This window comes from Solea solea, chromosome 17 (assembly GCF_958295425.1).
Source record: "Solea solea chromosome 17, fSolSol10.1, whole genome shotgun sequence".
Classification (NCBI taxonomy): Eukaryota; Metazoa; Chordata; class Actinopteri; order Pleuronectiformes; family Soleidae; genus Solea; species Solea solea.
Window position 1 is genome coordinate 17,903,291 of NC_081150.1, and position 142,496 is coordinate 18,045,786.

The following is a 142,496-nucleotide window of genomic DNA, read 5'->3' on the forward strand; positions in this document are numbered from 1 at the left end:
TTAACTGACATACAAGCAGGAAAGACACCTGTAAATTAACACCTGAACAGGCCTAACGTTAAGTTTCAAAACGTCCCTGATGAATTTAAGGTGGAGTAACATTAACACACGTCGACTCAGCTATTTATTGATTATTAAACAATGTTGCTATCGTCCGAAGTAAGCTAGCAAGCTAACACTCTGCTCCAACAACGGTAACTATGATGCATTAAACTATTAATTTCATGAACTTCATCACATTGACATTACTGTACCTCTATCTTTTTAGTTTTTTGGACATAATTCCAATTTTTTTTTTCCGCCTCTGGGTCACTGTCCGTTCAGATTCAGGCAGCTGGCCTCTTGACCCCGCCCCCATCACAGAGGGCAGGTACAGAGCGATGGCTCGTTGCACCAAGAAAAAAGGCTTCTGCATTATTTAATAGTCTTTGCTATGACTTTATGTTGCTGTGGGCTTATATAATATTTCGAAATAATAGTAATAATGGCACAAAAAAAGTAGTATTTATAATAAAAAAAAAATATATATATTTTTTTCCCTCCGTTTTCGGCACCCCCTGCGGATGACGGCGCCCCTAGCATTTGCCTATACTGCCTATGCCCAGGGCCGGCTCTGCATATCCAACACGTGACATATAAAATAACACTGAGTAAACACGGTGTGTGTCATCTGTTAAAACCATTAAATAAGGAAAGGAAAGGAAAGCAACTTTATTGTCATCATACTGGTATTGTACAATGAGATGTCGAGGTCAGATGGAGGGTTGATCAGAGAGCCGCTGCGACAAGGGACCAACCTGACCGAATGTAACTAACATTCTAACATGTTTTGATGGTGGGAGGAAACTGGAGAGCCCAGGGGAAACCCACGCAGACATGGGGAGAACATGCAAACTCCACACAGAAAGGTCCCAGACCTGGAATTGAACCCAGCACCTTCTTGCTATGAGGCAACAGTGCTAACCACCACTACTAACCACTGCGCCACCATGCCGCCCAGATAAAGCAGTAAATAGTCCTTTAAAACAGAGGTAACGGTGGAGTGTGAGTGTCACTTTGATGCTCGTTAGCTTCTCTCTGACATCTGGCTCTGCTCCACCTGTGTTTTACTCTGACTTTGTGCCCGCGCGCCTGCACGAGTGCATGTGTGTGTGCGCGCGTGCGCGCGAGGTAGTTTCTGTAGACTTTAGGACCGCGCGGAAACTTTCTCTCCGGTGCGGCAGAGCCTCTGCGGCTTGTGAAAGAGCGAGCACACCGGTGAGTGAGTGAGTGAGAGAGTGAGAGAAAGAGAGAGGCGGGGGCGCGCGCGAGGCAGCAGCGGAGAGAGCAGACCCGGCGGAGAGAGATAGAGTGTGTGTGTGTGTGAGAGAGAGAGAGAGAGAGAGAGAGAGAGAGTGAGAGAGTGAACTGGAGGAGAGAGAGCGACGACCGTCAGGCTCCGGGTGTCTGAGGGACGGACACCGACACGGTAAATATAAACATTACATTTTTTGGCTCGTGAACAAACACCGACGCTGTTCCCTCATCTCCCCCAAAGTCATTGCTCGCGTGCGCCCGCGCGCACCGGAGCCGAACCGTTGGTTCTGTTTGAGCAGATGATGATTGTGCGCGTGAAGACGGAGCGGTGCGTTGTGAACTTGGAGGGGAGGGAGAGAGAGAGAGAGAGAGAGAGAGAGAGAGAGAGCGAGCGAGAGACTTCACTCTTAAAATCACGGCAACCGGACAAACGGTTTTTAACGAGTGTGTTGTTGAACATTATCCGGTGCTCCGCCTCCTCCCCCACCACCCCCCGGTCCAGCACCGGCAGCAGGTAACGTTAAACCGGAGCTCTCCGTCCACCAGATGTAGACGGAGACACATCAGCGCGCGGAACACTCGCGTCCGCGGAGAGCGAGCAAGTGAGCGAGCGGGCGGGCGCGCGCCTGGTGGGGTGAACGGGTACATTCGGTCCGTAACGCGCCCCGCGTGTGTGTGTGTGTTTTTTCTTTACCTGACCCACTAAGTCTTATCGTCTCTACACACATGAACACGTGTCTCTCACTAAACACACACACACACCGGGATTAGACACCGTTGTTTCTCTCACACACAGATACACACACACACACACACATCCACACTGTGACTGTGTCCGGTGAAAGGCCGCGTGAGGTCGCTCCCATTGCTGTCACATATAAAGCTTTAGCTTTGTCAATGTAGCGGAAGTCAGCACGGCACTTCCGGTTTTGCCTGTAGAAATAAAAGCACCACCGACAAAACTCAATGATTCCACACAATCGGGTCATTTATTTTGTGTTTAAAACACCAATAACGATCTAATATGTTATATTCCACTATAGAGAAGAAATATAATTACATATTTAAACACACTTGCCTGCACATTTTAAGAAATCCATTATGAATACATTGATATAAGTTTATTCCAAACATGTTTTTGATTATCAGCCGTCACCAGAGGCCCTTAAATCTCCAGTCTGGCTTGACACACACATTTTCTACTCTGATTGACTACAACTTTGTTACATGTTCACACCATTAAGTTATCTGTTATTATGGGTTTTACTGTCTCGTCCTGTAGCTCGTAGCCTTTGTTGTGAGACTTGCAAGACTTAATTTGTTTTAGTTAGCACAACTTTTGTTAAGTTGTTTTCTTCTTTTTTGTGTATCAAGTAATACACAGACTTAAGTACTTAATCATAGGGAAGTAAGAGGCTGCAACCAGTTGTTTCATCATTAAAACATTTGCTTTTGTTTGTATTCTTTAACATTCTGTTAATTGTTCAGAATATTAAGATGGAAAAAAAAGGGAAATATGATCACAATTACTGAGTTATAAGCAAACATCCAAGAATCTGTGCTGGAGGGTTTTGCAATGTTCTTTCCATAAAATCACTTAAAGCATTTGTGAGTGAGATGAAATTGTGTGTTCTGTTTTTTGACTTATTGCTTAATCAATTAAATACTTGAGCTTTATTTGGTGTGTTAGTGTCAGACAGTTTGGTTCAGTCATGTTCATGAGTGTAAAGGTGGCTCTTCTGTTTTGTCCTTTGAGGTGCAAATAGTGAATTTATGTTTTTGTGATTACACCGGACTACTAATTCTGCCTTTGATTGATTGATTGATTCATTCATTCATTCATTCATTCGTTCATCCATCCATCCATCCATCCATTCATTCATTCATTCATACAACTAATGCATGCTTTTTTTCATTACGTTCTTACCTGTGTTTAATTCTAGTTTCTAGAGTTCTTTTAAATGTGAATGATAGCAGTACCAGCATGTTCTATATGACATTATCTCTGCTTCCTAACTTAAAAATCTTTAAATAAAAAGTATTTGGCCAAAACTAACAGAGGAAACCAAAATGTGTTGGACATATGACCTCAGATGACCCTAGAATCTTTTAGGCTTTTATGTCTGTGAACATTAAGTCATTGAAAAGGTGTTCAAACATGGTCATTACATGTTACATACATTGTGCAACTAACTGCCTTCCTGGGAAGGATGCCTTTCTCTGTTTGGTTCAGATTAGGTCAGATTACACATCCCTGTAACAGAGAAAACACTTAACTGCTCCCTACAGGACATTCATATGTTACACATACATCAACAAAGAAAGGAAATAAACTTAAAAAAATAGTATATTTTTTACACTTTTATTGTGAAGTTAATTTTCCTGTGTTACCGCTGTCTGACTTTCTGTACCTTGACACACCTTCTAAAAAGCTTTTCCTCTGCGCAACCGTTTCTCCTCCCAGCAGAGCAGGCCTCTCTCTGCCCAGGCCTTTAACTGTGTTCTCATTAAACCACCGCTGACATGAACACTGGAACAATTGAAATCAGACAGTATAGATTTGCTATAGGTGTGTGTGTGTGTGTGTTTTGTCTCTGTGTGGTGTGTGTTTTATCTCTGCGTCTGTGTGTGTGTGACCTACATATGCAGAACTTGGAGGAGTTTTGTTGGCCTTGAGCCTGGAGCTTGTGCAGGGAGCCCCGGGGTCGTTGGGGTGGATACTGTACACCCTGCACCCATTTCTGCACAGCTTCCACCCCCTGACTTTTCCTCTGGTATCCCCGCTAGCCGCCTGCCTGCTGTCTGTCCGTCCGTCCGTCTTTACAGGAGGTGATGTAAGGCCACGGCACGAGGAGTGACATAGCGTACGATGCATCTTGAGCAAAGCCAGACTCATTGGCTGCAGCTGTAATGTGCTTTAGATTCACAGCAGTGCTGAGATCCAGTTTTCTTTCAGGCAATTGTGAATATTATATTTAAGCCCCTTCTTTTTTTTTCTTGCCCCCAGATTGTGATCAGTGTCTGACACCAGGCCAAACAAATCACAGCTGATTGAAGGCTACATTCACGTCACTGGGCTGAAGGGACTCGGGTCCAAATTGTCTAAGGGGCTGTGTTTACACAAGTCGGATTGCCAATTCTGATTTTCAAATCAGATGTGTGTCACTTTAATGTGCTGTATTAGGCTACATTTTAAACTGCATGGTGCAAGTGACCTACTTCCAATTTTTTTCTCCCATGGGGCACAGATCACATGACCGTTAGAAGGTGTGAGCAGGAAAAGAAAGCACAGATTTGAATTAAATATGTGCATTTTGCCCTCAAAGTGGACAGATCAGATGTCCCCCTGTCAATGTGACAGGTGGTCAAATGACGTAGACACTCGTTGGACCAGTTCAATGGAGGACAAGGGCTCAAGCCAGAGGAGTCGTGTCAAGGTTACATGCCTTTTCAAAGGCCCTGGTAGACTTTCAGCCCAAATTTTGCCATGACCTTTCGACATGTCCGAGGGAGCATCGTTCTCTTCTTCTTTGGTAGGAATGCCTCCTATTCCCTGCATTCAGACTTGAACCGCCACCCGATGGTGAAGTGGTATACTACCAGGACCCTGACGTGCGAGTACCAGGGTCCGCAATATGCGATATTTCTGCCTAACAATTTCCGGATCAGTTGCCAAGTCCACCACAGGGTTATTTTAAAAAGATAATGCAAGCTGGTTGAGAAATTTAAGACCTGTAGTGTAAATGCAGCCATAGGGGAGAACCGCGCAGTCCATGTTCAATATGTGCCTGTTTATTTTTTACCAGTATCTCTTATATTTCTTATCCAAACGATGTCATTGTCGGTAGTAAGTAAGTCACCTGCCAAGTTTGAAGCCTATCAAGTGAACTGGTGGACAGATATGTGATTAAAAAGGGAGATAAACAGTTTGGGGTGTAGGTGTAGTGGTCGTAGGGGAGGAAACGGCGCTTTGATGATTAATTTGATTAATTTACCAAGATTTGTAATGAAATCCCTTTTATTTGCAAAAACAAATAGTTTGATTTCAGTTCTGTCAAATCACAGTGTTGATACTTATCCTTACACATTTTTAAGTGGTTATATGTAAATCCTGGCCCTTCTGTAGTGCGTACACAGTGTATACTTGTGTATCACGTCAGCTACACCACTGCTTTCTTTCTTTGCTTGCTCGCCTGAATCTCCTGGCCGTGAGCAGATCTCATTGGATTTGACTGGGCAGTGAGACGTCACGCTGTTTCAGACTCAGTCCCAGTGTGACCAGTCAGTTTCTCCGTGCGTGTGTGTGTGTGTGAGTGAGACATGAACTAACTGCACAGTCAGTGGAGGTTTTCAGTTTCCAGTAGCTGTTGTTAAAACTGCTCTTTAGCTTTCTCCAGTTGTCGCCAAAACCCGACAAAGCAACTGGAGGAAAACAGATTTTTCCAAATACCAAAGTGTTTGTTCTCAGCTTTTCAATTTTTTTTTTTGTTAGACCACAGCTTAAATGTCCTTTGTTCTCACTCGTCATCGTTTTTGTCATTAATTAACGTCCGCAGACGTCTTTGACAGCCGCGTCCCATTTTCTGACTTCACCCTCAATCATGTCGTCGTGTGGTTTTGGATTGTAAGTCCAACAAAAACATGCTATTTTAAAGTCAATGTCAGATTCAATTTTCTTGAATGGATAATTGATTTATTAAAACAAGGGAAAGTTATACTGTAGATCTCATATTTAGCCTTAAACCACACTTTTTTATGGATAAAAACGATACACCATCAACAATTACTTGATTTAATACTGTAAACTTGTATGAGTAGCACGAACGCTCCAGATTTATGGAGGCACAAATGAAAGTGACAACAAGATTTGAATTAAAATGTGAGCTTTATATTTAATTTATGAATATAAATCATATTTTTGGAATGTTTAAAGAGACAAAAAATAGTTTTACCCTCAGCATGAATGCAACCATTCTGTCTAATGAAATGGGCAGTGACTCCATCAATCATAGTGTGACAGCCATGTTGAAAGCTACCCTGATTCCTGCAGATTCCTTTGAGGACACCTGCGTGTGTGTGTTCTTGTATTTGCCACCTCTTTAGGACATTTTTCTGGCACAAACACCGACCTTGTCAGGACCAGTAGTCCTCATGGAGATAAAAAAAAAACAAAAACCTGGTCCCTAATGAGGCAGAACCAAATATTTGAGGAACTGGATAAGTTAAGAATAAGCTAAGATTTTATTTGTGTTTAAGTTATGGTTAGGGTTGAACTGGTTGTGTTTAAGGGATAAGGCTTTGTTTAAAATGTCCACATGAATGGAAGTGTCCTCAACTGTGTGTGTGTACATGTATCCAAAAAAACGTACTAACCTATCTTTGTGAGGACTGTTTGACCTTGGGGGGACATTTTGCCTGGTTCTCACAACTTTAGAGGGCTTCTTCAGTGTTAAAACCCGGTTTTAGGGTTAGGATTAGATGTGTATTTAGGTTGGGATTAGTTGTGCAGTGTCCTAAGAAGAATAGTTGAACAAATCTGTGCATGCTGGATGTCCAAAAAACCTACAAACCTGTTTTTGTGAGGACTGTTTGACCTTGGGGGGACATTTTGCCTGGTCCTCACAACTTTATTTTAGGGTAAAGGTTAGGATTAGACACTTCGTTGTGAAGGTTAAGGTTAGGGTAAGGTCTGTGTGTGTGTTAACCCGGTACAGTACAGTGTGTACATGGGTCCCATCCATCATCTATAGTTCTTAGACACACACACCTGTTCTGCAGCCTTAACTTCGGGTCTGTGTGTGTGTGTGTGTGCGTGTGTGCGTGTGCTTCTCCTTTTACTGTACATGAACTCATCCCACTCTCTCCCCTCTTTTTTTTTCTTTCTCTCTCTCAGCAGAGGAGGAGGAGCGCGCAGGCGAGCAGATTGATTGTCTGAGCGAGTGGCCGTCAGGTTGAATGAAGCTGCTGCACCTGGTGCGTCTGAGGGCCTCTTCCATGTTTTGATTTGTTTCCCCCTTTTTTTCTTTTTAACTTTAAAAAAAACAACAACAAAAGAAACCTCAAGAAAACGTGGTTTCACCAAGGCCGCTGCTCGTCATGCCGTCCAACAGTCCTGCTGCCGCCGAGCCGCCCCAGACGCCAGAGAATGAAACCTCCAACAATGTGGTGAGAGACTGGGATTATTACTTTTTTATTTATTCCAACCATTTATTATTATTTATTCTGCTCATGCCACCATAGAAACACTGCTCAACAATGATGCTGTTATCACGATAACCAGAGGGAAACATTCAAGTGAGTGGATAGAGTAAAAACACGTCATACATACAGTATAGGACAGCGGCTATTCATTGATTACTAAATACAGCCATGTTGATAAGTAATTCATCGGTTTTAAGTGTTTTTTTTTTTTTTATTCAATGAGAATACAATCCACATTGTATTCAAATGTATTTGTTATATGGAGTAAAATATTACTAAAAACACTCACATTTAATAAGCTGAAAAGCAGAGAGCTTGTTTTCATATTGAAATAAATCAGTAGCATACCGTGGGGTTTCAGTCAGGGCCTTCAGTAAAAAAAAAAAAAAACACGCACAAACACAACCACATACAAAACACACTATTATGCACTATATTCACGAGACAGTTGATCTGCAACAACCATAGCGCACACACACACCACTGCGCATCTATAGGCTACTGCATCATTACCACCACATCTTCCGTTATCTCACTCAGCAACCATATGACACAAAAACAAGCTTCCACATAAGCATAGGCGTCAGCCCTACGTGGGGGGAACACGTCCCCGGCACTATTTATGATCAACAGTTTTGTCCTCACCACTTCTAAAAAAGGTTAAATTTAATAAATTTATCATTAACACTCGAACTACCGTAAATGATGTACCTCTTCGGTGTAGGTCTCCTCTTGAAATAATTTCCTTCTTTTCTCCAAACGATCGCCGTAAAAAGTGCACACGAAGGAGATCAGAAACATGATGGATCGGTGGCGTTAATGCAGTGGCCATAGCTTACTTCAAAACCCGCCAAAGGTTCAAACGTCGTTGATGACAACAGCGGGGGCTAGCGCCAGACACAGCGCTGGGCCTGGGGCGTTCTGTCACTATGCATCAAATTTTGATTGGCTGACGACACACAAATTCTGATTGACGACACACGTCAGTCAAAGTTATAACCAACTAGGGAATGGCAGCTTCAACGAAAGGCTAGCAATACTACTAGAGCAGGTCCGTGGAGCTATGATGCGTTTAATGACATATGGAAAATCCAGCTCAGCTTCACAAAATATAACCATATTCTTTCTGGAAATATAATCATAATATACTGAAAAAGTAATTGAATTCAGACACGTTCAGACACAAATTAATTTGATTATAAATAATAAATACATTTTAAAAAAAAATACTTTTTTGATATTGTCAGGGCCAGCAGAGAAGGCCCTGCTGGCCCTGATAGCCCACCACTGAAATAAACCAGAAACACTAATTTTCTTCTTTTTTAAAATAATAATAATACAAAATTTAAATATAAAAAACTTATATTTAAAGTTTTATTCACATTTTAAATCTATAAATAGCTCAAACTTCACATACTACACCCACCTATGACTAACCATAATCACCACTACCACTACTACTACTACTGTCGTGGTTATTATTATTTCTGCTTCTATTATTAAACACACTGAAATCTGATGACTGTTATTTAAGCAGCCGCAGGTATTATTACAGCCACCACTGATTTTTTACTACGGCCAACATCACCACTACTACTCTGACTCCTGAGCTTTTTTTAGCCAATGCAAATATAAAGTTTGGCACTCAGTGTGCGTGTGTGTGTGTGTAATACTTAAACACAGTTATTTATTTATTTATAGTTATTTAGTTACCGACAGGTCTTTCTGCATTACACACACACACACACACACACACCACCATCACATGCAGAAAAGACGAGTGTGGGGTTTGGAGACACACACACAAACTGGCTTTGAAACCTCAGTGAGGACACCTTTTTGGACCTTACAAAGGTATAAATACAAGTATGCATATTCGTAGCGAGGACACTCATATAGACAGACATAGTGCATTCCCTAGCCCCTTACCCTAACCCTTAACCTTCACAAACATATATCCTAACCCTTAACCTAACCCAAACCCAATTCTAACCCTAACCCTGAAAAAAACCTTTAAAGTTTTAGGGCCCAGACAAAATGTCCCCACAAGGTCAAAATGTCCTCAAAAAGATAGGTTTGTAAGTTATTTGGGACACTCATAGACTTAACACATTCCCTAGCCCCTTACCCTCACCCTCACCTTAACCATCAGAACTAAATGACTAACCTTAACCCTAAAACCAAGTCTTAACCCTGAAAAATAAATTTTAAGGTGCAACAGAATACAAGGACAAGCCAAAATGTCCTCACTCCCTATGATTTTTAAGTTCTTTGGTCCTGACAAAGATACCAATACAAAAACTGGGATAAAAATTGTCACCGACAGGATTTAGCATGCATACGTGTCATTATTGTAACTCTTAGACCATTTACGATATCTCGAAAATTCAAAAACTATGGACAGGCCATCTGCGACCCTGCCTTTCACCCTACGAAGTAGGCGATGATAGATGGATACCAGAGAAAGCAGAGAAACAGAGCTTTGCGCCCATATACTTGTCATTACGGTAGAATCTTAGGACTTCTGCGGAACGACCGTCCAATCACAGGCGAGATTCAGCGTCACGCGTTTGTGACATCAGCTTCTCAGTGCCGTAATTCCTAAATGGTTGAATAACTGCCAGACATGGAAAGTGAAAGTTATCTTGGAAAAAAGGGGCAGAAAGAAGCATATTGAACATTTTTTGACAATTCTGCAGCCATAAATATCAAAATAAATCCAGGCGGCCTGAATATCGTGATGGTCATAAGAGGGTTAACTATAACCAGTGAATGTCTAACCCTTACCTTAACCTTAACAACAATTCAAATATTAATCTTAAACTTAATCAGTTCCTCAGAAATGAGGTTCTGCCTCATGAGAACCAGGTTTTGGTCTCCATGAGGACGAATGGTCCTGACAAGGTCAGTGTTTATGCCAGAGAAAATGTCCTAAAGAGGTAACAAATACAAGTATATGCTGCATACACACACACACACACACACAGAGGAGATGAAAAATGGCTCTTTTCATTTGCAGAGCCCACAGCAACCTCCTGTAAGTCTATGAGAGGTTTGAAGTCGACGCTGTAGAGCTGCTGCTTCATAAAGCCTCATCTAACTTTACACTTTCACACGGTGGCAGCGAGCCAACCGGGACAGCGTTTCCCCTTAAAGAGTTTGACTTCTCTGAGAGTTATTCTGTGTTTCTGAGAGAGTGGAGAAAAAAGTCCAGAGAGAGAAATCACTCACAGTGAGTCACAAATGTTTGGGAGGAATCGTCCAAGTCACTGTGGAGGAATCAGGGTGTGGGAGGTTTTGAGTCTGAGTCTAGATGTAATCCATCAACCACGACTGAAGCTACTGTTAAGCTTGCTACAAAAAGAAACATCAGACACAATCCTGGACACATGAGAACAAGCGACGGAGGATCCACAAAAGTATTTCTTATTTATTGTATTGTATCGGCTTTTTATCCACATGGAAGTGGTGTTTTGGGAGCCTTTTAAAAAAAAAAAGCCCTATTTCTGGAAAACAGACGCCTGTGTTTACAGAAAACTCTTTTAAGAACGAGAAGGAAGAAGATTGTATATGGGGAAGTTCTATTTTCTTTGTGGACGACTGAATGAAAATGGCTTCCATTTTCTCTCTGTGTGTCAGGGTCTGTGTGGGTCCAACCACATTTTGGACTGGGTACATTTATCTGTTCACACTGGATTTTTGGGGGAAGTGATACATCTGTTTCAGCCAGTCCAAAAAAAACAAGATTATAAAATTGGGTGTTTTAGAGAGTCTGAAAATGTGTTTATTTAGTGCTTTCAGATGTGGTGTCAGGAGAAGAGACACTGCAAAGTGCTAGTTTCAAGCCATCCAAGTTCACTACGCTCTTTAAATCCATGGAGACCTGTAGTAAGTCTTTGGATTCTGTGTCTGATATCCACTGATTACTACAGTGAAACCCGTTGCATTGGCTTCCCCATCATTCCATCTTCTGTGCACACTTTGAGCTGTCTCATGGCAGGGATCCTCCTCCTCTGCCGCCTCACGGGATTGGTTGATTCCGTAAAAAATGTTCTTTCCTTTGCTCTTCTCAGACTCTTTTGTCGTCCTGGAGTTCAACCGTTCTCCACCATCTTCACTTTTTATGTATACAGTTGATAAAAAGAGTGAGATGAGATGTCTGGCAGTGGGGCTTCCTGCCAAAATGGCGCTGTTTTGATGCCGACTATTGTGACTCGACATGATTTGTGTGACGTCAGCCATCGCAGCTCTACATTCTTCCCAGCCAAGTTACCAAAAAACAACAGACACATCATGTGATCATCAACCAACAGGAAACCCCTAAAACCGACACCTACAACCACTACCTTACGTTGACAACAATGTCCAAAATCAGTAAGGATTTGTTTAGGAACTGATATTTTGGATATTACAGGACATTTCCGAAAGATTGTGACTTATTTAGAGCATATGTGTATCCTCTTTGAGATGGACAATTTGGAAGGTCTTTGTTCAGTCTGAGCATACTCATTTTACTTTTTTGTTTTCCTCGAGCCAACAAGGTCTGCGGTGTCACAGTTAATAAACCCTCCCTCACAAGAGAAGCTTGAAATGCTGAAAAATAAGCTTGTAGATCTATAGAAGTAACACTTGTCCCTGGTGTCATTTATTCCATTTCTCAAACACCCAAAGTTGAGTGACCCCCAACACGTCATAAAACAGCCAAACAAGTTGGGAAACAGCACTTTACATGAGGCGAACTGTTCTGCAAATTGTAAAATGTCAGTCTGTAAATGTTCAAATCGACAATACGATTGTGTGAAATCGATGGTCTGTAGCACAGATTTGGTTAGATGTGGTTCATATGTGCGAAGGCTGAACCTTGGTCTTGAAAGTCTCTTGTTCGTTGCGTCGACAGCTTAATCCGTTGAGGATTGTGTGCAGTAGTAAGCAGCAGCAGCAGCAGCAGACTCAAAGTGAAACAGGGAAACAAAATCAGAAATGGTGGTAGACAGAGAGAAAAGAGGGGAGAAGTGAGGTGTAGAGGGAGAGTGTGTGGGGATGGGGAGGTAAGAAAGAAAGAGGACAAGCTGTCTGCTGCTGACGGAATCCTCCTCTGCCCGCCTGGTTTGCAGTCTGGTTACTTAGCAACTGGAGCAGCTTAAAATAACCTGGCTGGTGATAGAAATAGACCAAAGATAAATGGACAGTGTGTGTGTGAGACATATTCTTTAAAGGACTCGTTGGAGTGGTCTTTGTGGACTCAGTTGTACCATTATTTCGTACACGCGATCACAGCGGCTGTGTGGTTAAGACGTGTCAAGTGTGCTTGTGTGTCAAGTGCGAGGAGTCGAGGCGCTGGCATATGGACAGCACACCCGGGCCGACGGGGCCGTTAGCCGCTCGGGCTGGTTGCTATGCAGATCGTCAGGGAAGTGACATCAGAATGTTTAGTCAGCAGCAGCAGCAGCAGCAGCAGTGGCGGCGGCAGCGGCTGCTGGTGCCCTGTCAGAGACAGTTGCTAAGCAGTTTCTGCACCTCGCTGAGCGACCACTCAGCAACATTAATGCAAACACAAGCCTTAGTTCAGCAGCAGCAGCAGAAGTGACTACAGGAGCACACAGAGTCAATAACACAGCGTGTGCCATTATTATGATTAATGACATGACTGGTTATGCCTTGTGTCGGCTTAAAAATATATCCAGACTCCACAGTCAAAGGGTTTTATGTTCCAAACAGACCAGGAGAAGCCTGTCCGTGCTTTCATCTCGACTATTGTCACAGTCTTTTTCCTGAAAAGGTCTCCACAAAAGACAGCATTAAACAGCTGCAACTCATTCAGAACCCTGCAGCTCCACTTTTAACCAGTTAAAAAAAAAAAAAAAAAAATGAGCACGTTACTCGAGTTTTAAAGTCTTAACACTGGCTCCCAGTCAGTTATTCAATAGACTTTAAAGTTCTGGAATTGTAAACACCTGGGTCAGGCTTTCGCTTCAACTCAGAACAGTACTTTTACTCGGTAGGCCGGATGGCATGACGTCGTACTGGTGCGACATCAACATCGAACACGACACGACAGACAACAATGGAGGACATCCAGCGTATTCCTGCTCGGATAGTGTCAACAAGACGTCGAGCTTTGTGTGGGAAAATACTGCAGTCATTGAAGAAACACCGGTCGCCATGGGTGGAGCCAGTTTAGCTCGGGAAGGGGTGCCAAAGAGTGCAACGGTTGGCTCTGGTCATTTTGGTACTATTCTCAATGAAAAAATACGTACCATACTGTACCAAACTGAACCGTTCCACTTGGTGGAAACATGGCTTTAGTATCGGGAAACCACTGCACATGTGGCGACAGTAGCTCAGTGGTAGAGCGTGTCGTCTTTCAACTTGAAGGTTGTCGGTCTGGTTCCCGGCTCCGCTAGTCCGGCCGCGTGTTGACGTGTTTTAAACGGAATTAACGGGCATTCTGCAGAGAAAAAGAGAGTTGCCCTGAGCGTCATTTGGAGAATCTCATCGCTGACTGGTCGTCGCGTCAGCACGATTTTTCCGCAAATGTTGAAAAAATTTGAAAAAACAGCGTCAGACTTTGCGTTGCGTCCAGTGTGAACACAGCTTTAGACATCTGCAACAGATTACACCAACCACGCCCACTCGCTGCTCCACCTCTCACTCACTCAGGTCTCAGCCCACTTCTTGACATTTTTTGAAAACCAGTTATAGGGCGGAGTTAGCCGCAGAAGAGGGGGTTTAATTACACTTTAACTCGCTCCTCACTCACAGTTTGACCCAACAAACTTTGAACAAACACATTCCCACCGTTAAATTTTCTCTTCACCAGATTTTCATTTTGCATAAATGTCACAGCGAGTGTGAAAAGTCGGCGTTTGCCAAAATTGCAACAATCTGCTGTTACCCCCTGCTCCTGTCTTCACTTAATCCTGTTTTGCAGTTTTTCACTCCATAGCCCAGAGTGTTTCTTCACCAGCTCTGCCTTTGTGGTCGCTCGCTGTTGCTTTAATGCGGCCTCACTGCTGACATCCATTATGACTTCATAGAGTCATTTCATTGGCTCCCTGTTTGATGTGGCCTCTCTCTATAATTGGTCAGAGTGAAGACGGAGCAGACCAGGACAGTCCAGAGGAGGGGACGCCGGCGAGCCCCCGCAGCAAGCGCAGAGTGGGCCGTCCAGGAAGGAAACGCAAACAGCTGCTTCCTGTGAGTACTGTAATTATAGCCTGTCGTTGCTCCTTTATGCCTTCTTAAACCGTAATGGGGCGTATTGATTGATCTCCTCTACCTACGTGAAATTCCACTGTCCGACCTGAGACGACACGTTAAATATGCACACACACACACACACACACACACACACACACTGTAAAACCACTTAGAGAGCACATTTATTTCATTTTTGAAGTGTCACACTTGAGTGTGTGTGGCAGATAATTGCCTCCTCACAGCAGCTCCTCACTTGCTTCTGCTTTTCTGTCTCACACTAAGACAGTTTTATTTTTATCAATACTGTGTCTAAAAAACAAAACAAGGGGAATCCCCCCCCCCAATGTATGTATGCACTGACTGGCTGCAGCACTTAACAGTCAATGCATACATGTGCATGTTGGTTTCATTTCCTCATAATTTTCCGCTTCATCATAATTTTTTTTTCTTTCACTTTTATCAGCACCTCGACATTTTCCGTTCACTTGCCGTGGCCACAAATGAATATGTGATGTAGTTTTGATGATTGTCGCTAAAGTATAAATAAATGCACAGTGGAAACAACAAGACAACATTTACCATGATTCCTACACTGCTACGCGATGTCATTAGCGCTAATCGTTCCATACCAGACTTTCGAAACAGGCTTCTTTCTGATTGTAAAGCAGAACTATGATTTTTACCCTGATTTAACAGCGTCAGATTCATTGTGATGCGTAAATGTCTTGTTGTGGGGGAGATTGGGGGCTGTCTGCACTGCCCCCTACTGTCTGTTAGCAGAAAACCAGCCTTGCAAAGACCCGGAGTCCTCAGAATCAGGAGGTTTGCAAAATCTCTGAGAAACAGGTACTGGCAGTGATATCGCTGTCCCTTCCCTTGAATAGAAATAAGGATTTTCTCTTTGTGGTTCTTATGGTTCCATACTGTGTTACATACTGTGTCTTTAATTCACGGTGGAACAGAAGAGAAGGCATCTTCAGCAGTTCATCCGATTACTGTGGAATACAAATCAAAAGCCTTCAGGGTCAAAAGCATTATTTTAGACGTTCGTCGTGTCAGAGACGGTGAAAAAGAAGCAGAGAAAGAAAACCGTTGGTAGGAAGCGAAGAAGAAGAAGGAGTAACTGAGTGAGGGGCCACACACAAGTAAATATCGGACCAGCTTTTTTGGAATGGCGAGAAGTGAAAAACACAGAAGCATAAAAAGTAGGATAATGGTAGACGATGGATGGGTGGATGTTTACTGTGGTGTAAAAATATCTACTCCGAAACTGTAGGGGGAGCTCCGTAAAGAAAACCATTAAAAAAGCAACCAGACTTTAAGTTAGTACTTTATGTAAAACTTTTATTTAATAAATGCACATTAGCGCAAGGGGCATAAGTGTGCATATGGTTTGGAGAAAGCCAGACTATCCCCACCAATGTTAAAGACAGGTTTTTACGAGCGTCAGTGAATGCATCACAGCCGAAAAAATATCACTGCGAGTCAAAGAGGAGACGAGAGAGAGCGCAGGTGATGTGCTGAGGTGACCCCACCAATGTCATAACCAAACCTACGCCTGTTCATTTGAGCAGGGGTGTCAAACATATGGCCTGCGGACCAGAACAGGCCCACCAGAGGGTCCAATCCGGCCCCAAGGATGTTAAAATGTATACTACACAAACTACTATATATTTCAGTTCCAGATACCTGGGACTAAATATTTTGTGCCTTTGCAGATCCACTGTTATCTGTAAATTGTAAAGCATGTGTAAATGGTAAACTTTAGGAATAATATTTTTGAAATGGCACGTTCTTGTTGTTATTAGGCTGAACTAAAATGAGTTTGACACCCCTGCAATAGAAGTTAGGGTTAAGGTGTCTTCCTTTAAATGTCATCAACCAAATTGTGGTGATAGGAAGTAGAAGACAGGGATTTTCCAGTATGGATCAGGGAGTTAGGAAGCAGTGTGAGATAATGGGAAATTGTTGTCTTATTTGGTTTCACTGTGTGTTTGTGTGTTTACGCTTTATGGTTAAAGCCTCAGTAGCACAAAGCACAGACAACAACAAAAAACTAAAGGGCTAAACAGTAGTACCTTCTTTTATTCAGGCGTTTCATAGGAAGTTTTGAACAGAGCTGGTGAAGCAGATGATGATGTTATCACAAGGTGACCAAAATGAATCAGTCCCTTCCCTTGAATAGAAATCAGGAAAGATTCTCTTCAAGGTTCTTGTCTCATACTGTGTTACATGCTGACGGCAGAACAGGAGAGAAGAGGCATCTTCAGCAGTTCATCAGATTACCGTGGAATACAAATCAAAGCCTTCAGGGTCAAAAGTGGTTTGAGTCAGAAGCATGAAAAAGCTTTACATGACTGTTGGCCTCAACCCACTCACTTGTTTGTAGTTTAGAAGGAGGGGGAGTGAGAAATGAATAAATCAGACCACAGACAAACTCTTTTTAGGGATTTTAAACACGTTTAAACACGTTTTCATAAACAACACACACATGCTTCCTGTTGTGATGCTGCTGTGTCAACAACTCCTCGCTGAAGGTCAAGTGAAGTTGAATGCAGCTGCCTCTGAATTACAAATTTATATCAACAGCGTCCTTGATGAATGAAGAATGAACTGTCTTTAAAATTAAATAATTGCTAAATGGGATGTTAAACTATGTGCTAGTATAATTATTTCAAATTTGTATAAATATTACCATACTTAATTAAATTAAATTAGATTGAGAACCACTGGTTTAGAGCATCGTTATTGGCTTGTTATCTTCTGGAACGTGGTCAACTTGGAGGTGTAGGGCAGCAACTAATCTGTAGATTATTTTCTCCATTTATCACGTACTTGTTTGATCCATAAAATGTAAAATGTTCATCATTGTTTCCCAAACCTAATGACATGAAATAATGACAATCTCAAGTGTCTTGTTTTTATCGAAAAACCATTATAAGTCAGTTTTAAACATTTATTTGTTAAATGGAGCAAAGTACCTAGAAAATATTCACATTTAAGAAGCTGAAAAATCAGAAAACACTCAAACCAATGAATCGATTATCAAAATAGCTGACAATTAATAGTAATAATTGATTAATAATGGAATAATTGTGCAGCCCTACAGAGGTGTTATCACTCCTAGTTATGACTTTCGTTTTAAACAGACACAACACATAAATACTACTTAAAATCAGTGTATAATATAATATATAATATATTACATATATGACATGACATAACAGTGTTAAAAATGTGGTGCGAACTCAGAAGGTCATTCAGTGTTGATCACATGATGAATTATATAAAGTTAGTGGTGCTTAAAATCTGTTTTTACTAAAGTATATTTTTAAGTAAATGTGAGCAGAACCTGCACAGTGTTTTTTTTTTTTCAGGTCAGCTCAAAGTTAGTTTGCTTCTTGTAGTTTGTGCACTAGTACTTTTACAAGATGACCCTGTTACTTAACTGCACTTCCCTTGTGTTTCGCCTGACTGGGGGGTTTGAACTGGCAACCTTCCAATCACCTCTGGGCCTGCAGTGATAATCTGTGCAGTGGTAATGACTCTCTCTGCACTCTCTCTCTGTGCTTCTTCTGTCAGACTGACCTCATGTCTTTGGCATCTCCTCACTTCTCTCTCCATTCATCCTCTTATCACTCATACTGTACGTGTGTTCATGTGTGTGTGTGTGTTCATTTGTGATCATGCTTTGATGTCTGCAGATTCATTACAGGACCTGTTGAAAACAGTTGCAGAAGTTGTTGCTATGGCAGCTGGTAGCTGTTGTAGTAGTAGTAGTAGTAGTATTGGTTGTTTTTATTATTTAACCCTTCTGTGTCCGTCCTGTCATGGCTGACAGGATTTGGCACGCTTACTTCTCATTACTGTAACTCCTAGACCCTAGAAAATTCAAAAACTGGAAGGATTATTATGGATTAAAAGTGACATATGAATAAAGTTTGATTCCCTATTTTTTTGATAGTATGGAAACTGACATAGACATTAGTAGTAGCAGTGCCAGTGGAAATTAGTATATATTTTTTTGCGTGGCAATGATATATCGCTTTTGAGACACAGAGTATCAATATTTTTTTAGCATATTCTGTTATTGTTTAACTAATTATTTACTGATAAACATTAAACATTTTGTGGATTATCATAAAAAAACAAAACATTTTCATTTCAGTCCACTCGACTAGAGTTATTGTGTCAGTATATCGCAATATATTGATTTCGTAAATACTCTATATTGTGATAATATTATATTGTGACATAAATATTGTGATTATTTCGTATCATGGTGTCTCTAGTAATTCCCACCCCTGAGTAGCAATAATATTATCATTAGCAGCAGTAGTAATCTGATACTGTGGCGTTAACAATAGTTAGTAACTATAATAGTATGTAGTATACCAGCAGTAGTAGTAGTTATAGACTTAATAGTATGCATACTAGGTGAGATAAAACATACTGTTAGTGTGAATGATAAGACATGGGATGATATGAACATTTTGTGTTGTGATAATCTTGACTGACTAATTTTTCTACGGTAATGACATAAATCTATTTTTAACGCTTAAAATGTCTCAAAAATGAACTGAAATCTCTTAACATTAAAAAAATATACATGATGTGACTTCCATGACTATATGAAGGAGAATTACCTAAAAAAAAAAAAGTTAGACTCACGGAAAATTGGTGTCACCTCAAACATCAAAACTACCATCACAGCATTTGCTGCTACTGGGTTTTAAAAACATACACCTCACAATATTCCACCCTATGTAAATTTGTGTAGAGTACAGGCCTAGTATTATGAGTATAATATGCAGTATTGTGGCGTGTTTTTGTACATACATGTACTTAAAATACACACACAAACACTGGAGTGTATCCAGGAATAGAGCTATTGTTCTGAGCTGTGAGTGACACTAAATATAGGGAGCAGAGATGTCCTGTTTCCTCCTTTGTCTCCTTCCCTTCACTCCTTCTCTCACTCATTCACCTCCTCTGTCACACACAGTAATAATGATGGTTTTATGGGCAGTTAAGTCGGCTAAATCATCATTTTAAGCCTCACAATTTGTTTTCCATCTCCACTTCACACTCTCTCTCCTTGTGTGATGTTTTTGGCTGCTCTCTAGTTTTCTTTGTCACTCACCCGCTCAACACTGTAACAGAAGATAGATGTCAGCCTCTTCCCCTCTTCCTCTCTCTCTCTCCTTCCCCCCTGTTGCCTTCATTTCTCTCTTTTCTCCTGCTTCTGGCAGCATGTGTGCAGCAGCTGCTGGTGTTTCTGTATGTGTGTGTGTGTGTGCTTGTGGTTTCATGGTATTTTGAAGTACAGTAGGATTATAAAGAGATACTGTATGTTTGAGCGTTTCCCAACATTTACACACTGACTGACTATACTGAAAATAATCATACTTGTGATGTCAACTAGTGAAACTTTTCATGCTCACTTAATGATACACTTTGTCCTATGAAATGGCTAAAATGCTAAATTATCACCATAGTGATTTATGTGTTTCTTGATTTAGATTTTTTTTTCACATATGCGTCTGGTTTCCTCTGGCGTTTCTGTTCAGTGCCAAAACCACAGAAGTCCCAGAGAGACTGTGGAGAAACTGCGGTTGTGTTCTTGGTGTTTGACAGGAATATTTTACGAGGTTGTGGCTGGTGCTTCAAAAAACCCCAAAAAATAAATAAATAAATAAATACTTTTAGGTTTTAATTTGAAATTCTTTTATGTCAAGGGGGTCAAACTAAAATGACCTGTGGACCAATGGGAGTCTAGTCTGGTCAAGATGAAAAAAAATGAATGAAAGAAAAGTGGGGGAAAAAAGTAGCGGGTGGACAATATGAGCTTAAAAATTATAACACAATATATATTTTTCATAATATCACAGTAAAGCTAAACATGGTGATATTTCACAGAATTTCAAATTAAAAGTGTTTTTTTTGTTATGGAATGATGTATACTTCACAAAAAACATTTATATATATATATATATATATATATATACATATACACCGTAATTTGACCGATATTATTATAGTATTGAATCAGCTCAACTAGTTACTACCGCTAGTTCGGCTACTCTGATTTAAATCATGTAAGTGTATGTGTACTAGAATCAAAATCAAGTCATTTATTCAAGAATGTATTATTTTGCATCTACTTACTTACCTACCTACCCACCTACCTACCTAACTTTGTACCTACCTACCTACTTAATTTCCTACCTACCTACCTACCTACCTACCTAACTTTGTACCTAGGTACCTAACTTTGTACCCACGTACTTAACTTCGTACTTACGTTCTGACCTAACTAATTTAGTACCTACGTACTTACCTGTCATTATATATATATATAGTTATATATACAAATTAATCTGTGTCATGTTTGTTTTTTTAATGATGTCATGTTGCTTGCATGTCTGCTTTATGCAAAAAATTAAATTATCAAAAAATTCAATTTGGAATATTTCCAAAATTCCCAAACTAAGGTCCGTTGGAAAGTTTATGGAAATTTACTGGGAATTTCTTCTTAACCCGAGATGTTACATCATTCCATTGTAATGTTGTAGGGTTTATGTTAGATTAGTTTATAAAGTCAGTTAATCCACTGATAGCTGCTTTAACCACCGTCGTATCCATGGTAGCTATCACTAGTTTTAGCTAGAAAAACGGAAATGAGAAACACAAATATTGTGAAAAAGGGGAAAAATGGTATTTAACATTGTCATTTTTGAACATTTAGAACCTTTAATTGTGAACAAAAAGCCTGACGTGCATATTTCTGTATCTCACATGTGCTTCACTGATACTATAAAGCAAAGTACTTTTGCCTCATCTAAAAACACATTATTCCTAATGTGTTTGTTGCGTGTGCTGCCGTGTAAATAACAATAGACTTTTTGACTTGCGGTGTAAAATATCTGTCATGCATGTGATTTCTGCACTAGGTTTGCCTATTTAACTATTGTTTGGTGCACTATTGTTTTATTGTTTGCTACATCCTGTTCCCTGCTCACTCAGCCTTCCCCTGGGTTTCATCAAAACTAAAAAACCTTAAAAAACTTGATTGATTCATTGGATTGTGTCGCCGTGCACGCGGTGAAGTCAGACGTGAAGTTTCCACGTGAGGAAAAACAAAAAAAAGAGCTGGAAGGAGTCAGATACACTAGTTTTATTCACTCAGTCCAACTTTAAAGCTGCATTAAGTGATGTTTTCTAAAAATCAAAACAGTAAAATCATGAATTCAACCCGGCCCCTAAATAAAAATGAAACCAGTGCACCTGCTCTCACTGAAGGAAGTGTGCGACCGGCTCACATAGGGGGCCGACTGTACACTTCCTGTTTAGCTCTAAATGGCGGAGAGGCGAGGAGGCTGAAGAGCGTCGAAGACATAGCAAAACAAAAAAGACTTCCAGATATTTTATTTCCTCTCTCAAGAGTCTGTGGACCAAACTGAATTGGGATTTACATTCGACATGTGGCCAAAAAGATGACTGCGAGTCCAGATTCCTTCTGTTTCTGCTGAATGTGTAAGTAGAGAGTTGTTTGCTTAACAAGTGTAGTTGTAGAAACTGATGTAGTGTATTTAAAGAAAACCAAAAGCTTAATGCAGCTTTAATGTCGTGTTGGGGTTAAGGTGGTAAATGTTGAGGGCATGTGTTCTCGTCGAGGGCACATGAAGGCGTTGCACGTGCACGTGATAGATCCTGGTGCACTTGTTTTTATTTAAAACAGTTTTTCATCTGCGCTAATTCATGCCATGCTTTGTTTTTTTAGAATTCATGCAAGCTAATGTATTTATTTATTTATTAAGTGTTGTGAAGTTATATACTTTTATATACTTTGTACATAGCAAGTTTTTAACGCTGATTTCAACCACTTGACTCAAGTGGTTGAATCTAGACAAGTGCTTTTCATGTGTTTAATTTGAACGTGTCTTTAAACTTTCCCTGTGTTGCATCCTGTGTGTTTTTTGTTGTTTTAAAGCTGTAAATAGAAATGCACTTGTTGTTTTTAACCCGATGTTTTGTCCCAACGTGCAGCAAATGTGTGACACACACGAGCAGCCTCACAGACCACTTATATTTGCATTAAATTAGACTTTTTTTTTATAGTGAAACAAATCATGATCTGCTACTACAGTAATTAAATAAAAAACATACAAATAATACAATAAAAATATACAACGCCAATAAAGTAACACACTAAAACAAAATCAGAAAGCTCAAAACAAACCATTTAACACTGATGCACCACAGTGTACAAGTGTATCCTCAGCTTTGATAAGTCAAGGTTATCGGTAAAGATAAGATAAGATAAGATAAAAGAAAATAAAGCCCTTTATTAATCCCACAAAGGGGTAATTTACAGTGTCAAATATCGTCAATAATTAATCATTAAAACCTTACTGGATCAATGTCAGCAAGTGCTGCAGCTTTATTATATTATATTATATTATATTATATTATATTATATTATATTATATTATATTATATTATACTTTTGTGTAATATAACAACAAATAATGAACACAACATGTTAAATGTCTAATTGTGTCACATCTACACATGAAAATGTAATTGAACTGTATTTACTGAAAGAAAAGCATCACATTTTTATGCTTGAGAAGCTGGAAACATTTGCCTTTTTGCCCTAAAAACGTCTAAAATTATAATTTAATCAACTAAAATAGTTGCTAATTACCTTTCCGTAATTATTAAACTCCCTGCAGCTTCTAAGAGCTCGATAACTCGCATTGACTCCCACATAAATGACCTTATACAGCACACACTGTCACACATTAATGCCATAATATAAATCCTCTGACGTTTTTATGACTAAAAGCCCTTTTATACATATATATATATATACGTAGAAAATAATGTCTTCTGATAAAGTACAGGGTAATTCAAAGTGGGTCCCGAGGCTGTTTTATGGGGCTGGTCATTACAAGTAAGTGGAAGTCGGCATTAGCGTAGCCTCTGAGCCTCCGCTTTCACCTTTGCTCTTTACCTTTTAACGACTTGTCCATAAAAGCTTTTCGCCCTTTTTACCGACACACACATTAAAAAATAAAAAACGCTGCAGGCCTTTGTTAGCATTTGAGTTAATGGTTTTCCTTTAATGTCCACGATACGTCCATCATTTAGAGCAGGGATCAGCAAGTAAATGCCCATTTTTCTTTGTAAGCAATTGAATATTTGGGCCAAAACGTCCTCAGTCACTAACAAGAACCCACACTTAAACTAAACTAAAGACAAATGCGTGCTAGTTAATATTTATTGTGCACCATTTAAACGTTAAGAATTACTGCTTCTTCTTCTTACCACAAGTAATTATTAAAGGGCCCAAACCTGGCTGTCTCCATGACAACAGCAGTGTTTTGTTTGTATTTTTCAAACTAAACACTTAATTTAGGTTAACTGTCATTTCTAGCAACATAATGTTATTTAATTATTTCTGCCCGGCCACATACTGATGCCCGGCGGGCCAGTTTTGGCCCACATGCCACCAATTGCTGACCCCTGATGTAGATGATTTATCATTAACATCGTTAGTGACATTAATATGTCATATGAGAAGCGCATGTATTTGTGTGTGTGTGTGTGTGTAAATAGGAGTTTTTGGGGGTTTTACACACACGCTCTGCTGCACACACACCTGCTCTGTGTCGCACTAACAAGGCCAGACTCACACTTGTGTGTGTGTGTGTGCAGATGCTCTTTGATTGTGTGTGTGTTTAACATGTTTGTAACGTGCTTTAATGGGTCTAGACGAGGGCGAGCGCTAGTGTTCTCAGAACTCGACTGTGTTCCGTCTGTTTCCCAGGAGATGGCGACCTCTGACCCGTGTGCTAACGCCCCGCCAACCCCGCCCGAGGAGCCAGAGGCCTCCCCCTCCCCTCGCAAGAAGCGCGGGCGTCGGAAACTAGAGCACAGCGACAGGAGCAAGGGTACGGCCGTAATGCAAAGTCTTCATATAATATATCATTTATAATTTGACAGAAGTTTGTTAATGATTGCAGGCAGGAATCCGTGTATGTTTGATGTCAGGATTATCTGGAATGATAATATGTATATGTTGCAGCAAAGTGACTTTACGTCCTCATTAAAAACTCTTGTTAAATCTGTACAAATGGACCGTTTCCTGTAACTTCTCTTTTCCTGCAGAAGAGCCAGACGACAGAAACTGTGACTCTCCCAGAGAGGTGAGGAAAGACTCTTCTGTTTTTTAAAGCTATTGCAGTGCGTAACTTTTCTTATTCTGCCTCTGTTTGATGAATGTTACAGGAGCATTTGTGCGTATACAGCAGCAGAGCGCGGTCAGGCGGTGCCTAGAAGCATTTATAGCATCAAACAATCAAGTTTTTATTGAGCAGACAAATTCGCTTCTGAATCTTTCCGTGGGCGATTCTTTGTGCTTTCAGTCAAACTCTAACCTGTTTGCAGTTATCGTGCTTTACTTGCACAAAGTTTCTGTCGCCTGTATCTGCTGCCCAAAGTGCTTTTTAAAAACAGATTTAAAACCAGGAAGTGAGGTGGCCTGCCTTCTGTGTAGCTTCAACTAGTTGCAAAATTCATGCTCTTCGCGAGATCTCCTAATTTTGAGGATACTGGCTGGTTTTCTGCTAACAGACAGTAGGGGGCAGTAGAGGCCCCCAATCTTCCCACAACAAGATATTTAACCATCGCAGTGACTCTGACGCTGTTAAATTAGGGTAAAATCCATACAAAGTTCCGCCTTGATTCTGTAGTGAACTGGGAACAGAGGCTTGGCTAACCCTAATGTCGAGCGTGTTACGATAATCCAGTTGAGTTGTAATAGAAGCATGCATTTTTACAGAAAAATGAACCACTTCCTGTGTGCAGCATGGGCAATGTCACCGAGCAACACTCGATCTAAACACCGCCACACTGAGAAACACAGAGAGAGACGTGTGGAGCTCATAGACTTAATCAGAAAAGTGGTTTAAATGAAAAGAAAGTTACGCACTGCAGCTTTAATTTTACATGAAAGCAATGCAGCCAACACTCAGGTTTTAGAGTGTAGTAAACATCTGTGCGTGTGTGTGTGCAGGTTGAGACTGGGAGGCTGCGGAGGAGGCCAGTACCCAGAGTGACCTTCCAGGCCGGAGACCCGTACTACATCAGCAGGAGACAGAGAGAAGAATGGCTGAGCCGCTGGAAGATGGAGGTGGGAGAGAATCAGGTCTCTGTCTGTGTGAGTTCATTAAACATGGACCAGTTTTTTTTCTTTTTTTCTTTTTTCAACAACAAACCTCAGTCAGAATTAATTAGACCGGTGTGTAAAAGGTGACTCTTACATGACAGATGGTAATTGATCACTGAAATGACTTCCAGGTGTTTGAGTCAGTTCTGTAAATGGCTGCTTTGTACTGTGAAGCATGCACGACATGTGGTGAAGATGAGTGACTGCGATGTGATGTTAAATTTTGCTCCAATAAAATGAGTGAGTGGTCATTAAAATTTATATTTGAACATCATTTGTGCTCTGTAAACAAAAAAAAATAAAGCCAACTTACCCCCAAAATACACTGGTTGCAGAACGGATGCGCTGTGCCATGATCTGCACAGCTCCGCCAATTTACACTGCTTGCATCTCACGTCCGCACGGCTGGACAGCTGGAGACTGGGTTTTGTCGTGGTACTTCTTGCACAGAAACGGGAGCACGCTGGGCTTGCACGGATTTTTTCTGTTATGTATTTAAGTGAAAACATGTCAACACGGAATGTTTTATTCTGAAACGTCAACCAGATGCGGCTCTTCTGCGACGCAACACAAACCGATCCGCAAACCAGTGTATTTTGAGGGGTAAAACTGGGGCGTTTGGGGTGGATCAGTGGTGGGTAGCTGGTCATTGTTCAACCAAAGCTTTGTGGGTTTGATCCCCCACCTCTGTTTGTCTCCATGCTGAGAAAGACACTTCTCCTCTGATAGTTTTGCAGCAGTGAATAAATGGATATAAGCTGTGTGAGTGAATGGATGTGAAATAGTGTGAAAAAGCAGCTTTGAGTCGTCATCAAGATGAGAAAAATTAAATGTTAGACTCTTCACTGAAAACGTTGAGTCAAATCACCACATTTTGATGATTTTTCAAAGTGAAAAGAAGACTATATATACATATATATATATACATATATATACATATATACACTGTGTATTTTGTTTGTATGCAGCGTGCAAGCTTAATTATGCACATGCTACATGTCTTCTCTGTTTTTTGTGTCTTTTTGTGGCAGTGTTGCACCACCTACAGGCTAGGCATATATATGTACATATATATATATATATATATATATATATATATATATATCTACTACAGTGTTTCTGTAAATTATGCCATGTTGCCGAACGTTGCATGTCTGCACGTCTGGTCACTTTTTCATCTTTTTCTTTATGGAGCTCCCCCTACAGTTTCAGAGTACACATTTTCACGACACCACTGTAAACATCCAACAAGCCATCACAATATTCATTACAATGACTCAAAACCTGGTAAATTAGGGTACAAATCCTGACTCGCTCTGCTTTAAACTACTGTTACTTGTATGCTATTGTAAATGTGGCTTGTGCAAAAGTTTTGTCCACCTTATTTATAAGGTATACTCATATTTAGTCGGGTCACACTAAATGGTTTAGTGGTAAGCACCTTTCGCCTTGCAGCGAGAAGACCGGGGTTCGAGCCCCGGTTGGAACAAGGGCCTTTCTGCATGGAGTTTGCATGTTCTCCCCGTGTGTGCGTGGGTTCTCTCCGGGTTTTCCGGCTTCCTCCCACAGTCCAAAAACATGCAATGTGGGGATTTGCTAAATTGGACAATCTAAATTGACCGTAGGAGTGAGTGTGAGAGTGAATGGTTGTTTGTCTCTGTCTGTGTGTGGCCCTGCGATGGACTGGCGAACTGTCCAGGGTGTACCCCGCCTATCGCCCGATGTAGTTTAGATTGGCACAGCACCCCCCGCGACCCTCTGGCAGAGGATAAAGCGGTAGATGATGACTGACTGACTGACTCATATTTAGTCAATAACCTTCTATAATATATAATATATTCTTGTATATTATTCTCATATTCTCGTGTAGTAGCCAGTGGATCAGGAGACAGAGCTGAGATAGATGGAAGAGTGTTTTCTACCAAATATCTTGACAGTCTTGACAGCAGACAATCCTACTTGAACTATTTTTGATTTCATGAAAATGAACTAAAGCCTCTGGAAAAGCTCTGGCCGTTTCCCCCTGACCTCAACTTATAAAATGCTGCGTGTGCACAAAGAAAAATAGCTCAGCTCTTGTAATAAAATGCAGGTAGAAAGTCTTAGATAAACAACAAAAAGAGGTTCAGGTGAACACACAATGATTCCACATAAAAACAGAGCATTAACATTTGACTTTTTTTTTTCTTTTTTTAAAAGAATTTAAATTTACTATGTGCCTTGAACGTTTGACTGCAGCCGTACACACACACGTGCATCATCTCCGCTGTATCGTTTACTGCCCTGACGTCTAACTTAAAGCTGTGCGCGCGTCTCTTCCAAACATTAATAGTCTACATACTCTACATTCACACATAATCTGTTCCATGTGAGTTGGCCGACTGCACTACAGTCAGTTTTTTGTTTTTATAAGATTAAAAAACACAGACAGGATATCTGCAGGCTTTTAAATAGTCCTGAAATGTATTTAACAAAGGTTGCCACCGTTAACGGTTTAATTGCTGTTAATTAAATTTAGTATTATCAATTCACATTTATTCACATCGAGTGTCTCTGAGCTGAGAGGGAGACAGGCGGAGAGAATTTCACACCCTTAAAACAGCTGTTGATCACAGTTTTGCATCTGAAAATTTGGGGATTCATCACTTAGTCGCCAAATAAATGCATTAATGAAGCTGTAGCTGCAGCCTGGTTCATGTGATGAGTCACCATTAACTATTGAACTTCTGCCCATAATGAAAAAATACAAGGACACACATTTGTAACCACAAAACAAATCCAAATATACAACACAAACGCAAACAATCACGCCCAACCCCTCTGAAATGATACATGTGCAAGTAAACTACAGATAAACCTGTCAGTCAATCATTTAAATCTTCATACTGTCACAAGTAGTAGTAAATAATAGTAGTCCATTTTGTTTTAAACCATATTTTAAGGCTTTACCAGGTGGGATTGTTAAACTGTGAGTCACAGAAATTCATATTTAAATACCAAACAATATATTTGAAAATGTGGACATTTCACCCACAGAGTGGGAAGAGAAGTTTCCTTTGCTTTATCTGACATTAGCTTTCACTGTTTTTCACTCCCGACGCTTCACATTCACATCTTTGGGTTCAAACCATAAATACTCAATTTAACTTGTGTGAAAATATTGTTTTAAACATTGTAGCTGAGGTTTGCGCTCACTGTCGGCTTCCTTTCACACTGTTGTTGTTTTTTAATTGTCGTCCTTTGAAGGAGCGCAGTGTTTGTTTATTCTGGGAAGGAGCGACTTCCCCTCTCACACACACACAACTGTGTCGTTTTAATTTCGCTGACATTTATTCAAACACTTGACTCGGTGAAGTGCCATGAGCTGTAATTTAAAGTGGCTGTAATCTGTATTTCTGTAACATTGGTAGTGACAGAGCCACAGATATTTATCACCTCACCTCGGCGGTTCCTCACAGCCAGCGTCCTTTGACTCATTGTTTTGGTTTTATGACCCGAGACTTTTTTTAAATTCTTTATTATGATTTTACATTTGTTTTGCAGCTGAAAAAACAAGTCAAACACAAAAATAAGACAATATTATTTAATATTTTTATGTGGGTAGATTCTTACCAAATTCATCGTTGGGTGATCACCTACCCATGACGGAAAATTCTGATTGATCTGTCAAAAATGGATTTGCCAGAGATAATATGAGATGATACGAGACAATAAGATACAAGATGATACGATACGATAACATATGAGACAATAAAATACGAGCGATAAGATACAAGACCATATGAGACGAGACCATACGAGACGTTACGATTTGAGATGGGATGATACGATATGAGATCATACGAGACAATAAAAGACGATACGATACTTTACGCTACGAGACGTTATAATAGAGAGATAAAACAGAAGTAAGAATGGAAAAAAATGTAGGCAAAACATTAACAGAAATAGAAAAACATATAGGAAAAATGCTTTATACATGGCACTGTCATTTTTTCCAGTGGCTAAAAATTCTTTCAGGAGGTGGTGGAGACCAAACACAGTGATAAAAACAGAGTAAATTTGGGTCTAATACATATTCATAAAATGACTTGAGTTTAATCATGTGTTGATGTCAGATGTCAGCTCCATCCCAAAAGATTCTGTCATCTTCATACACATGTGAAAAACTCGAGAGCTTGTGCCTTTGTGTGTTTGTGTGTGTGTGTGCTGATGCTTTTGTGTGTTGCACAAGTGCGACATGAAATGACAGAGTGACTGAAAAGAGGCCGGATGTGTGTGTGTGTGTGGTCGTGGAAGGGTGAGAGAAAGTCATTGAAGGCAGATTGACAGACGAGTGGGGACTGACTGGCACCGGCATGTGAGAGTAAACTCTGCGGGCCACAGTTTCCTCTTTCTCATGTTTGAATTTGTTCCGCTGCAGTCAGCGCTGGACGTACACACATATATACATATATATGTATACGTGACTAAAGATCACATGCGGACATTAAGAGAGTATAAACAAACATGTGCAGTGTAAACAACAACAACAACAGTTTTTAAATGCATACAAACTCTCACTCGTCAAAACCGGCAGCAGCTTTTCTCCACGACAAATAAACGTATGAATGGTGTCACTTCCTGTCAACACTTTCCTCTGACTTCTCACCTACTGTGAAGACACCAGCGACTTAACTGACAGAAAAGACACTCAAAGGTTACACTTTGTTCTCATAACTTACAGTATATTTCAAGGTTTAGAAAAGGGGGAAAAAAGGAGTACAGAACAATTTAACAAGTGTGGGCAAGAAAGACGACAAATGAATTTTAGTTTTTAACAGTTTTCTGCCTTTCATTTGTTTCTGAAAGTTCTGAGTTCCAGGCCTGTCTTAGTTGTGACTTTTAAAGGAAATTGGTAACTATTTACACTTAAATGACATCTTCACAGAAGGTTAACAGACTCTAGTATATTTTCTCTTGTATCATATTTTATTTTCTAAGTTTGTTTTAATGCGTTGTCTTTATCTGAAAATAGCATGAAATTAAAGAGACATATAGAAATAAAGAATAGAAAGTGAATATTTTATAAAACAGTATATAGTGTTGTATGGTTTATAGAGTATGTTAAGGAGAAGGAAAGGAAGACATTAATTCACGAAAAAGTGGTCTTTATTAGTCATTTAAATTAAATAATTTCAGATTTTAAGAGAGGAAATTATCGTTTAGTGGAACTGCTTACACTTAAATGACGTCCAAAACTAAACAGAAGGCAAATAAATTCTGTTTTATTACATTTTATTTGATACATTTGTTTTAATGTGTCGTCTTTATCTGAAAATAGCATACAATGAATACTTTATTAAAGGTACTTAAGTAAATGAGCTGTAGTTATGAAGAGAGTAACAGAAATAGATAAAGCAGTAGAAGATGAGTGAGTGAGTGTGAAAATAGAAGTGGAAGATTCTATAAAAGAGTATATTTTCTAATAGTATTGTATAGTTTATAGAGTGAAAGAGAGGAAAGCAAAGGAAAGGAAAGAAAAGACGACTGAGAGCTGATGCAGGAAAAGCGGCAAAGATTGAAGAATTTGAATTAGTCATTTAAATTAAGTTATTTCAGAATTTAAGAGAGGAAATGATAGTTTAGTGGAACAACTTACACTTAAACGACACCTGAAACCAGACAGAAGGCTAATAAACACCGGTATAATCTCTCTGGTGTCATATTTTAATGTTTTAATGCATCGTCTTTATCTGAAAATAGCATGAAATGAATACTCGATTAAAGCTACTTAAGCAAATTAACTATAGTTATCAAACAGAAATGGTTCAGAATTGAAAGCACAGAATATTTTAGATAATATAAAATAGGACATAGAGTATTGTATGGTTTATGGAGTAGATGTAAACGAGAGGAAAAGAAAAGAGGGATTGAGAAGTGAGAATAAAATCTGAGACAAAGTGTGAAACACAGTGAGAAAGAGAGCGCGAGGAGAAATAAGTGAAGGAGACAGAGGTTAACCAGTTCCAGGTTTCTGCCTCTCTCTCTGTGTGTGTGTGTGTGTGTGTGTGTGTGTGTGTGTTTTACTCTCTTGAACTGCAGCCAGTTGTTAACAGTCCCGTTCCACTGCATGTCAAAAGCAAACCTGGTAACTCAACTCTACAGACTGGTTTTTCATTTCAGAAGAAAAACATGTGGCGTCGTCTTTTCACGTCAATTTTAGAGTGCGTTTTAGAAAGTGGTGAATAATCGCCCCTCACACGAGAACCCTGCCTTTGCCCTATGTCAGCTGAGATTGGCACAGCACCCCCGCGTGACCCTCATGTGGATGACGATGGTCCCCACTAAAGCGTGTGAATGAGCGTCCACTGAAGACGTTCTGTCCTCCCGAAGCACCACACACACACACCCACCCACACTTTAGTGAAGACCAAAGCCGCTAAACGTCGCTGTTAGCCTGTGTTTGTACAGTCACATGGTGGAGTAGTGGTTAGCAATGTTGCCTTGCAGCAAACAGACCCATGTTCTGTATGGAGTTTGCAAGTTCTCGCTGTATGTGCGTGGGTTTTCCACGGGTACCTCCCACAGCAGAGTTAAATCGGACGCTCTAAATTGACCGTAGGTGTGAATGTGGGAGTGAATGATTGGATTGGCTCCAGTGACCCTCGACCCTCATGAACCCCAAAACTTGGACGCTCTGGTATCTTTCTGTTCTTCTCTACTTCAGCTCCTCATATTTAGGACTTTTAAATCAACTGTTCTAGTTCTGCGTGTTTTGTACATCGAGGTGAAGACACATTTTCTGGACATAGACAACTCAGCTCGGTAGAAACTGGCGCAGAAAAATGTGTGGCTTCAAAATGGCAGGAAAGGAGATTTGCAACTTGGTCTAGTCTCGGATACATCTCCTTTGTCTCCACTAGTAGGGGGAAAAAACTCTAATGAACCCGCAGAATACCACATAATGTCCGGTTTTAGTTTTAGTTTGCAGAGTTATCAAGTTAATGACAGACTAGTGAAGAAATGTAACCTTGGAGCAGCGATAGATATTGGAACACATAGCATTTTTAGTCAGGAGACATTATGTGCAAATGTTTGCTATAAAACACCTGGGTTTTTTGTGTGTGTTTGTTTTGGAAATCTTACGCCCCCTTGTGGCCTGAAAAGAGTAAACGAGTGCAGCCATGAAGCAACATTTTCCACAAAACACGTCCGTCCAAATCCAAACACTCACACTTTATAGACATGATGTCACAATCTGTTTATTTTTCTCTCCCTCTCATGTGACCTGTTCTGGACCTGCGTTCCATAGTAGTGTGTACATCTGTGTGTGTGGACGTGAGGTCATGACCCTAACACATCTTATTGCCGTGTCAACCCCGAAGCTTACCTAACCTTTGACCTCAGTACGTGTACACACCTCTTATACACATTAGCTTGGATTTGTGTGCGTGTGTGTTTCTCTTTAAGACATTTTTCTGGCATAAACGCTGACCTTGTCAGGACCAGTAGTCCTCATAGAGACCAAAACCTGGTCCTAATGAGACAGAAGGCAACTGGATCAGTTTAGATCTATAAGGTTAGGGTGAGGCATTCAATACCAAATGAGTGGAAGTCAATGCAAGAAGAATAGCAGTACAAACCTGTGTGTATGTTTCAGGTATTATTAATGTTGTGGGGACCTACATCTGTTTATGTTGTGGGGACTTGTCTACTTTATGAGGACAAAGACCATGTCCATATAGTTAGTATGAGGTTAGGGTTAGATTATTAATGGATGACTAAATGAATTGTCAGCGATTAAGTGCTTATTTTTCAATAATTTGAAACAGGTTTTCTGATTTTTTCAGCTTCTTAAATGTCAATAATTGCTTTGCTGGTTGATTTGCTCCTTATAACACAGGAAAACTGAATATTTTTTTGGTTTGTGGACAAAAAAAGTCATTTTACGGAGTAAGTGCACCATGTAGTGTAATTTGTCATATTTTATTGTACTGATTACGTTTTATATTTATCATATGTAGTGTGTAGTGTAGTGTAATATGTTGTTTTAGCTCATTGTTATGTACCTTAAAGGGATACTTGAGTAAAAGTACAAGTATGTTATCAGAAAATGACTTTGGTAGAAGATGAAGTCACTTTTTTTTATCACTTAAGAGTATATGACATTTACTGTACTTAAGTGTCTAAAGTCATTTTCTGTTATGAAATGTTCTTAAGCTTCAGAAGTACAAGTATTAAAAAAGTGAGCAGTTAAGATTGATCCATGGTGGATCAGTGGTAGGGTGAGTTGCCTTTCAACTTGAAGGTTGTGGGTTCAATTCCTGGCTGTGCCATTCTATTCTATTGTAGCCCTAGTTAGGTCTAGGGTTAGGTCAGTAGTAGTTAAGGTTAGAGTAAAATCTCCAGGAATTGAATGCAAGTCAATGAAAAGTCCTCTGAAGTCACGGAAACCAGTGTGTGTGTGTGTGTGTGTGTGTGTGTGTGTTAATCACCTTTTAACCCCAGGACTACCAGACATAACTATTATGATCTCATTCACTCACTCATTCTCTCTCTCCCTCTCTCTCTCTCTCGCTCTCTGTGGAAGTTCACTTAAACATATGTTAGGGGAAGAAGTCACTAAATCTTCTTCTTCTTCGCTGTCGGCCAATCAGCAGAGAGAGAGGGAGCAGGAGTGAGGGTAAAGAGGAGGTGAGAGTGTGTGAGTGAAGCTGAGGAGACACAGCGAGGTGAAAGAGTGAGAGACAGAGAGAGAAAATGATGAAGAGAAAGAGAGCCAGGGAGTTGCAGAGTTTTCATGTTTGGGCTGTAAGTGGAATCACTTTTTCTTTTTACCTTTGTGTTTTATTTAAAAACAGGATGTTTTGTGTTTGCTGAGAGGATGAATTAATGTTTATGTTGTCCGCAGAAGGATATTGGTGTTTAATTCCCTTTTTGTAAAGGGATAAACCTGTGATTACACATAACAGAGGTCACTTTTAAGCATTTATTACTTGAAAAAAACCTTCACATGATAAGTTAAGTCACTTGAAACACAACCGTTTAAGTTGTTAAGGTCTGTGAATAAATCTTTCAACAGTTGTGGCATCTTCTTTTATAATAATATGGTTAAAAAAAAACTTGTAATACATTACTTTACTTTATTTGGGCCTTTGTGCCAGAGATATTTGTATTTAACACAAAACAATAGTCAAATTAAATAGAATATGTAGTAACACAAATCAGAGATAATTATGTGTATTGTCTTCCTTCTTTAAGACGCCTTAAATGTTTCCTGTTAGGTCTTGTCGGGTTCACGACCTCAGAGAACTGTGAAGATGTTTTGGAAAACAGTTAAAGCTCCTTCATAAAAGCTAAAAAACAAAAACATGTTTGTTTTAACATGTCACATATTGAAAGTGAACTAAAAGCACATTTAAAAGCATGCAAAAGCAAACACAGATTAATAACAAGTAAATGTTGTATATTGCTGATATGACAGCTTATTCTTCTGTGGTGCCTCCATTTCACTAAATATCGGCTTTTAAAGTGTCGTAAAATGAGAACCTGATTGCGTTAAATAAACAGTGACTGTATCTGTTTCGTTGCTCTGCCTGTGACAGTGATATTATACTAGTAAATGTGATTTATTTAGTAAATGTTGTTATTTTTCCTTTAAATATAAGTCTGAAGGGACAAAAAACCCAAAAGATTTTATTTCTATTGCGTGAACAGGTCATAAAATGTAAATATCAGGACAAACAAGACGCCACTCCAGTGTTTTAATGTTAAAAACTGGGTTTTTGCATTGATATTAACAGCAATGTGTTAGTTTGTTATTTATTTGTGTGAAGGGTCAAGTATTGTCCACTTTTCCACGTGTGTAAACGGTCACAACAAGTAAAGAAAGGACGTGAAATCGTCAGTTAGTTTTACTGCAGAGTTAAAACCCACCTTTGTTTTTGTTTTGTTGTTGTAACTCAGTCTCAGAGTAAGATTGTAGGGTTGTCGGGTTCATCTCCGGGTCAGGGTCAGTCACGCTCATAAAGGAGGCGTGGCTTCTTTAAGAGAATGGCTCATTGGCTAGGTCAGAGGGCGAGGGGTTAGAGGTCAGGCAGGGAGGGGGCAGTGCTGAGAGAGAGAGAGAGAGAGAGAGAGAAAGCTCTTGACCAGGCCATGAGGTACGATAAAGTTCAAAGACGTAACTCACAGCATTACGGCCTCTGTCTGTGTCTGTCCCCTCGTCTTTTATTTGTCCCTCATTGACATCACAACACGAGACAACAGAAGACACATGCAGCCTGTTTTTCTTCTGCTAGCTTGGAATTCTTTCTTTTCTACTTCAATTCACGGCAGCTCAAGTTACCTTACCTTACCTTACAACACGACCAGTATATGACTTTATTTTATGACTTTTCAGTTTCACTTTCAGTCTGGTCTGATAGTTTTGCCTGACAGTACGTGTTTATCTTTATTTTCCTCCTGAAAACCCTGAAGCCAACTCTGGCTCAGATTGAGAGATGTTTTCAGAGAGCTTCTCTCTCTCTCTCTCTCTCTCTCTCTCAGTCACAGAAGTGTGGGCAGATGAATTCAGATCGTGTGTCGGCCGTGTCTTCACCCTCTGAAAGCAGGAAACCTTCCTGATGCACTCCTCACTCAGCTGCACGTTGCCCGGGCAACAAGCACACTTTCATCCTGAGAGGAAGAGGCTCTCAGTATCTCTTAGCAACACAGCACGGGCAGAGTGTCCAGGGTTTTCTTCTTTAACAATAAGAGCAACAAAGTCGGGGTTGAAATGAGTCCAGTGTGTCGCAAACTACTACTACTACAAAAATAAAGAGTTTGAATATAAATGTAATTTAAATACAACTTTAACCCCCGTTTGACCTCCTGAAAAGACATTTATGTTTGAGGTTACAACAATAATCAGGAAAAGTCAGATTTTTTGTTTTATTTAATGTTCAGCAAATTAATAAACACCAGTAAATAATATGTCAAAGTTAGCAGAATCCGCCAATGTATCTTCATAGTTTCTTGGTATGTGACACACACAGTATGTGCAGTGACAACATGGCACTAAATACAACATTTTAGGTTAAAAATTCATAAAAAAAATAGTTAAAACGAATAAAAATAATGTTCTTTACCTGGTTCTAGACGGTGGAAAATTGGCAATTTCATGTTAAATTTAAAGTTGAAGTTTATTTTATTTAATTAATATTCATTAAATGAGAATTCACAGAACCTAAATAAATTAGATTAGCGTTAAGACTGTAAAATGATATTAGTACTACACTGTATACTACACTATAAAACATTTTTTATTTATTAACGTTTCCCAAAGACTGAGGGGTTAAGGTGGATTTTTTTAATTTTGTCAATTTAAGATTTTAAGTGTATAATATGTTTTAAATTTGCTCTTGAAAGTTTGTTGTCTTTAAAAAGCATTTTTTTTTAAAGTTAATATTCATTAAAATGAGAATTCAGTTCCTTGTTAATGAACTGATTCTATACAGTAGACAGTGTTATATATCAGTTGTTCCCAAAGACTGGTTCGGGGACCCACAGATGGGTTGCGGGAGATTTTGTTTGGGTCCCCAAACAAATTTGCAGAATTTTCCAAAACTTTTTAGTAAAGCTTTATGTGTAGATGTTTTAAAATGATGACGTTTTAATTGATTTTATGTAACAAATCTGGGAAATGATTTGTTCATCAATCCAAAATAATATCAGCTGATACAGATTTGGCTGTAAATGAGTCACTACTTTAGCTTTTATCGCAATTTATATTGTGATTTGGGTCACGATAGTTTGTCAGCTTTAAAACTTGGATCCCCAAATATTTTTAGTTATAGTTTTGGAAAAATGTTTTGTATATATTACTGCAAAATCAGCTAATGTTTCTTAATTTTTTATTATTTATTGGCTTGGTTCCTGTGTTTTATGGGTTTTTGCATTCCGTTTTTTGTTGTGTTCTACACTGGTTTTAGTTTACATTGTCTTATATGTTTTATGTATTGTTTATAAAATGTGCCACAGAATACTTTGACCTAATAATTTCACTTACAAAACATGTTCACAAGTCCAAAAAATAAGCATTTCCTTTGTGCATTTTCGTTTATCCATCGATAAAACACTCGGAAAATCAACCAGCAGCAGTATAAACACTGAGGATGCTATAGGCTACATGCTAATGTATGTATTGTGTAGGTGTTGGAAACACTGATACTTTTTAAATGTCGAAACAAAAGAAAAATCCACAGATTTTTCATTCAAACTGACCAGATGTTAAAAAAGCCAGTGTGTGTTTGTGTGTGTGTGTGTGTGTGGTCTGTCCATGATCCGTGTAACAGGCTGATTTGGGTTTTATGAGGTCAGAGTTCAACAGGAGCAGGAAAGAGTGAGTTTTGGGGTCAAACTGAGTTGAGAAGAGTCCCAACCCGACACCCTCGCTTTTACAGTCTCTTCAGTTTAAATTTATGTCGCGTCGTCGTCATCCCTGTGTCCTCGTCCTCTCCTTCTCTGCTGTTTCTTCTCCTCCTCGGCCTGTTTTCACTGCACCTTTTCAGCAGAGGAGAAAAGACTTAGGGATGATGACGATAAAAGAGTGTTTTTAGGTCGTGGAAAACTGCTCTGCAGGAGTCATGGGATTTTTACATCTGGGTCATAGTGAGATTTCTGCCAAGTGAGGTCATGATTATTTTTGATTCTGTCTTTTTGAAGCTGTGGACGAGACTAAGTCTGTCTTAAAACACACTGTGTGATTAATTTCTTGGAACCAAAACAATCCCATTTATACCAGGAAACAAAACTGTTGATATCCATTGAGTTGGATATTGGTCATAAATAGAATAATCTCTCCATTCTTTTCTCGATTAATCCAGTACTTGTTTGAGAAACTGTTAAGAAAATGTTAATCTGTGTTTCCTAAACATTGTTTTGTCCGCAAACCAAGAATATTCACATTTAAGAAGCTGAAAAATCAGAAAGCTAGTTTTCCAAATCCAATCTTATCCAACTTTATTTATAAAGCACTCTAAAAACAACAGCTGAAACAAAAAAACGTGAGACCTAATAGACCCTAACAACAAACAATAAAGCAATAAAATACCGTAAAAAGTATAAAATTAACAAAGTCATACAATAAAACTATGAAAAAAAGATAAAACCAATGTCTCATACTGGGTCGAAGCCAAAGAGTTTTGATAAATTAATTGATTCATTAATTTTTTTACAATTTCACGTTTAAAGCTAAAAGAGAGGCAGCAAAATACAAATGAGGGGGCTGGGGCCACCCCTTATAACTGCCTCCCTCTGATTTATTTAGTTTGTTCATTTATTATTTTTATGGGCAGTAACTAATGTGGAGCAGAACAGACATAACATATTATCTCGCAGGGCCGAATGTGTGTGGCGGGCTGGATGTGGGCCGCGGGCCTCGAGTTTGACACATAAATGCAGACTTACAGTGTGCTTTTTTTATGACATCCAGAGCTGAATTTCAGTGTAATAACCCAGTGAATGTGACACTATTTTGTCTTTCTCCCTCTGCCGTCCATCAAACGTGCTCCACTTTCTCTCTCTCTTCCTTTTCTACTCGTCAGTTTTATGATATAATCCTATTTACTCTCTCTCCGTCTCTGTGAACCCATTGAACTCGCTGCCTCTCCACCGCCCGCCGCACCCTTTTCTCCCCACTCACTTCCTGTTTAGAGGAACAATTAAAGGATTGTTCCCACAGCTCGGGTTGGGGGGGGGGAAACTCAGGCCTTGATCTAAGAACAGCCTCCAAAAAGCTTTAAAAAAACATCAATCACACGACAATCAGTCCTTAAAGTGTTTCGTTAAAACTCAAAGGGAAACGCCGGACACTCCTGTGTCCAGACGATCAGAAACAATGACGTGCAGTGATGTTTGAGGGAAACGGCTGATGATGGAAAAACCATTAAGATTTGACATTTTTAAAAAAACATGGGGCGACAAACGGATGACTTGTCCACTCGCTTTTCCACCTATTTCTTTGTCGTCGTATGCATCATAATCTGGTTTGTGCCTCTGTAGAAATATGGCGGCACAAAATGGCCGCCCCTGTAAAGCGAGGGCGTTACTGGGACAACGAGTGTTTTCTAAATAATTAAAACAACTTTTCAGTTGAATTTTCAGCATCTTCCATGTGAATATTTTCAGTTTTCTTTGGTTTGTTTATATAACAACTAAACTCACTAAAACTGAATTATTTTGGTGTATGGACAATTTAAAAATATCACTATTTTGAAGTTTGAAGGCAACACCAATTACTATTTTTTCAATTTTCTGACAGTTTATGGACCAGAAAACAAAAAAAGACTTATATGTACTTAAATATTATGTACTTATGTATCCTTAAAATAACTTAATAGTTATAAACATAATAGTTTATTAAATAACAAACCTTAAGTCTTCTGTACTGTTTCTCTGACTAAAAACTCATAATATGATGTAAGATAAGATAAAATAAGCTACAATAAGATGTTCTAATAGTTTAATAGTCCTTTAACTGTAAAATGTATGGTTACGACAGCTAAGACAATTAATTAATAATAAACGTATGTCTTTTAATGTACAAGATAGAAAAATCAAAAAAAAAATTACAAAACAACACGTAAAAACGTCAGCTGACCTGTTGACCTTCTCGCGTTTTTTTTCCTTCGCAGGCGGAGCGGCGGGCGTACAGAGAGGCGGAGATCAGCATGATGGACGACCTATCAGAGGCTGACTTTCAGAAAGAGGAGGAGCCGTCAAGCCCGGCGCCACCGCCCTCACAGCAACACACAGACCCTGCCTCCCCGACGGTCGCCGTGACGCCAGAGCCGGTTGCCAGGGGGGAACAGGCCACGCCCCGCGAGATCGAGTACCAGGTATTTTTTATATTAAAATCCAGCTGACTGTTTTATCATAAACTCAAACATGAGCAGAAAGTCTTATTTTCCTGCGTTTGCACCTGAACACAACTCTGTCACTTCCTGTCACCGCTGTCCACTAATAATGTAATAAGTTGTCATTACAGCTTAAAGCAGCTGCTAATTGTGATTCTAAATAGCACAGGACATAACATCCTGTACTAATTTAATGCAAATTTAATCACTGGTAATTGTTCTGGCAGGTACAGTTAGGAGAGAAGCAGCCTGACGTGTAATTTATACGGATTTTATTCCCTTTTTCCTTGAAAACTCTTTGCTGTTTTTCCGTATTTTATCTTTTATGCACTAACATTTTTTTTCAAAGTTGTGTACACATATTACTTCTGGAGGAAGCTGCACTGCTCTTTAACAGCCATTTTGTTTCCTCTGTGTGTGTGTGTGTGTGTGTACGTGTGTTGGTTCAGGATGGGCGGGGCTTTGTCATCGGCGCACTGGTGTTCGGGAAGCTGCGAGGTTTCTCCTGGTGGCCCGGCAGGATCGTGTCCTGGTGGATGAGCGGCCGGAGTCGAGCGGCCGACGGCACCCGCTGGGTCATGTGGTTCGGCGACGGCAAATTCTCCGTGGTGAGTGTGGCGTTTAACATGATTTCATGATGAAATTTCACTCATGTAGTCTTATTTTTTCTCCTTTTATCCTCTTTTTTTCTGAACAGAAACATGAATAAATGAATAGAATCTTCCACTTTAAACCAGTCTAAAGAAAGACAAGTTTTCTTTTGTTGTTTTTCCTCCATGTATTTGTTGTCATATGATGACTGTTTGTCTTGCAGGTGTGTGTGGAGAAGCTGATGCCTCTGAGTTCCTTCTCCTCTGCCTTCCACCAGCCCACCTACAACAAACAGTCCATGTACAGGAAAGCCATCTTCGAGGCTCTGCAGGTCATTAACCCACTTTTCTTTTTTTTTCAGTTCCAGTTACTGTACATATATATATATATATAAGTCTTTATGGATGAAATTAGCGTCTAAACTATCATAAATATACATGTTAAAGCTTTAAATACGATGTTTTTCCTCATTCTTCTCTTACGTAACTTTGGTATTTTGCATAATGTGGAGGTGTTGGAGTAGAATCTGGATATATTAGTCGTATTTTGTGTAGGCAAATGTGTTGTAATTGTGTTTTCCTGAGGTCCAGTTTGTAAGAATTAGTGGAAAGTAGTTCCTTTCACAAGTGTCTCAAGGAACTACGGTGGCCCACGCATACAGGATTAGGCATGCGTACTTTCATTCCCGTAACTCCTAGATATATCGAGAAAATTCAAAAAACTTTACGGTAGAATTTCAGGACGAGATTCACCAGTGCGTCAAAAGGGACAGAAACACTCAATTTTACAGCCCTAAAAATTTAAATAAATCCAGACGGCCTCATTATCAAGAGGGTTAAATTGAATACAGTATAAACGACTTAGTCTAACGTTGTGAAAACGATATAATCTTTCATTTAAAACGATTAAACACGCGTTAAACCCTCTAAACGTTACACGCTGGACCTTTCAAGGGAAATTTGAGACTGAAAATGTAATGATAAAATCATGTTCTGTCGTGTTCAGGTGGCGAGTGTGAGGGCGGGGCGGCCCGTTCCCTCCTGTGACGCCAGCGACGACGCGGACGGCGTGGAGATTCAAACCAGACAGATGATAGAGTGGGCCATGAAGGGTTTCCTGCCCAACGGTCCACAGTCACTGGATCCTCCAGAAGGTAAACACTCCACTCTCTCTCACAGTCACTCACACAGTCACTCACAGTGTATGATGTTTGTGTGTTAATGTTGTCCCTTGTCGCCTCAGAGGAGCAGAATCCCTACAAAGAAGTGTATCCAGAGATGTGGGCGGAGCCCGAGGCCGCGTACACGCCCCCACCCGCGAAGAAACCTCGCAAGAACTCGGCAGAAAAAGCCAAAATCAGAGAGGTGATCGACGAGGGAACCAGAGGTAAAACACTCAGACCTCTTTTATTTATGGGATGTAATCAAACACGATTATTTATCTGCTGTATATTATGTAAAATAATATGGGTTTTTTTTGTTTTGTTTTCCAGAGCGACTTATCCAAGAAATCAAGAAGAAGACCAGGAATATAGAAGGTAAAGGATTCTCACAGTATCGTCAAAATGTGGTTAAACGTGAATTAAAATTCATCTCTGAATGTTTTATTTACACACGTCGTTTAAGAATTCATAACTCTTTTTTTACAAAACCCTCGTCTCGGGTTAATAAAAACATCAATTTGACGGCAGCAGACGGGGAGTTATTACATCCGCTGTCATTAAAAATGGATCATTTTGAGGTTTTTACTGCTCTTACTTTGTTTTTAGGCAACATTTTCTGACATTTTTATTCAAGTTGTAAAATCCACATTTAGTGATTTGTTTGTGCAGCAGCAGATTCATTTACTGTTTGACTCAGGGAACTTGTTATTGATCTCTCAGGTGTGTAATTTTATGTTTCCCGCAGATATTTGTATCTCCTGCGGGAGCCTCAACGTCTCTCTGGAACATCCTCTCTTCATGGGAGCCATGTGTCAGGGCTGCAAAGTAAGAAAGACGATAAATTATTCACTACTGTTGTTTTTGTAGACTTTTCGGACGGGGGAATTTTATTTTATTGTCCAATAAAATTCATTTAATGTGAATTATAAACTCCAAAACTCGTTAATTCAAATATTACTCATTGTTAACTCATGTGTGACAGCGAAGACCCCTAAAAAGTTGTTATGAGTTGGGTAATCCACAGTTAAACATGATTATTTAAAGGAAGACTTCACATTCAACTTCAAGAAGTGACTTTTCTTTGCTTTTACTTGATTTAGAAACAGGATACACTGGTAAAATATGCCTTACATTGTTCATGTGGACTAAAAAATGGAATATTTAATGTGCCAAAAATGCAATTAACTACTAAACGTCTGCAATTAATCGCCGTTAAGAAAAACTGAATTGTTCGACAGCTGTAACGTTTAGCGTTTTTTGATTGACGACTCCGAAATTCATAGTGAATCAAGAGATAATTGATTAGAAAGTTTGATAATTCATCAGAAATGTTCCAAACAAAGCAACAAACTATGTTAATGTGTCCGCTTTGTTTTTTTGTTTTTTTATGTTTTATTCACACAGTTGTTGAGTTGAATTATTTATCAGGAATCATCAATAATTCACAAACACTAGAACTTATTTTAGTTTTAATATTTTACAATTGCAGGTTGACTTCAATACTTGCTGTAACTGACGTGATGGAGCTTTTTTCACACAATCAAAATGTTCACTATTCTATATACTAATGCAAGGTTGAGAACACCATGTATAGACTGCTATTTAGAAAAGAATGAAGATATAAAGTAAAACAATGAAAAATACAACAATAAACAAAGACCTTTGGGATCTTCTAAGTGGTTAGTTTCAAATTTTTTATTTTAAAAATGATGAATTCCAAGAATGTGATGGTATTTCACGAAACATCTAAATGATGGAAAAATAAATTAAGATAAGATGAGATTAGTCCTTTATTAGGACATTGACATTGTCACAGCAGCAAAGACAGTAAAGATAAAGGTAATAAATAATAAACACGCTTTTCCATGTGTGAAAAGTACAGTATAGAAAGATATTAAAAATTTGATAAATTTGATAAAATAAAAATTAAACAAGGATAGAATATGAGATGTTGAATATTGGATGAGTAACTTTTAACGTCTAATATCCGACAACTTACAATAACATAAAAAAAAACATTTATGATGCAAAATAAAAGAATGAATGGCGGGTCACATAAAATCAGCTGGGGGGCAGCGAGTTTGAGACTTTCTGACTTAAACAGACTCTTTACATGAGTAGATGTTAGCCTGACTAAGTTAGTCATTTCTCTCCTCATCTTCTCTTTTATTAAAATCCCGTCCGTCAGAACTCATTCCTGGAGTGTGCCTACCAGTACGACGACGACGGCTACCAGTCCTACTGCACCATCTGCTGTGGAGGCAGGGAAGTGCTCATGTGTGGCAACAACAACTGCTGTAGGTCAGTCAGTACAACACAACACACCGGCGGCGAGCGACAGTGTTTTTATAATTCTTCTTCATGTTCTTGTGGCTGTGGCTCAAGGTTTTGGGTTTCACATGGACACGTACCCACCACAAGTGTCAGAGACGTGACGTGTGGAACATGTTTATCCCGATAAATCTGGGCTCTAGACTTCATCACAGCTGAGATCAGGAGGGATAAAAATAAACTGCATTAGAGTCACAGTCCTCACAGTTACAGGACTGAGCTGTTCACTGAGTTTATGATTTATATCCATGTACCTTCAAACATGGTTTATAGTATATGATTGTAACACAAATACAGCTGCTGGAATACTGTGTTTGCATCTCTTCAGAGGAGTGGTGTTAATCCTTGAATTTACAATCCCAGTGGAAAAAAACATGAAATCTGGGGCTAAAATGACTGAATTGGCTTTAGTTTTCTGATTGTTGTTGTGTATGAAGCTGTTAAGTTATTTTATTATAAATTATTGCATTAAAAAAAGCTGTTTAAAGTCACAGTAGACATATATTACTGTGATTTACATCTAATATTCTGTAAAAATACATTATGTAACCCTAACTCCACCGTTGTTTTGCCTAATATTCATGTGATTTGTCAGGCGTTTTTTTATAAAGTGTAATTTTTTTTTGCAGAAATGCCATCTTAAAAAGCACTGATATTGTACAGTTATATCAGTTATATGTCCACATTTCAAGAATCCCAAAAAAAAAATCTTCCAGCAACGACAACAGTTATTTTATCATAAATTATCGTGATTTAGACCTGTTTAACATCACAGCAGACATGAATTACTATGATTTACATATCATTTTCTGTAAAAAAATACATTATTTAACCGTAACTGACTGTTGTTTTGCCTAATACTAATGTGATTTATGAGTATTTTCTTAAATCTAGTGTCGATTTGACAGAAATGGCAGGAAAAACAGTTTGACATGTTAAAAACATGACACACGTGTGTGTGTGTGTTGCAGGTGTTTCTGTGTGGAGTGCGTGGACCTGTTGGTCGGCGCCGGCTCAGCGGCCACGGCGATCAAAGAGGACCCGTGGAACTGCTACATGTGCGGACCGCGCAACACCTACGGGTTACTGCGGCGACGCGACGACTGGCCCTGCAGACTGCAGCACTTCTTCGCCAACAACCACGAACAGGAATTTGTGAGTCTTTGTCCCCAAGGAATTTGTCCTCTCTTCTCTCCATTTATTATAAATATAAAAATCGATTCTTTTTACAACTTCACTTCTTCTGTAGTAGCCGCTGTTCCCAGTAGTAGCCGCTGTTGAAGCTAAACTGCGTCCTCCAGTGGCTCAAACGGTAATTACTTGAGTCTGCGTGACGAATTCAAGGCTTTGTTTTGAACTGGTACTGGTTTTGAAGGTTTTTTTTTTTGAAATTTGAACTTTCCCATAAAGTTTGAGCAGATATTTGAATCTCAGATGGTAAGTGACAGTGTGTTTGAGTCCATCGACAGCTCTACTCACGCTGCTGTGTCATTAAATAAGTTTTACCCATTAGATCATAGCAAATAACACATACTGTCAAACCGCCACTGATGACATAATCTGAGGAGGCGTGTCTAATCCAATCAGGAATGTGGAAATATTTGTCCTCAAACCACCTTTGAGTGTTTTTTTAAAGATCAGATCTGACGACACAGACTTTTCCTGAGGTCTCTCAGGACGGATGTTAATATCCAGTCCAATTTATTTATAAAGCACATTTAATAAACAACAGTAGTTGACCAAAGTGCTTTACAGAAGTATTATATAAAATAAAACTAACACAATAAAAAACGTCTCGCCCAGAATACGCAGAACAACAGACTCTATGGCTGCAGCAAGTATACATAATATGGTACTGTGTAATACCGGGATTGAACGTGGGTCATTAATCCCTAATTCGCTTCAGTCTAAACATAAACGTGAGGCAAAATCAAACACAGTAAAGTGAGAAGCGGCGTCAGATCTTGTCAGAAATAAACGACCCGCGAAGGCCGAAGCTTTTTCAGCACAAAACGTTTGCCAAAAAAAGAAAAGTTGAGTCCTCTCCACACGCTGTTAAGTTTAATATCCATCTTATCACACTCTCGTCAATGCCTTCTTCTTCTTCTCCTTCTTTTCCTTCATCATAACTCTCTGTTTTCAGGAGCCGTCAAAGTTGTACCCTCCTGTTGCAGCAGAGAAGAGGCAACCAATCAGAGTCCTCTCCCTGTTTGACGGCATCGCCACAGGTATTTACAAACTATTATTACCTTTATTTAGTCATTGATTCATTTATTATTTTTACATTTTCTGCTCTTTCATACTGCAGCGGTGTTTGTTTTCATTTATATTCCTATTCCGCTACTCTTATTTTCTTATTTTGTGCATTTAATTTTTATTTAGTTTAGTTTAGTTTAGTTTTTTATTGTTTTTATTATTATTATTATTATTTTTCCTGGAAATAAATTGCATTTTTCATGCTTTCCCATGCCCCAAAACTCACAGATTGTTGAAAATTTACATCTGAAAGTGGGTCAGTGAATGTGCATACAAACAATTGGCTGTGGGATGTGGGAGGGGCAAATAAGTGCGCCGCCCACTGTCCAAATTCACCCCAAACAGCACGTTTATCATACATGCATGAAAATCAGTACACGTGTGTAGAAGGTCGTTACATTATGACCATGATCCAAACCCAACAGGAAAGCCACCATCTTGGATTGAACGTTTTCACTTTTCTGCGTTTTTGGCGATTTTGCACAGATGGTATTTGAACAAACTTGCCCTGGTGTAAGCTGTACCTTCATTTTTGACTTTCTTGAGATAATAACACTTATGATTTATTTTCCTCTCAGCTTTACTGTGAGGTTTTTTAATGACGCATCCCTTGGGTGATGAATTTCAGCTAATTTTGGTTTATAATTAAACATCAGCCTGTTAACCACAGTCATTGTGAACGTGTCAACATGCAGACGTTAGCATTTCACTTTAAGAAAAACCTTAAAATCAGCTCCACAGAGCCTTTACCCTAGTTTATATTTTTTTATCAGTCCCTTAACTGGTTTCTCAATAAAATACAAAAAAAATGTCTCACGGCTCAGCCACGATGTGGTCAAGAACACAAACTGTAAAAATAAAAAAGGAGAGAAGCTGATTTAAAGTATCTTTATTTCTGGGGTAAATGCTTGATTTGTGACTAAAACACTTGCAGATTTATTTTCTGTGGATCATTTCCTCAATTTAAATAAGAAGTAATTACTTTTAGGCTATAATTAATTATATTATGACATGCCAGCACTTATTTGCACCCAGGGAGCAATGGGGGCACCACAGCCCTTGATCCATCCCAGGATTTGAGCTAGCATCCCCCTGATAACAAGCCCAATTCTTCTCCTCTTGGCCACAGGCTTTCCTTTAAACGTAGTTGTTGTAATTTTGCGGATCCAATCCAATACAATCCACTTTTTTAGTTGCCCAAAGTGCTGTACGGTAACATTCAAATAAAATTAAACACAGGTAAAGATAATTAAATAAATGAATATTTCTGTGTGTGTGTGTGTGCTCTCTCAGGTCTGCTGGTGCTGAAGGATCTGGGCATCCAGGTGGACAAGTACGTGGCGTCAGAGGTCTGTGAGGACTCCATCACCGTGGGCATGGTGCGACACCACGGACGCATCATGTACGTGGGAGACGTTCGCAACGTCACCCACAAACACGTACGTCAAAACTTCGAAGAACACACAGGAGGACGTATTTACACTAAGTGTAAAATGTTTAGAATATTAGAGATTTGTAATTGTGGATGTCACTCCTCCGTGTCCAGATTGAAGAGTGGGGACCGTTTGACCTGGTGATCGGAGGAAGCCCCTGCAACGACCTCTCCATAGTCAACCCTGCACGCAAAGGCCTTTACGGTAAGCAGTGATCAACATTTTTGTCTTATTTTGCTTTTTAAAGCATTTTCTGTTCCATACTAAAGGAAGAAATTAATAATATTTCCCCAAAAAATCCCCTAATCTACTCTCTTAGCCATCTTGATAAATTCTATATGCAGAATATTAAAGATAGCAGCAATGAAAAAACTGGCTGAAACTAATGTTGTGAAGGATAATAAATAATAAAGTGGAAGGAAACACTTAACGAAATCTAGACCATGGAAAGAACACCTAGAATAAGGAATTTATAAGGAACTTGAATTATTTAATTCAGATCACAAAGAACTGAAAATTAGGTTTTTGTGTTAGAAATGAACAGCAAAAAAACTCAAATTTCTTCTTATTATAATTACAAACTTCTTGGTTTTGCTGCTGTTATGATTAAACCCATGTAACCCATTTGTTGTGGGTTTATTTTTGCAGGAAACACAATAAAGGTGTAAACAAATGTATTCTAAAATGTCTCCCTTTTGTCATTTTCCCAGAGGGAACGGGGCGGTTGTTTTTCGAGTTTTACCGCCTGCTGCACGAGGCGCGGCCAAAGCCCGGCGACGAGCGGCCATTTTTCTGGCTGTTTGAGAACGTGGTCGCCATGGGAGTCAGCGACAAGCGCGACATCTCACGCTTCTTAGAGGCACGGTGAAAACTCTTCACCACTTCATACACACACACACACACACAGAGACATGACAGAACACAGAGATGATCGTAAGCTGAATGGCAGGTTTTGCTGCCACCTTGTGGCCACAGAATAATTAGTTTCTGTAAAAGGAAATGGAAAACACTTTATTAACGATAAAACAAGACATATAGGAGTATAAGTCCTACATGTAAACTAATAATTACGTATGAGCAGCAAACATATCTGAGCAAATTTAAAGTTTAAGCACTCTTAATACAGGGTGATGTGAACTTTTAATCATTTAATTTCTACAATAATATGTACTATTGAGAAGCTGAACCTAAGACATTGCATCATGTTTTATGAACTCATATTTTTTTTTCATATATAAGTGATTTATTTGGCAAAGTAGCTACCATCTAAACTTTGTTCTGGAGGAAAAAGTAAAAATAATTCTTACCGAAAACCTTGTGAAGACGAAATATAGTAGTAGTATATGAAGTATAATATATTTATAAGTGGCATAAAGGTCAAATACTGTAAACTTCCACCACTGTTCCATCATATTTTTATCAGAGCAGCTTTTTTTAAAAAATATATATAATTACAGTTATATTTTTATATTCTTGCTGTTGTTTTTGTATCTATTTTAACTATAAACTATCTATAGCTGTTTATATAAGCTATTTAATCATCGTTAATGTCTTAAATCTAGTGTGTTTCTCATTAAAAGTGCTTTTAATAACAGTTTTCACGCAGACACAGACTTTTAGACACATTTAAATGTCTCATTCTAAGAAAAGGAAACATTAATCACATTTAATGTAACTGCGTGTGCACGTCGTCCACAGTGTAACCCGGTGATGATCGACGCCAAGGAAGTGTCTGCTGCGCACCGCGCTCGCTACTTCTGGGGGAACCTGCCAGGCATGTCCAGGTGATTCAACACAAGCACGCACACTATGGGTTTTCATGTAATAACTGTTTAAAACACTCATTATCCAATCAAAATGCAATACATTCAATTTAATTAAAATTTAATTAAAAAATTAAAGTTGTGGAGCAAACTATACCCAAAACTAACACTTTTATTTTGAAATTCTTTGAAATGTCAGCACAAATTACAGTTTTTCCCAAAAGTTGGACTTTTTGTTTATGTATTTTTGTTTGTTGATTTTTCACTTTTATACCCAAAGAGAAGGTTTGTATACACATATCTCCCGTATGTACATATTCATGCACACATTTAAAGCATTTCTGGTCACTACTGAAGCAAGACATTGATAATATGGTAATATTTTCAAAACAAATCCCCCAATCTGCTCACTTATACATCCGATAAAATCTATACAGAATATTAAAGATAACAGCAATTAAAAAGTGGCTGAAACTAATGGTGTGACAGAAGGAAACAACTAAAGAAATCTAGACCATGCAAATTCTTTAATTCAGATTGCAAAGAATGTCTAGATTGGCAACTTGTATAACATAAAAAACTGAAAATTAAGTTTTGGGTTGGAAATAAACAACAATATTTCTTATTATTGTCGTTACAAATGTCTTAGTTTTGTTGCTGTTATCATTAAACTCATGTATTAAAGTAATAAATACATTATTATTAGTAATATCCTACACTTTCTGTTTATTATGACTCTGAAAAACAAGAATATAAACAATATTTTAAAAAATGAAATAAGATTTACACCATTTAACCACATCCTCCACTTCTTTTCTTTACGCCGCAGACCTTTGACACCGATGGTGAATGACAGGCTGGATTTACAGGAGTGTCTCGAGCATGGACGCACTGCCAAGGTACACACCCTGTGTGTGTGTGTGTGTGAGAGTGTGTGTATATGTGGTGTGTGAGATTATCATAAACATGTCATTTAAATATTTAACCTTGTGGTAAAAGCAGTCACATGGGTTTTTTTTTTTTTATCAAACACAAACAAGTGAGAGCATTTTTTTATTTTTTTCCGTTCTAACCCTAACTGTAATTCAATTTTTTTTGTTTTGTTTTGTTCTAAATCTTCACATTATCACATATCAAAGACAGCTGTAGGATTAAAAAGGATGTGTGTGTGTGTGTGTGTGTGTCTGTTTGTCTCTGTGTATGTTTGCTTCTGGATGTTAATTCCAGTTTGAGAAGTTGCGTACGATAACGACACGATCCAACTCTGTGAAGCAGGGGAAAGACGAGCATTTCCCCGTCTACATGGACAACAAGGAGGACATCCTCTGGTGCACCGAGATGGAAAGGTGAGTGTGTGTGTGTGTGTGTGTAAACTTGTGTGTGTGCGCTGAGTTTGAGCATCCTGTGTTTGTGATTTTGTTGTGATGGTTGTGTTTAAACTAGGGCTGCCCAAACGTTTTCCATTTGGCCCAAATTCAAACTTGACAGATGAATCTAACCCCTTGTGTTCTATTGTATTCACATCAAAGCATTAAAGTACAGGGATCACCAGGTTCCTTATTTTAATATATATTTTTTTTAACTTTAACATAGTTGAATAACAACTTACCATAGTTGTTTCTGTCAAAAACAAATGTAATTTTTCTGTATTTCCATTACATGAAATATCAGCATTTAAAATGGAAGAAACATCTACTAAATGACCAATTAGATTAAATTAGAGTAGACTTTATTGATACCACATGGGAAATTCATATTCTAACAGCAGCAGCAAAGGGTTCAGAAACAAGTGACGAATACAAGAAGTACTAGAAAAGGACATGGAATAAGTAACAACTAAAATAATGATCTATCTACCGACCGACCTACCCAACTTCCTACCTACCTACCATAAAAAGGAGAAAAGCATAAGCATTAATATCACATTTTAGAAATGTAAGTCTGGTGGACCAAACAAAAGTCTTAGGCGGGCCATTTTTTGGCCCCAGTTTGGGCCGCCCTTTTGTAGAGAGACATAGCATTTGAACATTATCTATATATTTATATTTTATTTTTGAAAGCTTTTGTGTTTCTGTTCTGTGTTTTGGTTTAATCTCCATAGACAGATTCTGCTTGTGAATGAGCAGAATCTGTCGCAGAGGGGACGAGTTTGGGGCCGTAAAGTTTCTGTTTTACCTATTTTCATTATCTATTATATCGTATATAATGGGATTGGTAACATGAACACATAACATGAGAAGCCCCAAAATATTCTCCCTCGCTCATAGAGGCAGATGATAAAACCATTAGGTTTTTAGATTGTGCATGTTCTAACTTAATTTGTTGCTGTGTAATTTAAAAAAAAAAAAAAAAAAAAAGATTTAATGACCTTTTTTTACGTGTGTGTGAACTTTCTGTAGTGTAATGTAAAAAAGGTTCAAATTAACACATAAAAACATTTCAGTTTCTAATCTAATCCAGACTAAACTAATCAAATGTCTTGTGTGTGTGTGTGTGTCTCCAGGGTGTTTGGGTTCCCCGTCCACTACACGGACGTGTCCAACATGAGTCGTCTGGCCAGGCAGAGGCTGCTGGGACGTTCGTGGAGTGTCCCCGTCATCAGGCACCTCTTCGCCCCGCTCAAGGAGTTCTTCGCCTGCTACTAGTCACACACACACACACACACACACACACACACAACTTTTTATCTGTCTCTCTCTCCCTCTCTCTATCACACACACACACACAGTATACAGCTCGTACATAAAGGTTGGCTGATGCAGGATGATGCGGATTAACACACACACACACACACACACACACACATACACCTGTAAACCATTGGCTGACCTGAATCCCCCGGTGCTACTTTGACTGATTTACACCCTTTTAACTGTAAATAAAGACAGACGACGTGTCTCCACTTCCTGCCCACTGTAAGGACACGTGGGCGGCGCTGCCATCTTGTGCTGGTTGTGATGTCATTTCCTGCCCTGAATCTACATCAAGCAGAGTCATTAGAGCCACTAGAGCATCAGTGTGATCACAACGACCCCTGCTTTAACCCTTATTTTTCCATAACTATGTTAAAACGTATAAACAGAGCCTATAATGTGCAATATAGAGTGTATTATATCTTTTTTTCTGATAAAACGACATAAACCAACTATATAAACACACCTGAGCAAAAAGTACTCGACATTCTTCACGGTTTAAAGTTTGGGGTCTAATTTAGTGACTTTTGCACAATTATTGCCGCTCCCCTTTTTTTCTTGAAAAATGCGATACAAAATGATTCATAAGTTTGACTCAACAACACATAAGAAGACGAAAAATGCAGTTTTGTATTATTCCCACAGCAGTTTACTAAGGGTGCACCTACTGCATCCAGCCACCAGGAGGCACTCAAGATATTTTTAGCCAAGAATTAGCATAATGGTGAACCTGTCCGTTTCCCTCACCAAGCGTGGATTGTGGATTGGTTTGTTTGACGGTACGAAATTGGTTACACAAAAAGTACCAACTTGTTAAATCATTAGGTCTGAAGTTTTTTTAGGGGGTTAAACTAAAAAGTTTTTCACAACTTAAACTACGTTTTTGTTGTTAAGAGTATAAAGTACCAAAAAATGAGGCTCTGGTACTGAATTCTGAATGCTCTGGCTAGTTTACAAGATGGCAGCCCTTTCCTAAAGTATATATAAAGCTTACGACAAAAACCAAACAATTCTTATTTTTAAACAATTATACACTTACTTCTGGCTTGTATACTCACTTTATGCTAATAAGTGCTTTTTAAATGTTACAAACTGGACGTTTAAAGAAGCTGACATGTCGTCCGTCTGCATTTACAGTCACTGATAAACACACACTCGCACACTCACTGGTGCAGGGCTCCTGTACTGTCACTCATCACACACATACTTCCTGTCCGACCTTGAAACTGATGTCTTCTGGCTTTACAGAGTTCAAACCTCCAGGGGGGCGCAAAGCTCACCGAGATGCCCCGACCTTTTGAGAAAGAGAAATCTCTCTCTCTGTCTGATTCCCTCTGAACCGTTAACACTTAACTGTATCCATGCGTAGTGCGTGACAGTGCTTCTTTTTTTTGGATACAGTGGATTAATAATGAAACACACACACACACACAATCATACACATACACACACAGAAACGCCAGTTAAAGCTTGTGGTGCTGGTCAGGCAGTGATACGAGTCCAAACGGTGCCACTTTAATACGACACTTTTACAGTTTTCTGGTGCTCTTTGAGACTCAAAAAGGTCTCTGGTGGTTTTTGCGGTCGCTGCAGTGTTTTTTGTTTTCCTAACCGAGTCAAAAGCAGACGGAGACGACACCAGCCCTGACAGACAGACAGACAGATAGACAGGAGTGTTATAAAAGTCCTTTATTTTTAAAACAATTTCTTCTACTTTTGAGTGTTCACTGAAAAGCTGCTCTGGAAGAAAACATCTCAACAAATCTCAGCAAATTCGGGGTTAGTTTAACATGGAAAGGTGGAGTAATGTCATTTTACCATAGGGCGTCTGTAGTGAAACTACCACAAGTGGCACAGGAAGCTGCTTCCACGCGTCAACATGGTGCCGACAGAAGCTAAAGAGCCTAAAACGCGAAACTGGACCAGGGATGAAATGCTGGTGCATAACCTCACCATTATGGAAATTTAGATTTATCGAATAGTTGTAGGCAAATGTGCAAAAGTTAAGGACACTGAAAAACCCCTTTGACCTCCTTTTGATTGGGAATGGTGTTTGTTATTTGCCCGAAAACTCCCAAGGTTTGCCACAGGCTTGTCCAACCACCTAGTGCGAAACTGAACGCTTCTTCTTCTGTGTGAAAGTCCGCAGAAAACTACTCGTAAACAGGATGTGACGGAATATTTACGCTCATATTTACTGCTAGGATTGGTTTTACATGGGGTCTACAGGACATCTGTCATTTTAACGGCCAATTCGCACAGGATAAGAAATCTCAGTAAAACTAAACCAACGTATGCACTGCTGCCACCTCCTGTCGTCATGTGTGTGTAAAATCACTTAGAAGCTGTGGTAATAATGACTTCATTACTCCACATCTACACGTAAAACTAATCGCATCCTAATAGGGCAGTCACACAACATTAAATGCTAAAATGAAAAAGTAAATTTGGGGTTTTAGGTTAAATTCCCTCTTATTGGTGCTCATCTGCCATATCATTGAGACATGAATTACCCTCTGTTGTTGCTAATACACCAGGGATTTGAAATGATATGGTATGTGGGACGTTATTATTGTCATCATCATCATCATCATCATCATCATGTCTAATAAAAATCAGAAAAAGTGTGTAGAACATGGCAAAACACTCATGTCAGGGTAAAAACATCCTTTGTGTTGAGGTCGATGTGTTAGAAAATGGTGAAAATAAAGAGTAAAGTCAGCTTTTTACTTCGCACTCAGACACATATATATTTATATATATACATATATATATATATATACTGTATATATGTACAAATGTAACTGCACGTAACTACTTAGTACGTGGTCAGGATCTACAGCCACTGACAGGTTTACATACTCCTGTGCTCGACACTGTTTTATTTTTTTATGTTTTAATTTTTAGGTCATTTTTGCAATATTTTAGGCAGTGATTGTATATTATGATTTACTGGTAGCATTTTAACAGTTGTGTTTCACATACTATGCTGACAGCGATTTCATTCACTACTGTAGCTCAGTTTGCTGTGACGTGAATGGTTATGGTGCAAAGTTGGAATAATACTGTATGTACAGTATATATATACACATATACGGCGACAGCTTCCGTTCGACTCCGTTCGTAACCATGTCTTCGGTTTCACATACTTAGTTTTTATCTAGTTTACCCTCGTGTGGTAAAAATGAGGTGGTGCTAATTATGTCATAATGCTGTACCAGACCTGGGAACACACACACACACACGTTGGCAGTGACAAAGGACACTAGTGTGACAGTTATGTGTACTGTGAAATGTCAATATAAGGTGGTTTCTCTCTGTTGAACCTCAGTTTGTTTTTGACCCGTCATGAGTGCGACTTTAATTTAATTTAACTGTCTCTGTTAGCAATACAAGCTAATCTAAGATTGTGGTTTCCTTGCTGAAGCCGACCTGGAAGTAGCAGTATGCTGTATAGCCATCAGAGGGCGACTCGGCCCCCTTGTAAAATGTAAAATGAGTCTTCTTTGTTACTTGATGTACGACGTTTCCATGATAAGTGAATGCTGTCAATGGCTAGTTTGGAAAATAGACAGTAGGAGTGGACGCCAGTGTGATTGACAGCTGGTATTGTCAAATAGGAACATGGTTGCCGTGACAACTCTAAACTTTTTCTTTGGAAAACGCCGTCGCCACAACTAGTTCCTACTAATTATGACTTACTCATATATCTTTTTATTTTTTAAATGGGCTTCCATACAAAGCAAAAAGTCCGTCAACAACAACTGAATCTGAACATCTACATATTTCCTCATGAATCTTCTGGAGGTAGCAACGCGATCGTTGAAAACATCTAATAACAGCGAATCTCTTAGATTTTTAATTAAATATCGTACTGAACACTCAAATATGCTTTTTGTCCATTTTTGACAGTGGACTCCTGTCAAAAATATTTCAATATTCATCTTCATTTTGTGAGATTTTTTTCTTCCAGTGCAGCAGCTATTAAATTAAATTCAGCTCTAACACTCTGATTTAATCTAATTTTGGCTATTTTAAAAAAATCTTTTAGCAGGACAGAGAGAAACAGGGAAGTCAGTATGGGATAAAACCTGAACTGTTCCGGGAGTTAGACGCCATCTTTTGTGCCTCAGCCTCAGCGTTTTGTGTCTGGTCTCGGTCAACCTGGTTTTGGTCGACCTGGTGTCAGTCCCCCAGCTCCTGCTTTGCTGGGTTTGGATCCAAAAACTGCAGCGACATCCAGTCAAACCCGAGGCAGAACCTTTTCCTCTGCAGACACTATGCTGGTTTTTTACTTCCTTACAACTGAAGCAGATAGTCCTGTATAAATAACACATACTTCCTTTCCTTTCCTTTCCTTTACGCAACACACACACACACACACACACACACACACGCACACGCACACGCACACATACAACCGTTCAAACTCTTCTGCTCTTCGATCGATTCCCAATGCATGCTGGGATCATCTCAGCTCCTGTATGATCTTGAATACGGCAGAGGAGTCGAGGGTTGGCGGACGTGTTTGACAGCACACGAGTGACCGTGCCTGTGTTTCCCCGCCTGCTGCCTGTGTGTTTTATTTAAACAGGGCTGTCATCTCTTTCAGTCTGGTGCTTTTTTCGGTGGTCAGTCGGCCATCTTCTCTCTCCAGGAAGCCTTCCGATCCTCTGACCTTCCTCAGATACCAGCTTACAACTGGACGCACACATTCACACACGTCCTTGTACAACGTTCTTGGTGAGGACACGCGTCATTTTATCTTTAACCCCCGTGGTTCTCAAAGTGTGGTACGTTCTACTGTGTATACCGGGGAGTGTGATCGGAGTGCGTAGAAAATGCAACAAATAACAACAGTCTTCACTCCACAGAACAATAATTATAATAACATATACGTGTTCAGGGTCGGTCTCTTGTGTCACGTATGAAGTTTGGAGACAATCGGTCAATATATGGCAAAGCTATAGGGGCACTTCCTGTTTCGTTGCGAATGGTCGAGATTTGGCAAAATTCCAATGGTTGCCGTGGCCCCGCCCATTTTGAATCTGCGATAACTTTTCATCTTTGATGTGTCCAGTACAAAGTGTCCAAGCTCCGTAGACTAGCTTGTTTATTTTACAAAAGTCGCTAAGGTGGACGCCAATATTCAAAATGGCCGACTTCCTGTTGAGTTGAGGCCATGGCCCCAATGGACCTTTTTGTTCGTCTTGGGCTGCGACACGAGACGTCGGTGCAACTGCTCGCTCCATCCATCCATGTTTTATCTTAAGCCCTTCAGCCAAAATGTCCGCGCTTCCGCCGGTTTATACGTGTTTTTCTTTGTTTGTTTTGTTTAAGTCCTCACGAAGATGTATGTACAAGTACACACACACACATAGTCATAGACATCTACACGCAGGCACAGTGACACAAGACAAACGGCAAAACCAGCAGGTTCAGAGAGTTTTTTTTCCAACAAGTTTACTCTCCGTTTATATAACCAACCTTCAGGTGCTTTTTAAAACTGCTCTTTTTTACAGTGCTCTTGCAGGTCTCTCTCTCTCTCTCATACACACACACACACACACACACACACACACACACACTTTGCTGCAAACATGGTGCCGACGTTCACGCTTCTCTACACTCCTTTCCTCACCACCGAAGACATCACTAATGACAAAAAACACACACACACTTACTAAGCATACACACTGTGTATTTGCCGCCATCAGGCTTCCCCCTCCCCCCACGGCGCCCCCTGGGTGTCACACCACCACCCCGCGGCGTTCGGTGCTCCCATAACCCGCCTTCCGTTACCCGACCAAAATCCCCCTTACCCCACACTACCACCCCCCCCCCAGGTGCTGCATGTCAGTCAGTCCGTGTAATCTCTGATTCATGTTAGATTAGGGAGTAATGATAATAAAAATAATGGTAATAATATTACAATAATAATCTGTTATCGTGTGTGTGTACTGTTCCAGGTTGGTGCTCAGTTCAGTTCAGTCTCAGCCTATAGACGCCGGGTGTGAGAGAGAGGCTCGAGAAAGCATATATTACAGTTAGTATAGTGACTTGTTCTGTTGTATCCGAGGACGCCGGGAGAAAAAGGGCAGGAGCCACGAGCTGCAGGCACCACGAGCTGCAGGAGCCACGAGCTGCAGGGCCTGCACTCTCAAACACAGACGTGAAACTTTCAGTATCAAGAAATATTAAGAAATCCTGCTTTTTAGGTCGACAAGTTTCCTCTGGTTCCCAGAACTTTTGAAAATCTTCAGTAGTATTTGGAAATAAAAGAAAAGAGAAGTGTTTCACCTTAGATTTAAAATAGAATTGACATCAAATCTCTCATTATTTAGGGTAGTGAAAAACAAGCAATTCACAAATTCTAACAGAAAAATAAATTAAAATAATTGTTTTAATTTCTGACGAATGACAAATAATTTCACTTTTACTCTTCAATTTTACTCTTAAGATGTTTCTACTGGTTCCCAAATACAAGATTACCAGTCATTTTAAATAATATAAACATAGATGTGAAATGCTAGACAGATTATCAATTGTTCTACAGATTATTTATCAGTGAATGTTCTAAAATATGTCAGCAATTCAGATTCAGAAATAAATTAGCTATTATTTACATTTCACAAGCTTTAGAGAGTCGCAAATGGAACTTTTTCACAATCAATCATTTTTCAAACTTTCTTTTATGTTAATTGATTAAATGAATAATCATTTTCCATCACAGATAATGCAAATTAAATAATCTGAAAGGGGAAAATCATTGGCTTTCTTATGCTGTATTTTGCACATTTTACAATAAACGGTATTATAGGGATGAAAAAGTCTAATACTCTCATCTAACAATCATAATAATAATAATATAATAATCATCATCTGTCATTAACACTTATTAGTTTTGTGTGGCAAAAGAGCACATTTTTCCTCTTATTCATTCACACTCTCCAGCTTTTATTGTGACATTTTTGAAATTGGGATACTTGAATGAGTGAAGCTGCAAGTAAATTTGAAAATAAAGCATGAGATAATGCAATATTTTCCCTTTTTCCGAAGATTATCTTGCATTTAAAAGCATAGATCTTTTTAAAACTAAATAATCTTGGATGTAGGAAGTAAACAAACCAAACAAAAAAGTTGGGGAACCAGTGGCTTCTTTTCATTTCATTTAAAAAGGTTTTGACTAACAACATCAGTGGTGCTGTTATTATTAATTATTCCGCTGTGTGTCTGTTTGAGAGTGCAGTCAGAAAACAAAGAGTGACAGAGGGACGGAGAAGATAATCTTAAAGCGACACGGTGATGACGTTTCTGTTCGCCTATCGACAGCTTTTAGGCTGAGTGACGCGCTGTTTTTAAAAACACTGATACACAGCCACACAAACACGCACACAAAACACACTGTTTTACTGACACACACAGACACACACACAGTCGCACAACACACACACGTACAAAGACAATGCTGTGGCGCATGCAGACACTCATCTCATGGACTAAATGAAAGATGAGAAATAAAAAAGAGGACCTGGTGGTTGTTTCAAAAGGTGCTAAAATTTTATCTGAAAATAAGAAAAATATATTGTTAGGAATATAAATCAAGTTTGTCTTTACTATGTATTTAAGTTTGTCGTAGTAATGAAAAGGCACTATTATTATTATTTTACTCTTGTATGAATATGAACTAATTAAAAAAAAAAAAGCATTTTAACTTTGTACTTGAACAATGTAAGAAATGAACCGTGAAATAAAAAAAAAGGACTGTTTCTTGTGATTTAGCCTGAAAGTCTCTGTTATTATTGGTATGTTCTCCTGTTGTTTTCTGTCTCGCAGCTCATTTAAAGCTCCAGTGTGTAACTGTAGAAGTCAGATTTTCCGAGTTCCTAGTCAGAGGTTTCAAATGGGACGCACCCTCAGGTCGGATTTCCAACTCGGAAAAGTCGGAACAACCTCACAAACCCCGACATAGGATTGTGTAGGAAAATGGCTGCCAATTTTATTCATGGACATGTTGGCTACGCTGTTTTTTTTGCGCAAAATACCACGTACTGTAGAACGTTGTTATCGAGATACATTTGTGTCCATATTTTTTTTTTACTTCTTAACTACTATGTGGTCAAATCCAAGGTGACTTTACTCCCACTTTCTACATCCGATGTTAATGGAATGCACAGTAGCCCACAAAGATTTTAGGTCAAAGCCCGAGATCTTTACGCCAAGTCGACCATGCAGGTTGATTCCTCTTAAACTTCCCAGAGTGTTTAAGTAGATTAAAATTGCTGAGGGTTACTATATAACTCTAAAGTGTTTCTGCTCTACATAGATTCATATCTTTGATTTGACTTAATAAAGAGGAAAGCGCATAAAGAATGTAGATAAATGACATTCTATGGTCTTTTCCCTTTAATTTTTCCTCAATAATTCAATAATTTTGTCGGAATTTTAAATGACTCATTCTCAGCAGCAGCAGCAGCAGCAGCAGTGGTCGTCATCCAAGTCCTCCTGCTGCCAAAGGGAGCTATCTTGTCTCCATACTGTGGCTTTTCAGCACCATATTGTTGCCTTCAAGTGCTCCTCGTAAACACTTGTTGCTGTAAGAGCAGCCTTTTCACGACTGAAACCAAACACATCAGTGCTGTGACTGAAGAGGATTTCCTGGTTTTTTTTGTTGTTGATTGAAATTTCGTCTTTGAAACGTTTGGGTTTTTATTTCAATACCAATTAGATTTTTGCGCCATACTTTACACAGATGTTTGAAATGTAAATATAACTACTGTTTTTATATTTAATATCTCTCAAATTATTTTCATAGTTTAATATGCCCTCATTTAATTTTGAAAAGTTTGCCACATCGCAGCAGCAGACATCAAAGATTTTAATTAATAGTAAGCATGCATTATAAACATGAGTAGTTATAGTAAATATTAGATATAAAGATGATATAAAAGTAGAATATTTGCAATTTTAAGTGTGTGTAACCAGAATATATATATACAAAACATGGCATATTATTGTCAGAGTACAAAGTGTATATTATTTCACATCATTATTATTATTTTTTCTTTAATCTTAATCTCATGTCTCGTGATGGTCTTTGTTTATATATGCTACAAAACACCAACTATTTGTCAACAAAACGGATTTCTGATTCTGAAGTGGAAACAATAGTTTCCCATTTTGTCTGACGGCATTTGAAGGCAGCACCCGAGGCAGGAGTCACGCCCCTGTCCGCTGAGGAGGGAGACCCCGCCTGTCGACACATCTTGCTTCCCATTGGTCGGTTCTTCCGTTGCTCTGGCTCAAGCGGCCTCCGATTGGCTGAAGCCGCACGGGCTGGCGAAGGAGCATCTTGCGGCTCGCGTTGTGCCAGCTGTCCTCGCGCACTCTGCTGGTGCTGTCTGTGCATCGGAGATAGAGACAGGGAGGAACCTGGAAAACCTGGAATAAAAGGTAAGAAACGGTCTAAAATACGAAAATGTCACAGATTATTTTCGATATTTAGTGGCTAGTTAACAAATATGGTTGTCGTTTGAGCTCAAATATGGACATTTAGACGCAAAGTCGACGCGTTACACCTCATTAACAACCACAGTGGAGGTTTAATGTCCGTTAATTAACCAGTTGCTAACGTCGAATTAGGTTAATATCATAACTGTCTGAAAATATTTGACTTTTATGGCCACAAAAATTACGTGCTTTCGCGTTTATACTTGAATGAGAATGTCATTAATGCGAGACTTCTTTTATAGCGAGGGAAAAAAATGAATGACAGTGTAGGAATTTTATATAAATTAAGCGAAAAATGATACGTCATTGTACGCTAGCATCAATGTGTGTGTGTGCGCGCGTATGTTCTGTGTAATGTGTGTGTGTGGCATGCCATCAGTGCAATAAGCCTGCATGTCTGTGTGTGTTACACGTTATGTAATCCAGCTATTCGTTTACAGATTATTGTCTGTTATACCAAATCTGATGAGTTACGGTGGTGATAAAGAGGAGGGTCTGCAGGAGTCGTCTGGAATACCAATGACTCTGCTAGAGTGTGTGTGTGTAGTGGTCATTATTTGATACCAAAGCCTGGTACCAGTAAGGCAGAACCTAATTTCTGAGTTGCTGGTTAAGGTAGAAATGTTAACTGTGGTAAAATTAAAGGTTCAGTGCGTAAGAATTAGTGACATGTAATGATGGTAGGACTGCAAATTGTCACCACTCCCTTTCAAAGGGGTGTGAGAGAACTATGGTGGCCCTGGTATATCAGAAAGGATGATGCTCGTCTTAGTTTTGAAATGCTGATTCGTCCATTTAGGTTGCTGTTAAAACCCAGCAATGCAAGATGGTGGCCTCTACAGAACAATTTTTACTTTAAGCGATCTTATGGAGCTTTTCCCGTTATACAGTTCTAGCATGGCTCGGCTTGACTTGACTCTTCTTTTTGCTTTTGCTTTTCCATTAGGGGTAGTACCTGGTACCTGGCGCTTTTTTTGGGCAAGGTTCCAAATGAGCTTAGCCAATACTAAAATGTAACATCGACAGACTGCCAACCACTGATTGGTCAGAGAATGCCGTCACTGCAAGAGTTATGAGTGCGGAAATCTCAGTATTTAACAGAGGAGTCTGGTGTATTTAGCAACAGCACTGCTGAAAGCCGGCGATCGTGAGCCGAATCACAGCCTGTTCAATTGCCTTTCATATCAGTGACTGTGTCAGACAGAGTCTGTTCTCTGGTCATACAGGCAGTTCTAAACTAGTCTTTTTAATTAACTGATTACAATGATTCAGTACACCGAAAACAACTGCTTTGCTAGTGCTATTATGACCCCGCCCATATTGAGGAGGTACTACAGTAATGGAAAACGACGTGCCTGATACCGCACCAAGTAGAAAAGTGCCACAAGTGACTAATGATGGAACTGCAAATGTCACCACTCCACACCAAGGATGTTGTTCTTCTTAGTTTTTATAGTAAGCCTCTGCTTCGGAAATGGCAGCACAAGATGGCGGCCTCCACAAAGCAAGGCCCTTACTTGCAATAGGCGTATTCTCAGGCAACCAAACAGCTGTTAAACCTAAGTGATCATACACTCATTCAAACATACATATAGGTGGTTCATTCAGGGTCTGCAAATTAACTCTCCTACATGTTGCACACTGGTTTGGGACTGAAACAATTACTCAATTAATAATAGTTTATTTGTCAATAATGAATTAATGAATTAATACATTTTTAGCTTGTTTTTTTGCTCCATATAACAAAGAAATGATTGAAATTGAATAATTTTGGTTTGTTGACAAAACAAGACATTTGTGGCCATCATCATTTCCAGGTTTGAAAAACACTGATCAACATTTTATGGACCAAAGATTACTCAAGAAAATAATCAACATATCAATCTATTATGAAAATAATACTCGCAGACCTACAGTGCTTTAGGTTTGGCAGACCAAATGAGTGGAAATCAGTGCAGTGTCCTCAGAAGAATGGCTGTACAAAGTTGTGTGTGGTTGCACCTTTCATTATGCAACTACGTGTGAGCATAAATACTCTGGGTTAAATTGGCAGCCATGTTAGCAGTTAGCCCAGCCCGGCTAGCTCAGTCGGTAGAGCATGAGACTCTTAATCTCAGGGTCGTGGGTTCGAGCCCCACGTTGGGCGTAAATGTTTTGTCCTATGTCCCTCCCCCCCAGGAAAGTGAATATCCTGATTCTGATACTGATATATACTCAGTGAGAGGATCCTTATTAGGTGATGCAGTTGTTGGTCTACACATTCCAGTTAAATTCTGTTTGTTTAATTTATGTTATGAGTTGTCCTTCAATCACATTTACAATAAAGAAACATTACCTGACATTGTACTCAGGGTTGCTGGATGGTGCAGTGTCTGAGTGGACAACTGTGTGAAAACTCGCATATATCCAGTTAACTGTCCTTTTTCATGGCAGCCACTTTGACAGTAGACAGGTGTAAATAATCAAATTTATGGTGACAGCATTCCAGTTAGCTTTCTCAGTTTCAGGGTGCATTCTTGTCCACTGTTATGACGTACATAAAGTGAACAGTTAATGTTTTCAGTAACACCTGTGCATTTCCTTCTGCACTTATTTAACTGTAGATAAACGTGTAATATTCTCAAATGTATAATACCCTTTCCCCCTAAAGTATATTTACACATTTCTAGGATAGTGTTTATAGTTTGTAATACATTCCCTATGTTTACAGTTTTGTATATTTCTTAGCTGTTTTTTTAGTTTTTATATTTAATTTTATTTTGTATAGTGTTATATTTATTTGCCTTAGTCTATTTTTTGCTTTTGTTATTCCTGCTTTTTTTTATTTGCTGACTCAATAATGGCTCAAATGGCAAATAAACTTTGAGCCTTAAAACATGTCAAAATGGCTGCTGTTAAAATGGACGACTTCTCATCTTTTGAGAAAAATTAATCGAGAAACACTTAGTAATTTTCCATCCATCTATTATTTACATAGAAACTGTAGCCATCCCAACTGAAGTTGGGGAAGAGAAAACCTGAGAACATGCTGACTAATTAGCTTGAGAAATTACTTCAACTTTAATCATAGTGATTTGATCATTTGTTTTCTGATGACTAAATGCTTTATTGAGTCTCTTTTTTCAATTTTAATTTACCCAACAAGGAAAAACATTTTAAGGGTGTGGGTATGAGTTACAGTATATAGGACGAGACATCATATCCTAACAATGACATCCACTTTGTTTGAGGCATAGTAACCACTTAAAGCATAACATTAATGGCCTCTAGGGGCTGCTGTGATCGTTATATTGCCCTCGTTTTAACATAACAAGCGCCTGAACATCTACTTACTGACTCTTCAGTCTCGTCTTTATTTATGTCTGTGAAATATTCACATGCGTCACAAAAAATTTACTGACTATACAATTTTACCATCTGTCCATGAAGGAAATACATTTTTTACAAAGACAAAAACCTTATGCATCTAGGCCAGCAGCAGCAATTACTATATCAATGAAAATCCTGTTGGTGTCACTAAAATGTAAATAACTTCACATAAATGTCTTATACGTCTTTCTTTATCAAAGTATGTCTGGCTGTAGGTGACACCTGAGGAAAGGTTAGGGAAAGGTCAGAGTAAAGGTAAAAATAAAAAGGTTTCCTTGTTTCCTGAGTTGTGGAAGAATGCAAAGAGAAAGTGTGGAACAAAAATTCCCAAATATACACATTTAAAGCTTTTAGAGGGTGTAGAGAGGAGGGGAGATGCATCCAATCCTCAGGAGTGATGCCCCAGTTTGTTATGCTGTTACTGTTGTATGTTCATCTGAGTCTCATCTGAGTTCATCTCACCCTCTTACTTTGTGTATGTGTGTGTGTGTTTAATGTCTATTCTATGTCTTTTCTTATCTCCACTTAGTCATAAATTTGTCTGATGCATGTTTGGTTTGGATTTTTAAATAGCTCTGCTGTTCAACCCCCCCTTGTGGCAATTACTCCTCTCCCCTTACTTACGCCACCCACACACAATGCACACACATATGTTGTCATAAGTAACTTTTTTTTAATCACTGATCCTAAACATTAGATTTTTTTTTCTCAATTAGGGAGAAAGATTTAGCTCCCAAATGCTCATATGTTCCTTAAGTAACGTCTTTAGAGTCTAACATTTGTTCCCAAGTGTTGCCTATATCAGAAAAACACACACATTATTGTGCAGCATTCATAGTGAGGACACTCATAGACAAAACACATTCCCTAAACCCTTATCCTAACCCTAATCACCATAAATAAATGCCTAACCGAACCGGAAAACCTGAAAGTCTTCACACATGTAAAGCTCTTTCATGTTGTGAGGACCAGACAAACCTTAACCTCATCCTAACCATACAACATGTCTTCACCTTAAAATGTAACAATTAGTTGTTACATTGGGACTTGCTTTTTGTCCCCATAATGTGAGTGTGAAAACAGGTTAAAGTCCCCACAACATGAGGAAGACCTGGAACACACACACACAGACATTTCCCTGCCACACATGTCGCCTGCACTTGCCCAGAAAACGGACACCACAGTATGTCAGCAGCTACTATGTCAAACTTGAAGTGTTTCTAAATATGGAGTGTAGATTTTACTTTAATTCACATTTCATGTTCTGTCTGATGTTCCCTTTTTCCCACGACTGCATCCCTGCACTTAAGCTGTCATATGTACATGCTTTTGATTCATTTTACTTGATTAATTGTATCATCAAATCATAATATGTTTGTACAATATGTTGATTATTCCTAAACATTAAGGCGCTGTGTATCTGCCATGACTTAATATGTTGTCATGAAGCTTAGTGCATGTGTGTGTTCTTGTATGGGTATCTTTGAGGACCAAAAACACTTGACATTTTGTCACCTTAAAGGCACTTTTTAGGATTAGGTTAAGGATTATGCATTTAGTCTCCATTATGTCGGCATGTGTCAAAACTACGACTGCTGCGCAAACGTGTGTGTGTGTTTGCGTTTGAGAGAGACCCAGTGTGATACAGGGAGTCTGGACTTAGTCTGCCTGCTGCTCTGCATTCATTATTAATTAACACAGCCATTAAAAAAACTGTCAACATAGAGAAAGCAGAGAAGTGAGGGTGTGTCTCTGTGTGTGTGTGTGTGTGTGTGTTTAATTGTGTGCATAATATGTCCATGTGTATGGAAACTTACTGTCTAAGTGTATGTGTGTGTGTGTGTGTGTGTAGACCATAACCCGATGAGACTGGTAATGGGTAAGGTTAGGGAAATGATTTGTGTGCGTGTGTGTGCGCTGAAGCAGCTTGGTTGGTGTGTGACTGTGAATGTGTGTGTTGTCTTTCTCTGTGGTAGTTTGTGAAACGTGCCATGACGCAGCAGAAAGTAATCACACACTGTCGACGTTACACTGAGACAGTGTGTGATTTCAGTCTGGTGTCCTTAATGTTACTGGGACAATGGCAGAACAATCGTTTTCAAATCCAGTTGCAAATTGAAACAATGCAATTTTTTTTTTGTTTTAATGATCTTCATTGTCTTATGGAGCAGAGAAAACGTGAAATATTGTAAATATAATATGTATGAAGCTGAATAATCAAGAACTATCAATTACCAAAATAGTTGTTGATTAATTTATGGATTTATAAATTCATTGTTGCAGCCCTATATGAGTTTCATGGTATCATCCATCATGTACAGGAAAGAGTATCAGACCTACAGTGGCTCCGTGATTTTCCTCCCTGTGCAGCAGCTACAGGGCCCGTATTAAAGGTGTCACTGTCCAAAAATGTCAATTATAGATTGATTTCAATTTCCGTTGGCTTTACAGTTGTTACACACACAAAGCTGCCAGTGTCTGCCTGCTGGTGCACTGGTCTGTTCAGTCAGCGTTCCCATTCCTACACACACTCGGTCAGCTGTGTGGGTTTGGCCTGATATGACTGGAAAATAATGACAGCAGCTGCTCCTGCCTTTAAATATCGGTTACAGAGGCCGAGTTTACTATTTCTTACTATTTTCTACTCCTCACATTGTCCTTCCTTCTGGACAAGGAGTTTATTGAGATGTCAGACAGAGAACAAAGACTGCATTTGTTCTTTGTCATTTTGTCCTTTCTTTGGCGATATTCCCTGTAATGCTAAAGCTAATCATTACTGTTCTTGTTATTTTTATTGATATTCACAGATATTTTTGGGTTACTTTGCTCAATATAATGACAAGAAATCATCAAATCTGAATAATTTTGGTTAATTGACAAAATAAGTTATACGATCAATTGAGAAAATAATCAACTCGTTTGGTCCGTAAAATATTAGAAAGTGTTGATCGGTGTTTACCATAATAATTTCTCTGTTATATGGAGCAAAGAAACATGAACATCATCACAATTAAGAAGCTGAAAAATAGAAGAAACAATTCATTCAGTAATCCATCAGTAATTGATTAGACGAATAATCGTTGCAGCTCTAATCAACTATGAAAATAATCATTTCTGTAGTTTTTTTATACTTTCTCTTAACAAATCTTAGTGTGGCACTTTTCATACTTTATAAAAAAAGTAGAACCATTGATGAGTCAATGAATTGACAAATGATTTAACTTCATTTCCATTGATATGTTAATGAACTGCCAAATAACAATGAAAAACAAAAAACAGCATTCTAGTACAGAAATCAACATCTTTAATTTAGACCTTTGAAAATGAATGAAATACTTTTATTACAATGACCAACCTGATGTGGGCGCTGCAGTGAAAGTTACTTTAAATGTTAATCAGAGTTTTTGTTTAAGGATGCCTCTCCATACAATTACATGCATGTGTGTGTGTGTGCATTTGTGTTTTCAGTGAAAGCACTCCACTTCTCATCTCCTGGGAAACCAATCTTTTATTATGGCTGCCAGGCCTTTAGGGCACTACTTTCCAATCCATGTTGCACTCCCCCCACTACCACCTCCACATTAACTGCCATCCTTTCTACACAATCATCTCTTTCTTATTTCTTTTCTATCATCTCTGTCTGTGGTCATCATCATTCTTCTCCCTCTCTCTTCCTTCCATTTCACTAATGATTTCTGTTCATCGCTGAAGCAATAATCTTACATCCTCTTTTCTTACTTACAAATCAAACTTTTGAGTGTGAATTTGAACTTGACACCACCTTTGTGTTTGGGGTAAATACTCATACTTGCATGCATCCCCTTAAACCTTTGCTCTCGTCACTGGGACAGTTTAAGTGTCGTCTTGTTGAGGTACAAATTTCAAGCTTCTCTGTCCCCTCATTATTCCTTTCACTGTTTTCTTTCCTCCCTTGTCGCCCTCCTTCTCCCCCTGCTTCCTCTCTCTATTCTACTCCATCTTTTTGCCCAGATTCTGCATGACTAAGAGGCCTTTGTGTCCTGCCCTCAAACACATTGCATACAGCCATCCATGCAGAATACACACTATAAACACACACACAGGAATGTTTGTCTCCTCTCTGTATGTCCAGCTCATTAGACCTAGTCAATAATGGACTTCTACCTGGTGCAAGTTTCATCTGAAATTAATATTGAATATTTACAAATGCATTACAGTCACAAATGGAGGATGAAGTAAAAAAACAGTGGATGGCTTTACTAAAAATGTGAAACATTGGAAAGTCCTGTGGATGGAACGTGCCAAATGAGTCATCCATGCATGCATGGTTATTTCCGAATTCTACTCAGAAATGTTGTAAAGACGTCTGTTCCTTCTTCTGTTAGGAAAATGGCTGCCAACATGGGGTCAATGCGTATCCTCATCAAGGGAGGGAAGGTAGTGAACGATGACTTCACCCAGGAAGCTGATGTCTACATCGAGAATGGCATCATTCAGCAGGTGAGCCATTTTAACACACAGACGAACACACAAGTATGTACAGAACACGCACAGCCTGACCGATTAACCCTCTCATATATCCACACAGATGTAAGTGTGACTCATCCCGTAATGAAACAGTGAAAGAACAAAGGACTCTGTGAACTCTGTGACTCTGCGTGAAGATAGCGCACACACACTATTATTAGCTCACAGACCGCTGTCATAGAAAGAAGAGGATACATTTTAATTAGGAACCCAGAGAGCTCATTGTTACGTCCACTAAAAACACCCAACTCTTTGCATCAGAACACCTGTGCTGATGCCAGAATGTGCTCATGTCCTAACGGTAAAATGTTTTTTAGCTTGACCCAAAGAACAGAACATATATATTGACACTGATTTGCCAGTTTTTTTGGGGATTATGTAAATAAGTAGAAAAGAAAACGGACGTTAGTAATAAATATTAGAGGGTGACTGTAAAATATGGTGACAGTGACACTGACCATATCCTAGTAAAAGTTCAAAAGGACAGAGCTATCGTGTGTTAACATCTGAAGTAGATAAACTGACTCTGTGCTGGACTTTTGAGGCTGACGTTGATACCAAATTTAGTTTAAGAGAAAAAAAAAAAATAGATATATGGGCCAGTATCCTTTGCATCATTATAAAATGACGTTGTTGCTAAATTTGGTCAAAAACATTGTCTCTCTTCATTTGAAATTAACCATTACATGTATTTTCACCAATTCCTAATAAGCCCAAGCATAATTCTCTTCTAATATAATAGGGCTGCAACTCATGATTATTTTAGTTAATCGGTTGTTTGTTTTCTTGATTAATTGACTACTTGTTTGGTCCACAAAATGTAATAGAAATGTTGAAAAAAAGTGTTGTGTTCTGACAGGTTGGTAAAGAGCTGATGATTCCAGGCGGAGCAAAGGTGATCGACGCCTCTGGAAAGCTGGTGCTGCCGGGTGGAATAGACACCAGTGTCCATCTGCAGGAAACCTTCATGAATGCCAACATCCAGGACGACTTCTACAGTGGGACCAAGGTACACACATGTTATACATACACACACACACATACTGTACATACACACGGCTGTGTTATGACAACAGTAGGTTGATAAAACACATTTAGAATCCAGAGACAGCTGTCAAACACACAGCCGCACTCACCCTCACTCACTCATTCTCCCTCATGCTTGTTTGATTATTCATTTTATTCATTATTTCAAGGTTTTTTTTCCACATTTTCTGACATTTTATGGACCAAACAACAAAAAACAAACTATTAGTTAGTTGCAGTCCCTACTTGTCCAAATTAAAATATGAATCTCTGCTTCCAGCCTCCTGTGTTCATCATTAAGACTAATGACCACCCATCTTCCGTCACACGTTTCAAGTTGAAATCAAGGACTCAGCTGTTCAGTCTTCAGTCGCACCGGGTTTATTAGTTCATTTCATGTGGATGCTTTGCATATTTTCCTGCATTTCTCCTGAGACCCAGCACAGAGAGGATGATTTTATAATTAGAAGAATTAAATATTTAATCGAGGAGGCTAATAATTGTGGCCTGTAGCAGCGTGCATGATCAGGAGGATGTTGCAGTTTGTTTTTGCTGATGTTGTCGAGCATAGTTTTTGAGGCTCCTGAAAGTAACATATTTAGAAAAATCGTTGCAGTCATATCTTGACATCTGTGTAAAGCTGTAATTTTCATAGATTCAACATTCAAACTTGAAATATGTTTGTATCAAACACAATCATCAATTCATCTTGTTTCTTACTAAAAGGCTTATTTGAATAATACTCCGTCAGTGCCATTAAAGACTGGAATAATCATCCTGTTAATCTGAAAATCTGCACAGATTTCCATAGTGTCTCTTGAGAACTGAAAAACGGAATTTTAAGTGTGTCTGTCTCGTCATCATTAATTTGACAACTTGCTTCCTGTTTTTGTAACCCTGAATACATGCATTATATATTTTCATTACATTTTTGTACCATGCATGTGTACTGGGTTGGGACTCAGATGGTCGCAGGAGATTATTTTTGTGAATTTTCCCAACTTTTTAGTTAACATTTATGTGATTTCTATTTAAAATAACATACTTAAAATTAAGCTTTAATTAATTTATTAAATATTTATTTGAAAAGATTTTCTTACTAATTCAAAATGATATTAGGTTTTACATATGGCTGTGAATGAGTTGCTACATTATGCACAAACTAATGCAGTACTTGGTCAAAAGGAGGGCACAGAAGCTGCTTTTATAGTGATAGCCATCGCATTTCTAATGATATCTCTTGCATTTCTTATCCAAACAATGTCCTTGCATTTATGGATAGATTTGCTCTTGTATCACAACTGTTTGCCATCTTAAGAAAAGTGGGTCCACATATAGAAAGTTTGGTAAATATTGCTCCATATTGTGTTCACCTGCTCAGACTACTGATAGAAATGTCGGCTATGAAAAAGAAAATTTGCCGTTTTGTATAAAAGATATTGTGAAGTATTGTATTCCAGTTATGATATTTATTATTTCCATTCATACACCCTATCCAGCAGGTCTATGTAGTTTCTATTCAGTACAGTTACTGGCCTTGTGATGATGACGTCCTTCTTGTAACCTTCACTGTAAAACCACTGACAGTTTTGAAGTGTTTGTGGAAACTAACACAGACTTCGCAGACTTTGTGGTGCTGTATCTTTGTGAAATGAGGCTCAAGTCTCATGGAATGTTAGCTAAAGTGTGGTGAAAAGAATTTGGAGCAGATTCAATTCCTCGCATATGCCAGCTTTACCCCAGCAACCCCCCAGTTACCAACTCATACCCACTAACCTCGCTACCATGGCAACTAACCCCCCACTCTTTAGTGTGGTAATCAGAGGGAGTAAATTTGTGTGTGTGTGTCCACATACATGCTCGCATATGACTGGTAGTATTGTATGGTCCCTATGGTGACTGTGTTACCGCGGTAACGGCTCATGCACAATTGTATTGAACCCCAAAAACTATATCCTCTTCCCTCCCTCTCATCATTTATCACAGTCTTCTCCACCTCCTGCTTTTCTTTCCTTCCTCCATCCTCCCTTCGTCCTCCCATGCTGCTTCCTCTGCTCTACCTCCTCCTGCCTCACCCCCATGTCCCCCTTCCCCCAGGAAAGACAGAAAGAAGAGGCATTAATCTTCAATTACAGGTTTTGACACAAAGCTACATTATAATATGATAAAACGTACTCTTGATTTCTGATATAAAATCCTATTAACATGATATTTCCAGTACTTTTTTGGACATGTTTGACCATCTTTGCCATGCAATTTGGTGAGTATGAACAAAACAGTCTAAAATTGGACGTTTATTTTATTTTGTCACAGTTTCAGACTAAAAAAGAATAAAAGGGAGCAGAATAAAACAGATTTCCAGCAGGAGACAGTGGCCATGTTTCACTTTGACAGAGAAACGTCTGATGCTGCTCCTTCCTCTGTCACCCTCTCACTGAACTCATGCACACTCATGCAGTTTGATATAAAAATACTCACATACTGTACATAGAGAAACACAGAGAGGGAGGAAGAAATAAACCTCTTTTTCTATGACGCAGAGAACTGGCAGTACATTTTAATTTAGGTCTTGCAGACAAGCAGTGTGACTCCCACAATCCCTTGCTGTGTGTCCATGTCCCCTGATACTCTGACACACACGGGTTCACACAGCTATATTTCTTAGGACACTGCATTGTCTTCTGTTCATTTGGACAGTCTAAACAAAGCATAATCCCTTACCTTAAACATAACCAGTTAATGCCTAACCTTTACCTAACCACACTTCAAATCTTAGCCCTAACCCTAACCGGCTACTCAGAAATGAGGTTCGGCCTCATTAGGACCAGTTTTTGGTCCCCATGAGGACTACTGGTCCTGACAAGGTTGGTGTTTATTCCAGAAAAAAAGTCCTAAATAGGTAACACATGCAAGTACACACACACACACACACACACGTGTGCATACAAACTGACAGTGATCAATGACACTACATATTATGCAGAGACCTGCGACGCTGACGCAGCACATGATTTATTCTGGTTACCATAGTGACGTGAAATCGAATATCTTGTTGGCTTATATTGTTGTCACGACCGCACCTACGTTTGAATCACATCTGGAATCTGGAGGAAGGAGCCCACACGGGCACAGAAATCAGGGCCATGTTCAAGTTCACTCTTAATTCCATTCAGAATAAATCCTACAAATTATGTACACTGTTTTTTAATATACTCACTTTTAAACGAGCTGAAGAAAAACTATTTCCTCTTTCACGAGGGATTGTTGCCTGTTTTCCTGTCAGTCCTCAGCGCAATAAGTCAAAGGATATTGAATGGGTGACTGTATCAGAGTGTGAGGAGGAGGAGGAAGAGGAGGAGAAGGGTGGTCATGTTGTCATGGTTACATAAAAGTACATTTACCATGCAGACCTCTCCCTGCACTCCATCCATTTTCCAGCCTCTCATCCAGTCATCTCCTGTCATTTTCTCCTTATACAACTTTCCCCTCTGCCTCACGTGCATGAGTCACCTCCTGTTTTTACTTCTACAGTTAGCCGCTGTGTTGAAGATGCTCTAAAAACAGCTCTACTTTTACAAATTGCTTTTAAAATGCCATGTTTACATGCAGAATAGTGTGAGTGGCCAACTCAGTACTCGTGCCTCATCCATCCATGGTGGTGAATAATAGACTGTGTGATGAAAACAAAACAGTTCATTGCTTATTCAGTGTGTGCTTCACAGTGGAATCATTGTTTTCCTTTCCAATCAAGCTCTGTTTTGTCTCACTTTTCCTTCCTTTCTCTCTTACTCTCCCTCCTTCCCTCCTTTCCCTGCTTCCTAACTCACCCCCCATCCCTCCCTCTCACCTCACCTAGGCGGCTCTGATGGGTGGTACCACCATGGTGATGGCTCTGGCCCTGCCTGAACAACACTGCTCCCTGCTAGACACCTATGAGAAGTGCCGAGCTCTGGCCGACGCGAAAGTGTGCTGCGACTACGCTCTGCATGTCGGCGTGACCTGGTGGGGACCAAAGGTGAGTCGCATAGAGGGGGGTGGAGGTTGTTAAAACATTTCCTCTCTTCATTCTTTCACTGTTTCAGTCCTTGGCCTTTTATCGTGTCACCGTGAGTAATGAAGCAGCCAAACCACTTTCATTTATGGGTGAAATGTGAAATGACCTAGTTTAAACCTGACACGAACTAGGTTAATACACATGCTCGACAGATTTTACGAGTCAAAGATGCACAAACAGCCTCTGGCTTTATGCTTGTACTATATCATCTGCTGAATCTTATTATTATGCACATATTCATTCACCTTCTAAGGCTTTGTTCTAGGGTATTTTTTATTATCTGCAGCTGAATGTTTATGGTGATTTTTCTTGAATAAGTCTTTTTAACCATGAGATATGTTGTTAATATTTGTAGAAAATATCATTTATGAGTCTGTTATTTTGTTAAGAGGGAGGTAATTAACAGTGATATCAATTCTCAATTCTTGTCAATGAATTTGATAGATTGGATATTTTTTGTATTCCTGCAATACCTGCAGATGAATTGATTATTTTCTAATCAATTAGCTGTTTGGTACATAAAATGTCAGAAAATATTGCTTCCCAAACCTTAAAATAATGATGTCATATGTTTTGTTTTGTCCACAAAGCAAAATTATTCAGTTTCAATGAAGCAAGGAAACCAGAAAATATTCATATTTAAGAAGCTAAGAAAAAATATCAATTATTACAAAGACACTCACACCATTTAATCAATTTTTAAAGTATGGTTGGTTGGTGATTCATTTAGTTATTGATTAATATTTTGTTAGTTTAGATCAATTGTTGCAGCCCTAGCTGTGGCCCACAAGTTACTGTATATATAAAAAAACAGTATTGATGTAAATGGGTGTTTTATCTTAATTTGAAATTTAGCTCTAGCACTAACATTTCATGCAGGGGACTTATATTCGTCTTTCATTATGACCTTTAAATCTCTTTAACTCCAGTAATGTAACTTAACTTTGTAAAGATGAAGAGGTTTCTCTTTGCATTCTGAATGAATGTTAAATTTTTGATGTCGACTGTCACAGTCTCACTGGAACTCAGCAGCACAGTCACTGATGTAAATGTAATGTGATCTCGGTCTGGCTGCTCTCCAAAGCTCATTTCATGCTCCATATAACAAACACACGCACACACAGACAGATGCTCTCGTTGCCGATTTTGCCTCACTGTCCGCGATTGAAACCTGGAGGACCTCAGCTGTGACTGTCTCCTGGTAATGACTCAAACACTCGACCTCTGACCTTTGTGATCAGGTGCACAGCGAGATGGAGGCCCTGGTGAGGGAGCATGGGGTGAACTCCTTCCAGATGTACATGGCCTACAAAGACATGATGATGCTGAGAGACTCAGAGCTCTACCAGGCGCTGCAGTCCTGTAAAGACATCGGGGCCATTGCACGTGTCCACGCTGAGAACGGAGAGCTGGTGGCAGAGGTGCACAAACATGTTAATTTCTTCCATGTTTTTCTTTTTTTAAAGGAAGATTTCAGAAAAGTAAAATAAATGAAATGCATATTGTCACTTAAGTCAAATCAATCCTCATTATGGTTAGGTTATTGTGATACTAAGGCTGTTTTGGTTGGATTATTGTGGTGTTTTTTTTTTAAATATTGAGGAATGTTTTACTAAATTAACTGTATGGTGATGTATGGTGATGTTGTTAGGGTGCCAAAGAGGCTCTGGATCTGGGCATCAGTGGACCAGAGGGTATTGAGATCAGCCGACCAGAGGAGGTACATTTTTTACAGTATCACAGGGTTGTTATTGTTTAATCTTTCATATTTTTCCCCTTTGATCGAGCCCTTAAACAGTACTCAGATTTTAATTAAAGTTATTGCTGTCATTGTTTATTATTATTTTGTTTGCATAGAAGTATAATTTTGTGTCTTCTACCTGCAGCTGGAGTCTGAGGCCACTCACAGGGCTGTCACCATTGCCAACAGGGTAAGTCAACGGCGCACTACATTTTAATATTCTCTTAACATGTAGATAAGTTGTGTGATATTGATAATTTATTGGATCTCTTTGTGATTTTTTAGGCCCGATGCCCGATCTACCTGGTAAACGTGTCCAGTGCACCTGCTGGAGACATGATTGCTGCTGCTAAGATGCAGGGTGAGCTACCTGCTCAGCTGCAAACACAGAATAGACCATGACCGTGATAAAGAGGATGATAATAATCCTCCTTTTTCCATTTTGTTGCTGAAGGTAAGGTGGTCCATGCGGAGACCACAGTAGCTCATGCAGTGGTGAATGGGATGCAGTATTACCACCAGGACTGGGCTCATGCCGCCGCCCATGTCATCATCCCTCCTCTCCGCCTCGACCCGAACACACCCAGCTACCTCATGGGCCTGTTGGGCAAGTATGTGCAAATCTCAATCTTTTTACCTTCCTTGTGGAGATTATGTTTTAATCCACCTTTCTCTGTTCGTGAACAGCACTTTTTTTTTGCAAAATAGGTTACAACCCAAGGAAGTGATTTGTATTCAGATCAGATCTGATTTGGATTCAAAAGTATTTACCAAACCTTGTGAAATAAATGGGGTGTATTAACCCTGAGGTAAACTGAGCAGATTTGGTGTGTGAGGTCACTGACTGAAGGCAGTGCTCAGCTGTGCATGCCTTTCTCTCTCTCTCTCCCCCTCTTTGTCAGGTACAGCAACACACACGCACACATCTAGTTTGGACAACACACAGACTCACTACACTTTTCTGTCAACTCACATTTAAAAACAACCAAGGTTGATCAAAGTGTTTTACAGAGTTAAAGGCACAGCAACATAAAAGGTATAAAACATAAAATCAATAAAAAGAACATAGAAGTAAAACAGTAAAAATAGTAATAAATAGTACTATTTATTACTAATAAATAGTAATATTTATTACCATATAGTAAAAATAGTAATAATAAAATAGTAAAAATGTCAAATCTCAATAGAAGAGTCCGGGTTGACTGTTCTTATTCTGAAGTGAAGGCTAAAGAGAAGAGGTGGGATTTAAAATGTTCAATGATGGGGTAGATTTCATTTCCATGGGTAACTTGTACCGATCAATGGTGCCAAACCGCTAAGAACGTTAAAAACCAACAATAACATTTTAAAATCAATCCTAAAATGAATAGGAAGCCAGTGGAGGGAGGAGCAACATGGGCATGATGTGGTCTCTTTTCTTTTTTCCTGTCAAAAGGCGAGCATTGGACTAGCTGGAGTCGCTGGACAGATGACTGGTCTGAGCTGACATACAGGGAATTACAATAATCCAGCCATGATGTTATACTGTCAATAAACGGGCAGTAACCCTCTCACTCACCAGCTGTTAAAGGGGACATATTATGCAAAATCAACTTTTTAATCATTTTAATACTTATATTTGGGACTCTGGAGACACTACTAGTCGCCAAAGTGTGGAAAAAGAATACTCAGTCCTTTTTTCCTGGTCCCCCTTAGTGTAAGTATAGGCAATAAAACACGTGATGTTGAATTCCCTGCGCCTTATGGCGGCAGCATGCGCATTTCACCGCGAATGTTACCACCCCACCAGTAAGTTTACTTCGAGAGCTCCACCGTAGCTCCACCTTGTCCCTATAAAATGTGAGAGTGCAGGCGAGGGAGGAAGAGCGGTATTATGTCAACGCGGAGGGACAAGTGTGCTGTTCGTGGCTGCACAGTGGAGCACAGTGTTTTACACAAACTTCCAGCCTCAGAGGATTTTATATATGAAGCTAATGTGCCGGATAAAGTCAGCAAACGTGTGTTTGTGTGTTCGCAACACTTCGCATCAGACTGCGGCCAGCGGTCGCCGTATTTAGTCAGTGACCTTATTTCACCGACGTACAAACACACACATTTTTAAGAAAAGGTCAAATAGAGCTCATAACTGACCATTCTGACACGTCCTAATTAAAAATATTTGTTCAGTACGTCCTCCATGACCGGAGCACAGACTCAGTCTGATACAGTCACATACAGCTGGTGATCAGCGGTGGCGATCAGCGGTGCTGTCCCTGAGTGTCTTTAACTGATTTACAGTTCGGCACTGTTCGGCTTGATCCTTGCGTCGGACGTCTCTTCCAGTGACGGCACTCTTGCTGTTTTCCGCGCACCCTGCCATGTTGATATTGTCAGAGAACTAGTGGAGGGAGGGAGAGAGGAATGGAGCGGAGGGAATAGGAGCTGAGTGAGCACAGTAAAAAGGAAAAAACTAGAAACCCCCTGGAAGAAGTGGGTGTGTGTTTGCCTGTGTCTCATTTGCATATAAAGGGACCAGGCACAAAACTGAGCGTTCAGAAAGGGGCGGTTTTGGCAGGGTTACTGAACTGCTATGGTGCTTCATCCTTATGGTATTTTGACCAAAGCATGTCACAGACATGTTCATTAGGACACCAGGGAACTATTTTAACTTGGGGAAATAGGGTATTATATGTCTCCTTTAAAACACACCTCCACTCCGTTCTTTCTCTAGCTTTCTGTCCTGCAATAAGTTTGTTTTGCCTAAAGTGAACATGCATGCCCTGTCTCTCAGTGACACCCTGAGCGTCGTGGCGTCAGAGCACCGTCCCTTCAGCATCAAGCAGAGAGCTCTGGGGAAAGACGACTTCACCAAGATCCCCCACGGAGTGGCTGGAGTCCAGGACAGGATGAGTGTCATCTGGGAGAGGGGAGTGGTACGTTCACACACACACACAAGCATGAATGACATTTTAAATGTATTTTTTGTAATGAATTTGTAAAGAAAAAATGTTATAGATTCATTTCTGCAAACACATTCCCGGATATTTAAATGTATCAATACCTACAGGTTACAGGAAAGATGGATGAGAATCGCTTTGTGGCAGTGACAAGCTCTAACGCTGCAAAGATCTACAACCTTTACCCGCGCAAGGGACGTATCATCCCCGGTGCCGACGCTGACGTGGTGGTCTGGGACCCAGATGCAACAAAGTACATAGTAACAGTGTTTTTTTTTTTGTTTTTTTTAAATAACACAAACATGCTGACAAACAAAGAAACAGTGTAGTAACGGCTCTTGTGCCGCCGCAGGACGATCTCTGTGAGCACTCAGGTGCAGGGCGGAGACTTTAACCTGTACGAGGGGATGCGCTGCCACGGCGTTCCTCTGGTCACCATCAGCCGAGGGCGTCTGGTGTGTGAGAACGGCGTGTTCATGTGCGCCGAGGGATCCGGGAAGTTCTACTCCCAGCGCACGTTCCCCGACTACCTCTACAAGAAGATGGTGCAGAGAGAAAAGGTGTGTTCACTTTCATTCATTCACATATGTGTCTCCATCATCACTTTAAACACTGAATTTAAACACTTGTTAGTAAACTAATTTAGTTGCAGCAGAGTATCAAGGCTCATGCTGTGCTGCATCGGCTGAAATCTGCAACAAATGCATCCATGAAACTGCATCTAACTCTACTGATTTGTAGAGTTTAAAAAGAAAAAACCTTTAATGCACTGTACGCTGAAACTGTTCATCTGTCAGCAGAAACCCCCCTCACAGCCTCTGCATGCTTTGCTCCAACTCTCTTTCAGATGCACGATATAGCATCTACTGAATTATTTATTATGCTTTCTGGATGTTAAAGCTGTATCTATATCAGTTATGTTGTAATCAATGTCAAGTGAGTTCACACACTGTCTATCAGCTCCACACGACTCTGTCTGTTTCTCAGTGTGGCAGACATTCCTACACTGCACACAGGAAGTGATACGTTTTATATCGAGACAGATGGAGGAAACAGCGACGTTAAGCGAGTAAAGTGAGAAGGTTTCAAACAAGTTGTTGTATGACTGAAAAGTTCCAGAAGGGAATTCAACAAAAAAAACAAAAACAGTATACCTTATATCCGCCCACCACTGCGCTGCTGCTGTGTACACACAAACGCTCCCTCAGTCAGATCTAATAGTATTGCATAACAGAACCACAGCAAACAAATAATGTTGTATAATTTCTGTTCTCATAGACCAAACCGAGGCAGAATAATCATCAACAGAATTTTTGTGTTAATGTGTTTAATGCTTTGTTTTAGACTCAGGGTTATAAAGGAGTCGACAGGGATCCCTACTCTGGTGACGTGGCCAAGGTGGCAACCATTATGAAGAAGGAGCTGGGTCTGGGTCCGGTAGATGGAGATGCCGGCAACAAGAATTGTCCTCGGGCTCACCAGGGTGTCCGAGACCTTCACGAGTCGTCCTTCAGCCTCTCAGGTAAAACCAGAATACGACTAACAGCACTGGCCGTCATGTTTTTCATTGTTCTCATGTTTGAGATTGAAGCAAACTCTTGTGTGGTTGTCTCTCAGGTTCCCAGGTCGACGACCACATCCCGAAGAGGTCCTCCGCTCGGATCCTGGCTCCTCCCGGCGGTCGCTCCAGCGGCATCTGGTAAACGCTGGTGATGACCTCCGACCACCTAAGCCTCCGTGTTTTGTATATTTCTGAGCAACCAGGAAAACTGCACTGATTTTCCATCACAGAGTTTTTAAGTTGAAATGGGGGGGAATAAATTCCAGCACTTATCTGTGATTAGTGACAACCCGACTGATGAGCGATGATTTGCCAAAGTGACTTTTACAAATCTAATTTTAATTGGAATGACTGATTCACGTGAGAGTGAAGGGCTATCTATCTATCTATGAATTTTAACGCCATTGCCAAATTCAAGCTGATCATACTAACACTGATTAAGTCCGCTCATTACCACGCTGTGAGAGATCAAAACCAGTACAGTTTTTGATGGTTTGAAGTTGAAGTGATGTCGACCCAATTATTTAAAGATAGTGCAACTGGATTCAGTGGAATATCTATTATACTGTATACCCTTGTCACTCACACACACACAGCGTTCACTGTAGACACCATAGCTTTAGAATCATATGAAGATGTGTGTGTGTGTGGATTCTGTTTGTGATTAAAACCACCCACTGTGCTCGGCCTCTCCGCTGCACCGTGGGCTCCTCTAACCTCAGTGTTTTTGTTTCCAGTGGATGAACTGTGCTGTGTGGTGATGACATCCAACTGCTTTGAACACCATGTGATCTTACAGCGTCACTCCCTCAATAGTGACTTGAATCTCATCCGTCGTCTTTGGCTCGTTTCAGACCCGGTTTTAACATCCGTCTTGAGCGACCCAATGACAAGTAGACAGCTTTAAAGCGGAACTTTGCAAGACTTATCGCTTTTACGGATGGGGCTCCCCCTATAGTTTTGGAGTATCCTCCTTTATCCTCACTGTCATGAAAACTCATCACTGTCACCATATCTGCCTTGATCTTATTGCCTGTGTGTAGCAATTAGTGTGTCTCGCAAGATCGGAGACTTTACGACTCTCCTCACATCAAGACATATAACCATACCACAATGACTCAGAAGCTATTAAATTAGGGTGAAATTCTTGCATAGTTCTGCTTTAACTACAGCTACTCACACCTGGCATTAAAAATATGTCCTGGATGATTCCCCTGTGACTCCATGTGATCAAAATCATGTTTACAACCAGTCTGACTGTTCAGATGTGTCTGTAAAAGCAGATTACTGTTAAAAAAAAAAGGAGGCAGACTCTTATCCATCCTGAGATCGGATTGTGTTCAGTCATGATCAGGCACATGGTCACACTCATCCTCAAACCACCTTGGTGCTCAGGTCACTCAGGACAGATGTTAACACCTGGTCTAAACCGAGTCCTAACTCTACTGCCTCTGACTGAAATACAACACATTTCCCAGCGTCACCTGTAGTGTAGCACAGTCTATGTAAGTACACAACGTGTCCAGGCTTTATTTGGATTATAACTCCTAGTCCCACCACTGATCCCACAACGGCTACATGTGGGCGTTGCTCTTATGGAAACTTCATCTTTGTGCTACAACCCTGTGGAAAAGTCTGAGGAAAGGGAGGGAAATTATGTTTTTTTGTTACTTTGCTACTGATAGTTTCACATAGTTCCTGTAATTAACATGAGTAAAGGTTAATGTACCTTCTCATTTATCGATCGAAGCTGCTTCAAACGTGAATTTAAATATTTAAATGAAACGCACATTGAAAAAACATTTGGATTACGCTCAAAATATGTCAAGCACAATAAGAATTTGATTTGACTTGAGGTGTAGTGGTTTATAGGAGCCCAAATGTAAGCAGCTGATATAAGACTATGTTTACTATATGTTGGAAAAATAGAAGGGATTCTTGTAAGAGCTGTGTGTTTCCAGAGTGAAAAGATTGAGCTGCACATACAGGATTAAAAAAACAAAACAAACAAAAGAAAACACTGGTCCTTTCATTCCTGCCTCGCAGTATTATATTTATGCACATTCACGTATTCTTGCTTGTGTACTACTATATATTTAGGATGTTTGTTTGTTTTTGTTTTTGTTTTTTAGTTGAAAGAATAAAATGTGCCAAAATGTGAGTCACGCGTGCCACACCAACACCCATGCATGAACAGCACCACCCGGAGGCAAGAGGAGAGAAGTGTCTCCCGAAAACCGACAACAAACAACCTGGTGCTGTGTGTTTTTTTATGATGACGATGTTATTAGTTATTTCACTGTTGGATGGTTTTGTTGTGTTGAAGGCACTGTGACTGCTCAGTGGCTCTGTGTGTTTGTAGACTCTTGTGCTGGACAGTGAACCTGTTGAATCTGTAAGTGGCTGCTTGTTTCTTACCACAAAGCAAACAATAAAGTGGAAAATTAAGAAAAGCTCCCCCCTATTAATTGTGTTTTTTTTGTTTTTTGTTTTAATGGCGTTGTGGTTCCACTAAGACCACTAAACCACAGCTGTATTCATGTAATACATTAACACTTCCCCAATAATTAATGATAAAATTAGTGCAAGTTAGTAATATCACATAAAAATGTGATTTGTTTAGCAAAAAAAGATGTAAATTGCATACAAACCTTACAATTAGAACAATAAAAGTTGAAAGGTGCAACTCTGGTGCCTAATTGTTTGCAACTTTTTTTACATATCTCATTTAAAAAACACAATGTTTTGGCAACATTGCAATTAATAGTAAAAAAAGATACGACTTATAACACAAAAATAACAATGTAATAATAATAAAAAATTAAGAAAATTAAATATTCATTTATTACATGCAGTGCTTTTCATTTTATAACATAACACACATTTATATATACATTTAAATGTATATATAGCTCGTTAATGGCTGTGTCTTGATCATTAGGCTAATTTATTCTGAATGTTTGGTGTAAATAAATGAGGTGTAATAGAAACACCAGCGTTCAGGTTAATCCCCCGGCCATTCTCTCCATCATGGCCGCTCCTGAAAAACGCCAGTTTCACTCAACACAACGGCGAAATCGTGCAACTGCTACGCGCAAGCGCACTCCCGGCGGCTTTAGGCAGCAGCAGCAGTCTCGCGGCAACTGGCTGAAGCGACTCAGCGACAGAGAGTAGCTCATCATCTGAGACAGCTAGACGGCTGAGAGAGCCACTCCGGTGAGTCATTTCTACTCAACTTCACTTTAAATCTCCACATTTATGTTTTAAATCAGTTTTCTAGTGACTCATTTGATTTATGGGGCAGATAAGTAGTTTAACCAAGCCGTAGTTTCACTGGTATTGTGCGTGTGTATTACCGAAAAGGCCTCCAGAGGGGGGTAACGTTAGCCTTTTTTAGAGTCTCGTATTGACTTACACTTTTATTTCCACGCTGCTAACGCAGCCACGATTTAACTAAAAAAATAAAATGCGTGCGTTTTAAATGCAGCATTTATTTAAGCGAACTGGAGCTCAGCTCGCCAGCTAACGGTGGCGGTTAGCAGGCTGGAGGAGCTACTAGCCGCGGAGCAGTTCGAGTTCGGCCCTGTCACACACGGTCACAGCCGAGTCTGTGGCACCGTGAGGCGGCCACGACGTCAGCTGTCACAACACGAAGCGGAGGAACCGACGGCGAAGTTTGGTTCACACACGGCAGAGTTTGCGTGTTACAACAACGTGTTTACATGTCTGTGCACTATTACAACATTATACAGCTGCGTTTCCTTTAATCTGCCAACACGTCAGTGATTAATATACTATATACATTATATATAGCTCATTCATAACCACTAAAAGTAACAATAAAGTTAAAGTGCTTCACAAATAAAAACATACCTTTATTTTTTGTCATGTCATTTGATATCGATATATATCACAATATAAATCAAATCACTATTTCTGTAAGCCTGGGCGATATGGCTTATCTGATTATCTGGATATTTTTAGTCTATATACTGATTTATGAGATATATGTGGCTGATTTATATGCACATATTCTGTATTACATGAACTTAAAATACAGTTATTACATTTCGTTTCAGATAATTCTGATTAGACCTACTTCTGTGGCTTTTAATGTCAAATTAAGGATATCTTTTGTGTGTTTGAAACAATGAAAGTGACTATAAATGTGATCAAATTCAGCTGTAACACAAATAATTAGGCCTTTTAATGTATATAGTATTTGATTTATGATATTTTGTGTATTTGTATGTGTAAATGTATCCAATGTAATGAATATGTTGATTATTAATGCAGCAGCCTTTAAAACTAGGAAAAGTCATCACAGATTCCTTATCACGATATACTAAATGTTGTCTCATGTCACAAGATAAATATAATATCCATATATTTACTAGTGCTACTGTTTCTGAGGACCACAATTCAAACCGTACAATACAACATACAATAAGAAAAAAGTGTTTAAAAAGTTTACATTAATCAGTATTGTTCAGCACATTCAATGTGGAATCGACTAATATATCCACATAACAAATTAAACCTATTCCTATTTATACAGTCTTGCCATATGTGTGGAAACAAACTTAAAGGGACAATTCTGAAAGGCTCACTTCATAAAAGTTACATTAAGTCTACAGTATCTGCACAAAATGTTCACAAGTTTTCACTGACTTTTCCAGGAAACTGAAGTTTTTTGTAACCCACTCATGCTACCACACCAGAGTCCATAGTGAAAAACAGCATTTTTAGCTCACAGGGACACAGGAGCTGCTGGTCTACTGCTGCCTCATTTGATAAGTTTGTCACTGAGGTTAATGCAAACAAAGGATTTCAAACATCGAAATCACAAACTAACACGTTTGAATCTACTGCTGGATTAACAACTCCTGTGTGCCGTGGTGTTAAATTGTTGATTTTATCCATGGACTTTGGTGCTGGGAGAGAAGGGGGTTCACAGATTTCATTTTCCAGCAAGGAAAAGGCATTTTCAGACTAACAGTACAGTGAAATAATAAGTATTTCAGTAAGACACATCAGGCTGAAGAGTGTGTGTTACCCATAGAGAGAACCTTGCAGATTAACCAGTGAAAAAAACAAAAAATTTGCAGCATTTTTCCAAGTGAACAACGTTGGCACTGTGCAGCCCTGCACTCAGGAAGTGATTGCTCAGCAGAACATCCTGCGGCGTGGTGTTTACTTTGGAGGCAGCTGGTTCACAGGGAAATGCCTTGATATTGTCAGATATTTCCTTATCTTGGTCTTTCATCGAATCGACGATGACTCACTTCATGCATCGGTTTAATGTCACACCCACTGGTGATCCGAGCTGCGTGCTTGAACCATGATGGGTTACGGCATGTTGGACCTCGGCTAAAAGGATTAGGAGAGATTAGTGGTCTAGTGGGTGAACTCGTGAGTGGTGTATATTGTCACCTTTTTGAGGCGCTCTGGACCATTGCAAAGCAGGTATAAATAAAGTTTAGAAATTATTTTTGCAGCTTGGGTTGTGTTCGGTTATCGCAGTGAAACATAAATACATTTTGCAAAATTACTTATTGAGAATACTAAGCCTCAAAATGTTCTTTTGTGCTTATTTTAACCATAAAATGGCCAGAAAATGTCCTGTGAGTAAGTGTATTTGCCCATATTTCCAGAATAACTTTCAATATCTGGCAGTTATTTACAACTTACTGCATGTAAAATAGTGTGTTAACAATTTAATAACAGTGTAAAACATATTTAGGGTGACATTTGTTTGAGTCTGTTTCTCCATGTTCGAAAAAACAGACGTAAAAATTTAAACTACTGTATGTACAGGCAGTTTTTCCAACTCTCCTCTCTGGCGACAGAGACACTGATTCGCCGGCAAGTGAAATGACCATAATAACCACATGTTGTGCTTGGATGTGCAACTTCTCAGCTTTCAGAAACCGTTTTCCGATAGCACAAAGTAACCACCTAGTAATTACGGTAATGCAAATGTGTCATCTGCGATATGCCCTGTGTTAAAGGGTTAATATACAGTATAACAAGTAACTAAAAAGAGTTTACTTATTTTACACCCACAGTTGTATATTTACAGAACTGATTGTGTGTGACTTCTGTGTGTAGGGGCTTTTCTCCTGGATATAACGCTAACATTTGTTGTTGGCCGTCAACATAAATAAGGGCTTATAACCACCAGCATGACAGAAATAAATTGTGTCATAAATGGGACGAATAATAATATTTTTGTTTGTCTGCAGGGTGTCTGTGAGGTGGTCCAGCACAGCCTGATTCAAACAGTTCACACAGAACAGTGCAGGTGAGCACAGTGTTTTTTTTTGTTTTTTTGTATATGGTGGCTCTTAAAAAATACATGAAAATGTAGTGACGGGACAATATATTATTGTGGGTTAATTGCGATAGAAATTATTTGTAATATATTTCAAAAGTGAGTTTGTGGTTAATGTAAAAGTTTTGACCCGACTAAAAAGTTTGTATATTAAAATTTTTTTATTTACTTTAAATTTATGGAAATAATAATAACAATGAATATATATATATATCTATATGTATATGTATATGAACACACTGTTGGTGGAAGTGGTGGTGATGAGGTTTGAGGCTTTAAATTGTTACCATGACACGTTGTGGGGACAAGTGGCTCCGTGGCGCAATGGACAGCGCATTGGACTTCTAGGTTAAGATGAAGTGATTCAAAGGTTGTGGGTTCGAGTCCCACCGGAGTCGCATTTTTTTTCTGGCTGCCGAGTGGAAGGGAAACGGGCGGCTGTAACTGGACAGCTGCCTGTTCTAAATTCCAGACGGATCAAGTGCTCCCTGGGTGCAGATAAGTGCTGCCGACTGCTCCTGTGCCGGCTCCTGTGTGTGTGTGTGTGTGTGTTCACGACTGGTGTTTAAAAAGGATGAGTTAAACACAGAGGTCAAATTCAAAAGACGCTGTTCTCTAAAAAGGGCCTCCTTAAAGGTTAACCAAAAAGTGGAAAAACAGGGATTTCAGACACAATTAAGTTATTTGGAAAACTTCAGGAACTTCATATTACATACAGTATATATACAGCCTTACAATTCCTATTTTTCAAAATCATTAAATCAAATCAAATCTCATCAAATCTGCTCTTAAAAGACACAGGGTATGTCTTTAGATAGCAGCATCAGCACTCATTAGAAAGACATTAGATTAGGCAGTTAATGTGGTTTGATAAATGTAATATAACTTCTTCTTCTAATGATTTCTGGATTCAGGCTGTTTCTGTTGCTTTATATCCTTCCATATAGACGACACATGGAAGATGAATAAATTATTCATATATTGTGCAACTTCAAAGAAGATATCAAAGTCAAAAAATCCAAGGAAACTCTCTTTTCAAACCATTTTCAAAAGATGCCTTTAATGTCATGGAGTGGTCATGGTTAAAACCATTAAAAAACAAACAGGCTCAAACGTGTCGGGGGTGTGTTCTCCAAACTTATTAATAAGACTTGAGGCTGAAACGTGTGTTTCGTCTTTGTTTCTGCGTGTTTTCCCCCATTCAAACAGCAACGCTTACTAAAGCTACTGTGAGTCCAAGAAGCTCTTCCACACAGAGAGTTTTTAATTTCATTTTTTAAGGTTTACTTTCTGACAGTTTGTTCATAACTTTGTTACTTTAGTTACTTTAGGAATGAAATTATGTGACGCCAGTTCTCTTCAGTAATCTGAGACTCCGACATCTGATATAATCTGTGTGTGTGTGTGTGTGTGTGTGTGTGTGTTAAGCAGGAGGATGGCGGTGAATGTCTACTCCACCTCTATGAACGTAGAGAACCTCAGTCGGCATGACATGCTGGCGTGGGTGAACGACTCGCTGCAGCTCACCTACACAAAGATCGAGCAGCTCTGTTCAGGTAAACGCTGTTTTATTTGGATGTCAAGCTTGCCATTGAAGGTAAAAAGTACATCTATTTATTCATTCATTTATTCATTCATTCATTTATTTATTCTAAAAAGGCACTGCTTACTGCCAGTTCATGGACATGCTGTTTCCAGGCTGCATAATGTTGAAGAAAGTCAAATTCAACTCCAAATTGGAACACGAATACATCCACAATTTCAAGGTTTTACAGGCTGCGTTCAAGAGAATGAATGTGGACAAGGTGAGAACACGAACACACACACACACACACACACACATTTCTAAAAATAAACTAGGTCCAATAACTTAAATAAAGTTAAAAATGAGTCTCGCGCAACAAAGAAGTTCTCTTGGACCTCAGGCTTTAAGTCACTCAAATTATGACCTCATTTACAAAAATGAATTATCACTTTTAAAAGGCTTAAAAATAGAACGATTATTTTCATAATCGATTAATCTGTCGATTATTTTCATAGTCGATTAATCTGTCGATTATTTTCATAGTCGATTAATCTGTCGATTATTTTCTCGATTTATCGCTTGGTCCATAAAATATCAGAAAACCTTAATGAACCTGTTATGATGTTCTCAAATGTCTTGTTTTGTCCACAAACCAAAATGATTCACTTTTAATGATTCTTTGTTATCCAGAGCAAAGAAATGAAGAAAATACTCACATTTAAGAAGCTTAAAAAATCGGAAATCTTGTTTTAATCATGAAAAACCTTCGAACCGAGTAATCGATTTTTAAAATACTTGTCAATTATATTTAGTAATCGATTAATCGATTAATTGTTTCAGCTCTACTTAAAAAACAAAGTATTTACTGTTTTAAAGTGATTGTACACTTATACAAACTTATGGGTAGTATGTTCAATTTCTGACATTAAACACTCCTAAATATTGCACACAGGAACTTTAAATAATTATATAATTAAATAATTCTGAATGGCTAGTTTGGTCAGTCGGGAGCTGGTCAAGTGAAAAAAAGTAAGAAAAAGAGATCAAAATAATAATATTTATGATCATATTTCGTATAATTTCAAAATTAAAGTGTTTCTTTTGATATAGAACGATAAATAGTTCCCAATATGAACATATTAATGATGCAAAATGTCTTCTAATTAAGTCTTTTAATTAAAAACATACAGAAATAACCCAATTTGATTGCGGAGGCCGCTTGTGGCGCTCGGGCCGCAGGTTTGAGACCTCTGTTCCCAACTGTTTGGCCAGAGTAATCTTGTAAATGATGTCCCTGTCTCTTTAACACTTAGATCATCCCGGTGGAGAAGTTGGTGAAGGGCAAATTCCAGGACAACTTTGAGTTCCTCCAGTGGTTCAAGAGGTTTTTCGACGCCAACTACGACGGCAAAGAATACGACCCCGTCCTCACGCGGCAGGGTCAGGAGGGATCGGCGCATCCACCCAGCATAGGTACGACGCATGCATGAACAACACACGCGTTGTGTGCGTGTGTGTGTGTGTGTGTGTGTAAGATGCTGTTTTAAGATACGCTCACCTCTTCATGCCCCCACCACCCCACCTCTAACCCAGGTGATCCCATTCATCACAAACCCAAAAGACCCTCTCGTTCAGGTAACATCCCCTCCCATCAACCATGTGTCTGTGTGTGTGTGTGTGTGTGTGTGTGTGTGTGTGTGTGTGTGTTCATGCTGATGAGTTATATTCTTCCAGGCCAGTTTAGATGAACCAACACCAGCATCATGTCAAATAACAGCTGTCAGTACCACAGTGAGCATGGTTGGTCTCATCCAAACTGGTGTGACAAAGAAAAATAAGCTGTAAAAAAAGGTCTATTCTGATATTTTGTGGCCTTTGACTGCATCTGTGGAATTGTGTGCACCTACAGAGTTCAGGAATTTAACTTTTTTTTACAGGTTAAAATACAGTTTTAACCATTTTTAAAGGCAGTCTCTGCCTTATATTACAAGATGGTCCACAGAAAAAAAAGACTGCGTAAGTTGAGTTAAAGAAACATTTATTATAAATCTATAATACAGTTTAAATTCACGGTTCAATGCTCTATATAGGGAAGAAATAAACTCACAGTAACTCAAATAAATTGATTTTTTAATGTAAAGATGTCCTAAAAGTGTCGATCTGTGAGTCTGTGCATGTGTGCGTGTTTGAATTCTTTTATCTGCGTGAAACAGATGTTATTTTGTTCATTTCTGTTTCACACAGACATGTTTTCTTGTGTGAAAGCAGCCGATTATTAACAAAACAATGTTGTGACTTTGCTGCGACATGCTTTTTCCTGTCCAATCACATACTTACACATGTGATAATAAAGAAGTTTGTGTTGAAGAAGTTATGAACTGTTGACAGTGACGTTTTCCTCCTGTGGAGGGCAGCGTTGCACCCCGCAGTCAGGACACACTCTGTTTTAACAGCTACAGTGAGTAAGAATAGGGTGAATCTGTTCACAGTTACAGCGATGTAAGTGATGTAAGGAGTAACGCACAACGTAACAGAAAGACTCCACTGATGACCGATTGTATCCTGGTGTAGATAACGTGTGTCTCTGTCTTCCAGCCTCCATGAGAACGTCGCCAACGACACCCAAGAGCGTCCCCACACCGCAGAGGCCGGCCAACGTACCGGCGGCCCGCAGGAACCCTCCCGTGACCCGCAACGGAGGAGACGCCGACCTCATGGAGCTCCACCAGCAGGTACCTCACCTCACGACTGTGCACAACTGCCATTTAATGTGTCACACATGCACTTCCTGCTCAGTGTCACGTTGACTTCACCAAATGATCAATACTGATGTTTCACAACAAAGGACATGTACAGCTGTTAAAATATGGTAATTAAACAGCTTTTCTTTGTTAAGCAACATTTTTATCTGTCTGGATTTTTAGTGTGTTTGTTATTGGTCATCACTATATGCTACATGCTATTTAATTTATGATAGACGTCAGTGTTTCCCAAAGACTAGCATGACCAAACTCCCAATATCAATCGTGACAAAAGCCCATTTGTACATAATGTTGCGACTCATTTACAACCGTTTTGTGTAAAATATCGCTAATATCGCTTTAGAATCGGTAAACCCAAATTATTTCCAAAACTTTCATTTTATGCACGATATATTAAACTTTAAACAAATACATTTTGACTAAAACATTGGGAAAGTTCTGCAAATTTGATTGGGGACCAAAAAAAATCACCCGTGATCCATTTCTGGGTCCTGACCCAGTCTTTGTGAATCACTCCTATATGCTTTCACACACGTGCACACATTTATTGTATTTTACCATTTATATTTATTTTTTTGCTATTCCTTACTACTATTTTCTATTCTTTTATAAACTTTATTTTCTAAACCTTTTTTGCTTGCTTATCTCTGCTGTTTCTATAGCTTTGAATAAACACTAATCTCAAATATTTACTGGTAATAATGTGGCATTGTTCCTTGGTTCATCTATTAATCTATGTACATGTATCTGTTTGTTATCGTTAACTCCCACTTTGCGGCCTCTCCTCCCCTCAGGTGCTGGAACTGAAGCAGTCTGTGGACGGACTGGAGAAGGAGAGGGACTTTTACTTTGGAAAGCTGCGGGACATCGAGCTCATCTGTCAAGAAAACGAAAGCGAGAGCAGCCCCCTCCTGAGCAAAATCCTAGACGTACTGTACGCGACAGAGGTAAACGAGGTCACAAAATAAATCCAGGCAGCCTCATTATCATGATGGTCGTAAGAGTGCTTAGCAACTCGTGGTCTGTGGGCCAAAACTGGGCCGCCAGCATTAATATTCGGCCCGGTAGTTGAACTCAAAAATCAGATTATGTGAATGAAAAAGATTAAGTGAGTCAAAGAGCAGTTTTAAGACACACGTTTTACATTCAAGTTACTTTTATTAAACCAACACGTCTCTTAAATTTGACATTTTTGTACAATACTGAACAGTTTACATTAGAAGAAAGAAGGTTAGTAGAAACAGGTTTTGCCTGATAAAGATATTCAGATATTTAGACTGTCCTGAATTAATAGAACACAATGCAGTGTCCTTAGAAAAGTAGCTACACAAACCAAACCTTACATTGGACATAATGAAAATGACTTACTTTAAGGTGAAGACATGAGACACAAGCTTAGGGTTAGGTTATGGTTAAGGTCAGGGTTAGTGGTAGTTATGGTTAAGATCAGAGTAAGTTTCCAGGAAATGAATCTAAGTCAATGAAATGTCCTCCAAAGTCATGAAAACCAGTGTGTGTGTGTGTGTGTTTTTGGGTGTCTCTCCAAGTAGATGTAAAGACAAGGTAACGAGGGTGAAACCCTGTAGTGGTGTAGAAACTTGAAATAAGGTTTGTTCCTACTCTGACCTTGAGTTTTTCTCTGACAGGACGGATTTGCGCCGCCAGAGGATGAGGAGATCGTCGAGGGAGCAGGACCAGGTGCGGACCAGGACGAGTTCTGAACTCTTTTCCTCATCATCACAAATCATCAGCTTGTCCCACTCTCATCTCTCACCCCTTTAACCAAACCTCATCATTATTCTCATCTGTCCTTTTTATTTTCATTTACCCGCCCCTACTCATACGTCGTCTTAACTCTTTGTTTTTGTAAAGCCTAGCTTCCCAAACTCGCCCTTGCAAACAAAAGGACACTAAACCTGGACTTGTCTGGCCTAAAGGACTTGTCTCACTCGACTTACTCTTAACAGAGAGGGGGGAGAACGCGGCACTACGGGGGGGGGGGGCTACTTTAAGTCTTATAAAGGTTCAACATGAACGGTAATGAGATTACAGGGTTTTCAGTGCTGACAGTCGGAGCCGATAGTTGCTATAATGATGTATCGAAAACTTGCAGGAGGTCACTTTCTGTCACTGTGCACTCTGACCGGTGACACACACACACACACACACACACACACACACACACACACACACACACACACACACACACACACACACACACACACACACACACACAGGGATCGGGGTTTATATATAACAGTATGAAACCACACAATATTTTCTGCACATTGTGTTCGGTTTCGGGCAGAAGATTTCACTCAAGTGAGATTATGAACGGTTTTAAATCCCCTTCTGGAGGAGAGGCCTGCACACACACACACACACGTCATATAAGTATATATATATATATATATGTGTGTGTGTATATATATATATAGATATGATAAAAACATATCAGATAATATGAAATTTCTCATATTCCCGTTCTCATTCGTCAAAACACAGATGGATTTGCTCTTCTGACAGCTTGTTTTACGAGACAGCATGATGTATTTATGTTTTTATTTATTTAATTTTTTTTAAATCTGCTCTTCAAAGTTTCTGAAAACAGTGTTGGATTCTTTTTGGATTTGAAAAATAAATGTAGCAAAAAAAGATAAAAAATGATCCACAATGCCAACAACGCAGTGACTGGCTGTTTGCCAGGGACACACAGGAAAATGCAGTTTTATGTTATGTCTATTTCTTTTATTATTTTTTAAATTTGCACTGAATTTGTCCACGGCCAAGTCAGACATTGGTAGTGTAAAGAACCAGTGTAAAGAAAAATTATTTATCAGACAAACGTCAGGATTTTGAAATTCTATGAATGAACAAATGTAAAATAATGATTAAAAAAAGGTAAGACAACAGACTGACAACACTAATGTTTGACTGTGTTGATTGAGTTAAACATTTTAGCTGCTATCCTTCTCCTTTTCATTTGCCGTATTTAATTAACAATGAGTTTATTTGCATGGGGGGGTAAAAACGCAACCGTGGCGCGGCTGCTGCCCCGGGGAGCTGTGGGTGTGGTTTATTGCGACTGACATAAGTCAAACATGGTCTGAGAACAAAAACATCGAACACTTGGATCGGACCGTTTTTTGTTTTTTTTTTTGTGTTTTTTTTGTAATAGCAGCCATGTGATAAACCGACATCGTTTGGAGTTACAGCTGGAATGCAATAAAGTTCTAAAGTTCAAGAAGTGTGCTGTCCGTGGTGTTGTCATATTGTTTAAATTCATATTTAGGTTATGGAAAACTGGGTCGATCAATATTGTTTTTTTCCAGTGCCGATATCAATACTGATTATTACTCGTTAATGAGGCCAATAATCCGATATTTGGACCAAGATATGCGCTGATAGTAAAATGAAAATGAATGAACGAATTTCACAATACTTTGTTAATAATAATAAACTCTGCCTTCAATGTTGATCAAAACATAAATTATTTTATTTGGATTTTAAATAAAGAATGAATTAATTGATTAATCGATTATTAATCAACTACTAACTAAATTTTTCAATGATTAAAACAAGTTTCTCTGATTCTTCAGCTTCTTAAATTTGAACATTTCTCTGGTTTCTTTTATGCTCATTATAACTAAACAAAAAAAAGTTGTTTAAACTGAATATTTTTGTGGACGAAACAAGACATTTGAGAAGGTTTGGTAAACACTGAACAACATTTTTCAACATTTCACTGACCAAACAATCGACAGATTCATCGATTATAAAAATAATCATTAGTTGCAGCTCCAGAGCTAACAGCACAGCCTTCTATTCTTTTTTTTAACCCTCCTATTGTCATTTATATGGATTCTAAAAAGCAGCAGGAAGGAAGACTCCATGTTGTTGTCAGCTGTTTGAGCAGATGGTCCAGATGAAGGAATGATGATGAAAATACCTATTATTGATGCCCTGTAATCATCCACGCTGATCACTAACTTGCACTGAAAGTAAGGGAAAAAAAACATGAAAATGTGGCTACTATCTTGTATGTTACACTAATGGTCATTAATATATAGCTGTCTCTGTTTTGAAATGAACTTCATATGTTTTGCAGCTATAAGAACAATTCTACAGTAAAGGTTCACGTGTACTACTCGGAAAACAAAGGTATATTTGGCAAAATATTGATTCAGTTGGACGCCCACTGTGGTCGGCAGTTAGGTTTCTGCCTCACATTAAAGGTGATAGTAAGTAAAATATGTACAACAGCGACATTTAAAAACAGTTTTGCAGTAACTGTTTTTAAATGTCCCTTCCCATTTGAAAGCATTGTTGGGGTACAAAGTACCAGATGGGATGTAGAAGGAAAAAAAAAAACCTCCAATAGAGACATTTTTGAGAGGGTTCCCTAGGCTTTTAGAAGTTTCGTAGTTCAATATATCCAACATTGAGCGGCTAAATCAGTGCTATTTGCTGCGTTATTTGGAGGAGCAACAGAACAAGACTAGCCCAAAACAGTTATTAGCCCACAAATGAAAAGAATTGACATAAACATAAAAAAAAATATTAATTCTTGGTTTTCTTCAGATAAACCTTTTTTTTAAGTGTGAAAATCAAAACCTGTATGAGACAACTCCAATTTCAATTGAATTCAGTCAAAACTGATTTCTGTCTTCTGTAAAATCAATTTAAATGCAACTAGAGTTTCTTCAGGTAAACTATTAACTGGTCAAAAGTGACTCATATTTCACCAAATTTTGAGCAAAGTTGAAGTAGAAATTTGGCATACATGAAGAAAATGTATTTGTATTGTTATGTTTCTGGATTTTCTTTAGGTATTTATATGTAAAACCCGCATGGATGAGCCCGTTTTAATCAATTAAATCAAAACTAATTCATATTTAACTGCATTGTGTGCTCAATTCAAGTTCAGATGTGACATAATAACGTCCAAAATTGAATTAAGTGTTTTCTAAAGGTAAACCTAACATTTACGATATATTTTCATAAAGAAAATCTAAACTGTAAGAGCTCATTTTTAAAACAAATGTGGAAGTTAACGGTCCTCCACGTCACTCTGACGTCACGCCGACAAAGAGACGTGGCAGGCTTTTTATGTTTAAATGAACCGAGGTGTTTGACGGAGGATCGTCCCGTCAAGCCTGGCCGTTTTCACCCAGCAGCAACAGCAGCGCCCCGACCCCGACACTATAACAGAACCAGGACCGAAGACATGGCTTCAAATAACGGCTCCGCCGCCGGTAAATGGGAGGTGGTAAAGAAGGGAAAGAAGAACAACGGCTCCGGAAAGAACCCGAGTGAGAAGAACAGCGGCGGAAGGAAAGCGCTCGGCGAGTCCAACCTGCCGTCCCGACGTAAGTGAACGCGGCCCGCAGCAGCTGCTGTTGCTCCTGCTCCGTGAGCCGCTCACCTCTCTGTCTCTGTTCAAATGAATGAAAGAAACCCGGAGCTCCTGCTAACTTTATGTTTTCACACCAACTTCCCCGTTTTTACCGAGATAATGTCGCGAAAGAAGACACTCCGGTCAGTTATGAGTGGACAAGCTAGCTAGCTCACATTTACGCAGCTTTCTCTAATATATTTACACATTTGACGTACTTATACTTTATATTTCCTAATTTACACGCTATTATATACACATGTGGGCTAATGGGTTTTCCCCGTGTTGTGTGTTCCTTTTGCACACAGCAGGAAAAGAGTGAGAAAGCATTGTTAGCCAGCTAGCATGTGCGGTTAGCTTGTTAGCAGTTTTTTTTTCATAATTGTGTGTGTGTGTGTGTGTCAACAGAGGCGTCGTCATCACTGATTTCCTCTTTCTTCTGCTGTTGTCACACTTTCTTAAAACGGTCACATGATGTTGTTTCACTTTAGCTGAACTTTAAAAGAATCAACCATTAGTCCGTTACTGCTTAGCCTGCACTGACAGCTGTCACCGCTGAGTGCTACGTTTACCATATTATCGTCACTGGGGTTGGGACGATAAACGATCTTATTATGTATCGCGATTTAAAATTAACTTGAATTTGGTGGCTCTCCTGTATTGGGATAATCATGAATGCAGATATGTTATTTCACAATAAGTTCAGGCTGAAACAATTACTCAACTAAAAGTGTTTTTTGATGTATCAGCTTCTTAAATGTGAATGTTGTCTGGTTTCTTTGCTCCATGTAACAAATACATCATTAAAAATTAATAATTTTGGCATGTGGACAAAACAAGCTGTTTGAGAAACGTCATAATTGCCAGGATTAGAGAAACACTTATCAATATTTGTCAAAATGTTCTGTCATTTTATGAAGCAAAATGATGACTCATTTAATCGAGAAAATAATCAACTGATTAATAACTCACATAAACACAAATCACCTTTTCTTCTGTTCAGTTGTCATTAAGGGGGAAACTTGGACTTTTTAAGGCAACCTGAGCAATTTAAATGTCTCATATAAATAGAAAATGTGTACACTGTTTTTTTTAGTAGTTGTGTATGTAGTTAGCCCAACTCAATTCCTGGTTTTCAAATACGTCTGCCCGCTACAACTACTAAAACAACCACTCAAAGAGTAGTTGTATGTAGAATGCACAAAGTAGATGTACAAGGTTTTATTTGCTAATATTACCTTACAAAGCAAATTTTACTTATTGGTATAATGATTAGTATTTCACTTGAGTAGGGTTGGGATAATATTATCATTCATTGCTATAGAAAACATTCTCAGGGTGTGAATGGAGAAACTGATAATATTCATCTATATGAATATAGATGGGACAACATATTGGCCATTGAGATAAGTTAGATTTTCTGTGTCTTGGCACAAACCCTGACATAGGGAATTCTGAAATTTTTAAGTAGCATATCAGAACAATCTCTCTTATGGTGTTTAAATAAGTCTGAAAGTGATTCATGCTTTGATTATAGTCCTGATTAATTATGTAGTTTATTTAAAATGTGAGAATGTTCTTGTTCCGTCAGAGCAGCAGTTTCTAAAAAAACCAAAATATTCACAATGACATGAAACACAACAGATAATTTGAAAATACTGAAATGGAAACATTTTTCCTATTATGCTTGAATTTGAATAGTTTCTACGCCCTATCTATCTTCAGTACACGACCATGTTCCAAAGTCCAGGTTTTCCATTAAATTTGCTTAAATACAGTGTCCTTCTACTCACTGGCTGCTACAAAAATAATGTGTGAGTAAAAGATTAGATCTGCCTCTGCCACTGCTGTTTGTTTATGCATTAGATTTATCAGAGAATCAGCCTGTCTGTTCAAAGTCTGTTTGAAAGTGACCCCTGTTCTGCCAGAGGGTTTTTATTTGGAGCAAATACAGGTCCCTCTAACTGCCACAGTGTTATGTAAAGCACTTGATTTGCATTGATAAAGAGAGAGTAACTCCGCCTATATTTGTCACAGTGTTTCTCACTTCTATGAGAGCCAGGAAACACTGGCAAAATGTGTCTGATTTTTAGCTTGAAAGCATCTTGTTCTCTTTGATCAGTGTGTAGTGTATTTGACAGACTGGGTCTGAGGTCAACTGATATGATGATACCCATGTTTGTCTTTACATGTCTGAACTAGTCTACATGTCCTGACATGGGCTCCACCTTAAAGGTACAGTGTGTAAATTATTATTATTATTTTTTAGCAATATTTATTGGTGAATGAAAAAAGTAAAACAATTTTATTTTTGGTGAAGTTTTGTGACTTTTTAACTTCTTAAATGTGAATATTTTCTGGTTTTGGTCTTTATAACAAAGAAATCATTAAAACTGATTTGTGGTCAAAATATGACATTTGAGTTTTGATCATCATTTCCAGGTTTGGGAAACACTCAATCCAAGCAATTACTCAATTAATTGATAAAATAATCTACTGATTATTCAATTATGAGGATTGTCATTAGTTGCAGCCCTAAAACTAAGTAGAATTATTATTTAATCTTCATTTTCGGCCAAACAAATAAAAATAATGTCATCTGAATTTACACACTGGACTATCTTTTTGGAATATCTGACAAAAGATCATATTTACTCTCTCAGCTGTCTGTGAATTAAATCTGCATTTCAGAGCGAACTATATGTATCTCCTTACTTCACGGGTGGAGTAGTGAATGCGTGGATGAGAGATCAATTTGGACACGGTTCTGGTTTTAGTCAGCAGAAGGTCTTTGTGGCCTCGTAATCTGAGGAGACGTACACTGTAGTACGTTGCAACAGCGTGTCCCTTACAGGAGGAAGTGGAGGGACTCCTCTAACACCAGCAGAAGAAGAGACGGAGAGCTGACAGGAACATTTACACATAGACGCTGAGCTAACAGTCTGTAGTAAAGCAGGCATCACATTTCTTCACTGTTTTGTAACAATAAAGTATATTTCCAATGCGATTACTCCCCAAAAAGAGATTAAAAAAGTGACCTGTATTTCTTTTATGATGGATTATGGTGTTTGAATTAGCTGTCAATCCACTTGGAGATGGATTTTTTTTGCATCACTGCATTGATAGTCACAGCAACAGTTGATGTAAATTTAGTGTTCTGCGCAGCAGCAGCATGACCAGCTGACTGATCATTGAGCAACTGGTGACCTCTGTCAGCAACAACCACTCAAGTTTGAACTCTCGTGTGAACTCATACTTATATATACCGTAAATGTATTTGAATAAAATAATCTGAAAATAGAGTGCAAGTACATTATGTTAGTGGTGAAATATGGACTTAAACAAGTAATTTACATCGTCCCTGTTATTTCAAGTGTTGATTTTTTGTTTTTAATTAAAAGGCAAGTATATTTTGAGCCTAGTGTTCTTAGATTTTTAACAATCTGTTCATTTGAAACTTCGAAACTGTATGACTTACTTAAGTTATTTTTACTATTATTGGCTGATTAATGAATAATTATCGTCCTTTGCCGATTATTTAAAAAAATGGCAAATATCAGCCAGTTGACCTCTACTTTATAACAGTCAGCTTTTCAAACTACATCAGTGTTAGAAATACAATACAGTACAGAGTTTTCCAAGCTTAAAACCTGGGTTTAAAGTTGGTATAAAGAGCTATAATGTAAAAAGTAGTAGAAAACATAACAAACAATATTTGAATTGGTCAGTGAAGGTTAAATTTGGGGTTTTAGCTGGAAGTGGTTTTGCTTTGAAGAGGGTGTCAACAAGTTATGCACAGAGGTAAATGAACGGTACAGCTGTTGCTTAAAACTCTGTCCCCAATGTGAATTGTAATGGATGTTTCATGATTGTGGGAAAATAACCGCCTATTACGCAAACCACAAGCGAGCGAGGGAGGGTGTTCAAGATCAGTAAGGCATTGGATGTAAGTGAAGTGAGCAGCCAGGGAGGGGAATACCTCACTCCTTCTGGACTAACTTGATTTTCAAGACACTGGGGTGATTGAAGAAAGAGTTTAAAGAGGATCAAAGAAGTTTTTTCAGTTAGTCGTCTGTTGTATTCCAAGAAAGCCGTGTCTCACTGCAGCTGCCCCTGTTTCTTTCAGCGCCCCTGAAGATGTCAGAGACTCTGTTCGAGGGCTTCGAGAAGATGGGGAAGAAACAGAACAAGGAGCAGGTTCCTCCGCCGCCCGAGCCCCAAAACAAGAAGCAGCCGTCAAGTAAACCATCCAAGAAACCACACTCCGCCAATACGGTCACGTCTGCGAATTTCAAGAACCTTGAGGAGGCCTTCAAAGCTGTAAGTAATGTTCATTCCTGTTCAGCTCCAGGATATCAGGGCATTTTAAAACGACTTATTTGTCGAGGAATGTGTTTTAACATTCTTACGAGTTGTGTGGATTTGTTTTGCCCCAAATCTTCTTATTTTCTTTGTGAAAAAGCCACACATGCCGTCGCTGTAAAGTTCTTCAAGGCCACACAGAAACAGTGGAGCACTGTGGCGTCTTTTAGAGCGAATAATCACATGCTGAACACAACTTTCTCCTCCACATAATGAGTGTGTTGTTTATCCGAGTTTACAGCCCTTGTTTCTGTTTTTAGCTGGATGTTGGGGACCTGAAGCAGCAGTTGGCTCGCAGTCAGACTCTGTTCCCTGATAATCCATCGGTCTGGGTCAAAGACCTGGCAGGTTACCTCAACCTCAAGCTGACCGTACCAGAGACTGAGCCAACACTCAGCAGCCATGTCCACGGTCTGTCAAAACACACACACTCCAGCGCTCCAAATATGAAAATATTTACTTCCATAGCTCAAATAAAAAGTCAGCACTTAACTAATTTCCACTGTTTTTACTTTACCCCCCCTCCAGATTACCCATACTGCCTTACAGGAAAAGAGCTGAAGGGTGTGATCAAAGGCCTCCTTGGACGCTGCAGCGACATTCTGCCAGATTTCTTTGACCACTGTGTTCACACGATGCTCAGGGAGCTGGACAGACAGTCAGGTAAATGCAACGTCTCACACAAAGAGGTGGGAATGGCCTCATCCTCCTAGATTTTGTTATATATTTAGTTATATTTAGTTGCTTTATTAGGTGCAGGTCGGTGGTATGAATGCAGTCTAATGTTGCTATAAATCTTATGTTTATTAAGTTTATATTGTGCAGCTTTTGCTGTGGCACCCCCGAAAGAGAGAGGGAAGCCAAAAGAGGAAGATATTGTTCAGTTCTTGTTCTGTAGTTGTAGAATGAAATACTTTTTGGCTACAGTACCTAATAAACTGGCAACTGAGTGCCTTCGCTGCCTGATTGAGTTGAAAATTTAATAGAAGAAGTCAGAAGATTTAGCACTTGATCAAATATCCAACAGCTTTTTCTGTGTCTTTCCCCCCCCTCAGGAGAACCACTGCATGGCTACAGAGTTTGCATTCAGGCAGTCTTACAGGACAAACCCAGAATAGCCACTCAAAATCTGCCAGAGGTGAGTGAGAGTAATTATATAGACAAAAAAACTAACAAACAATGCAAATTGATGAATTGTCTCTCTTTTTAAAGCCTTAAACTGAGCAGCCAACCGGTTTCACTTCTGTTCTCCAATGACAAAACTGTGCAGTAGTATGTTGAAATGCCCTTTATCGCTCTTTCCTTCCTCTGCAGTATTTGGAGTTATTGAGGTCGGTTCAGAATCGTCCGGCAAAGTGTCTGACGATCATGTGGGCTCTGGGACAAGCAGGATTTCATGACCTCAGCCAAGGACTAAGAGGTAACAGACAGTGAAACGCTTTCACAGCTGTAAAGTTTGCGCACTACTCTTTGTCCTAGACTGTCCTTTCACCCACTTTCCCAACAATCTATGGAAATTATGGGCTGGAGGTTAATGACGCAACAAGTAAAGGCAAGTTTATTCATGGCACAAGACGACAACAGGGGAATTCAATTCAAAGATAAACAGGGCAAAAGCAGTTGGACAGAAATGACTGTTTTATTAAAATAGTAGCGCCTGTCTAACACATGAAAACGACTTTGCTTTTTTTCCTCTACTGGCATTTTTGGAGCCATTTAATGCTATTTGTTCAGAAAAAACACCCTTACGTTTACCAATTAATGCAACTTTGGAAAAACAATGGTGTCATAGCCCCACCTTTCCACGTCATCTTCTCTCATGTATATATATATATATATATATATATATATATACATACATACATACATACATACATACATACATACATACATACATATGTATGTATGTACATATACAGCATTTATAATCGTTTTCGGGGGTTTAGTGTGTAGGAATACATTTCTTGAAACAATGCCGTGTTTATGGAAAACTTGAGTTGTTGAAGTGACACTTGGACAATTTTATAATCGTGTTAAATGTGGATGTCAAACTCCAGGTCCGTGACTGCACAAAGATTCCTTTCTGTGCTGCTACAGATTGAATCCGAGCTCTGAGTCATTCATAACTTTAAAGTTTAGAGTTATAATCAGTGCCCATCCACTGATAATCTCCAAACACATGATAGCAGGCTTGCCTGTGTGTGTGTGGTGTTTGTTTGAGGCTGTGTGGTGGGAGAGTGGGTGTCGGTGTGTTGGCATCGGGTGGGGAATGTTCTTAGAAGATTACACAACAACCTTCATCTGCAAAATAGATGAGCATCATTTGCCTCCATTAAGGCAAAGAAACGTGGAGTTTGAAGACTACAAAAGACACTTTCGTATTATTAACAGGAAAAAAATGCATCAGTTAAAACTGGAGCACGTTGATCACATCGCTGGGAATTTAAAGACACTATAGACAATTTTTAATGTTGCATGTTGTGTCATTTTAAGCATTGTAAGCACACGTGTGAATGTGAAACAAATGTTTAAATATACAGTATAAGACTGAAAACTGTTTATTTTTCGGCGTGTCTTATTATATAATTCAAAGCACCAGAGCCATAGTTGGCATAACTCCTCCTCAGACACTGTAACTATATAAAAACCCTGTAGCTGTTAAAACGTGTCTTTTCTCAATGCTGAAAACACACAGAAAAGCTCTGCACTTTATTTAAAAGTCCTAAAGATGAAGAAACAAAAGTACGAAAGAATTTCTCGCTTGGGGTGACAAAGTCAGAAGAGATATTTTTATCATTTTTGCTCGGACTGGTATTGTTACAGTTACAGAATAGTTTCTTTGTGACATTTATTGATTTGTCACGTTTGTGTGACCTCCGTTACACTGCTCCACTTTACGCCACACAATTACTTTTGTGTTTTGTTTTCCCTTTATTGATTGGATGTCTCTGCTCTGGGCTTTTATTTTCTTTAAAAGGAAAAGCTGAATAAATGATCCGTCAGTTTGAGGTGAATTAAGTGTTTTTATTTTTGTGTTTTCAGTGTGGCTGGGTATCATGCTTCCTGTGCTCGGCGTGAAATCCTTGTCTGCGTATGCCATAGCCTATCTGGATCGACTTCTTCTGTAAGTCTGTTCAAGAAATGTCAACGTTATTAATGTAAAATACAATGTTCTCTTAGTAATTTAGTCACCTTTTGCTGTTTTTCATCTTTTTCTTCCTTTAGACTTCATGCAAACCTGACAAAGGGATTTGGCATCATGGGTCCTAAAGAGTTCTTTCCTTTACTGGATTTTGCATTCATGCCCAAGAATGCTCTGTCATCAAGGTACACACACTGCTACACAATCTTTGTAACTGTTGTGTTTCATATTTTGAGATATGAGAGGAAACTTCTATATAGTTTTATTGTTGAAGCAACAAGTACAAAACACAGCTGTGGGCTCCGTTAAGTGTAACTACCCTCACGGCGGTGCATCTCAGAAGAGCACGTGATACGGAGAACTAAGATCCTCTATAGTCTGCATGTGTTGAAGTGTGATTGGTGGGGATGAGCCGTGGTTTAGATGTAGTGCTCCCTAGTTGGCGCACAGACTGGGTCCCCAGCCTCTTGGCACAATGTCAGTGAATCAGATTGAGCCGCACCCAGATTGGTCGCTCCTTTCCAGCGGCTGCACTGTAGGACAGCCTTATGAGCTGTTATTTTGTATGGTGTTATTGTGAGCTGGCAACTATTTGCGTGGTGCGGTGTAGGCATGAGTTATTGTTTCAGATAAGGCACCATGTCTTTCTGTCTCAGTGACTCGCCATTTGAGTGTTGATCCAAGGTTGTGTGCATGCAGCTTTCAGCTTTCCTAGGTTAGGTTTGGGCATAAAGCAAATGTCAGTGTATTTAAAGTGTTAGTGTATAAAAGATATGTTCCCAAATAACATCATTGCAAAGTGCTGGAATACATTTGTGTATAAATGTGATTAGTGGGAATTTTGCCTGGATGTTAAACATAGAAATATGCACTCAAGCACTAAAAATCACAGAATGACCAGAAACATGTTGGAGCTACATGTTTTTGACAGTTTCTACCTCCTGTTCCTCCTTAAAACCAACTACTGATAGAGCATCGTCATCTGTGCATAATGATGTGCTGTCACCCTGAACGCTTTAAAAAAGAAAAGGGAAAAAAAAAAAGATTATTTTTTAATGAACCCATTACTCTCTGCTCAGTCTGCAGGAACAGCTGAGACATCTGTATCCTCGACTCAAAGTCCTGGCTTTCGGAGCCAAACCTGAGAGCACGTTACACACCTATCTGCCGTCATTCTTGTCCAGAGCCACGTCACACTGTCCAGACGATATGAAGAAGGAGGTGAGACTCAAGATCTGTTTTGTGTTAAGTCAGTGGGTTCACCCGGTAGTTGTGGGTAAATTGTGACGTCATGAACGCACTGGAAACATAGCGAGTCAGAAACAGAAAACCATGGAATGGAGTTCATTGACAATGTTACAGTGATGACTATTATGAAACTTTTACATCAGTCCCAATCAATCTTACAATTCATCTAAATGATGAAATTAAGTATATTAAACTTTCCCAAGTTGTAAACCTCAACAAATGTATGCAAATGACTCAAGAGAAAGTTCTTTTTTATTGTACCTTTTTAGCAGCATGAGCAGTTTTATTGTTTTATTTTAGTCTGTATATTATCCTGAACTGTTGCTGTAACTTCTTTGATCGGCAGGAAGTAGGTGAGGGTTGTACCACCGTTTGTGTTAGTTTCTGTGTATTTTACTCCTCTGCAATGAAATGAATCATCAATAGCAAACCTCTTTCACTGTCTTCACCAACTCCAGCATCATTCTACTGCAGCCGCAAGATATTTACTCACTTTATTCTCCCTAAAAAACATTTTACATGGATGGATGTTGGAATTTCTCAAAAGTAATTATCCTTTTGTGTCTCTTTTCTTTTGTCGTTTCTTGCAGCTGCTCAGCAGTATGACAGAGTGTTTGTGTGTGGACGTACAGAGTCTTGGAGTATGGAGGCAGCTCTATACCAAACACTTAACCCAATCCAGGTGAGAAAGACACGCTTGATGGACGTTTTAGAGAAGTAGCTGAGATTTTTGTAGCTGACAAAAATTGTTTTCTTTTTCCAGTCTGCTGTTGAATCATTTGTTTAAGTCCTGGAACAGCCTGCCACCAAAGGTAGGTCTGACTCCTGCCGCCACTACACGTGAGGGTTTTTAAAAAAAAACAAAAAAAAACGATGCATCACTTCCCTTGAAACTGTACAGAAACGGTGTACAGAGGAAAATACAGAATCAGTGTATGAATCAACACTAACTCACTGTGATGCATGAAGGAAGGATGAGAGAGTTAAACAAAAAAGTACATTTAATGTTTATTTGTAGAGCACATCCAAAAACAAACATGCCCATACAGTGGAAACTCCGATTTTTTTTCCGATTTGTATTTTTCAATTTTATTTGTATAGTGCCGATTCACAACATACATTATCTCAAGGCTCTGTGCATAGACAACATCACCGAGAGCAGAGGAAACCCAACAACTCACACAATGAGCAAGCACTATAGCATCAGTGGAGCGAAAAAACTTGTGACAGAACCAGAATCAAAGATATGCAGCCATCTGCCTAGACAGGTTGGGGTGAAAGGAAAAATGGGGGACAGAGGAAAGGTGGGAGAAAGGACAAGAGACAAATTAGAATCCATCCCTCCATTTTATTTAAACGGCAACATCATATAAAAGGATTCAAAAATAAAATTCTGACTTCACAGCCACTTTGATGACATCACATGAAGATCAAAGTACACCATCACATGGTATCACAAAGCTTAGAGCCCTATCATAGCTGACTTTCTGATAAGTAAAAAATAACTTTGACCTCTGAATTTGTACCTTTCAACTCTTTTAGCTGCGTAAAAACCTTGAAGAGACGATCCAGTCATTCAAAGTGACCAATGAGGAGATGAGAGACAGCAGTGAAACTCGGGACCTTCAGGAGTGCAACGACCTGTGCCAGGTGAGAGCGACACAGCAACCAGGTTTCCATCACAATGTGTCGCACTTTTTTAGTAGGCGGCGCAAAATAGTTGTTGCATGGCGGTGTGTTATTGTTCTGGTCTTCTTGTGCCTGAAATTAAGATGTGATAGTGTGTCGGGCTGAACGAGGTGTTGTCGCACACTTGGTAAGTCAAGTGTTCATTCAGCTTTTACCTCCTGTGTGAGAAGCATAGGTGCGATGGTATTCCAGTTCACACGCAGGATCATCTGATCTGAGCAAAGAGAGGTGTGTGTGTGTGTGACCATGTGACCATGTGACCATGTTCAGCAGCTTGTAAAGGAGCTGCCAGGCGGTAGGAAAAGGAAGTCCACAGAGAAGGTTCATGGATGTTGTTAAGGAGGACATGTAACAGAAGGGGACATGATGGAAGCAGGCCTGGGTTACACCAATACTTGCCATTGCATTGTTATATTGATTTGCTTCTGGTGGTCTTTCTCAGCTTGTGCCTATCACCACCATTAAGCTCCTTTTGGAAGAAGCCTGTATCTCCACACTGATCCGAGTTGTGATTGTGCTCCAGATGTGTGCGACGCGTCTCCTGGTGAAGCGTGACATCCCCTGCATGTCGCTGTGGAAGGGCTTCTCCCTTTGCCATCTGAAGATCCTCTGCTTCAGCTGCACGGCGCCTCGCATTGCGCGCGGCGTTGCTCGCCAGCCGAGCTTTTCGTGTATCATCTGTCTCGACTGCACGGCGCCTTGCCTTGCGCGCGGCATCGCTCGCCAGTCGAGCTCGCCTTGCGTCGTCTGTCTCGGCTTTGCGGCACCTCGCCTTGCGTGCGGCATCCCTCGCCAGCCGAGCTCGTCTTGCGTCGTCTGTCTCGGCCTCGCGGCGTCTTGCCTTGCATGCGGCATCATTTGCCAGTCGAGCACTCCGCGTCTCGTCTGTCTCGGCTTCACGGCGCTCCGCCCTGCGCACGGCGTCCTTTGTCAGCCGAGCTTGCCGCGCGTCATCCGTCTCTATTTCGCGCCGCCTTGCCCTGCGTGCGGCGTCCCTTGCTAATCGGGCTTGCCGTGTGGCGTCTGTCTCGTCTTCACGCCGCCTTGCCCTGTGTGCTGCGTCCTTTGCCACCCCAGTACGCCATGCATAGACTGTCTCTGCATCTTGTGCAAGGCACGTTGCCTTGCGTATCAACACTTTATTGGCAGGGATGTCTTTAGGCATGCGTAAGCGGTTCGTTTAGCAGTGGGGCTGGTCCTGGTTTGACGGCAGAGAGAATCTATTAAGTTTCACTGCTACCTTTTCCTTTGTTCAGAGGCATCAAAGGACTCTTGCCTTTGATATGTAAGGGTTTTGATGAGGGTGCTGTGCAAGAATATTTATCACAAGAAGAGGGGGAAGAACTGTCATTAAGAACTTTGAACTGTGGCATACAGTTCTGCAAGCAACTCTCTGTGTACAGCCTGCTGGAAAACATTAGTAGGTGAAGGGATAGGGCTTTGTAAGTCGCCAGCCAAGTCTGAAGTCTGGAAAGATCAAATTGAAAAACAAAATGCCGAAGACGAAGACGAATTGAAGACGTTCAACACCAATGACAACTTGAATTTTTTCGAGTGTTTTTTTTTTTAATTGCATCAAAGCCTTTTTCATGGTTAACAGAAAACATGTTTTAAACCAGTTGTAGTGCATTGGTATCAGCATGTCGACCTAAGTAGAATGTGTTTTGCTCTTGTCACCAGAATCTGCAGGTGAGGATGCGCGGCCGTGGCTTCCCCTGGTCCAAAGTGCTCATGGTTCTGTGCGTGTTTGCCGTCAGCTTCATCGCACACGACGTCAGATCTCACGGCTCCTTCACAGGTCTGTCTCTTACAGAAGAACCTCCTCCCTCCGAGTTTCTATCGACTCTTTGATTTGTTTTTGTTTTTTAAGGTCATTTTTTATTAATCGTTGTTGCTTGTTTCAGATTCCACCACAGCCAGATATCTACACAGTTCAGGGGTCACAGCCGTTTCTCAGCAGGCATGGAGCAAAATAACAGTCTTCTCCAAACGGGGCTTCAGGTATGACCTCAAACTTTCAATGAAAGATTCAGATCGCATAAATATTTCGCCTTTTACTAAAGATTGGAGAGGAACAATTGACCCATTTTGTTGTTGACCTTTCAGCTGTTTCTGTATGATTCAAGTTTTGAGCAGTTCATTGATCCAACTTTTCAGTTTGTGTGACCACTTGTGTTTTGTTTTTCTGTAGCTGGTTGGAGAAAAACACTCCATATTACTACTCTGAGTGTGTGCGCGTCTTGGGGCCGCTAATGGAGCGGAGTTTAGAGAAGACAAAAGCAGCAGCCATTTTCATCTTTGAGAACACGTCACACTTTATTCTCTGGGTCAAAGAAAAGACTCCGCTGGCTATAGAATGGGTAAATACTTCAAATGTCAACATGTCACTCACTGATGTTTAATGCTTCATGGACAATAATATCCTTTTCTATTTCTTTGCTCAGATATACACAAACACTCCGGACAGCGTGTTCCAGGTGTTGGCGTATCTGAAGGAGCTCCTCCTCCTCCTCCATCAAAACTACATCCTGCCAGCACTGGCCTACATAGCTGAGCTGCTACAGCGAGCGTGGACCAACCTACAGGATTCCTGCAAGTCAGTGCTTTTTTAAAAAAAATCGACCTAGATTTTAGATTTTTACCCAACCTTGCCTGCCTGATGATGAAGATTTAGCTGCTGCAACGTCGCAAATACGGCGTTGGAAGATTAAAATTTCCTAGTCGACACACTCATGTAATGCAACTTTGGACAAAAACATTGTGCTGCACAACAACAATTACTTTGATTTGTTGTTTGGTCCAAAAATGTTAGAAAATGGTGAAAATGACAAATCAGTGTTTGTCAAAGACAAAAAGACGCCTACAAATATCTTTATTTATATTTGTCAGCAAACAAAAGATACTCAGTTTTACTGTCACAGAGAAATAAATATACTATATATAATAAATGTAAATGTTTCTTTTTTTCTGATGCCATCATATACCTTCAAGGAGAGTCCTTCATTCCCTATGACGTTGGGTTTCTAAACTCAATAATCAGCATGCTCTTTTAACAGGACAGTTTGTTCATTATTTATTCACTTTGTGATTTTACATTTACAAATTTACAAAACAGAACATATTCACAACAATGTTCTGTCTATCTGTCCTTACATTTATTTATGTATTTAAATAGCTTGAATACCTTATTTATCTATTCAAAACTGCACAACAGTAGCTGTTGCTTTCCAAGGATCAACATACCAAGTGTTGGGTGATTTATGTGTAGTAGAGTGTGGGTCATGCACACATCCTGGATTTTAATTGTCAGAGCCCGACAAATACACAACACAGTTGGAGTAAGATGAAACAAACTCTGTCATGCAGGAGGTTGTTAGCCTTTATTTATGGTTACAGAATGACAGAAGTTATTGTTACATCCAGGAGGAAGCAAGTGTCCATGAACAACAAGTGTTTACACTGTATTTTCAATTTAAAAAAAAAAAAGAAGATGATACTCAAATTCACCTTTATTTTACTCAGTCTTACTCAGTGACCTTAATGTGACTTTCCGTGGCCGAGTTAGAGCTCCACACTGCAGCGTTTAGAGGTTGCTTTTTTTTAATTTATTTTTTTATTTATTCTTTTTTTATTATGGCTGAACAAATAATCAAAATTTAATCAAAACCGCAACTCGGCCTAGGAAAGTTATTTTATCCAGGGAGCCCAAGGGGAGGAGCAGTGGAAGTTAAAGAGACGTCGACTTTCTTAAAAACAAATCTCCCAATACACCATGAATTCAAATGAATCAATTAAATCGATGACTTGTCCCGTCGTAAAAAATAATGTCGTCTGATTCTGAACCTGAGAAACACATTTGTTTGTTTTTTCTTGCAGTGGTGAGGTGTCCGTGTCGTGCCTGCAGGGCCATGCCGTCTCCTTCACCAACTCCACGTGGAACCTGCTCCAGCACACGACGACATCTATCAAGACATGGGCTCAGAAGCTGCTAACGCGAGCATGATGACACCATGACAACAATAACAAATGCTGACTAATTTTACATACACACACAAGAAATAACACATCTACACACGCACACACGCTGACCCAGCCTTAGGCTGCCTTTAAGTGCATCGGATCCTCTCCAAAGCCATGATTGGACACTGTGGGGGTCAGAGAAACAAACGCTTACTCTAAGGGACTCTTATTTCTCTTGTTTCGGTGAAATTTTACCAATCAGTTTGCTGTTGTATAGTTGTTTTTTTTTTCTTTTCTTTTCTACCAATCCTCTTTGTCACTACTGGATGCGGAGGTCGTCTTTTTCTCTCTTCCTCGGTTTTCTACTGCAAATTTCAACTGTTGCTTTGAACAGACTATGTAATTTATAGTTGGATGTAAGTTTATAGATGATTTATAAACCGTTTTTTTATTTAAAGATACAAAAAAAGGTGTTAGTGTGAAAGGATGCTTAAGGGCAGGGAGAAAACCAAAAAAAATAATTTAACAGTTAAACTTTGTGGGCCATGTTGATCTTCAACACTTTGTCCTGCTTACTTCAAAAGTCAGATTAGTTGAAATATGGACGTGTTAGAAGTGAAGTGACTCCTGCAGAAGATTTGGAGTTGGAAAATGTGAGAAAAAAACAACCGAGCAGACGAGGAAAAGAAAAATATACTCACTGACTTTACGTCTTGCACTTCATCTCATCTTTGCAGCTTGTTCCGTTTCTCTTTCCCCCCTGTTTTGCATCTTTTCATCTATTATCAGCAGCTCAACACAACAGCTATGTTCTCATACTGGAAGGCTGACAGTGTTTTGTCTGTGTGTGTGTGTGTGTGTGTGTGTGTGTGTGTGTGTGTGTGTGTGTGTGTGTGTGTGTGTGTGTGTGTGTGTGTGTGTGTGTGTGTGTGTGTGTGTGTGTGTGTGTGTGTGTGTGTGTGTGTGTGTGTGTGTGTGTGTGTGTGTGTGGGTGTGTGGGTGTGTGGGTGTGTGTGAGAGGGTCAGAGTGCATGGTTCAATGCACTTGTCTCATAGATTCATTAACCCTGTGCCAACATCCTCCTCCCCCTGCGCACACCGTAAAAACGTCACCTCACAAGAAGAAGAATACCTAATCTGACCAATCTGATTCGTTAACCTATTCTCCTTGAAAAAGCAAAAATGTCTGGATGGATATGGAAGTGATTATTGTCTTACTTTGTAATGTGAATGATTTATAATAAAGAGTTCAACCCTGGTCACTGTTTGATATGAATTATTTCATCTGTCTGGGGTCTTTGTTATGTTCTCATAATCTGGCTTCACTGTAGTGTCCTCTGTACGTGGTTTTGAATTTTGATGAATCACAAGAAATGGCAAAACACTGTCGGGCCTGGTGATGTGGTCAACAAGGTGATCACAAAATGTGTTTTTATAACGATTAACTACATTTCTTTCATGACTCAAAGGTAATTAAGGAGTTTGGTCATATTCAAAGTCACTTAAATCACCCTTCTGATTATCTATGTCAATATGGTCGGACTTGCATTTTTAATCGACTATTGTTAACCTTGCTCAATATCCCCTTCGATAGCTCAGTTGGTAGAGCGGAGGACTGTAGGCATTACTGTGAGAAATCCTTAGGTCGCTGGTTCGAATCCGGCTCGAAGGAGGACATTTTTTAGATTGTTAAAGATATAATTATCATCTAAATTAAATGCAGCAATGCCTGAAACTATTTTCTCAAAGAACAGCAGGGGCGACGATGTTTTGCTCTGGAGTCCTGCCTGTGGGATTTTTAGCTAATGTTGTACTATCGTTGTTCATTTAAAAAGTGGTTTGTCGCTAGCCATAATTAGCATTCCTATTTTGCGGTGACGTTAAAAGAACCCGGATGTTGGTCCCTCACCAAGCACCAAGTTAGTTGTGTTATATCGTCCGCTAATAACTTTTAAAAGTTGTATTATCTGTTACTGGTAGATTTATATCCATTTTAAGTGCATTGTCTTAGTGTATAGAGTATTTAAAAACACAGCTAGCTAACAGGGAGTTTTGTACTTAGTGACTACACCCGAATTAAAAAAACAAAAAAAAAAAACACTAAATAAAAACAGAAAATAGTGACAGCATGTGAAATAAGAATGTCGATGCCAAAAACACTTAGGCTGTTGTTGTTTTTTTCTCCCCCGTAAGTACAACTTGTTTTGATTTGAATCTGTTTGTCCCTAACCATTCCCAATTTGAGGTGACGTTCAAAGAAACCGGATGTTGGCCCCTCACGAAGCTAGCTAGCTAGCTAGCAGCAGTGCCTGAAACAAAGCTAGCTAGCTAGCTCGCGAGTTATGTGACATCGCCAGCTAATAACTTTTAAATGTTTTATTTTCTATTACTGGAACATTTGACCCATTTTAAGTGCATTGTCCTAGTGTGCGTATTGAAAAAAACTGGCTAACGGATATTTGTATTTAAATTATAAAGTGGCTGTATAAAACAATTAAAATCAGTGACAGCACGTGAAATAAAAATATCGATGCCTTACAAAAAAAAGTCTTGTTCACGCGGCCTTGTCCCTAGAGTTGAATTGTGGAGAGGAATAATGTTGGTCTGACAATCGCACGAATACAGTGTATGACGTCACCAATGAGTGTCCAGTACGGGGGATTAGCTCAAATGGTAGAGCGCTCGCTTAGCATGCGAGAGGTAGCGGGATCGATGCCCGCATCCTCCAAGAAGCTTTTGACCCATTCCACGTTTAAAAGCAAGAGTCACTGTCATATCAACACGGTGAGATGCTAAAATGTGGCCACATCATGCGTCTATAAACTGTTTATGAATACAGATAAAGTCTTCCGGCTTGAAAAGTGAAATGCAGGCAGTCTGACTAATGTAGCAACTAGATACCAGTTCCACAGAATGACAATTTTCAGAATGAAAATAATTAATAGATCTGTTAATAATTGAGTAATCTTTTGGTCCATATTTTGTTTTGGTCCACAAACCAAAAATAATTCAGTTTTAATGTATATTTGTTGTATAGAGCAACAATTCCTGAAAATATTAACATTTAGGAAGCCGAACAAACTGAAAACTTGTGTTAATTCTTCAAAAAACATCAACATAGTTAAAAATGTTTTTAAAAAAATGGTCAAGGCAAAAATAGTTTGTGCTTCAGCACCTCACATTTATGTTTGTATAAAATGATGATTGTACTGGTTATCACACGCCATTTAGCAAAAGAAGAAACCCTATTCTCCTAGCATGCAGTATATTTATTTTATACGAATAACTAATATATTGTTATTGAAATCCCCAGAACTACCATAAATAGTTATGACAAGTTGTGACACTTTGCAAATGTGTAAAGTCAGGATCCAGGACAGCTCAGGTCGTGAAATAAGTGTTTTAATGACTACATCCACTTTTTATACACAGTCTATGGCTAAAAGGGACAAACATTATGGATAGAATATCTGTTTTCATCCAAATAAAATTAGCCATGTCAAGACATTTTAACTCACACTCATTTGCTCTAGAATCAGAATTTATTTTATTGCCAAGTAGGAATTAACATACAAGGAATTTGCTTTGGTATTTTGTTGCAGAACAAACACAGTGACAAGAAATACATGAAGTACGATTTCAAAGGTCACTAAAGATTAAAGCAGATTAAATTAAGATATGCAGAGGCTGTACAGGATGAAAAAAAAAGTAGGCAACAAAATATAAAATTAGTAAATTAGTATAAAGTACTAAAATTAAGAGGAGAATATTTGTACATGTGCTGCCCACACTTCAATTTGAGCTACTATTTGAAGTAAAAAAGCAGATTTTTATGAAATGTTCTAGGAATGTTAGTCATTAGATTTCGGTGCTTATGTGTGCATGGAAACAGAGGGAGATCTCTGTTTAACTGCAGGGAGATTTCAGGCTCCATCAGTGTGGTTTTTATTAAAACATCTTAGAAAATTTCACAGAATGTTCACCCATTTCAAGAGTTCAACAAATCCTGGTAAATACAGTAACAAAAATGTCCTCATGTCTAATTATATGAATATCCTTTAGCACTGCGTACCATAAATTTAATTTGTTTATGTTTAGGGCTGCAACGATTATTCTACTAATTCTACTATTCAACAAATCGTCAACTATTTTGATAGTCGATTAATTGCTTTGAGCATTTCTTTCAATAAATAAAACAAGCTTTTCGATTTTCCAGCTTCTTAAATGAAAATATTTTCGGGTTTCTTTTGCCCTATATAACAAAGAAATCATTGAAATGTTATAACATCACCAATTCCAGGTTTGAGAAACACTGATCAATATTTTTCAACATTTTGTGGACCAAACAAGTATTGGATTAATCAAGGAAACAATCATTAGTTAGCAGCCCGACTTACATTCTTATAAATCTGTATAAGTGGATTACCCCCTTTTAAACTTTTTACAGAAGCTCTTCTGGGGACGGGTGCAAATTAGCATCTGCTATCAACACTTAAGCCTGTCAATGCAAACTGTATCAGTCCTATCAAATAAACCATTCAAAAAAAAGGCATTTAAGTCTCCCAGTCCACTGTTGTGGATGCAAATGTTGGGAGTTAGTTCACCGAGATAAGCAGTAGGTGCTAGGTGGCGCGCCCAAAAAAAGGAAAAAGATAACAAAGCACAGTTTAATGTTATAAATAAAGAGCATCAAGCTGTTAAAATATGTTGGCGTTTCATTGCTGCTTCCATCTTTTATTGTAGTAATATTTGCTTCTTGCACCACGTTGAGAACTGTCACGGTTCCTTCATCGGCTGTTTCTGTGACTTTCCAAATACATTTCAATTTTTCTTTTGGCTTCTCCCTCTCTAGGGGCCGCCACAGCGGATGATCCAATTTATCCAAGCTTGGGACCAGCATTAGAAGTACACTGGATGCTGTGGCTGGGGTCAACTTAGAGTGTCTAATTGACAATGAGCAATGGGGACTGGGTACTTTGCTCAGGGATACCCCAGCCCTTGACCTGGTGGGGACTCGAACAGGCAACCCTTCGGTTGCCAGCCAAGTTCTCTCTTCTGCTTATACGATAGGCTGCCCCAATCACACGACTTCTAAATGCCATCCTTCATTTTCTGAAAATGTTTCCATTGCACTTATTCACATTTACGTTTTACCGATACCTTAACCTTTCCAGGTGTAAAAACTTTTCAAGTTTTTTTTAATTGTCTGTTTTTTTTTAAGTACTAATCAAGCATGCGTGTAAAAACAGGCCAATGGAAACTCACTGAATGATTGTCAGACTCAAACCCGACTTTTTTTTTTTGGCCAAATGCGAGCACGTACAAGGCATATTAATGGTGTCGGTGTAAAATGGCACCCAATTAGGAGCCCTAAAAAAACTTTAAGTACTACTAAGTTTAAGAATGGTACAAAATAGTACAGTAGTGCAATGTAATACTGTATAAATACGTGTACATGGGGTGGATGGATTCGCACATTGTATTGGTAATACATTATATTATTCACAGCATGCAGTATTTACATCACCAGTTACGTACAATAGAGCTCTGGTAGTGGACGTCACGGAATTCCAACATGCAACCAAAATGATGCCATTATGGCAGGAAGTGGCGCTCTACAAATCCATAGATTTATACAATCGTCAGTATATACGTTTACCAGGTAATATATCAGGCAAAAAGTGAAGATGGTGGGTAGCTGTGTTGTGCCAGGGTGCTGAAACAGTCCATTACAGGCTGGCATATAAAATGGAGCAATGAGAGTCCACAGGCAATCCATCACTAAATAACTTAAATATCTTATTTCACAAGCATTTATTGCGATGTGTAAGTGTTCTCTGGAGTAGGATGAGGGAGTATTCATCGGAAAGTTGAATATATCAAAATCCTGCAGGTCTGGAATAATGTCCACTCCTACTCTTTCCACTGGGGTATTTGTAAGGATCAGCTATGCTGTGTTTCTGTCATGGTCTGGTCTGGTCTGGTACAGTACAGTACAGTACGGTTTGGAATGACAAAGCCTTGGGTCAGGCTTACATTTCAACTGGGAACAGTACCTTTACTCGGTAGGCGGGGTTTGGGCTGCGCTAGATGGCATTACGTCGTACCAGTGCGACACGCAACACAACAGACAACAATGGAGGCCATCCAGCAGCTCTTTGTTTCCTGCTCAGTTTGTTGCCGTTTGTCTCAACAAGACATCAAGAATGTACAAGAATAGACTGCGGGCGTTGAAGAAGCATTGGCTGCAAGGGAGTGACATTTTTCTGTCGCACATTCAGTTGACTGTGACTCCAACCTGACCGTACCATACCATTTTACTCTGGTACCTCAAGAGAAGGGTGCCAAAGATGTTCATTGTTCACTGTTCCAAACCGAACCGTTTCCATTTGGTGGCAACACAAATTTGTATTTAGTCAGGTTGTCCGTGGACTTAAAGTGTGCAGTGAACTCTGACAGCTTGAAACCATTTTGCTGAAGCTTTTCCTGCTGATATGGCGGCGTAAACAAACGTCACGTGACGCTCGGAGCTCTATGGTAAATGTTTGGTGTCTAAAGGTTAATGACCCTGTCATGGCCTGAGGGAAAAACTGTCCTTCAAATTGTGAATAACCGACTGGTTTCTGGTCTCTGGCTCTAATTAATCTCTGTGGCGTAACCAACACAGTGATGTTTTTTGATCTGACTATACCAGCTAAATCTTTGGTTGCAAACTCTGCAACTCAGTAGTTTTTCCCCTGTGTGGACGGACATGTGCAGTATCTGGTTTCTTTTCTCAGCAAACCCTTTGCCACAGAACAAGCAAGTAAACGGTTTCTCTCCCGAATGAAACTTCTCGTGCTTCCTGAAACTGCTCTTCTCGAAAAATCCTTTACCACACTCGGAGCAATTGTAGGGTTTTTCTCCCAGGTGACATTTCTCGTGCTTCCTTAGGCTGCTCCTTTCGAAGAATCCCTTACCACACCCAGCGCAGCGGAACGGTTTGTCTCCCGAGTGGATTTTCATGTGTGACCTCAGATGGCTGTTCTCGAAGAATCGCCTACCGCACACGGTGCAACCGAATGGTTTCTCTCCCGTGTGAGATTTGATGTGCTTCTTCAGATTGCTCTTCTCTGTAAATCGTTTACCGCACTCGGAGCAGCTAAAGGGTTTCTCTCCCGTGTGAAGTTTTTCATGTGACTTCAGATTGCCCTTTTGAGTAAAGCTTTTGCCACACTCAGAGCAACTAAATGGCTTCTCTCCTGTGTGGATCTTCTTGTGTGTCGTCAGGTGGCTCTTTCTGACAAACCTTTTACCACATTCAGAACATTCAAATACTTTATCACTGGTGTTGCCTCTCGTATCAGTGGAGGGTGTTTTACTATTGGCTGACTTTAAAGTTGGAGGTTCGCTGGTGGTCTTCCACTCATCTTCACTGTTGTCAGTCTCCGAAGAGTCTTCTTCTTCTTCTTCTTCTTCTTCGTTCTTGTCCTCAGTACCTGGTCCTGGATGTCCACGCAGACCCAGGTTTCTGGCTGATTCTGGTCTTCCACAGTCTGCTCTGTTCTCACCGGTGCGACTGTGACGAGTCTGCGAGGACCCAGGTTTCTCATCATCCTCTTCACCCTTTACTATCACAGCAATGATATCATCCTCCCTCTGATTGATCCCCAGTTCCTCCTGTTCCTCTTTAATGTGGCAACACTCTGGATCCATGCTGAATCTCCACTCCTGCTGCTCCGGGGGAAAATCTTTCATCACCAACTGCTGCTGGTTGTCTGGTGGAGAGAGTAGAGAGACTTAAAAGAAACTCTTTACATGATACACACAGGGAAATTTAATAATTATGCCGTTACGGAGGAGCTACAAAACAAACAACAAATTCATGTTTAAGAAGCTGAAATCTGAAAACTTATTAGAATTAGACCTTTGCATTTAACCCATCCTCTTGCGGGTGGGGAGCAATGGGGATCGGATGCCTTGCTCAGGGGCACCCAGCCCTGTCATGGGATTTGGACCGGTGACCCTTCAGTTACAAGCCCAATTCAATTCCGTTTCTCTTGGCTATGGGCTGCCTACCATGTAATAATTGTAAATGAATGAAGGAATCGCCTCATTTATGATTACTTGTTGCAGCACTACCCATAATAAATCCCAGTAACATCAGTATAGTATGTTTACTTAGTGCTGCCCTCTTGCCCGGACCAATATGGCGATCAGGTTGACGTATCTCTAGAGGGGCCAATGCAGCATCTACGTGTACGTCTATGAGAGGATGTAGCAATGGCTAACCCCATTAGCTTGGCTACCAAACAGCGGGTTAGCTAGTCGTTCTGGCTTTTTTCAGGGCTTCCGAGAGCAGGGACTGACCTGATGTTTACCGCCTGACTTCCGGCTTGAACGCGGTGTCGAGCTGCTTCCTCTTGCGGCAGATCTGCCCCTCTGACCGCTTCACTCGGTCTTTGTACTCAGACACAGTTTCCTCACTCAGACCGACCATATCTCCCCCGCTGTCAGCGGATCGGTGAACAGCGCTCTCAGCGCCGGGTCTTTGTTCGTTTCTTCGCCTTTCAGTAGAAAACCATCCGCGGCGATGATCGGCAGCCACACGGGGAACCTTTGCTCCCTTTCTGCGCACTTTGGACTGGTAAACAGAGACGAGACAACCGAGTGTACTGCGTCAACGCTCCAGTTCGTTGAAAAGACAGCGAGCAGCGACCTCTGCTGGACTGAACGCGAAAGATAGAAATACACGTAGTCATCAATATAAGTCACTGTGTTGATTACTAGTGATAATAATGCTACAGTAGCAGAAAGATGGACAATAAAAATTAAAACAATTGACTACATTTTCAAGTAATAGAGTAAATACACATTAACAGCTGGCCACGTTTCTGATGACTTTCAAAGAAGTGATGTAATATTCATGTGTATATGTATACCATTTTTAGGCAGTCTATATTCAGTTTATATCTGAACAATTTAATTACTTGCAGATACCTGTATTCACCACAGGGTGACAGAAAGATAATGGAAACAATATGCTATTTCTGTATAGTCCAAGATAATATGCAGTTGTAACATCGTGATACGATATCCCCTTCGATAGCTCAGTTGGTAGAGCGGAGGACTGTAGGCAGTATACTGTGAGAAATCCTTAGGTCGCTGGTTCAAATCCGGCTCGAAGGAGGGCTTATTTTGCATTATTAATATTTTTCTTGATTATTAACGTTATCCCCACATCCACATTAAATGAAGCGGAAGTGCTTGAGACTTGTGCCATAAATGGACAGCAGTGGGCGACTCGTCCGTTGGGTTTCGTAATGAAGTCCTGTTTGATTGAGAGCTAGATGGGCGTCCCATGAAAGTTGGCGTACTAAATCTGTAAATTTAAGTTATTTTCTGACTGAAGCACGTTGTTGTTTTTTTTTTTTTTTTTTTTTTTTACCGGTAAGTACATTTTGCTTTGAACCTGTTGGTCAGGTGCATCCCGACTTGCGGTCCTGTAGCTGAGTGGAGTGCTGAAGAACCCGGATGTTCCTCGCTCACCTAGCTAGGTAGCTAATTATATTATATCGTGAAAATAGTTTTCAGCTAACGAGTTTGTTTTCTTTTTCTGGTGCACCCGGAGTGACACACGGGAGAACCGGGACAATGCCCGACAAGGGCCGGTTTAAGGCTCTTGTATACTTTCACGCACACGACTGCACTTGTTTTACCGTGGTCAAATCAGCCGCTCCTTAATGTGAAGTGCGCCAATATTCTCTCCTTTACGTCAATTCTACTCGGTCCAGACCAGACCAAGCGCTCATAGAAAGCGCTCAAGAAAAATTGTTAAATTATACATCAAAACAATTATGTATCAAAAACAACATACAGTATGTTTTACATAAGTAAAACATACTTCATAAATAGACGATAAAAAATAAATAATAAAAACATTTATTGTGAAAAGTAAACTTTGACCCTGGATTTCTCGAAAAGTTGACAGTAAAAGTGAAACATAAACTACTAATAAAAATGGTGTATTTCATATCACTTAAAAAAACCACTGCATGAATAACAGTATTGCAAAGAATCTTGCGCAATTTCGTAATTATATATGGAGGACGAAACCTGACTTATATATAAATAAATACAGAAATAAATGTATAAATAAATACAGAAATAAATAATAAATGAATTAATAAAATAAATGTACAACCCGTGGCCAAGTGGAAAGGGAACTTGGCTTGTAACTGGAAAGTTGCTGGTTCAAATCCCCAAAATTATTTTTTCATTCATTTATTTCTGTAATTATTTATACATAAGTCAGGTTTCGTCCTCCATAATTATAAACTTGTAAGACAAGTTCAATATTTCTAGTAATATGTTTTGAAAATACCCCTCACAAAACACACATTAAAATAACTTATATGTCACAACATTTGATATTCGTATGTCTTGTCCAAATTGCGTTTTATTGTTTGCCTTTCACAACGCGCTTACAAAAAAATAAAGATCACAGTCCGCTGTCTCGCTGATCAGTTCTAACGACCGGTTCTTAGAGGCCAGTTCTCGCATGCTGACACATGGGGGATTAGCTCAAATGGTAGAGCGCTCGCTTAGCATGCGAGAGGTAGCGGGATCGATGCCCGCATCCTCCAATACAACTTTTAGATTCCGCCGTTATATATGGAAGACGAAACCTGACTTATGTATAAATAAATACAGAAATAAATGTATAAATAAATACTGGAATGCATAAACAAATACATAAATGTAGAAATAAATGAATGAATAAATAAATAAAAGAATAAATGAAACAATAAATAAATGCCTTACATTTATTTATACATTTCTGTTCACTTACATTTATTTATTGCTGTGTCCATATGTTAATGAGGTAGGAGGTCCTTACCTCAGTCAACAGCATGATTGGTCAAATCGGAGACCCAGACAAACGCAAACGATTCCCGATCCCAAGCCTTCCTCCCTGTAACGTAACATTGCAAAGAAGCTCCAGTTAGCGTAATGTCCTCGACCGGGAGCACACTGGCAGGCCTTCCCAGTGTTGCCAACTTTGTTGTGCGACAAATCTAGCGACTTTTTCTGGTGTTATTGGAGCCTCTGCAGCAGTCCCAGCCTGCAGTCACTGCAGACCCTCACCGCGTCCGCGTCCAGGCTGCCTTTCCAGAGCGGGGTGTAAATGTTTCTTAACTCAGTCTCTCACAAAAGAAATCACTGCATTTATATACATATCAGAAATAACCAGTGGTGGGTTGTCAGGGCCAGCAGGGCCTTCTCTGCTGGCCCTGACAATATCAAAAAAGTATTTTTTTTATTATTATTTATATTGGTTTTTTGGTTATAACTTTGACTGACGTGTGTCGTCAGCCAATCAAAATTCGATGCATAGTGACAGAACGCCCCAGGCCCAGCGATGTGTCTGGCGCTAGCCCCCTCTGTTGTCATCAATGATGTTTGAACCTTTGGCGGGTTTTGAAGTGAGCTATGGCCACTGCATTAACACCACTAATCCATCATGTTTCTGATCTCCTATAGCCTATAGATGCGCAGTGGTGTGCGTGCGCGCTATGGTTGTTGTAGATCAACTGTCTCGTGAATATAGTCGGTGTTTGTGCGTGTTTTCTTTTTTTTTTTTTTACTGAAGGCCCTGACTGAAACCCCAAGGTACGCTACTGGAAATAACATATCCATGGTGCGAACTACGGGGGAGCCACGAGGGGTCTCAGCCCCCCATAATGAGACATGAGCTCCCCTGGACACATGATTCGTAAGATTTTGGGAGGGTCTCTAAAATATTGGCAAAATATTGTTTTTTGATAGATTTGATGCGTGAGTGGTGGTTGGATTTGATATGTGGCGATATGTGCTGATTTAAGGCAAGTAGACGTACAGACTTGTAAAAATGAATGTGTTGAGTTGAGTAGGTTTTTTGTGGTGGAGATGCAACCTAAACTGTGCTTGCAAATTAGGCGATGACGTAATTTAGCGACTTTTACGACAGCCAATAGCGACTTTCCTTACTGAGGAGTTGGCAACAGTGCTGGGCGGGCTGGTAGCCAACAACACTCCTGTACACGATTCAGCGCCACTAGTAAGGCAGTAGTCCTTGACCCGAATCGAGCACACTCCTGTAACCAATCATGCTGTTGACTGAGGTTAGGACCTCCTACCCCATTAACATATGGACACATCAATAAATAAATAAATAAATGTAAGTAAACAGAAATGTATAAATAAATGTAAGGCATTTGTTTATTCATAAATCAGGTTTCGTCCTCCACCGTAGTATATACTTCACAATGGGTTTTCACCAAGGACGGAGCAAAGCGCTGGATTAAACTGACTTCTGCAGTGTGACTAATATACAACTCAAAACGTCCCTGGGTGGGCTTGAACCACCAACCTTTCGGTTAACAGCCGAACGCGCTAACCAATTGCGCCACAGAGACGATGAATACGACTAGGGGCGTGGCCTACATCTGCGCCCACCTGTATCCAATTGAAAAAACTCATATTTAACCCCATACATTAAATTGGGATTAATGAAAGAATAAGTAAATGTTTTGATGATTTTGCGGGTCGGACGCTTGCGCGTGCCTCTGAGGGCTTGTATTTCCACCGACCCTCCCAAAATGTCACGAATCATGTGTCCAGGGGAGCTCATGTCTCAATATGGGGGGCTGAGACCCCTCGTGGCTCCCCCGTAGTTCGCACCATGGATATGTTATTTCTGATATGTATATAAATGCAGTGATTTCTTTTGTGAGAGACTGAGTTAAGAAACATTTACAAAACTCCCAAGCATTCAATTATATCACGTCCACGCCCCTCACGCGGTGTATGCCGATATAATGCATAGAGTTCCCCAATGTCGAAAGTGGGGGATTAGCTCAAATGGTAGAGCGCTCGCTTAGCATGCGAGAGGTAGCGGGATCGATGCCCGCATCCTCCAATGTCCTTTTCGCCCATTCCTATTTAATTTTCTAATTATTTTAATATGGACATCACATGATGTACATCGTGACAAAAGCCTTTTCTTTGCAGCACATTTGTTTCTGATTCATATTATTTTGGAACTAGGTGAACATACTGTACTTTTCTAAGAAATAATGTATAGTTAAATAAGTGAAGCTCTAAATTGTATGCATATTATGTATGTATATTGTTTTGAACATGAACGCATCAATTATGCTATAAACTACGCACATGGGAGCTTAAACTACCTCAGTGGGAAGTACAAGGGTAATTGTTACCCTTAAATGTTTGTAGTGAAACACTTTTATTAAATGATTTACATGCAAAGCACCTCATGGACGTAAAATACCAGCCCCGCTCATTACATTCTCTCCACATGTAAAAGCCACAGATCCTCAAAAGGAGAGTCACTGTCATATAATATAAACATGTTTCTGCTGCTTTGAAGGAAGGAAAAGCAATCATACTGATTCATCTGCATACACCAAGACACTGTAGATGTGCTAATGTTGCCACCTACAGGGGGAAAAGGGAACGTTTTGCAAAAAACAACAGAGGCTGGGACAGGTTTATAAAAAATAATAGTGTCTTTGTCATTGTTGACACAAGCAGCACCAATGAGCAAGTCAATACTTTAATTCATACATCAGTTGTTCTCAATGGAGTATGATGTGAAAACACATGGATAAAATGAGCAGACAGGTCATCATAGGCACCACTTTAATTAAGTGAAAAGCCAAACACACACTGTTTGACTGCTTGAGATTTTCTTTCCCCCCCAAAATGACCCTCCTGTTTCCTGCTTTTCCCTCGTCCACAGTGTTATCCTGTGTTGAAGAGTCTGAACCAGCCACGTGGCATACGTCGCAAAGCTAACCCGCTCACTCGCTCTCTCTGCTCCAACGTGACCAAAAGTTCAAGGTATCCATTTCTTTTATTTCTTCTTTTTTCTTCTTTTTAATTCCCCCTTCCCCTTCTAAAATGTCAGTGCAGGGTTACAGCGAGCAAAAGCAGCCAAACAGAATCCTGACAGCAGATCTGAGCAGTGATGAAGAGGAGTCATCGGTCTGTTCGCTGCTGCCTCGTATTCATGTCCTACATGAAGTCGTCCGAGTCGTTGCCGTCCTGCAAATGACAAATCAACATCAAACCCTGAAAGATTTGACTAATCTAACAGCGTTAGTCAACAGCGGTTTTCTTAAACATCACAGATATTTTACCTACTTCTTTGTTGTCTCCCCAAATAATTACATTTTTAGGGCATAAAACTACACTAAAACTCACAAAACTTGGTCTCAAATACAGAAACCTGGAAGAAAATTGTATGTGCGTCTAGCATTTATTAATTTTGAACTATTTTTCCCCTCTATACTTGGAGTGTCATGGCACCAATCTGTGGAAGGCAGATTGCGTACACATTAAATGCAATCACAAGTATTCAGCATCCCCATCCACATTTTCTGCCTGTAATGTGTATTTTCTACAAAAAATAACAGTTTTTGTCAGATTTTTCAGCTTCATATAACAACAAAATCATTTTACAGACCAAACAAGTACTCAATTGAATTGAGACAATAATGGACAGATAAATCAGTGATTCAAATAATGGTTAGTTGCAGCCCTAGTAACAACACCGCTATGGATTTTTATGTTTTATACCACCTTATTGGAGCACAACTACACATCAAATGATTAAAAAGACAAGAAAACTTGTCGTATTTCAAAGTTTTAGGGCTCTAACTCAAATAATTCATCAGATTTCTACATGTGTCCATGCACACAATGCTATTTGATAAACAAAGACATGGGAGAACACGTAATGTGTCTCTCTTGGTTGGTTGGTAGTTAGCTGATTGACATCCTCACCTCATTTGTCTGCATGTTCTCACTCTGCATCAGTGATGTATAATTCCTAGACAAGGAAAACAAGTCAAAGATTTAAAAGAAGATTCAGATTATGCTCAAATGATATTGAAATGTACTTGATTTGCCTTAAATGGAGTCAATTTAAAGGACCTTTCGATGACCATATATTGCACGTAAGCCTTTGTCTGATCGTGTACCTGAGGTCCTCTGTCTCCTTTTTCCTCTTCTGCTCCTCCTTCTCTCTCTTCTTCTGTTCTTGGAGTTGTGCTTTCTTTTCGTTCCTCTCCTCTCGGTCTCTCGACTCCTTCTCCGCCGCCAGGTCGGGGAAGCGTTCCTCTTTTGTTTTCTCCAAGCGGTTCACGATCTCGTTGACCTTCTTCTCCACGGCCACAAGCTTCACCTGAAGAGAAAACACAGGCACATGACATTAGAAAATCTGATTCAAGCATTGATAAGACAATTACACTGAGATAAGTTATCTCGTGAAGCTGCCATGAAAAAGAAACATGTATTTAAAGGTTTAACTATTGTTAATGGTTGCCTTTTAGACATTTGGATTTTTCAATTTGGACATATTTGGACTTGAATAAATGCTACTTTGTGACGTTTCTCTCTTTCTGATTTAAAGAGTCTGACTTCTCTATTCAAGAGTTATGGCCCTAAAATGGCTATATTTACTAGACAGTTTGGGGAATTCGAGAAAATTATATTTGCTTACACCACTGGCAGATATTCGTGCTCAGAATGTTTGGCTTTCCCCTTTTCTATAAAAAGAATATAAAATATTTTATATATTCTTATAATTGTCCGTCAAAAACACATGCATGAAGCTGTTATTTAGTTTGATTTCAGTTGTGTAAACTGACCTCTTTCTGTCGATGGAATCCGATCTGTCCTACGTCCATGTCTCCGGTTTTCTTCAGGTTGGCCCACGGCGTGTAAACCACATTGATGTTGTTCATTTTACAGCCTGAAAACAAAATCACTTTTTAACAAATTAATCCCAAGCACTTAATCCAGGGCATGTTTTACACTCATGTTTTGTAGCTGTTTAGTGTATGTTGATGTGAGGAGGCAGGTTGTTTTACCTTGGATGCTGTTGTTCTTCACCAGCTGTGCACAGTCTATCAGCACTTCTGGAGGAATAGCGTCTATGGTATGACCCTAGAAATCACACAGGTGTTGGCAGGAATCAATACTTTACAAGTTGTCATATTTCAGATTCACTGTTCTTCACAGTGTTGACCCCTCACCTTTGGTAATCTCAAGTAAACGTGAGCCGAGGACAGTTTGTCCACATGAAACCTGCCGGTCGAGAAGAAAATAAAATAAGGAAAAGTGTCATTTATTTAGTTCATGTGACAAAGATGTATGTAAGTGTGCTAATACTTGATGATGTACTGTATTATCATAATACAAATATAGAAATTAGATTAGCACAAACTAGGGCTGCAATTGACGATTGTTTTCATAATTAATCTGTCGATTAGAAAATAGACAGTAAACATGTATACAGTTATTAATAATTACAAGTTTTAGATATTGTGATCAATTTGATTACAAACAAAAACTAATGTCAAAAAATAATGAAAAAATGAGTTCCATAAACAGAAGGTAACAACAAGTGTTAATTAAGTGGGACATATGTAAGCAACACTTTTTTATCTTCTGATTTTTGCATTTTATTTTATAACAAACCTTTAACTCCTGACATTTTTGTATGCGTAAACAATGTTTGGGACCTTTAAGCAGACATTTACTCATACATGAGAGACTTTGTTGTGAACTTGAGTCACTTTTAATTATTAATAAAATTGTGTAAAACCTCACCAAATATCTTCGGGCCACCCATACTTTATTAGATCTTCATCTGTTGACAAAAAACAACAGGCGTTCATCATCTGTTAGACCGTGCAGCTCACAATAGACACTGATTTAGCAGAAAATTAAGTTTAAATAATCACGTAAACTGAACTGAATATAATATAATAATAAAATCACAGAGCATGATCAGTGAATGTGTTATAATGCTAACAGTCTTACTTTCATACTTGTCCTTTCCCATGTAGATTGTGTACGGAGTCTCCACCACTGACAGAAGAAAGAAATACTGTTATTTTACATGAATAAGCACACAACTCGTTAAATTCAACATTAAAAAGTCACATTTAACATTAAATAAACTTATAACCCAAAGCTTTGAGGGGAGTCAGGCTAACCAGGCTACATGCTAACACCACTGCTAACTGTGTGGCTGCACTCACCGGCACTCGTGAAGTAAAACACCATTTTACGTGGATTAAAAGTCGCCACTTAGAGATGAATCAGTGTCTAAAAGTATCGAATTAAACACGCCGAGCACCAGAAACGAGCAAATTTCGACCAGTTCTGAGGCGATGGTTCGTTGTTATCTGTCACTTTTCCCATGTAAAAAGTTGACCCTGGAAGTATTTAAAATAGGCCGTCAAAATAAAAGCACAGTTTCGGTTTGTATAATCAAAGTACGATGCTTTCCATATTATGCAGCCCTGCAAATGACATAAACAAGTCAGTTTGGGATTATATGAAGAAACAAAATATGCTTAAACACACTAACTTTATCGTAAATGTATTGTCCTTGTAGTATTTGTGCTCTTTTACTCACATTTGTGATCTGTACGGTCTTAAAAAAACGGTATATTCATAGTTTCAGAAAAATAAAAGTTGTACCATATTTGTAACGTTTAATCTTTGCTTATCGTAGTGTTAACTTGTAATGGGCCATTAGCCAAGTAGACAGCATAAACATGTATTTAATTGCAATAATACGTTTTCATTCATTGTACAATTATTCATTTTACATTTTATTTCATTTTTTTTCCGATTAAATTTTAACGTTTCCCTTTTTTCCTTGCGAAGTACACAGCATAAACAGTTGTGAGCTTTTACTTTGAAGGCAATGAAAGTCAGACCTCCGATGTCTCGTTCCCGTTTCCGGCCAGCTAGCGCGGGGTGTTCAAAACACGAAGAAGAAACGCGGGCAACAGAAGCTGCCGAGACGCCGCCAACTTTTAATTTATCTCAACATTTGTCGCTTTATGCTTCGCGACAGAAACGTATTCGGTATGTAAACTGATACCAGCTTTACGGACGTGTATTCGGCGTTAGACGGCCAAATATACATTGGTTATTTCTTTCGCGAGTGTCGTATTTACGTTGAAGTCGTGTTCAATAAAGCAGCGTCTGATCACGCGAGCTGTAAAACAGACGAATATCACAATAGGCGCGTAAATAGACAAACTAATGCCGTGTTTAGGTGGTTGTTAGTCGTTGTTGACACACTAGCTAGGTTCTATTGAGGACAAAAGTAGCTTGTGTGTTAGCTAAACATCCCGCCATTTGTCCCATTATTCGCCGTGTTTGTGTTAAATAAGCGCTCAAGTTGTGTAAGTCAACGCTCGCCTCGAGTGTGTTCACATTTCTGCTCAAACAAACGTGAATTAATTGTCGTCTTATGCTTTAAGTCAAATACATTGTCATATAAAATGTCAATGACGTGTTCGAGGTCACGTAAGGATAAAGGTTTGGGGTGTATCTGTTCACTGGTAGACATTTTCACCAAACACCTGCAGAAAGTCTGCTAATTTAACCGACAAACCTCAAAATAACCCATAAACTATTTTTGTGTTTGTGAGATTTCATGATGTCCAAACGCAAGGTTTATGTCGCTGCTTTTCGGCTGCTGTAATTATGAGCTAAATATTACATCTCACTTTTCACGATAGAAAGTAATTTATTCCTACTACTATTTTACTGTCTTTTTCGTAAAAGGCAGTGATCATATCAACAAACTTGATGATTTAGTATAGTAATGTTAATTTATGATTAATGGAGAGAACTACATACGTGTAATGTCTAATCATTAAATGAAGTGTGTCATCTGTGTTCAGGTGCCGTTTGTTGAAATGATGCCTACTACCAGGAAGAGAAAGCTTACCTCTCTGGACTCTGACAGGTGGGACACTGGGTTTGAATATTGTTAGAGTATCTGATTTATAATGTCATATATATTTTACAGTTCTGGAATTAATCCCTTTAGCGCTTGTCCTCAAACTAATGTTTCTTCTTACTCAGATGTAAAACAAAATACATACAATATCAATCGTGTTCCATTTTTTAACTCTATTTTTTATCTGACCTCTTCATATATGTTCATTAAGTATTGTAGAGATGACAAATCTGTTTGTATTTTGTTTTACACCCCCCATGCTGTGTTTTCATTAGTTTTATGAACACAACGCGGTTTCACGCTGTCAAGAGTTCACTGCTCACTTTAAATCAATGCAGATTGAGCAATATATTGCACACTTTAGTATATCTGACTTTTCATGAGTATAGAAGAGCGAGTGTGGACATTATTCCTTACCTGCTGTAATCCCGATATCTTGACCTTTCTGTTAAACTTTCTCCCATTCTACATCGGGGAAAACTGCCTGATTTAACCTTTACCCTACATGTTTTATGAAAACAGCTGGTGAAGCGATCTACCAGGTCTCTGTCGTCACAGTTTTCAACACCTAACCTAACTAAATTCGTAAATGTAGAACAATATAAAATGGCGATTGTGCTGTATTTTGTGGCAGTCACCCTTCCAAGAAGGGGGTGAGAGAGATGTCCCCCGTAAAGAGAAGCTCCCCGAGGAAGCCGACGCAGTCTCCCATGAGTAAGAAGCTAACTGGACGTCTCAACAAGAAGAACTGTCCTTCACCACAGAAATCACCACTTAGACCAGCAGGTATGGTGTTGACTTTGAAGGATTTTTCCTTTTTTTTTAGGATTTATTTTCAAATCACTATCAATACGTATTTATTTGCTTCTTTTCTAGGTTCTCCAGCCAAATCGCCCCGCAAACCCTCCTTGAAACAGACCATGGTTACAAGCTCGTTCTACGGCAAACAGAAGCCCGTCTACCTCACTCCACTGGAGAGGAAAGCCATTAAGGAGTCTCTGCCTCCTGCTGCTCCTCCTCCTCCCGCTCTCCCGTCACCTCCCTCTCAGCCAATAAAACAGCAAAGGAAGAATAAGAAGAACGTCAAAGGAGGCAACAAGCCGAAGAAAGTCTCTGCAGGATTGAGAACCGCGGCAGAGGCGGGAATCAAAAGCTACGTGACATCTACCAAGAAGATCACACTTTCGAAACTCAGCTTAAGGTTTGTGAAGTCAGAAGATTTCTGACTATACTTTTTTTGGAGATAATTTTTGTTACCTTTTTGTCACAATCTGTCGTTGCATTATTTCACTCCACAGTGTCACGGCCAAACCACCAGCAGCAGCAGCAGCAGCAACAACAACAACAACAACATCTGCTCCCACTGCTGCTGCTGCAGCTGCAGCTGCTCCTCCTCCCACCACTGTCACCAAACCTGTGTCAGAGTCTAAGAAAGCCATCACCATCACTTTCAGCAGCCTGAAGCCCAAACCCAAGATCTTCGTCGGGGCTGCGTTCTTCGGTACAGGGAAGAAACCCAAGTCCATGTACAAGAAGTCTAAACCAAAGTCCTCGACTAAACCGGCCTCAGTGCAGCAGAAGAGTCTAGCAGCACCGGTTCAGACAAAGAGCGAGACGACAACGACGCAGCAGCAGCAGCAGCAGCAGCAGCAGGTGAAGAACCAACAGAAAACACATGAAAAAGTGAGTTTACTTTATTCCTAGATTATGCTTTGACCTGCAGATGAAAGTGAGACATTGGGTCACATCCTTATTGAAAATCATGTTTTTATTTAATCACATTATTGTGTTTTAAGTCATGAACGCTCCAAATTTGGATATTTTTTCACTACTTTCCAGTCAAAACAATCAGATAATCAGCAAATCAATTGATATAAATGATGTTTAACACTAAATTAAGACTCAATCACGGCTCACACACAGAGCTTCATGACAATTTAAACTTAAACCATTTTTAACAACAATGAAATAATTGAAAGTCATTAGTTGGCGGATTTATTGTTTTAGATCATCGTCTGTTCCAAGATCATCAGAGTCCAGCTAACGGACTTCAGTTCTATCTGGGGAAAAAAAGGGTCATCCAAAAAGCTAGGAAGATCATTAGTCATCCTGACCACATCCTCAGTCAGGAATTAGTGTCTGCAGCTGCAATGCATACTAGTGAGTTCTCACTAGAATGCATTGAGCTGAAGCATCTCTTGATATTCTCTTTTTCCTCTTCCACCCGTTTTTCGCCGCGCTACTCCTCCCGCATGGCGACAAAAATCGCAAAAAACTGTAAAAAAATTTCCATATTAAAATGATTGGGAAACGGTCGAAAAAAGGAGAAAACCAAGCCCACTTTGGAGCATCACAGTGTCGTCATACTTTAACGTAGAAACGTGGTTGGAACTTTAAACGAGTCTCAAGACTTGGGACTTTTCTCACCTAAGTCAAAGTTTTGATACATGTTACGGTTTTTACACAATCGCACTTTACGTGTTGAACTTTTTTTTGGGTTTTCTAATTTTATAATGATTGTGTATGGGGTGTGTGGGCGGATCGCCCATCTAACATACACATGAATAGGAGACGGAGGGTTTGTGAATCTCTCTCTCTCCCTCTCTCCTTTAAAACTTGGTGTTTTCACCCGACGACACATGCCGCAAGAACTGCAGGCACGCTCGAAATTTCGGCACGGAATTGCCGATCTAGTTCTTTTTGATGCCTTCAGGGCGGCGTTACCTTGCCCCCCCGAGGAAGACAAACAGATTTGCAAATTCATTCATTCCTTCGGCCATCAGGCTTTTAAATGTGGCTGACAGCTAAAAAGAAAAACACAGTCCAGGTTTTTATTTTTTTTTTTTTTTATTTTTTAATATCTATTTCTTAAATTTGTACTTGCTTCGACTGCCCATGCCCACCTGCGGTACTGAGTAGTTGCTGTATGTGTTGTTGTCAGTTTGTTGTACGTTTATGTGACTGAGGCTGCAAACTAAATTACCCTGTGGGGATAAATAAAGCTGTTGAATTTGAATTTGAATTTGAACATAAAAAATAATCAACCATCACTCCTATATAATGGTGTCTGCTTATCCAGATGTCCATTTTTTTATTTTCTAATTTTTTTTTTTATATCATGTGAGTGTAAATCTGATGTCGTCGTTTGCTGCAGACTGTCGTTCAGCCGCTCAAAGCAGAAGAGAAGCAGCTCGGCACCAAACGGAGACCCAGGTTTGATCTGTCCGACTGGATCGAAGAGCCTGGAACTGCACAGCCTTTAAGGTACTAAAAAAAAAAAAAAAAAAAAACAAACTCTTAACACCTCATTTAAAACAGAAACAAAACATTCCAGAAAGTCACGAATCATCTTCTGATCTTCTTGTCTCAGCTCACCTAAATCTCTGAGGGAGAAATATGGGATTAACAAGGAGCTGACGATTGTGTTGACGAGGACTCCGACACCAAGTCGCTCATCTACAGCCTCGTTCACCGACTCACAGGTGAAGTTTGTGAGTTTGTTTACCTTTTCACAAACATTGTCATACAGGATTGAATTTGTTTAATCCTCATAAAACTGTACCTGGTATTTTAATTTGTATTTGTGTCCTGGTTGGAAGAATCCTGTATGTTGTCTTCATAACCTCTCCACTAGATTACTGTAACTCTGTATATGTTGTTCCTGGGCTTTTAAAACAAAGCTTATTTTAATTTACAGGCAACAACTAATGTTCATTTTCATAATTGATTAAGCTGAAGATGATAAGTAGACGCGTGGCTGTGATTCTGTTTAATAACAATGAGTAATGACAAACAAGGGATGCTTGTGTTTCAAAGAAAAATGTCTTGTTTTGTCCATTATCTAAAATGAATGATTTCTTTATTTTATGGAGGAAAAACCCCCAGAAAATATTCACATTTCAGAAGCTGGAAAAATCACATCACTTGTTTTTAATTGTTCTGTTGGGTCATAGTTTTTATCCCCAGATTTTTATTTGTATTGTTTGTGTGACACTTTTTAAAAACAGTGTAGTTTTTAATGTAAAGTAGTGTTTTAACTGAACATAAAACACTTATTTTCTGCTGCCGTTTTTCAGGATGCTTCTCTGACAGACGTCTTTGACCTGAGTGACATCAGTCCCAACAGCGCCACCTTCAGCCCACCCAAAAGTAACCACACAGTTCCAAAACAATATAATACTCATATTATTGAGACAAAAAGAGACATTTAAAACAATTAATTCCTAATGGATTTTTATTTTTTTTAATCTACAGAACCTGCAGCAGTGTATCCTATCTTTTGCTCCGCCTCCAGAAGGTTTCATCATCAAAAGTTTATTTTATTAATTTTTTCATCTAATTTTGTCAATTTGAATCTTGCTGTATGTGAAAATCACAAGTCCTTTACTTTATCTCACTGGGAAGTTATAACCAAGTATATTTTATATATATATATATCACACATATCACACAATAGAATAATGAATGTTAACTAAACAGAAAATGAGTTAATTTCTTATTAATATTTATAGAAACCAACATTCCTGGTATCTATTTATAGAAACCTTTTAAATTTGCATCGCGTCCACTGGTGTTTGTTTGGTTTTTCCTGTGTTTATGTGTAAAGAACAAAACAAAACCCATCCTCGTTAAAGGCTTCTTTAATTAACATAATAAATCCACAACATTAAACAACTATGCACGTAAAAGATTAAGGACATTGGGTGGAAAAAATAATATAGAAAAGAAAAAATGTGCAAAGAAAAAGGAAAAACACTGACAAAGACTTTGCTCCACAGGTTAAAGAAAGCAGCTGTGCAGCCTCCCGTGTCCTGCAGCACCCCCTCTGGCCGCATCGCGTCACTGCAGACGCCGTCTTCAGCCAGAGAACGCAGCGCTCGTAAGAAGAGAGAGAAGCAGGACGACGACCAGCTCATCATTGTAAGTTCTACTGTCATGTTTGACCTGAAAACAGTTTTAATTGAAGAACACAAATGTGGAAGCAGATTCATCATGTTTTTTTATTTGTCTCAAATGTTTGTATTTGTTTTTTTGGTTTTCTTTTTGTTAAATCAGGATGCCGGTCAGAAACGTTTCGGTGCGACGACATGCGGCTCGTGTGGGATGATCTACAGCGCCGAAAATCCTGAGGACAATTTCCAGCACACGCAGTTCCACCAGCGCTTCATCGACTCCATCAAGTTTGTGGTAAAAATAAAACATGTTTTTGTCTTCTCTGCCTCACGTCCGTCTCTCTCGGTTTAAGATTATAAGTTTGATTTTTGAACTAACTAGACATTTAAATACAGTGACACAACAAAAGCCAATGTAGTTTGGTACAAATTATCTATAATTTTTTTAAATAATTTTTTTTCTTCTAAATATTCACATTTAAGAAGCTGAAAATATCTGGAAAACCCCTCAAACCCAAAAACCCCTGTTAATCATTGAATAATCTGTGGATTATTTTCACGATTAGTTGTCTGGTTTAAAGAAAGTCAGTGTTTTTACCAAAAGTCTTAACAAAATGAATGATTTCTTTGATTTATGGAGCAAAGAAAAGAAGAAAGAAACCGGAACTAAATGACCAGTTTTTCTGTGTTGTTTCCAGGGCTGGAAGAAGGAGCGAGTGGTGTCCGAGTTCTGGGATGGAAAAATTCTCCTGGTTATGCCGGATGATCCCAAATATGCTGTTAAAAAGGTGCGCGCGCACACTCTCACCATATTATATTGCCACTGTGTTCCTGGATGTTCTGTTAAATCTTGTTTCTCCCTGCGTGTGTGAGATCAGGCTGAGGACGTGCGTCGCGTCGCAGACAGCGAGCTTGGTTTCCAGCAGGTGACTCTGAGCAGACCCTTGCAGGCAAAGACTTACCTGTTCATCAACACAGAGAGGATGGTGGTGGGATGTCTGGTCGCTGAGCCCATACGTCAGGTACCACAGACACATTTACAACCTTTCATCTTTGTGCTTTTGTCAACGTTCACATCCCAGATCAAGATTTTCATAATCTTTTGAATATTTTGACATAAATCTTGATTATTTGGTCAGTTTTTCCTTTGTTTTTTTGGTCCCCAAAATGTGTTAAATCAGTGTTTCCCAAACCTGGAAATAATTATGGTCTTAAATGTTTGGTTCAAATTATTCAGTTGGAAAAAAATTTAATGTGTGAATGAATGATTCAATGAGAAAAAAAAAAAGAGAGGTGGTGGGCGTAAACTTGTTTTAATCATTTAAAATACACTCAATCCAATGAATCCCTTCTCCAAACAGTTGAAGATAAAGTTAGTGATGGATTAATAATCCATTAATCATTGTAGCGCTAGTATTTATATAATTAATCCACAGAATCATTTTAATAAAGACCAAAAACAAAAGCTGAGTTAAGAGAATAAATCAGCTTGAATTTCCTGCCCTATTTTTTTTATACTGGAGGGAGCGTTTGTTTGTATGCAGCAGCAGTGTCAGGGTGGGCGGAGACGAGAAGTGTTCTATCCCATTAAAGTGTGGAATGACTGTGGGTTTGCTCTTCTTCCAGGCGTTCAGAGTCCTCGACCAGCCGGACGGACACAAGGACATGACCAAGGACGACTTCATGGAGCGACACCGAGCCTGGTGCTGCTCCACCGTCCCAGAACCAGCCGTGTGCGGGATCAGCCGGATCTGGGTCTTCAGTCTCGCCAGGAGACAGGGCATCGCAACCCGCATGCTCGACACAGTCAGGTACGGTGTCCCACTACAACTGAACACTAATGCAGACCGGTCTGAAAGGGATAGTTCTTAGCTCTTAAAACTGATTTTAACTTGCATTTAGACGCCTTTTTATAGCTGGAAAACAACATTTGTAATCCGCTTATCCTCCTGCACCAGACTCCTCGTTTTTAGTATGCAGGAACACAGGAGCTGCTGGTCTACTGCTGCCTTGCTGGTTCTATTATACCCATGTGACACAACATTATCAAGGGCTTTCAAATACTGAAGTTACAAAAAAAATTGCATTTAAATTTACTGATAGAGGCAACAGTGGAGCAGCAGCTGCTGTGTGCTGTGGTTTAAAATCGATGATTTTTTTTTGAAAATCCATCTTAATTCTCTGATATTTTGGGAATATATTCACAGATTTACCTCGTGTTTAGATGCCTTTTATAGCTGGAAACCAATATTTTTTTTAATCCAGATTTTTTATTCTCCTGCACCAAAGTCCATAGAGAAAATCCTCGTTTTGTGTCGCATGAGTAAAACGGAACAAAGAACTTCACAATAAAAATACATTGTAATCTACTGATAGAGGCAACAGTGGACCAGCACCTCCTGTTGGGCTGTGACTATGAACTTTGGTGCAGGAGAATAAGACATTTAAATGATTCATTTTTCCCAACTTTGAAGGAGCAACACGTCACTTGGACATATAAAATCTTAACGTTAGTAATTGGTGCTTAATAGCTTTTGTCCTCCTTTTTATTGTGTAGGAGCTCCTTCACGTACGGCAGTCACCTGACCAAGCGGGAGATCGCCTTCTCTGACCCGACGCCCGACGGCAAAGTGTTTGCGACAAAGTACTGCAACACGCCGACGTTCCTCGTTTACAACTTCATCGCGTGAGAATGCAAGTGTTCAGCCTGTTAAATCAGTGATGCGAGTGTTTATATATGTTTTTTGTTTTTTTTTCTTTACTCATCATCAGGCAAAAAGTGTTCATATGCAAACAAAGCAGTAACTGAGGTTCTGTCACTGTTGTTTAACTTATACCAGAGTTGAGTTTATTATGAATCACGGTATCAGTCAGTATTTATACTCGGTGAATGTTGTGTTAATTAGCCGCACGTTCAGATGTTTATATTTAGCTCGACATTTTCACATCGTTTGCTGCTGCTGTTCATTTTGTGCTTTGCATCACAAAAGTGTTTTCACACGTTCAGATTATTATTGTTGTTTTTTTGACACCAGCTCAGGGTTTTCTGGGAACCTTAGAAGTAAGAATGTTTAAAGGCAGGCAGTGTGTCATTGTTTAGGAGGATTCTGCTTTGTAAATAGATTTTAATAAACATGTTGCAGTGTTTTCTAAATTGTTCCTGTACAGTTTTTTTTTTTTAATTCCTGAGTATCACAACTTCTGCTAAAGTAACCCTTCCAGTAATATGCAGCTTTTTAAAGGTAATGTTAGTGATTAAAACGTGGCCTAAACTACTTAACTTACACTTACTACAGTGGGTTGCATAAATATCTGCACCCCTTTAACTGTTCAACATTTTTCCATGCTAGGACCCCAAACATGAATGTATTCAATTGAAGTTTTATGTGAAAGACACACACTAAGGGACACACAATCGTGAAGTGAAATGAAATTTATTCATGCTTTTGAACTTTTTTCATAAATACAAAACTGAAAAAGTGGGTTGTACAAAAGTATCTACCCCCCTGAGTCAATACTTTGTGGAACCGCCTTTTGCTGCAATTACAGCTTCAAGTCAGTTGGGGTCTCTAGTCTCTACCAGCCTTGCACATCTTGAGATCGGAAGTTTTGCCCATTCTTTGCAAAAACAGCTCAAGCTCAGTTAGATTAGATGGTGAGTGCTTGTGAACTGCAGTTTTCAGATCTTTCCACAGATTCTCAATTGGATTTAGGTCTTATTTCTTGTTTTCAACCATTCCGTTGTTGCCCTGGCTTTATGTTTAGGGTCATTGTCTTGCTGGAAGGTGAACCTCCGCCCCAGTCTCAAGTCTTTTGCAGACTCCAACAAGTTTTCATCCAAGATTGCCCTGTATTTGGCTCCATCCATCTTCCCATCAACTCTAACCAGCTTCCCTGTCCCTGCTGAAGAGAAGCACCCCCAGAGCATGATGCTACCACCACCACGTTTGACAGTGGGGATGTGCAGTGTTTCTTTTACGCCAAACAGTTCAATTTTGGTCTCATCTGACCAAAGCACCTTCTTCCACATGTTTGCTGTATCACCCATGTTTTTTTTTTTTTTTTAAGAATGGTTTCCTTCTAGCCACTCTTCATTAAATGCCAGATTTGTGCAGTGTACGACTAATAGTTGACCTGTGGACAGGTTCCCCCACCTGAGCTGTGGCTCTCTGCAGTTCATCCAAGGTCATCATGGGCTTCTTGGTTACAGCTCTGATCAGTCCTCTCCTTGTTCGGCCAGTAAGTTTAGGAGGACAGCCCTGTCTTGGCAGGTTTGCAGTGATGCCATACTCTTTCCATTTCTGGATAGTGTATTTAAAGGGGACATATTATACCCTATTTCCCCCATTAAAATAGTTCCCTGGTGTCCTAATGAACATGTCAGTGACATGCCTTGGTCAAAATACCATAAGGATGAAGCATCATAGCAGTTCAATAACCCTGCTAAACCCGCCCCTTTCAGAACGCTCGGTTTTCGTGCATGGTCCCTTTATATGCAAATGAGACACAGGCAAACACACACCCACTTCTTCCAGTGGGTTTCTGATTTGTCCTCGTTAAAGCGCTTTACAGCTCTATTCCTCTCCCCCTCCCTCCACTAGTTCTCTGACAATATCAACATGGCAGCGTGCGCAGAAAACAGCGAGAGTGACGTCACAGGAAGAGACGTCCTACATAAGGATCGAGCCGAACAGTGCTGAACTGTAAATCAGTTAAAAACACTTAGGGACAGCACAGCTGATCGCCGTCGCTGATCGCCAGCGGCGCGCGGCGATCTGAATAAACTGGCGCTGTATCAGACCGGTGACTGTATGCTCCGGAGCTGGCGATCAGTTTAGGCAGCTCGCCGCTGGCGGTCAGCGGTGGCGATCAGCTGTGCTGTCCCTATGTATCCATGTGTCGGAGGTCTGTTCCTGTGACGGCACTCACACATACAGCGCCAGTTTAGGCAGCTCACCGTTCGCCGCTGGCGATCAGCGGTGCTGTCTTTTTAACTGATTTTCACAGAGAGTGCAGCACCGCTGATCGCCAGCGGCGAGCGAGCATAAACGGCCGCTGTATGTGATCAGACTGAGTCTGTGCTCCGGTCATGGAGGACGTACTGAACAAATATTTTTAATTAGGACGTGTCAGAATGATCAGTTATGAGCTCTATTTGACCTTTTCTTAAAAATGTGTGTGTTTGTACGTCGGTGAATACGGTCACTGACTAAATACGGCGACCGCTGGCCGCAGTCTGATGCGAAGTGGTGCGAACACACGTTTGCTGACTTTATCCGGAACATTAGCTTCATATATAAAATCCTCTGAGGCTGGAAGTTTGTGTAAAACACTGTGCTCCACTGTGCAGCCACCAACAGCACACTTGTCCCTCCGCGTTGACATAATACCGCTCTTCCTCCCTCGCCTGCACTCTCGCAGGGTGGAGCTAAGGTGGAGCTCTCGAAGTAAACTTACTGGTGGGTAACATTCGGTGAAATGCGCATGCTGACGTCATAAGCGCAGGGAATTCAACATCGAGTGTTTTATCGCCTATACTTACACTAAGGGGGACCACGAAAACATGACGGAGTATTCTTTTTCCACACTTTGGTGACTGGTAGGGCCTCCAGAGTCCCAAATATAAGTATTAAAATGGTTAAAAAGTTGATTTTGCATAATATGTCCCCTTTAACAGTACGCTGAGAGATGTTCAAAGCTTTGGAAATCTTCTTACAGCCTAAACCAGCTTTATACTTCTCCACAACCTTATCCCGGAGCTGTCTGGTGTGTTCCTTGGACTTCATGATGCTGTCTGCTCCCCAATCTTCTCTAAACAGACCTCTGAGACCATCACAGAGCAGCTGTATTTGAACTGAGATTAGATTACACCCAGACGGACTGTGTTTAGTCATTAGGTCAACATGTGATCATTCAGAAATCATCAGGCAACTTCTGAAGGCAATTGGTTGCACAAAGGGAAAAAGGGGAAGATACTTTTGCACATCCCACATTTCAGTTTTTTATTCATAAAAAAAGGTTCAAAATCATGCATCAATTTCATTTCACTTCATGATTGTGTGTTCCTTAGTGTGTGTCTTTCACATGAAATTTCAATTAAATATATTAATGTTTGTGGTCCCAGCAAATGTCAAAAAGTTGAAGGGGTGCGGATATTAGTATATGTTATAAGTAAATAACAACAAAAAGATTTGTTCCCTTCAATTTAGTGACAAAAGTGAAAGCTTTAATATTGAACCATGATTTTATAAAGGGGGAAATAACAGTAATCAACTTGACAGAGTTACAATAGATAAAACACAACATACAAACAAATATAGGTTACGTGGAGCATCAACTGCACTTAGACCCTGGTGGATAATCCAAATCTGCAGCAGCGTTGTCTGTGTAGATCAGTTGATCGTGATCACCTCGCAGGGGATTTTCTCCAAGGCCTGGACGATCTGTGTGGCTGAAGGCCTCTTCTTGGGCTCTTCCTCTGTACAGAGGTAGAAAAGCTCCACCATCCTCCGGTACGAGGCACCCAGAGACTCCACGTCCAGTGCCGGCCGCGTCCCCAGCCGCTCATAGTACGCATCCTCGTCAAAACTCTCCTCTATCGAATCGTCGGACACTGCAATAAAAGA

General features: G+C 39.5%; 8 protein-coding genes and 8 non-coding genes across 29 annotated transcripts in view; 12 read left to right on the forward strand and 4 right to left on the reverse strand.

The window, feature by feature from the left end:
- Positions 1–1,277: 1,277 nt before the first annotated feature.
- Positions 1,278–60,818, forward strand: LOC131443429 (DNA (cytosine-5)-methyltransferase 3A-like). 9 transcript variants are annotated; one of them, XM_058613054.1, is made up of 23 exons: positions 1,278–1,468; positions 7,190–7,461; positions 14,587–14,694; positions 24,533–24,656; positions 24,874–24,911; positions 25,781–25,924; positions 40,591–40,794; positions 41,262–41,420; positions 41,627–41,734; positions 42,409–42,556; positions 42,646–42,789; positions 42,896–42,940; positions 43,311–43,390; positions 44,754–44,866; positions 45,868–46,051; positions 47,040–47,124; positions 48,446–48,591; positions 48,699–48,789; positions 49,296–49,444; positions 50,284–50,369; positions 51,178–51,247; positions 51,576–51,694; positions 52,852–60,818. In XM_058613054.1, the coding sequence occupies exons 2-23, from the start codon at positions 7,393–7,395 to the stop codon at positions 52,991–52,993; spliced, it is 2,556 nt and encodes an 851-aa protein (XP_058469037.1). In that variant the 5' UTR covers positions 1,278–1,468; positions 7,190–7,392; the 3' UTR covers positions 52,994–60,818. The 9 variants fall into 9 exon arrangements, with proteins under 9 accessions (XP_058469037.1, XP_058469042.1, XP_058469043.1 ...); XM_058613059.1 differs by having other exon boundaries at positions 51,621–51,694; XM_058613060.1 differs by having other exon boundaries at positions 51,624–51,694.
- A 1,517-nt stretch (positions 60,819–62,335) lies between these two features.
- Positions 62,336–84,208, forward strand: LOC131443836 (dihydropyrimidinase-related protein 5-like). 3 transcript variants are annotated; one of them, XM_058613857.1, is made up of 15 exons: positions 62,336–62,494; positions 70,285–70,399; positions 71,286–71,435; positions 75,309–75,467; positions 76,748–76,927; positions 77,158–77,226; positions 77,393–77,437; positions 77,533–77,608; positions 77,702–77,858; positions 80,018–80,159; positions 80,294–80,436; positions 80,536–80,743; positions 81,528–81,705; positions 81,801–81,892; positions 83,877–84,208. In XM_058613857.1, the coding sequence occupies exons 2-14, from the start codon at positions 70,289–70,291 to the stop codon at positions 81,884–81,886; spliced, it is 1,704 nt and encodes a 567-aa protein (XP_058469840.1). In that variant the 5' UTR covers positions 62,336–62,494; positions 70,285–70,288; the 3' UTR covers positions 81,887–81,892; positions 83,877–84,208. The 3 variants fall into 3 exon arrangements, with proteins under 3 accessions (XP_058469840.1, XP_058469839.1, XP_058469838.1); XM_058613856.1 differs by having other exon boundaries at positions 81,801–81,882; XM_058613855.1 differs by lacking the exon at positions 83,877–84,208 and adding an exon at positions 82,482–82,817 and having other exon boundaries at positions 81,801–81,882.
- Positions 64,625–64,697, forward strand: trnak-cuu (transfer RNA lysine (anticodon CUU)). Its single transcript has one exon. It is a non-coding gene; the product is annotated as a tRNA-Lys (tRNA).
- A 661-nt stretch (positions 84,209–84,869) lies between the features above and the next one.
- LOC131444212 (microtubule-associated protein RP/EB family member 3-like) lies at positions 84,870–94,564 on the forward strand. Of its 3 annotated transcripts, none has more exons than XM_058614426.1 (9): positions 84,870–84,960; positions 87,990–88,048; positions 89,507–89,634; positions 89,738–89,883; positions 90,917–91,076; positions 91,197–91,238; positions 92,199–92,335; positions 93,160–93,312; positions 94,012–94,564. In XM_058614426.1, exons 3-9 carry the CDS (start codon positions 89,514–89,516, stop codon positions 94,084–94,086), a joined length of 834 nt encoding a protein of 277 aa, XP_058470409.1. In that variant the 5' UTR covers positions 84,870–84,960; positions 87,990–88,048; positions 89,507–89,513; the 3' UTR covers positions 94,087–94,564. The 3 variants fall into 3 exon arrangements, with proteins under 3 accessions (XP_058470409.1, XP_058470410.1, XP_058470411.1); XM_058614427.1 differs by having other exon boundaries at positions 89,510–89,634; XM_058614428.1 differs by lacking the exon at positions 91,197–91,238 and having other exon boundaries at positions 94,012–94,563.
- Positions 88,389–88,476, forward strand: trnar-ucu (transfer RNA arginine (anticodon UCU)). Its single transcript is given in 2 exon segments — positions 88,389–88,425; positions 88,441–88,476. It is a non-coding gene; the product is annotated as a tRNA-Arg (tRNA).
- A 2,909-nt stretch (positions 94,565–97,473) lies between the features above and the next one.
- tmem214 (transmembrane protein 214) lies at positions 97,474–113,419 on the forward strand. Its single transcript, XM_058613891.1, has 17 exons — positions 97,474–97,734; positions 101,887–102,080; positions 102,383–102,533; positions 102,651–102,785; positions 103,178–103,260; positions 103,437–103,542; positions 105,165–105,246; positions 105,348–105,449; positions 106,344–106,485; positions 107,103–107,194; positions 107,276–107,324; positions 108,055–108,162; positions 109,882–109,999; positions 110,106–110,202; positions 110,393–110,561; positions 110,646–110,797; positions 112,078–113,419. Exons 1-17 carry the CDS (start codon positions 97,593–97,595, stop codon positions 112,202–112,204), a joined length of 2,049 nt encoding a protein of 682 aa, XP_058469874.1. The 5' UTR covers positions 97,474–97,592; the 3' UTR covers positions 112,205–113,419.
- A 326-nt stretch (positions 113,420–113,745) lies between these two features.
- Positions 113,746–113,833, forward strand: trnay-gua (transfer RNA tyrosine (anticodon GUA)). The gene is given in 2 exon segments: positions 113,746–113,782; positions 113,798–113,833. It is a non-coding gene; the product is annotated as a tRNA-Tyr (tRNA).
- A 983-nt stretch (positions 113,834–114,816) lies between these two features.
- Positions 114,817–114,889, forward strand: trnaa-agc (transfer RNA alanine (anticodon AGC)). The gene has a single exon. It is a non-coding gene; the product is annotated as a tRNA-Ala (tRNA).
- Positions 114,890–115,691: 802 nt separating this feature from the next.
- LOC131443952 (gastrula zinc finger protein XlCGF8.2DB-like) lies at positions 115,692–120,836 on the reverse strand. Its single transcript, XM_058614053.1, has 2 exons — positions 120,511–120,836; positions 115,692–119,918 (listed from the first exon to the last, which is right to left on the reverse strand). Exon 2 carries the CDS (start codon positions 119,896–119,898, stop codon positions 118,798–118,800), a length of 1,101 nt encoding a protein of 366 aa, XP_058470036.1. The 5' UTR covers positions 119,899–119,918; positions 120,511–120,836; the 3' UTR covers positions 115,692–118,797.
- Positions 120,837–121,239: 403 nt separating this feature from the next.
- On the forward strand, positions 121,240–121,329 carry trnay-gua (transfer RNA tyrosine (anticodon GUA)). The gene is given in 2 exon segments: positions 121,240–121,276; positions 121,294–121,329. It is a non-coding gene; the product is annotated as a tRNA-Tyr (tRNA).
- A 1,384-nt stretch (positions 121,330–122,713) lies between these two features.
- trnaa-agc (transfer RNA alanine (anticodon AGC)) lies at positions 122,714–122,786 on the forward strand. Its single transcript has one exon. It is a non-coding gene; the product is annotated as a tRNA-Ala (tRNA).
- A 1,738-nt stretch (positions 122,787–124,524) lies between these two features.
- trnan-guu (transfer RNA asparagine (anticodon GUU)) lies at positions 124,525–124,598 on the reverse strand. Its single transcript has one exon. It is a non-coding gene; the product is annotated as a tRNA-Asn (tRNA).
- Positions 124,599–125,028: 430 nt separating this feature from the next.
- On the forward strand, positions 125,029–125,101 carry trnaa-agc (transfer RNA alanine (anticodon AGC)). Its single transcript has one exon. It is a non-coding gene; the product is annotated as a tRNA-Ala (tRNA).
- A 308-nt stretch (positions 125,102–125,409) lies between these two features.
- Positions 125,410–129,429, reverse strand: ccdc25 (coiled-coil domain containing 25). Its single transcript, XM_058613614.1, has 9 exons — positions 129,255–129,429; positions 129,034–129,081; positions 128,821–128,860; positions 128,244–128,295; positions 128,079–128,154; positions 127,857–127,960; positions 127,188–127,390; positions 126,991–127,036; positions 125,410–126,249 (listed from the first exon to the last, which is right to left on the reverse strand). Exons 1-9 carry the CDS (start codon positions 129,277–129,279, stop codon positions 126,220–126,222), a joined length of 624 nt encoding a protein of 207 aa, XP_058469597.1. The 5' UTR covers positions 129,280–129,429; the 3' UTR covers positions 125,410–126,219.
- Positions 129,430–129,955: 526 nt separating this feature from the next.
- On the forward strand, positions 129,956–139,024 carry esco2 (establishment of sister chromatid cohesion N-acetyltransferase 2). Of its 2 annotated transcripts, none has more exons than XM_058612522.1 (15): positions 129,956–130,092; positions 130,920–130,984; positions 131,613–131,764; positions 131,855–132,179; positions 132,277–132,661; positions 134,133–134,242; positions 134,349–134,469; positions 135,055–135,127; positions 135,233–135,275; positions 135,757–135,898; positions 136,034–136,165; positions 136,569–136,658; positions 136,749–136,892; positions 137,497–137,681; positions 138,428–139,024. In XM_058612522.1, exons 2-15 carry the CDS (start codon positions 130,935–130,937, stop codon positions 138,558–138,560), a joined length of 2,085 nt encoding a protein of 694 aa, XP_058468505.1. In that variant the 5' UTR covers positions 129,956–130,092; positions 130,920–130,934; the 3' UTR covers positions 138,561–139,024. The 2 variants fall into 2 exon arrangements, with proteins under 2 accessions (XP_058468505.1, XP_058468506.1); XM_058612523.1 differs by having other exon boundaries at positions 134,349–134,460.
- A 2,835-nt stretch (positions 139,025–141,859) lies between these two features.
- pbk (PDZ binding kinase) overlaps positions 141,860–142,496 on the reverse strand; it is an 8,083-nt gene continuing 7,446 nt past the window's right edge. The window contains exon 7 of the mRNA XM_058613724.1: positions 141,860–142,483. Within this exon, the coding sequence (XP_058469707.1) occupies positions 142,263–142,483 (221 nt within the window). The 3' untranslated portion in view covers positions 141,860–142,262. The remainder of the gene's footprint in view (positions 142,484–142,496) is intronic.

Bases quoted from the DNA above. Each gene is read 5' to 3' on its own strand.
- esco2 (XM_058612522.1), top strand. From the start codon at position 130,935: ATGATGCCTACTACCAGGAAGAGAAAGCTTACCTCTCTGGACTCTGAC. The intron at 130,985-131,612 runs GTGGGACACTGG...ATTTTGTGGCAG, and splicing joins ACCTCTCTGGACTCTGACAG to TCACCCTTCCAAGAAGGGGG. The intron at 136,659-136,748 runs GTGCGCGCGCAC...GTGTGAGATCAG, and splicing joins CCAAATATGCTGTTAAAAAG to GCTGAGGACGTGCGTCGCGT.
- ccdc25 (XM_058613614.1), bottom strand. From the start codon at position 129,279: ATGGTGTTTTACTTCACGAGTGCCG. The intron at 127,961-128,078 runs GTAAAACAACCT...TTTTGTTTTCAG, and splicing joins GAAGAACAACAGCATCCAAG to GCTGTAAAATGAACAACATC. The intron at 127,037-127,187 runs GTACACGATCAG...TTCCTTGTCTAG, and splicing joins AAGGAGACAGAGGACCTCAG to GAATTATACATCACTGATGC.
- tmem214 (XM_058613891.1), top strand. From the start codon at position 97,593: ATGGCTTCAAATAACGGCTCCGCCGCCGGTAAATGGGAGGTGGTAAAG. The intron at 102,081-102,382 runs GTAAGTAATGTT...TTCTGTTTTTAG, and splicing joins TTGAGGAGGCCTTCAAAGCT to CTGGATGTTGGGGACCTGAA. The intron at 110,000-110,105 runs GTCTGTCTCTTA...TGCTTGTTTCAG, and splicing joins ATCTCACGGCTCCTTCACAG to ATTCCACCACAGCCAGATAT.
- LOC131443836 (XM_058613855.1), top strand. From the start codon at position 70,289: ATGGCTGCCAACATGGGGTCAATGCGTATCCTCATCAAGGGAGGGAAG. The intron at 75,468-76,747 runs GTGAGTCGCATA...CTTTGTGATCAG, and splicing joins TGACCTGGTGGGGACCAAAG to GTGCACAGCGAGATGGAGGC. The intron at 76,928-77,157 runs GTGCACAAACAT...TGATGTTGTTAG, and splicing joins ACGGAGAGCTGGTGGCAGAG to GGTGCCAAAGAGGCTCTGGA.
- LOC131444212 (XM_058614426.1), top strand. From the start codon at position 89,514: ATGGCGGTGAATGTCTACTCCACCTCTATGAACGTAGAGAACCTCAGT. The intron at 91,077-91,196 runs GTACGACGCATG...CCTCTAACCCAG, and splicing joins GGCGCATCCACCCAGCATAG to GTGATCCCATTCATCACAAA. The intron at 91,239-92,198 runs GTAACATCCCCT...TCTGTCTTCCAG, and splicing joins CAAAAGACCCTCTCGTTCAG to CCTCCATGAGAACGTCGCCA.
- LOC131443952 (XM_058614053.1), bottom strand. From the start codon at position 119,898: ATGAAAGATTTTCCCCCGGAGCAGCAGGAGTGGAGATTCAGCATGGAT.
- LOC131443429 (XM_058613054.1), top strand. From the start codon at position 7,393: ATGCCGTCCAACAGTCCTGCTGCCGCCGAGCCGCCCCAGACGCCAGAG. The intron at 40,795-41,261 runs GTATTTTTTATA...GTGTTGGTTCAG, and splicing joins CCCGCGAGATCGAGTACCAG to GATGGGCGGGGCTTTGTCAT. The intron at 46,052-47,039 runs GTGAGTCTTTGT...CTCTGTTTTCAG, and splicing joins ACAACCACGAACAGGAATTT to GAGCCGTCAAAGTTGTACCC.